Raw genomic sequence first — 140,537 nt, 5'->3', positions numbered from 1 at the left:
TCCTACCACCTACTTTATTTCTGGGATTCTTCATTCTCCGAGGCTTCTCCCAACATGTCTCTTTTCTCATCAGATCACAGGTCACTCAACCCTCCTTGCCAGAGTGATGCATGTAAGTTCAAAATTCCTCTCTCTGACGCTGAGTACAGTGATTTTTCTTTTTTTTTTTTAAAGATTTATTTATGCATACAAGAACTGGGGTACAGGCCAGAGGTAGAAGGTGAGAGGATTCACCATGGACAGAGGTGGGAGCAGAACAGGTGGATCTACTGAAATACACTGCTGAGGGGAGCAGCAGGTGAGTCAGGAGAGGTCTGCTGTGCCATGTGGGTAGCTCCCTGGCCGGGGATCGAACTCGTGCTGCAGTAGCTGCCAATAGCTTCATAGTGCTAATACTTAACCCCTTGCACCACCAGGGAGGTCCCCCATTTTTCTTAATTTCTGGAAAATTCCCTGAAGGTTAAAACAGCATTTCACCTTGAACAGTCAATGATTTCCATTAAGGTAATTGTCCAAAGCAACTTTTAAAGTTTTGCCATGTACTTGGAATGCAAAAATTGCTGCAGTTAATCTCTATTTTAAATGACAAGACTTTGGTCATGTGACATACTTAGGGATGATTAGCCCCAGGTGATAGACAGAACATTCAGTGAGGTAAAAATATTTTCCAATCTAGGGATGGAGTTTAAGTTCAAACTAATGTGGGTTTGACCCTCAAGAGATTTGTCCAGCTGTTGGAGGCAGCCACCCCACGTAGTGAGCAGAAGGGCCTTGACCCGAGTCCCTAAGGCATGTGAAAACACATGCGTCTCGGAGGAAAACCTCTGAGTGACAGGACTTGGTGTTGAGAGCCTGGAAAGTGACCTGCGTGGAGTCAGGCTTCTACATCTCCACAATCTGAGAATAACAAAATGGAGAGACCCTGCACAGTGAGCAGAAGGGCCTTGACCCAAGTCTTTTTTTTTTTTTTTTTTTAGATTTATTTTTATTTATTTATACAAGCACTGGGTACAGTCAGAAGCGTGGGAGGGTGAGAGAATTCACCAGAGCCAGAGCGGGGAGCAGAGCAGGCAGAAGGACCGAAGTACACTGCTGAGGGGAGCAGCGGGCGGCAGGAGAGGTCTGCGTGCCATGTGGGACCCTCCTCCCATGGCCGGGTGGCAGCCGGGGATCGAACTGGCGCTGCAGAGGCTGCGGGCAGCTTCGCAACCCAGTGCTCAACCGCTGCGCCACCGGGGAGGCCCTTGACCCAAGTCTTTAAGGCATGTGAAAACACATGCATCTCAGAGGAAAACCTCTGGGTGACAGGACTTGGTGTTGAGAGCCTGGAAGTGATCTGCGTACATCTCCACAGTTTGAGAATAACAAAAATAATGATCGAACTTCCCAGGCTCTGGCTAGGGGGCAATAAGATTATGTGCGTGAGAACTAACCACCTGGTACCCTACTGGCTGAAGTAAAGAGATAATAGTAAGAAAATAGACTAATCACTCATGCATGTTATCATTATGTGGTATGCTTTGATGTTACACCTGCTGCAATTAAAATAGTATATAAGGAGCACTAAGACAATAAAGATTGACTGCATGCTGGACATGACAGTCCCCCATGTCTGATTTCCCTCCCCGTCGTGTCCCAGGTTCGGACTCACTAGAAGTCCACATCCAGCCACTAAGCCACACACCTCCCCGTGTAACTCTGGATCCTTACTCACTTTCTCTCCTCCTCTTTTTTCTTCTTCTGAATTTAATTCCTAATATTCTCTTGGGTGTTGTTGCTCTCAGCTCAACAGCTCTATTTGCCACCTCAAGTCATAGAACCACCAGAAATCAATAAACACCTGAGTCTGGGTAAGTTATTTGTGAAATGGGATCAACACTGGCCACAAAGCAACTGCTGGAAGAATCGCCTAAACCAACATGTAATAAAGTGCCCTCTAAACAGTAAGATACTGGACTTTATTCCTAGCAATATGACAAATTAGAAAGCTTCCAATTTTAGTATATTTAAGAATTCCAGCTCATGGATAGTACGCATGCAAAAAAATTTTTTTCATGCAGTTATGAGCTGGTATCCGTTAAGGAATTTCCTCAGAGAATAAACAGATAAATTTAGGGATTAAGTGAGAGATGAATCTGCAGCTTACCCTGGAGTGTCTGTCTGTCCCTACAGGCTCAGAAGCTCAGTTTTAATAAGGCCCTACGTGCTGAGGCAGAAAAGATTTGGTGAGCCTGGAAATTCCCACACAAAGCCGAGTTTTCCAGAAGAGGACAGTAAATTCAGTAATGTGTCATGATAAAAATAAGGGCCTCCCCTAGTGGTGCAGGTGGTTGAGCACAGCGCTGTGAAGCTGTCCACAGCCTCTGCAGCTCGGGTTCAATCCCGGCTGGCCAGGGAGCTACCCACATGGTGCAGCAGACCTCTCCTGTCTCGCCCGCTGCTCCCCTCAGCAGTGTATTTTGTCAGTCTGCCTGTTTTGTTCCCCACTCTGTCTCTGGTGAATCCTCTCACCCTCCTGTGCATCTGGCCTGCACCCCAGTTCTTGTATAAATAAATCTTTAAAAATAAATAAATAAGACTTAAAAAAAATAAAAACCCACTTGGCCAGGATGATGATGATACAAGTCTGTGGTGGCCATGGCTCTAGGTGGGAAGAACAAGATGTCTCTCTCTTGAGAATTCCTAACCAAAGCTGTCTCATTCCTGGAGCTGGAATTGTGCTTCAGGCCGTCCAACAACTGCAAGTCGATCATTTTTGTTGGTAGCATCTCCATGGATGGCACACACGCGCATACACACACACACACACACACGAGTGATTGAAGCATACATGAATGACTCTGCCCCCAACCTGGCAGTGAGTGTTGGCAAAGAGAAGCTTGCACCCCCAAAAGCCTGGACTCCTTGCACCATGTGCTGGAATCAAAGGCACTTGAGTCCTGTTTCAATAAGGGAAGGGAATACAGCCAAACAGAAATACAGGGAAACCACAGAAAGGGAAGCTGAAATAAGAAACATAATGCTAGCTAGGTCAAATGCTTGGTGGATTTCAATTAATTTAGAAGGGAAAAAGGGAAAGCCAGCCTCCATCTGCAGGTCTTCTGTTTGTTCCACCTGGCTCCAAAATCGGATGTCCTGAAGAATGGATGTGTGTTAGCCTATCGCCAGGTGAAGGTGACCTTGAAGATAGTCTGATCTTGTCTTCAGGGGTTTTTCAGGAAACCCGTGCTTAGCTCACCGGCAGTGAGTGTAAAGGGGAGGCTGATCCTGGGCCCTGCCCTCCTGGCCGGGCCCTCTGGTGGCCACTGTCCTGCCTGCTTTCATCACAATCTCTGTCCTTTACCTGTCAGTGGCCTCCCTTGGGTCCTGCATACTGGCCCCCAAATGCTAGCTGGGTGTTGACCAACACCTGCCACTGGTTACTGTGACATGACCTGAAAGAGAAACTGCTTTTATCGAGGTCGGCTCAGATCCCGTCTTTCTCCAAGGGCACCCTGAGTACCCACATGCCCAGGGGGTCACTCACTGGGGTCAGGGCTCCGGGGAGGCCAGACTGCAGGAGCAGTGAGCTGGGTCTCGGGGGACGGTGCTTTGGGGTCAGAGGTTCCGCCTCACCTTGCGGCGGGGCGATCACCAAGGTAGGCAGTCAAGGGAGACGCGCGTCCTAGTGGCGTGAAGGGACAGCCATGGCCGGGGCCCTGCGCAGGCTGGCTGGGACACAGAGTTGCTCTCAGTATCTTCTCCTAATAGCTGTTGCCCTGGCCATCTTCGGCTCTTGCTACCTGAAACCAGGAATCCAGAAGCTGCGAAGCACCCTCTCAGGGCCAAGCACTGTTGTCAGAAAAATGCACAGCCTGCAGATTATAAAATTATGGCAGCTGGTGTATCCCCAGCCAGATGTGCTGACGCCCTCTCGGGGAGACGTGCTGGTCGTGACCCCGTGGCTGGCTCCCATCATCTGGGAGGGGACTTTCAACACCAAAATCCTGGACCACCAGTTCCGGCTCCAGAACGCCACCATCGGCCTCACTGTGTTTGCCCTGGGAAGCGACGTGTCCTGCCTGAGGGTGTTCCTGGAGACCGCGGAGATGTTCTTCATGGCGAACCACAGAGTGAACTACTACATCTTCACCGACCGGCCGGACTCGGTCCCCGACGTGAGCCTGCAGCCCGGCAGGCGCACCGTGGTCCTCGAGGTCCCGGGCCTGGCCGGGGGGCAGAACGCGTCCACGCAGCGAATGCAGCTGCTCAGCGCCTTCTCCAGGGAGCGCTTCCAGCGGGAGGTGCGCTACCTCGTGTGCGCCGACGTGAGCTCGAAGTTCAGCAACCACGTGGGCGTGGAGATCCTGTCCTCGCTGTTCGCCGCCCTGCACCCCGGCTACCTGGGGCGCAGTCGGAAATCCTTCCAGTACGAACGCCGGCCCCAGTCCCAGGCCCACATCCCCAAGGGCCAGGGCGACTTCTATTACACAGGCTCCTTCTTCGGGGGGTCGGTGCTGGAGGTGTACAGGCTGACCAGGGCCTGCCACGAGGCCATGGCGCTGGACCGAGCCAACCACGTGGAGGCCGTGCGCCGCGCCGAGAGCCACCTGAACAAGTACCTGCTGGCCCACAAGCCCACCAAGGTGCTCTCCCCCGAATACACGTGGGATGCGCGAATGCTGGAGCGCTGCGGGGAAGCGCAGGCCCAGGTCTTGTCCAAAATCACCAAGCAGATCAAATTCACCACTTGGCGGGAAAAGGACCAGACTCCAGAGTGAGGAGCGAAGCTTCCAGGGGGGATGGAGAACAGGGTGAGGGCCAGGTAGCCTGAGTCTCCCCTGGCACGCAATGCTTAAATAAAACTAGTTTTAAGAGAAAAGCTAGAACTGCTTGCTTTTCCTGACTTGGGGGGAGGGGGGAGGGAGGAACCCAGCACGGCCCCTCCCCCACCCTCCTGCCACCTCCAAGCACCCAGGCATTGAGGCCTGATTTCTGGGTGTAGGCAAATTCCTAAAATGCCACCATCTTTAGCTTCTCATTCCTACAGGATGGAGGAGGCGGGTAGTCTAGGCCTGTGCTGACAACCAAGGGGTCAGAGGAGAGATCTTTCTAGCAGGCGCAAGCAGGGCCTGACACGTCACCTCCTGCCTGCTGTGACCCTCAGTCAGCCACGCTGCCTCAGCCTCGGGCCCGCACATGCTCTAATGTCTCCACCTTGGAGCCTCGTTGCTCCTTCTTTCCAAGAGTTGAGAACCCAGCTGGAACAGCTGAAAGGTCCCTTCAGTGGGCAGGAGAAGTAGTAAAGCCGAATTGACCCCCCTCTTTACAGCACCCAGTTCCTTCTCCCCAAAGCTTCCCCCTCTATCCACCAGGAGCAAAGCAGCTGCCCCGCTCCCCCACCTGCCCTGGCCCCTCCCTCGGGATGGCCTCCTGCCCACTTCACTTTAGTGATGTTTTATTCATTTATAGGGACTTGTGAGGTGCCTACCACCTGAGAGAAAATTCTAGATGATCACAGGTTTTCATCATTGTCATGAAAACATGTTTTTACTCAGAAAATTTCACTGCCCTGTAGTCCAAGCCCGAGATGCTGCCTTTTCCCACCCCTCCCCGCTTTATAAGCCTCTCCCTGGTGCAGACGACAGAGCATCACCCATCCGTTCATCTCTGTTGCTGCTGTGGCTGGTAAGTTTCATAATTTGACCAGCTGTTAGGTCCCAAGAAGTCTACGCTGTGTGTTTTTCTGTGTCACTGTTGAGTAACCCTTTAACAAAAGGACAATTCAGAAATATTTTCTTTCTAAGGCAGCTTACAATTCCCTCTGACTCTGCTAGGTGGGGCAGCAGAATAGTGTTGGGGTCCCAGGTGATCCTGGAGCTCCCAGTCATGCCTCCAGGCGTGGGGTGTCCCAGAGCTGGACCCTCAGCCTATAGCCACTGTCAGTCAGAGGCTATGGGCACATCTCTGCCCCCTGAACTGGGCTTCAAAGAACAGGCTGCCATCCCGTGGTTTCAGTTCTCGTGGGTTTAGAAGTCAGATGGACTTCCAGCATCAGTCTAGGCCCTGCCCCTGACTGACTGCATAATCCTGGGCGAGCTGTCTGCCCTTCTGAGTGTATTTCTTCATCTGCACTAATGTTGTTTGATTACATTAAACAACACGTCACCCAGGTTTCAGCAGCCCAGAAGGTTCACAATAATGTCAAAAGGCATAGACGGGCTGTCTCTGACTCTAGCTTATTTCAGAGTTGCCTCTATTCCCCGCAAAAGGCCTCCACAGGGACTAAGGGGAGCTCTAGAGAGGACCCAGACGAGCTGATGGCCGGCCAGCCAGGAGTACGTGCCAGTTTCTGTCGTTTCCTTGTCATCGTCATAGAAACGCAGCACCATGCTTCTTGGCTTTGTCCTTGGGACCAGGCCCCCCACATTTGTGGTCCAGAATAAAGGGGAAGGGGGTGAAGAGGCAAAGTTCACCCCTAGAGAATGCTGGTGCCACAGAAAGAGTCCAGGCCCTGAATTCTTGCGGGCCGGGTGTGCCACTCTGCAGGCAGGACACCTCACCTCTGACCCTTGACCCCTGAGCCGGAGCCCATTCCAAAAGCTTCACCCTGGATAACTGTACCTGCCAGAAGGACAGTTGTGCACCTAAAAGGGATCAAATCATTCAGGCAATTTGTGAAGCCACACGGCGGGGACGATGTCAGGTGAAGTGGGACCACTGGGGTTCCCCTCCCCCTTCCTAGAAACTGGAGCAGTCAGTGCCCACCCACAAGAGCAAGTGAGCAGGGGCCACAAAAAACAAAAGTAGAAAAGACATTAACAGCTATTTTCCTTGCACAGACAGGGGCACTAAGGTCACATCCAGAGAGATGAACTTGGGGTTCGGAGCCAAGAGGCCCTTCTCTGACCTCCTGGGAAATTGGGCATCTTATTTCACTGGTTTGCCCATTTGAAACCTTAATTTTACATCTACCAAGTGCATAAACGTTCAGGTCTGACGAACACTCCTAAAATTTTATTGAGAAGTATAAAATAAAATTTGAGCAGATGGGCTAAATCAGGCTGAAGGGTGCATGACTTGCTTGGAGAAGCAGGTGGCAAGGCGCTCTCTCCAGATTCCACGTGCACGCCCAGCACCGGACACACAAGACGCACACCTTAGACTGCCCTTCAGAGTCTGCCTCCTTAGCCGCCAGCCGGCCAGGCCCCTCGGCCAGGCCCCGCCCCTGCCCCGCCCCTGGGCCAGGCCCCGCCCCTGCCGAGCCAGGTCCCCACCCCCAAGGGGCCACATTCCCTCTGGCAGGCTCAGCACCCAGCCCCGGTGTCCCGACAGGGCTCTGAGAATGACGGTTGTGAGCGGCCACAACTCAAAGACGTGCAGGCACTCAGGAAAAGTAAAGATCCCTTCTCCAGGAAGGAGAAGGCAGGCAGGCCCTGACCTGAGGCCTGGACTGTCCACTCTCATGCCTGATCTGTGTTTAAGAGACTAACCTGACTGACGCAACAAGGAGCTCACAGAAAAGAGACAGCAGAGGAGGAGGCTCACAGAGTGGTGCCAGGCAGGCCTGTCAGGGGGCCGGGGAGAGAGCAGGAGGGGACGGCCAGCATCTAGGTCCCTTTGGGTCATAGCAGCTTTGGGGTCATTGTGTCCATCCCAAAACTCAGTTCCACATCCTGGGCACCCAGTTTTGGAAGAAGGCTGAGGGGGCCACTCAGGCCCACAGCTCAGGTGCGGAGAAGCGTAGACTGAACATCAATCAGCTCCCTCATCCCACAGCACCTGCTGCCACCGGAAAGACCAGTTATGTGGCACGGAAACCTGTTTTGGGAGACCTTTCCTTCCTGCCTACAGTCAGTGCACCTGAGCCCACAGGGCGCACCAGCTCTCCATGGAGCACCCGCCACCACCCCCATGTTTGTGGCACAGCCCGCCCCACTGCTGGAGGCCCCGCACCATGTCTGTCCTGGAGATACTTCTATTCCTGCCTACAGTCAGCCCGTCCAGGACACTCCAGACCAGAGCCCACCAGCAGTTCTGAAACTTCCAAGGACCCTGTGCGCTGGAAGGCCATTTGGTGCCCACCTACAGTCAGGGAGGGGACAGTACAACAGCTGTCCAGCTGTGCTGGAGAGCAATCGAGTCGTGGTCACTGGGCAGGATGCTTGGACAAGGGCCACCTCAGCAGCAGGGGACACCAGCATCTATTCCTCTCTAAGGTAGAGGCAGCTTTGGGGTGATTGGGTCTAGCCCCCCACCCAGCTCTGAGTTTGGGGCACACAGGCAGTTCTCTTCCTGCATATGGACAGAGCACGTGGGGCAAAGCTGGCCAGGAAGCACTTCTGTTCCAGCCTGTTGGCCTAAGGAGCACACAGCTGTCACTGTCACGGGGCTGGAACCGCACCAGTGACTGGATTCAGAGCACAAGGGACCTCCCAGTCCAGGGCACAGGTGGCACAATGGGAGGAGGAGACACCATACTGTGCAGGGGACACTTGTACCCCCACCATCTATTCGAGCACCTAAGGTTCGTGGCCGAGCACCTCTCTTGCAGCCAGAGTTGGCAACACAGTACATTTTTAGGAAGACATTTCTAGTCTCACCTTCAGGCAGAACACCCAGAGCCCACCAAGCAGGCACCACCCCCACCCCTTACCCCCCACTTCCGGCTTTGTAGGAGCCAACACCACAGAGAAAACACATATGACTCTCAGGCACGTGTGTCCTCGCCAGAGGCAAACGTGCCTCTGCAGTGGGCCTGCCAACACCTGCCTTGTCTCCGAAGCCCTCTCCTCACTCCATCACCAACCCCTTCACTGTCTTCTAATAAAAGAACCAGATGCTCAAGAGCAAAGAAGCAAAGGCCTCCCCTAGAAATGGCATCAGACGGCCTTGTCCACTGCGAGTGACCCTCTCTCCGTTAGGCCGAGGCTCAACCTGTTCTAGCGATATCAAACAAACTTAACCCTCTTCTCCCTCCCAGAGCAAGCAAGCTGGAGACCCAGCACCTCAAGGCGCTTTTGTACATGCCATCTGGTCTGGGTTCACATGAGGCGAGTCAGAGATCAGCGCACAGGTTTGGGAAGTCCTGCTGTGGAGAGAAGAGAGACGTACATGCTTCAGCCGTGCTGCCCTCTGGGGTCAAATGTTAGTCTGCATGACTCCAGCGCTGGGCCAGTTTTCCCAGCTGGTCCACAGAAAGCACAGGCACGCCTCCCCTCGGGTGGTTTGGTGATTGGCTACAAGGGGCCCACGACCATTCAGTGGGGCAAGGTCAGGCAGCAACAGATGGTGCCAGGAAAGCTGGAGATCACATGCAAAATACAATGAAGTGGCTCCTGACACCATATGCAACCCCAGTGGGTCACAGCCTAAACATAAAGGCTGAATGTATAAACTCTCAGAAGAACATGAGGGGTGGGGGAGAGCAAAGCTTCCTTTTCATTTATTATTTAACCTTTTTTTAAATTGATTTAGTAATAATTTATTAGTCAGGACAGTAAAAGCACAGAAAATAAAGCACAGAAAAAAAAATATATAAGCAAGGCTTCACATCAGACTCTTTTTTTTTTTTTTTTTTTTGGTGTAGAAGAAGTGGGGTGTAGACCAGAGGTGCGGGGGGTGAGAGGATTCACCAGAAACAGAGTGGGGAGCAGAACAGGCAGACTGACTGAAATACACTGCTGAGGGGAGCAGCGGGCGAGTCAGGAGAGGTCTGCTGCACCATGTGGGTAGCTCCCTGGCTGGGGATCAAACTCAGGCCGCCATAGCAGTGATTAGCGCTGAGACTTTACCCCTAGGCCACCAGGGAGGCCCCACATCAGACTTTAAAACTTTTGTATTTAAAGGCATATTATCAAGAGAATGAAAAGTCAGCCTTAAAAGAGAAATTTTGATACAAACATTATGCTTAGTGAAATAAACCATACAATTTGTCCACAAAAGGACAAATGCTGTAGGATACCACTTCTATGAAGGGTCTAGAATAGGTAAATTCATATAGACAGAAAGTAGAACAGTGGTTCCAAGATGCTTGGGGGAGTAAGTAGTGGGAAACAGTTGTTTTTTTTTTGTTTTTTTTTTTTTTTTAGGCAGATACCATAATGTTTATTGATCTCTTTCTGTAGCTCTTTGGGATCCAGCTTTTCCATGGAAAATCTCTACAGAGATTCTGGGGATCATTTCCCTGGCTCTTCTTTCATATGTTGGATTCTTTACAGTGTGTAAGTCACTATGCAAAATAGGAATACATTTTTCTACTTGAATAGTGAAATCTGTTAACGATAATACATTTTTGACTTTATAACTTAAACAAATGTAATATTCTCTGTAAAGTCTGAAGGTGCTTCCTCACAGACATATCATTTATTGCTTTTTAAAGTATATCATGACCCTTAATTACTGCTTATTTATTCCCTTGTTTGCTTTACCATAAAGCTTATTCCTGTTGTTATGTGAACAGAATTTCCTTCTGTGATCAATTGTTGTATGAAATTTTCATGTTTTTATACTGGGGAAACAGTTGTTTAATAGTTCATAGTTAATAATAAGACTCTCTGTTTGGGATGATTGACTGTGGTGATTTTTGCATATAACTGTTTATATAATAAAGCCTTTTAGTGAAAATATCGAATTCAGAGGTTCCTTGCAGCCCTATTTACAGCTAAGTTATAGAAACAGCCTTAGTTTTTTAGTTTTTCATTATATTTATTAAGGAAAAGTTGGGTTACATTATTGCATCTTTGGGGGTTCAAGCCTCCATAAATGCATGTCTTCACACCCTGCCTACCACTAGTACCCTATAATCGTCTACCTTGCTGCACTGGGGGCCTTTCTTTCCCACTCCTACTCTGCCACCCTCCCCTTCTGGTTGTCTCAATTTTGCAGTCAGATGTTAAGAATTCATTATTTCTTTGGTTTTGGCTGACTGCAGCTATGTTTCTCTATTTCCACATGTAAGTTAGACCATCTGTATTTGTCTTTCTTCTTCTTTCTTGCTTCACTTAGCATTATCTTCTCCAGTTCCATCCATATTGTCACAAATGGCAAAAGCTCACTCTTTTTATCGCTAAGTAGTATTCCACTGTGTGTGTGTATGTGTGTGTATACATAATGTACTTATACACACCACATTTTTCTGATTCACTCCTCTGTCCTTGAGCACTTAGGCTGTATATGTAATAGGGCTGCAAGGAACCTCTGAATTCGATATTTTAATGAGTGAATTATATGGCCCGTGAATTATACCTCAAAAAAGCTGTTGCCTGAATTTAAAAAAGCAACGTAATTCAACATATTCAGAACATAAATACAGCCATACAATGATCTCAATATAGCTATGGACAAATTAATTGACAAAATTTAATGCTACTTTCAAAAAATTTTTAGCAAAGTAAAAATTGAAGGGACTGTCCTTTATGAGGTCACACATGCATCAAAAATTAAAACTTCAGATAAAGGCACACTGAACACTTTTCCTCTACAGTCAGGAACCGGAAGATAGTGTCCATCTCTGCACATGTAATCAAACATTTTACTGGAGGTGGGAGCAAATGTAGAATGCAAGAAAATTAAGTAGGTGACATACAGATTAATAAGAAATAAAATTGCCTAACACAGAAACATTAATTCCAAAGAGCACCTGCACCCCTATGTTTATAGCAGCACTATTTACAATAGCTAAGCTTTGGAAACAACCCAAATGCCCAAAAATAGATGACTGGATCAAGAAGATGTGGTACATATACACAATGGATTATTACTCAGCAATCAAAAAAGATAAACACATGCAATTTGCAGCAACATGGATGGCGCTGGAAGGGACCATGCTCAGCGCAATAAGCCAGAAAGAAAAAGAAAAATACCAGATGGTCTCAGTCATAACAGGAATCTAGAAAACTTAAATAAGGGACCAGGAACAAGAATAACTATAAGAAAGAAAAAATCAAAATCAACAAGCAACTATGAACCAGAGACACACTTGGGGGGGGGCGGGGAAAGGAGAGATTAGGGTCAAAATCAGGGGGTTGCAATTGTATGGGGAATATAAAAATAAAAAAATAAATTTAAAATAAAATAAAATAAAGAAATAAAGCAAAATTATACTAAAAAAAGGAAAGAAAATTGCCTTAAATGCATAGAAATGGTGATTGTGTGTGTAGAAAAATCCTGTGGAATCTAGACAGGAACTAAAAAGAAGAATGGTAAGAATATATAGCAAGACTTTGGTCAATATGTATAAATTGGTTTTTGCATATACTTCTATATGTGATACCTGTGTGTGTGTGTGTGCACGCACGCACATGCCACACATCGGCTCATAGAGTGGAGAATTAATACTGACAAGCTGTCAGCTTCAGCCAGGACTCTGAAAGCTGGTCTATGAAATTGTTAGAAGAGATAATATGCCCTGGAGCCGGAGGCTTCTCAGGGTAGTCCCGACCCACCTGCTGTACATCTCCTGTCCTCGCACTGAAGAAGGCTTTACTGGAGGCTCAGTTACAAGACACATGCCTGACAGAGCTGTGCAGACAACTGTTGGCCCCTGCAACAGAAAGAGAAAATAAAAGGCATGTAGACTCAAAGAGAAGTGAAAGTGGCCTTATTCATACAAATACCATTCGTGAAAAACATTCTTGCAGATGTAGAAAATCCTAAGGAATCAGCAAAGAAGCAACCAGGAGTCAAAAGTGAATTTACCAAATTTATACAAGTCAAGGTGTATTTTTAAATGTATTTTCTGTATAACACCAATGAATGCTATCAATATATTTTATAATAGCACTTACACACCCCATAAAATACTTAGAAATTAATTTGCCAAAGGTATGTAAGATGTGTACACAGGAAACTACTTAACAGTTGATGCAAACTTTCTCTTAAAGGATAGATAGTAAATCTTATAGGTTTTGCGAATCACTTATGGTCTTTTTCAAATATTCTTTTTTTTTTTAAGATTTATGTATTTATGCATACAAGAACTGGGGTGTAGGTCAGAGCTGCGGGGGTGGGGGGTGGGTTAGAGGATTCACCAGAGACAGAGTGGGGAGCAGAAGAGGTGAATCGACTGAAATACACTGCTGAGGAGAACAGCGTCGAGACAGGAAAGGTCTGCTGCACCATGTGGGTAGCTCCCTGGCCGAGGATCGAACTTGTGCTGCAGTGGCTGGCAATAGCTTGATAGTGCTGAGACTTAACCCCTGCGCCACCAGGGAGGCCCCTTTCAAATATTCTTATTTTTATATTTTAAAAACCTTTCTAAAATGTTAATGCTGTAGTCACTGGCCTTATAAAAACATCTGGGGACCCTGCTACAAAACACTGCTGAAAGAAAAAAATATTTTCAAGAGATTCTACTGTATTTATTTTTAAACCAAGCAGAAGTATACATTTTCTTAACAACATCTATTTTTTTCCCCTGAGGTAACATTAGGTTACAACACTGCTGAGAGAAAATTTTAAAAGACCTAAATGTGAAGATATATATGATGGTACTCCACTGAAAAAGTTAATATTGATAAATTGTAAATTCTGGACAGGACCTGAAAGCTGTTCGTTGGAATTTTTATGAGAGATGGTGGTGCCCTTGGAAGCATACGGCTATTTGTTTGGCTTGGTTGGGGTTATTTATTTATTTGGGGACATAAGCCTTTTTTTTTAAAGATTTATTTATTCATGCATACAAGAATCAGGGTACAGGCCAGATGTGCAGGAGGGTAAGAGGATTCACTAGAGACAGAGCGGGGAACAGAACAGGCAGAATGACAAAATACACTGCTGAGGGGAGCAGCGAGCGAGACAGGAGAGGTCTGCTGTGCCATGTGGGATTCTTGCCAGCCAGCTGGGATGGAACCCGTGCTGCAGAGGCTGCAGCCAGCTTCACAGCACTGCTCAACCCGCTGCGCCACAAGGGGAGGCCCAATATAAGGCTTTTCATCCAAGATGGAACATGTGTCCACATGACATGTGTCACCTCCTCTCCGTAGTCCTGGGAGAAGGTAGGTCAGGGAGCTTCATGGTTTGCTGCAAAGCTTCATTAGAGTAGAAAAGCCCCACGGAGAAGAGCTGACAACAGCAGTACCTGCTCTCCCTACACCTTCTGAGGAGACTGTGTGGCCCAAGGTGATGGCTGAATGACCCAAGAGACAAAGACCTGGTAGGCAGCAGTGTGCTCAATATGGGTGCCCATGATACTGGAAGGACTACAAAAATGGTAGCAATGCCTGATGCAGGCAAAGCGAGGGATCCCAGCTCTCCCTGATGGTTAAATGCCTGCTCTGTAGAACCTGGGTCAAATCCTAACAAGACCACTTCACCTGTGCTGAAGAAATTCCTGGAACTAAAATGCTATTTTACCAAGTCTGTTAAGATAAATAAACAAAAGCTGCTGCCAGGGCCTGCTGATGGGCTGCAGGGTTGGGCAGCTCCAGGGCAGGATCCTCACCTCAGAAGCCTTGACAACCCAGTGGTGGTGAAGCTCACACCTTCCGGAATGTCTCCAAGCAGGCCCTGGTTTCAGAACTTGAAGGGAAGCTTAGAAAGAATCCTGGAGACATGGAAACATTAATTCCAAAGCGCACCTGCACCCCTATGTTTATAGCAGCACTGTTTACAATAGCTAAGCTTTGGAAACAACCCAAATGCCCAAAAATAGATGACTGGATCAAGAAGATGTGGTACATATACACCATGGAATATTACTCAGCAATCAAAAAAGATAAACACATGCAATTTGCAGCAACATGGATGGAGCTGGAAGGGACCATGCTCAGCGACATAAGCCAGAAAGAAAAAGAAAAATACCGGATGGTCTCACTCATAGCAGGAATCTAGAAAACCTAAATAAGGGACCAGGAAAAAGAATAACTATAAGAAAGAAAAAATCAAAATCAACAAACAACTATGAACCCAGAGACACACTTTGGGGGGGGGCGGGGAAAGGAGAGATTGGGGTCAAAATAAAGGGGGTGCAATTGTATGGGGAATATAAAAAAATAATGAACAAAAAACAATCCTGGAAAAAGTGGTGTGGTGGTCTGAGCACCTAGATACCTGTGTGGTGGGGGGGTGGGGACAGCCGGGCAGGGTTGTGAGTGATGCCTTCAGGCGGCAACTGCCTGAGAGAAGAGGGCCCTGGGGGCTCTGGTGTCCCCTTCCCCTGGGAGGCCGCAGGAGCGAATGCTAAGGCAGGGGACACCAGAGTCCCGCAGGCCTCTGACCCGCCCCACCTCAGGCCTCAGACCTCGTCCTCTGAGGGAGCCTGGTCCCCACCTGCCTGGCTCTCTGAGCAGGAACGGAAGGACAAGGTAAAGGAGACCCAGCACTGGTTGCAGAAGCTACTGACGACGGCTCAAGTGCTGAAAGGCCTGTGGCCACCGTCCCCACCGTGAGCGCGAGGCCTGTGTGTGACCGTCCACAAAGCTTCCCCTGGGCGCCGCCAAGGCCCTGAGAGCCTGTGGCCCTGTTGTGAGCCGTTGGGCCTTGCCCTTTGCCCTCTGGCCCTGCTGCTGCTGCGCCCACCTCCACCCCACCCCCTCGGGCGCCTGAGCACCCCTGCGCCATCCCCCGCCCCGCTGGAGTCTCACCTTAGCTGGACGGGTCGGGCTTCCCTGCAAAGGGGCCAGAAGCGACACCCTCAGCCCGCACAGGGCCCTGGAGGCACAACTCTCGCAGGCTCCCCCCCCACCCCGCCCCTCGTCTCCAGGCCAACCCCACCGCCCTTCGCCCAATAGGTCGCCGCCTCATTCCTGGGTCTTCACCATCTTGGTTTAGCAGCAGCCTTGAGGCAGCCGTTGGTCAGGCAGGCGCGGGGCTTCACTCCGCGGGGTTGTGTCTCACCTTGGCCTCTGAAGCCTTTGCTCGCTCCTTGCACACCCAACAGCTTCCTGCACTCAGGCATGTGTCTATTTTGATCGACTGATTTTTCTCCAGGCTGAGTTACATTTTCCTGCTTCCCAGTATATGTACATTTTCACTGGGTGCTAGACATTATGAGTGTTACATTGTTGAGAGCTTAGCAGTTTATTTATTGTCTCAAAGAATTTGCGGGGTGGGGGCTTCCCCGGTTGCGCAGTGGTTGAGCGCTGGGCTGCTAAGCTGCCCGCAGCCTCTGCAGTGCCGGTTCGATCCCCGACTGCCGGTGAGAGTCCCACATAGTGCGCACAGACCTCTCATGCCGCGCCCGCTGCTCCCCTCAGCAGTGTCCTCTGACTGTCTGCCTGCTCTGCTCGCCGCTCTGGCTCTGGTGAATTCTCTCACCCTCCCGTGCCTCTGACTGTACCCAGTGCTTGTATAAATAAATAAATCTTAAAAAAAAAAAAAGAATTTGGGGGGGTTCCCTGGTGGCGCAAGGGGTTCAGCACATCATTATGAAGCTCAACACAGCCACTAAAGCACGAGTTCGATTCCCAGCCAGGGAGCAACCCACATGGCGCAGCAGACCTCTCCTGACTGGCCTGCTGCTCCCCTCAGCAGTGTGTTTCAGTCAATCCTCCTGTTCTGCTCCCCACTCTGTCTCTGATGAATCCTCTCACCTCCTGCACCTCTGGCCTGCACCGCAGATCTTGTATGCATAAATAAATCTTAAAAAAAAAAAAGATGCATCCTTCTATACTTTAAATCTTCAGCAGGGCTGTGAGCACGGGATGGTGGACCTTGGTGAGTGGCCCATAGATGCTTTCACTTTCTTCCCCCACTGTCTTCTGGGTCCCTTGAGACTGCACTGAAAAGATGGGTCTCCAAGGGCACATGCTGATGGGACAGTCCTGCTGTGGGGTGGCCCTGCCACTGTCATTTTCCATCCTCCTCCTTACGCAATGCTTCCCCTCCAGCCCCCCAGAGCTCTAAAGTCAGTCCCCTTGGGACAAAGGTCTGGGACTACCATTGGATGTCGTAGACCTTCCAGAGGTGCCACCTGCTCCAGTGACAAATAGGAGAGATTTAAGTCCTGCAGGAGAATCTGTCTCCTTCCTGCATGCCAGGGCGAGTTGGAGCTGTAAGAAGACAACACAGGCTTCTTCTGAGAGCCCCCAAAAGAGGCCCGGATCACAGACAACCTCTTAGGGGCGAGATAACGAAGAAAGGAGACCGGCTATTGCCACAGAAGAGCCTGCAACAGGGGGAGGTGAGGAGCCAAGACAGTGGGGTGATCAGACCAGATGGAGGCACACTGGTGGGTGAGGCAGAGCGGAACAGGGGCAAAGATTTGCTGAAGTTGCTTCAAAGAGCAGCGTGTGCTGGTGAGTCCTCGGGGCAGAAAGCTCCGGGGGCCGCGGGGGGCGGCGCAGCACCCACGCTCAGCAGCAGAAAGCGCAGCCTCAGGCGCGAGCGCACTGCACGCACGAGCCAGCGGGAGCAAAGAACAGAGCCCAACCGACAACGCCAACCAGCGCCCCCTCCCTCGGGACTCCCCGTACCTGGCTGCAGGCGTTGGGTGCCAGACAGAAGTCCCCCAGCGCTCTGCGGAGCTGGCTTAGCTCCACTCACACCAGCAGTTCTGGGACCTTCGCGGGGTGGGGTCTCAGCCTTCCCTGCGCCTGACTCCGGGCGGAAGCATGGTAACGCGTGCCGGTGGGCCCCCCAGCTCTTTCCCTCGGGGGTCCCTGGAGAGCAGAGCCTGAGCAGAACCAGAATACCCGAGCAGCAGCGCAGCTGCTAATCCTGCAGCGAGGATCAGACCGCCTGAGGGGCTGGATGCGGAGATCAGAGAAGGGAGGGGTGGAGGCCTGTGCCGCATCCCAGGGTGACTGAGTGGCCTGGCCGCCAGCGAGGCCGAGGTAAGGGCTAAGGTGAGAACAGACAATGACAGAGCAGCACTGGAGGCAAGAACCCCAGCCTCTCTCCTCTTGTCACCCCCAAAGAGGACACCAATTTACACTAACACCCCCATACTCTCACCCCTGCTGTCTGCAGCAAGCTCAGGCCTGGGGACACCAAGGCCCTCCATTGCACTTCTCCAAAGCCCAGCACCTGTGTGGCCCCCCCAAAGGCACCACACTGGCCTGTCACCCACCGGGCTGCCCAGGTCTCTGAGGCACCAGGTATTCTGGCCTGCCCCACTGGTGCACCCCACATCATCCCTCCCTGGTAGGCAGGTTCCCTTCACTTATTTTTGTAAATTTGGTAAACCTGCATTTAGGTCCCAAACTTTCTTTAAACACAGAGGCGTTGGCCCTGCCAGAATTTGACCCAAGCTGATTCTGTAGATCGTGTTTTTAACACTTCAGACTACAGTGTCTCCTTACCAAGTGCACTTCGTATATTACCACTTTACAGTCTGTAGGGTACGTACACCACAGCACACCCCAATGGGGTGTGTGCACCACCTACTGGGAAGTCCAATTGGGTTCAACAAGGCCTCAGTCTCCTCAGAAGAAGCAGGGAGGGACCGTATTTCTGCTGTCAGTTTCCCCTCGAATTGAGCCTTGCAGACAAGCAAGCACAGAGCTACCTGGAGCTGTCCTCGCCAGGTAGCTCAGCCCTTCCCCCACCCCAGCAACTAGGGGTGCTCTGGCACCTTGCTAAAGTCACCTCACTTCTTGTAGTTTCTTTGTAGATTCCATTGGTTTTCCTATACATTACACTCATATTTTCTACAACTCTTGTTTCTATACATAAAGCTAGTTTTACTTCTGCTTTAACTCGCGTGCCTTTTATTTTTCTTTCCTAGACCTTTACATTTGCAGAGACCAATACTTGTCTGCCAGGCCTCATCAAGCATTGCTTTTCTGATTAAGACTTCCAGCGGCCCATGCAGCTGTCTGTGAGCGCCCTTCTCCTGGATACCAGAACAGGGACACACATCAGGTAGGTGAAAGATCTACTCTGGCTCAAAAGCCTCACCCAAGGGACCGATATCATTTACAAAAATGCCATAGGCATATTTCTTTCTTTTTTTTTTAAGATTGGTTTATTTATTTATACAAGCACTGGGTACAGTCAGAAGCACAGGAGGGTGAGAGAATTCACCAGAGCCAGAGCGGGGAGCAGAGCAGGCAGACTGACGAAGTACACTGCTGAGGGGAGCAGCGGGCAGCAGGAGAGGTGTGCACACCATGTGGGACCCTCCTCCTGTGGCCGGGGAGCAGCCAGGGATCGAACTGGTGCTGCAGAGGCTGCAGGCAGCTTCGCAACCCAGTGCTCAACCGCTGTGCCACCAGGGAGGCCCGCCATAGGCATATTTCAAGGCCTGGCCAAAACTGACAATTTACCAGTGTTAACTTGTCTAATCCATGAGGATGATGACGTGTGTACGTATGAATAGACACACATGCACAGATTATAGGATGCACATATATACATGTGTATATGGTAGTCCAGAGGAAAAAGAAACAGTTGTTTGTTATATATGGACCTTCACACTGGAAATGCTGCATTCTTTGCTCCTTATAGCTTCCTCGAAGATTCCATTGGGTTTGGCATACACACAATCACATTTTCTCTGCCTAAAGGCTCTTTACCTTCCTTTTTAATCTGTAAGCCTTTTAAGAATCCTTCCTACCTTCTCCGCTGCTATATGACATCCAGTAAAATATTGAAAGTGACCATGGAAATCCTTTTCCGGTTACTGATGATGGTAAATTTTGCTGGACAAAATTCGAAGGATTTGCGTAAAGCCAAATTAAACAAAAAAGGTGCCGAACCATTTTTTTAAAGACTAAAACTGTAGAGTGTGGTCTGCAGGGGTGAGCTGGTGTACAGGGAGGTCAGAAGGCAGGGAAGAAGCACAGCAAGAAGAGGCAAGGGTACATCCCCCCCCAATCCCTCTCCCTTGCACCTCACTTCCTCCTGGGCTACTGTCCCTTACACTCAAAACACAGGCCTGCTCTCTCAAAGTGGGGCTACCTGGCCCTCCCAGTCCCTGGGCCGCAGAAACTTTGCACAGTTAAGTTTAACTCAACACATCGCCACTCTTAGAGTCAGTTCTTCCTCCACCACTGTGTTAACCCTTTGCACTCCGCTGTCCCCTCTCAGGGGACATCGGAATTCTAGCATATCACTCGGATGTCCCCTCTCAGGGGACACTGCAATTTATTAGTGATTACAGGGAATTGAGGTTATTTCAATGCAACTTTTTGAGACATGCATGTTTCCCTGAAGTTTTATCTTGAAATGGCACAAGAAATTAAATCCAAATATCGTAAAATTACTAAGATATATACAAGAAATGTCAGCGGATTTTGTGTCGGACGAGAACGTGAGATGCGTGCTCACGACGGTCCGAGCACTTCGTGACGCCACTTGAAAAGAGCGATAAGGGGAGTTTGTAGAAGAAAGGTCGGTTTTCGAACATAGCGCACTGTATAGTGAGATACATAATTACAAATAAACAAGTCTACATCTGGAGGCAAAGATTTTCAAAGCTGAGCTCATTTTGGTTTGAAGCTTCGAGCAGTGCACATAGATCTAACGAGGAGAAAATCAGAAAAGTGATTCTTTTCTTAGTGAATAAATTGTTCGGTGAAAGCTATTTTGGTAAATATCATCTTGTCAGTTAGTAATAACAATTAGAAATTTTCAACCCACGCATTTATTCATATTTTTTATTAGAACAATGGCAAAGCGTCCAACCACGAATGAGTCTCATGACACAAGTAGTAGTGAAGATGAGCTCCAGATCGACCTCTATACAAACCTGTCAAACATGCACTAATCAGCCTGCAGTGCATATTGGGGAGTGTTACAAAACTTATCATACTGTACAAAATTATAAACAATAAAATATTGGTTTTTTTGCAAATATACATTCCTCGAGGTCACCCAATTCATATAAGTCCAATATCATTATAATACGTTACTTGGTTCCAAAATTATACTAAATAATACGAGGGTCTGCAAATGCACGTTTCCGCCGCAAAGTAGCGTCGAGTACCTGGTAGCCAATGTCCAGAATGGTTTGGAGTGCAAAGGGTTAAAGAGCAAAATACATGAGGAGGGGAATGATGGAAAAGAACAATGAATAAATGTCCCTCTCTGTCCTCGTCCATCTCGATGCTGTGCGTGAATTTATGTGTATATGGACATACATATTTTTACACCTGTTGTCAGACATCCCTGTACTGTCAGATAGTACCACATACATACATATGTGTCATATTTACCTGGGAAAGAAAGGTAAGGGCCCACTGAGGCCAACAGATAAGAGGAAGGGGTCAGCTCTGGGTCTGAGGCTTAGCCTACCAGTTCCAACACCAGAGGGAACTGGCCAGCGCTGGAGTCGTCCAGACTAACAGTTAAAAGAGGGGGCAGCGTGGCTGATGCATATCTTTCTTCTCTCCACAGAGGAACTTCCCAAGCCAGTATGTTCATTGCTGACCAGCCTCCTCTGAAATCAGAACCTTCGATACATACACAAACACCTTGAGACTTGGGGCCTCCAGGCTGCAGTAGGAGAACAAAGGATAGGTTAAGTTGCTTGATATAATGAAAAGGGGCTGGGTCTATTACCAGCCAAACACTGCCCCCCGTTCATTCCTGGGGGACAGTGGCACCCATTTCTAGAGGGAGACTTTGCTTCCTAGTTGCTGAGATCCTACTTCTTGCATGAGAAGCAAGTAAATAGATTGGTGCCCCCCTACTTCTGCCCCCAAAGGATCCCTGGGCAGGAGACAAGCAACCCCCAAAGGCAGGGCTGCTGCTCACTGAACCCACCAAAGAGGCACATTTAATGTGATCAATGGTAGGTGGAAAAGTGCCTGAAGCACAAGTGTTTTCTCAGTGGTGTCACTCTTACAAAGTCAAACTGGGGGGCCCTTGCTGGGTAGGCCTCAGGTGTGCTGACTGGAAGCCAGGCTGGAAGCATCTTCCTATAGGCATGGCATGTTGTCCCATCTGACTGCTACAGATGTGCTCTGGCCACGAGCTCCCCAGCTACTCTCAATGATGGTGGGAATAGAAGTCTCTGGAAACACACACATGATGTCTTCTCCGTCGCACCACCTGCACCCTGGACTCATGGCCTCTGGATGCTCTGACTGTCATGAACAGTAGTTTCTTCAAACACAGATACAGTACTAGCCCCTCAAACAGCAACAGACGTGCTCCGCGATGTCTGCCGGGAGCCTCTCGGGCACGTGTTTCTCAGGGGTGCAGGCTTCTCCAATAGTAACAGGGTTTTTCTGACCAGATAGATACCTGCCCTGGCCAGAGGTAAGAGAAGACTCTCTATCATAGTCACAGTCCCGGCCCGTCCATTGTGACACTTGTGTTTGGACACGCAGGACTCAAGGGTTCTGATCACTGTTGGGGACACGGTGGCCCCCTATAACCCAGGTGGGGAATTGGCTCTTCCCAGGCAGTTGACGTCACATGACTTTCCCCGTGATGCTATCGCTGCCAGTAGTAACAGGTGCGCTTTGTCTGGGCAGGCCCCAGGTGATCCAACCTTAGTGAGAAGAGCGTCTCCCAAGAGAGTTTTGCTCCCCGTAACACCTGCCTCTCCAGGCGTGATGGGGGTGACAGGCTGGCAAGTCCCTGGTGTTCAGGGCTAAGCGTCTCCCAACATGAGACGCTAAGGTGCCAGGGGGTGTCATCCTCCACCTGCCCTAAAGCTGAGTGCTTCAAACATGGAGCAGGGGTTTGGGGTGACACTCCGACGTCATTGAGCTGCAGATCCCATGAAAGAAATGGGTCTAGGGAGGTGTGAGCAAAAGATGAACCGTGTCTAGTGTCGGATATCCTGGTAACAGTTCCAGGCAAGAGGCCATAGCTGAGGTGCCACTGCAGGCTGCCTGGGTTCCTGACAGAGCTGCCAAAGGCAGAACGGGAGAGCTGGTGTGCAAACACTGACTGACCTGTGCTCCCACTGGGTTTCTGGGCTGCTGCAGAGCTGAAGCCTGGGGCTGGTACCAAAGGGGATGTGCAATCAGCCCAAAGGGGACGTGCAATCAGCCACGCCAGGAGGAGCCTGGGGAAGAGGACTTGTAGCCACATCTTTTCATCAGAGTCTGACTTAGGTTTTCGTGTGCAGGTGGCTAAGGTCCTGGCAGCAGGGATGCAGGTAACCAAGAGCAGTGATGGACACTCTAGCTAGATGGGGGGTGCCCTGGGGAGAGTAACTCCCAAGCTGCCTATGAGGGGCTCCAAATGTGACTGGGGGGTGGCTCCTGGTCTCAGAGAAAAGTTCAAAGCTGGAGTATGGCTCCTGGTAGAGACTGAAAAGTGTTCTACATGGGATAGGCCTGGTCAAGGTGGGGGGGGGTGTTAGGGAGAGCAGACACTAGGCCCCAAGGGAGACCTGGAGATGACAATCTGTGAAGGGGACGTGGCGCCCATGTTGGTCACATTCGATTCCAAAGCCAGCTGGGAGGACAAGCCTGCAGATGTGCTGCCTTGCTCCGTGGATGTCATGGGGACTGTGATGACAGAGGTACTGGTGGGAGTGAGGGGGATCGCGGTGGGCTGAAGGGGGGCTGACACCTCATCAGGGTGGACTGGGGAGAGAGAACGGCGGGTGGGGATGCAGGGGTGAGTTTTCTTTAAAAACTGTTCATGAAGAGCAGCGTGTTTTCTCTCTGCCCCTGGTAGGGTAGTATATGATTGGGAGACACTCTTCCTAGGCCAGGCTTTCCTTGTCCAGCCTGGAGTGGGACTCAGTGCCCTTCCTCAGTCTCTGGAATTCCTGCACCTGGTTGCAGGTGAACCTCTGGGTTGCAGTTCAACAAGCATGCACCTCTTCCTGGGGCACCTCCAAGTTGGCTTTGGCCAGGTCTGTGGTTTGAGCTTTTGAGGAGCAGCAGCTCCTGAAAATGATTCCACCTAGAACACAATTGGCAGAAGGGTGTGCTCTGCTCGGTGGTGTGTGAAATGAAATGTTTCTGGTTTTCCTTGCACAGGATAAAGTTCTGCCCTGGAACCGTGCAGGAGCAGAGCCTAGCACTGGGGCAGGGTGAATTAGGAAAAGCACTACTGTCTCTTTTCTAAGAGTGTCTTTGCCACTGTTAAAGCACCTTCCTTCTATGCTTAATAAAATGCACTGGGGAAATTGTTTGGACCTACAAGTGTCTTCCTTATTATCCTTCTAAGGCCTGCCAGGTCTGTACAGCGCCCACACCCCCCACTCCCACCGCTATTGGTAATTTGAATTGTCTTTATTATATCTCCATTAATATTAGTTGACATTTTCCACTTTTTAATTTTTAAGGTTAATAAAGATTTATTTACAAGGGAAATGAGAAGAGGGAGAACAGAGATTAATTGAGTAATATGTCCCACCAGGAAAGCTGTCTGAGTGGGAACCCTGGGTACTTGCTGAAGGCAGGCAGAACCAAGAGTCTTTTGTAAATCAAGTTTTGGGGGCCTCCCTGGTAGCACGAGGGGTTAAGCACAGCACTATGAAGCTATCCGCAGCCTATGCAGCACGAATTTAATCCCCAGCCAGGGAGCTACCCACATGGCGCAGCAGACCTCTCCTGTCTCGCCCGCTGCACCCCTCAGAGTATATTTCGGTAGATCTGCCTGTTCTTCCCCCTGCTCTGTCTCTGGTGAATCCTCTCTCCCCCTGCACCTCTGGCCTGTACCCCAGTTGTTGTCTGCATAAATAAATCTTTAAAAAAATCAAGTTTTGGTTTTGTACATTTCCTCTACTATATATTTTCTATTTCTACTCTTCCAGTTATTTTCACTTTTTAGTAATTGTATTATTTTTTATGGTGGTAATTGTTTACCTCACTGTATATGATTTACATATAGAGGCGCTACCTCTTCAGATGTATGTTACCACACCACATCCACCACCAAAGCACCAGTAGTCCTTAAATTTGGATTTAACTTGCTTTCTATTTATTTTTAGGATGGAAAAATAAATCATTTCTGTTCTTATTTTTTAATACAACCAGTTAATGCTGCAAAATCCCCTGATGGCTGTTTTGACTATTTACACAATTTTTCCCTTTGTAATTCAGTTCAAGCTGTTTTCTAACTTCCCTTGTTATTTCTTCTTTGACCCATTGGTTATGTCAAAGGATGATTTGCTTTATTTCTAAATATTTAAAAGCTTTGTAGACATCTTATTGATTTCTACTTCAATTCCATTGTATTCCGATAAAACACTACGTTTTTAACATTTTGAAATTTGTTGTGACTTATTTTTGACCCAAAATATGTGTAGCTTCATGAACATTCTATGTTCACTTGAAAAAGAATGTGTGTTCAGCTAATGTTTGATATGGTGTTTAACAGATGCCATTAAATCAACAGATGTACATAAATCTTTTTGTACACTTGGGTTGGTTTGGATATTTTTTTTTTTCCTCTACTTGCTCGAACAATTAGAAGTATTGGGCCTCCCAGGTGGCACAAGGGGTTAAGCACAGCACTTTGAAGCTGTCCACAGCCACTGCAGCATAAGTTCCATCCCCTGCTGGCCAGGGAGCTACCCACATGGTGTAGCAGACCTCTCCTGTCTCACCCGCTGCTCCCCTCAGCAGTGTATATCAGTAGATCTGCCTGTTCTGCTCCCCACTCTGTCTCTGGTGAATCCTCTCTCTCTCTCTCTCTCTCACACACACACACACACACACACTCACGCACACATACACCTCTGGCCTGTACCCCAGCTCTTGCATGCATAAATAAATCAATCTTTAAAAAAAAAACAGTAAGAAGCATTAACATCTCTAATAATGATAATTTGTACAGTATCCTTTAGTTTGTTACATTTTCCCTCATATGTTTCCAAGTGCATACAAAACACGACTATTTTCTAAGATAGTCACTGCTGGCGGTGCAGAGACTGTCCACACAACCATAGGCCAAATAATCTCCACAAGGAGATGACATCGCAGCTTTCAAAAGCTTCATCTCAGGGTTCATAGGCCTCCAGGGTACACAAACCCCAACCCTGAAGGTGGCAGCCACCGTCCTATCCCTCCACAGCACTCGGAAGTCAAGATTCCTGAAAGGAGTATATCTCATCAGCACATGGAATAAGAAATCCCATGTGGATGAAAGAGTGGTGCTCGCTGCATTGAACGCAATCACCGCCGGCAACGTTTGCAGGAAGGATTTTATTTTGGTGGGAACTGGGGGCAAAGCGCCACCCTTGTCTGCTTGCTCCAGGGCAGCCAATGTCCCCCTTCTGCCTGCCTTGCCGTGACCTTCTCTTGGAGGCTTTTTTCTCTGTCTCAGCACAGAACATACTAAAATTCACAAAACCGACTGACTGTTGAGGTTACATTCATTTGAAGAGCAACTGTTGGGGCCTCCTTGTGGCGCAAGGGGTTAAGACGCAACCTATGAGGCCGACAGCAGCCACTGCAGCACGAGTTCGATCCCTGGTCAGGGAGCTACCCACACGGCAAGCAGACCTCTCCTGTCTTGCCCGCTGCTCCCCTCAGCAGTGTATTTCAGTCAGTCTGCCTGTTCTGTTCCCCGCTCTGTCTCTGGCGAATCCTCTCACCCCCGCAACTCTGGCCTGAACCCCCATTCTTGCATGCATAAATAAATAAATCTTTAAAAATAATAGTTTCCAAGGAGGAGCGGCCGCCCTTTCGCTCAGTGACACGAGGGAACGCAGCCTTCAGGAGCACGAGAAATCACCTCTGGCCCCTGGGCCCCGTGCTGCGCTCCAGGGGGCCTGAAGTAATATGTATCAACACTCTGCTGTGCAATCCGGGGCAACAATGCCAAACAACCTGGGTGACTCCCCCAGCACGGGGCCAGAGTGGGGGGAGGGTGGGGCACCCTCCTCCTCCTCCGCATGCGCTGCGCGTGAGGCTGCTGCAGCCCTACCCAGAATGCTCCGCGCCGAGTGGCAGCGCCCTGACCCAATGAAGGCGCAGGAGAGACACGGTTTGCATTTGGCGCGAAAGACAGAGGCGGGACCTCCGGTCTCACGTGGCGGCGGTCCTTCGGGCTACTTCGGGGCTGATCCCTTCAGGGAGCAGGGTCGGACCTGAGACACCCCAAGACAGGCAGCCCAGGAGGAAGCGCTGTGCTCACCACACCTGGGTGAGTCTGAGGTTCGGAGGCGCACCGTCTGGGGTGATCCCACCTCAGGACGGGGCCGATCCCACCTCAGGACGGGGCCGATCCCACCTCAGGACCGGGCTGCAGGCGCGTGGCGAGAGCTCCTGTCACTGGCCACCCACAGACTCCGAGTCAGCGGCCACACTGGCCACACCAGTAGGCCTGGGGTGGTGCTTAGTCCTTCGAGCCCTCTCCTGCCTGTCTCCCGTCCGATTTTTGTCTCCTAAAGCCCTAAATTAGGGGAAACTGTTCTGATCACTACAACCGAGGCCTTAGTGTCCAGAGGGGGAAGGAGGGTGCACCTGGGTGATGCCCCATTTCTGAAAGCAATGTGAGGAAGTGTGGCGGGTGCTACGGCAGAAATCAGCAGGTACAAGGCCTTGGGGGGGGGGGCGGCTCTCCCAGGAGCCTGCGGTCCATGCTATTTGCATGGAACAGTGTGTGAAGGGGAGTCGTGCCTGACATGGCAGGTAGGTGCCCCCGGATCTGCCTTCGAATGGTGCTGGGATCCAGGGAGGCTTGTGAACAGAGAAAGGTTTTGGGGGGTTTTTAAGATGCTCAGTGAAAGAACAAAATGAAGGGACTCCCTGGTGGTGCAAGGGGTTAAGCACAGCACTATGAAGCAATCCACAGCCTCTGCAGCACGAGTTTGATCCCCGGCCAGCCAGGGAGCTACCCACATGGCGCAGCAGACCTTTCCTGACTCACCTGCTGCTCCCCTCAGCAGTGTATTTCAGTCGGTCTGCCTGTTCTGTTTCCCACTCTGTCTCTGGTGGATCCTCTCACCCCCCGCATCTCTGGCCTGTACCCCAGCTCTTGTATGCATAAATAAATCTTTTTTAAAGAAAAAAGAACAAAATGAAAAGGGTGATATACAAAGTGAGGCACAGGGAGGGTGAGTCCTTGTCCAAAGACTCACAGCTGATAAGAGGCAGTACTGAGGACTGGAGTAGTGAGGTTGTACAGTCAGCCCAAGGTCACCCGGTTCCAGACCAGGAAAGATGCAAGGGAGTCCTGCGATCACGGTGCCCTTCCCTGGTTCTCATGGCCCCCCTCTTCCCACAGGTTCCATGGCTTCAGGAGCACTTAAGGATCCTACACAGGTGAGTAGGACCTGACTAGCCACAACTCCCCCGATCCCATACACACAAATGGCCTCTGGGATTGTGATGCTCTGGGACTCAGCCTCTCTCTCCTAACCCTTTGGCCTGGGATTAAGAAACTCCCATCCAGGGCCTCCCTGGTGGCGCAAGGAGTTAAGTCTCAGTACTATCAAGTTATCACCAGCCACTGCAGCACGAGTTCGATCCCCGGCCAGGGAGGTGACCCACATGACGCAGCAGACCTCTTCTGTCTTGCCCGCTGCTCACCTAAGCAGTGTATTTCAGCACATCAACCTGAACTGCTCCCCACTCTGTCTCTGGTGAATCCTCTCGGTCCACACACCTCTAGCCTGCACCCTAGTTCTTGTATGCATTAATAAATAAAATAAATCTTAAAAAAAAAAAACAAAAAAGAAACTCTATCCAAGGACCTTATTCTGGGTTAGGGTTTACATGAAAGGGTTCCTGTGTCTAACAACCAATGAAAAGAGGTGAGGGAGGTTATTCCAGGCACAAGTATCAAGATGCACAAATACTTGAGGTTGAACCTGAACTGAGAGCATTCAGAGAACCACAGGAGGGGAGACCAGGGTTGGCTTTTTTTAAAAAATAAAACTAAATACCCATGACCATTTATAATACCTCCCACCCTTATTACCACCCCCTATGCTCTTGACCTCTGGTAGCCTCAATTCAGTTATCAGTGTCTACTAGTTATTTCTGTTGTGTTTTGTCTGTTCATCTGCTTTCTTTCCCTATATTGCACAAATTGGTGAAATAACCAGTATTTATTTGTCTTTATCTCTCTGACTAGTTTAGCTTCACATAATCCCACTGAGGTCCGTCCATCTTCCCTTATATTACAGTCAAGTAGAACTCCATCATGCATAAATGCCACATCTTTACCCAATCCACCGTCAATGGGCATCTCGGCTGCTTCCCTGTCTTAGCTGTTGTAAATAATGCTGCAGGGAGGGCTTCCCTGGTGGCGCAAGGGGTTAAGACGAAATCTGTGAAGCTGTCCACAGCCACTACAGCACGAGTTGGATCCCCGGCCAGGGAGCTACCCACATGGCACAGCAGACCTCTCCTGTCTCGCCCACTGCTCCCCTCAGCAGTGTATTTCAGTTGATCTGCCTGTTCTGCTCCCTGCTCTGTCTCTGGTGAATCCCCTCACCCTCTCACCTTTGGCCTATTCCCCAGTTCTTGTATGCATAAATAAATAAATCTTTAAAAAAAAAAACAATACAGCAGGGAGTTGGGCTTGGGACGATGATTAGGCGGGTAGAGGAAGGGTGTGACTAAAGAGGGAACAGCAAGTGAAACAGAAGAGGACCGGCGGGAGCGAAAGTTCATAGGTAGTTCTGAAAGGCTGAAGTTGACAGAAGCAACAGAGCAGACAGTGAGGCTTTCGTAGCAAGGGTCAGGCTGCCCCCGCAACAGGCAGTGGGCCGTTGGCAGTGAGGATCCTGTTTGCATTTGCCAAGCCCAGTCATGAGCCATGTGGTGAGCAGCAGCAGGGAAACCAGGGAGTGGCGTGGGGCAGGGAGGCGCTGTGGGGCCCCTGGTGTAGGGATATGAGAGAGGTGCTGTCTAAAGAGCAATGTACAGGGCCTCCCCTGGTGGCGCAGTGGTTGAGTGCTGGGCTGCGAAGCTGCCCACAGCCTCTGCAGCGCCAGTTCGATCCCCGGCCAACGGCGAGGGTCCCACATGGCGCGACAGACCTCTCCCGCCGCGCCTGCTGCTCCCCTCAGCAGTGTATTTCATCAGTCTGCCTGTTCTGTTCCCTACTCTGGCTCTGGTGAATCCTCTCACCCTCCCATGCTTCTGACTGTACCCAGTGCTTGTATAAATAAATAAATCTTAAAAATAAAATAAAGAGCAATGTACACACAGAGGGAATGTGAACGGATGTCGCCAGTACCCACGTACTAGGGACTTTCAGGCGAAGGATGGGCCCAAATGTGTTTCGGGGAAACACCATCTGGAGAACTTCCTGGGAAATGCCTGGCAGAAGAGGTGAAGCCTTGCCTGGGGGCCAGAGCTTATATGGCACCCATGTGCCCACCTGCCTGCTGTCAGACACAGAAATTAATTGAGCCATAAGGAGGGACCAGGCGCACATGGCACCAGGATCTGACACCTTATCTAGTTTATGGGCGTTGGGAGAAGAGTGAGCATGAGTTGCATCTACAGGGAAGTGATCTGGGGGTCCCTGGAGCCTGCTCATTGTTTCATGTCCCCTCTCGGTGGTAGGGCCAAGTGACCTTCCAGGACGTGGCCGTGTACTTCTCCTGGGAGGAGTGGGCTCTTCTTGACGAGGCGCAGAAACTGCTGTACTTTGATGTGATGCTGGAGAACTTCGCCCTGGTGTCCTCCCTAGGTAAGCCTCTCACACCTGCCCAGGCCTGACTCGGGGCCTGCCTTTCCCTTCCCAGGACAGACCCTTCTCTTAAGTGCTGCTCCCTCCCCTGGCTCCCTGTGTGGGTGTTCTTGTTGCTCAGGCTGAGCTGTTCCACTCTTGCCCTCTTCCCACACAGCCCCAGCTCCTGCCAGGAAGGGGGCCAAGTCTTCACTCCAAGGACCCCACCCTGTTTCCCTCTCTCTGACCAGGCAACCTCCACCCAGATTCTGCTCCCTTCCCCAGCTCGCAAACCTGTGTCTCTGCCCCAGCTGGGAACTCAGTCGCTGACGGGTCGCTGTGTATGTGGCCATGGCTTATTCTTGCAAGGTCCTCCCGTGAGGTTTTGTGGAATACTTTGTTTTCTTTCCCCAGCCCGCTGCTCCAAATTGCTCTGGGCAGCAGTCCCCACTTCCTTAGCACCTGCACCCCCAGGTGCTGTGTTCAGCTGAGGGGAGGGAGAGCGCTGTGGGAACTGCAGGGGTCGGGGGACAGGACTCCAGTCTGAGGGGTCCTGGCCCTGCTGAGCAGCAGGTGGGAGGGGAACACAACATCAGGGTGAGTTCGAGTCAGACCGTGAGTCTGTCCTGTCGCCACTCTTGTTTTGGGGCCAGTGCCAGTGGCCACACCTCATTTCTACCTTCTCTTCCCCATTTTTCACACTTCACCAACTTGTCGTTTCTATTCTGTCAAACTCTGTCAGGGCAAATCCTCAGCTGTCAGAATTCCACACGTCACCCTTTCTTCCCCACTGCTCTCTCTCACGTGTTGCCCACTCATGTCGGATCACGCGCCCCCATACGTCGCTGTGAGATGTGCGCGTATCTTTAAGTGGTCTTTGACCATGAACTGCTCCGACGCACCTGGGCTCTCTTGGACCTTAACACACTCTCTGTGCAGGGCTCACGTGTCATCAGCAAGCAGCTGCTAGAAGCCGTTTGGCGTGAGTCGTAGGCCCTGGCTCTCTTCCCTGCGCCGCGTGCCATTCTCCTGGCCTTGGCCTTGGCCTTGGCCTACCCTGTGTCCTTCATTCCCCCACACTGTGACTTTCAGAGGAACATTACCACATAGCAACTGCTTCCTCAGCCTGACCCAACTCCCGCCTCCTGATAGCAATCTTGTGGACGCATTTATTGGTACAGCAGATGTACATCTGTGATGGGGTTGCCCTTTCCACCAAAGTCAGCATGCCCTTCACTTGCATTTCTTTACTTTTAGGTTATTTGCATGGAGTGGAAGAAGAGAAGGCACCTTTTGAGCAGAATGTTCCTATAGAAGACATATCACAGGTCAGGACTCCCCACGCAGGTCCCTTTCCCCAGAAAGCCTGCTGTGTGAGACGTATCTCAGTTTTGAAAGTCAAGGACAGGGGAACACATACCAGGCAGAAACCAAACATGGGGCATGTGGGAGACAACTCTTTCATAGGAACATTTATAACGCAGCACAGTGGAGAGAACCCTTCAGAAGAGATGTGGCCGAGGCCTTGTGTGTTCAGGGCTGCAAACTGCATGGCCCACTGGTGTGGGGCAGCCATTCACCGTAGGAAACAGCCATCAGAAGTGTGACGAATGCAGGGAAGCCTTCCAACACAAACACCCACCCAGCAGCAGAGTGCATACTACAGAAAGGACCATGAGTTCTGCCTAAAACACACACCCATCCTTGCCAGTGAATTCGCACCGGAGAAAGGCTTTATCAGTGCAGTGAATATGGGAGAGACTATCCTCAAAGCTTCAGCCTGCTGAACACCAGGGAATTCACACTGAAGAATCTCATGAATGCAAAAAATGTGGGAAATTCTTTAACTGTAATTCTAGCCTCATTCAACACCAGAGAGTTCCTAATAGGTCAAGGTCTTGAAAGTTCAGCGAATGTGGGAAATTCTGTAATCAAAATTCCAGACTTATTGTACAAAAGAGAATTCATACTGGAGAAAGGCCTTCTGAATGCAAGGGGTGTGGGAAAGCCTTTAGAGAAAGCTCCAGCCTCGTTAAATATGAGAGTTCCTGTTGGAGTAAAGTTTAGGAGATTAGGAATGTGGGGGATTCTTTAGCAAAAGCACCTACCTTATTCAGCCCCAAAGATCTCACACAAGAGAAAGGACTCATGAAGTGCAGCAAATGTGGAAAAGCTTTCAGTTTAAGGTCGGCTCTGATTTACCACTAAAAACTTGTCTGAAGTTAGTGGGAGAAACCTTTAGCCAAAGGCCTATCCTGTGCAGCAGGATAGGAAAAAATCCACACTGGAGAAAGGTGTTACAAATGTTGTGACTGTGGGAACACCTTCAGTTAGAAGTTTTCTCTGATTTAGCACCAAATGTTCACTCAGAGATGGTATAAGTGCACTAAATTAAGAAAATCTTAACCCACAAATCTAGCCTCATTCTGAACCACAATGTCCTCAATGCAAAGAGACCTTATGAGCGTAGTAATATGGGAGGGCCTTCAGTTGATAGTTTACCTCATTTCAGCACCAGCAAATAAGCATAGAAGACTTAACTTATACATAGAGAATGTCCACAATGACTGAAAATAAAGAGCAGAAAACACAGAGGAGAATATCCAAGACCTGTGGGGCAATTACAAAAGAGGTAACAGACATAAAGTAGGAATACCAGAAGGAAAAAAGAGGAACAGAAGAAATATTTTAAGTGGCTAAGAATTTTCCAAAATTAATGACATGCATAAACCAAAGATCCAAGAACCTCAGAATACCAAGCACAATGGGCCTCCCCTGGTGGCGCAGCGGTTGAGCGCTGGGCTGCGAAGCTACCCGCAGCCTCTGCAGCACCGGTTCGATCCCCGGCCGCTGGCAAGGGTCCCACATGGCATGCAGACCTCTCCTGCCGCCCGCTGCTCCCCTCAGCAGTGTATTTCGTCACTCTGCCTGCTCTGCTCCCCGCTCTGGCTCTGGTGAATTCTCTCACCCTCCGGCGCTTCTGACTGTACCCAGTGCTTGTATAAATAAATAAATAAAAAGAATACCAAGCACAAGAAGTTATCAAAAAATCTATACCTAGGCATATCCTACTCAATCTGCAAAAATCTAAGAAAAGAAGACATTGAAAGAAATCAGAAGAGGTCCTCCCTGGTGGCCTAGGGGTTAAGTTCTCAGCACTATCACTGCTACTGCCTGAATTTGATCCCTGGCCAGGGAGGTGACCCACATATGGCACAGCAGACCTCTCCTATCTTACCCGCTGCTCCCCTCAGCAGTATATTTCAATAGATCTGCCTGTTCTGCTCCCCACTCTGTCTCTAGTGAATCTTCTCACCCCCCACACCTCTGGCCTGTACCCCAGTTCTTGTATGCATAAATAAATCTATTTCAAATTGAAGGGGGAATAAAGGCTTAGATAAATAAAATCTGAAGGAACCTGCTTTGCAAAAAATATTTTTAAAAAAGGGTAATGATATAGATGAGAAATTCAGACTTCGTGGCCTGCTGTGTGAAGATAACAGAGCACATTTCACTGACTACCTTCTACCCACCTGGTAAACACGTCCAGGTTGAATATGCATTGGCTGCTATATCTTAAGAGCACCTTCAGTGGTAATTAAAGCTCAAATGGTGTGGTTTTAGGAGCTGAGAAGAAACATCTATTCTATATGATAAACAAAGTATATACAAAGTGGAACCAATGACCAAGAATATTGCTTTGGTGAATAGTAGCTTGGGCCCACACTGCAGAGTGCTGTTTATAGAGCCTGAGAACCAGCTCAGCAGCACTACCTTGTTCACCAAGGACACATTCCCACCCCTCATCTGGTACAGAGAGTAGCTTCTGTGATACAAGAATACACCCAGTTAGGTGGTGTTCATCCATTTGGTGTTTCTTGTTTGTGGTCAGGATGACAGGACACCCTTTTATTTCAGTCAGATCCATCTGGATCTTACTTTGCCTAGAAGGCCACAGCCATGGGAAAGAACTGTGTGAAAGGGAAAACTTTCCTTGAGAAAAGATAAAATGAAGATCTGGAACTTGAAGATGCCATTCACACAGCCAGTTTAACCCTAAAGGAAGGTTTTGAAGTGCAAATGACAGAAGAAAACATAGTAGTTGGAATCTGCAATGAAGCTGGAGACTTATTACAGCTGAAGTTAAGGGCTACTTGGCTGCCACAGCCTAAGAATAAAGTGACTGAAAATTTTTAAATTTCAGATAGTCTCTCTACTTAAACATGCTTAAAGTGTGTTTTGTTTTGCAGACTTTTTTTTTGCATACTTAGTTCTCCATGTTTTAATGGACTGATGTTCTTAAAAAGAGCTATAAATCGGGCCTCCCGGTAGCACAGTGGGTGGAACGCTGCGCTGCGAAGCTGTCCGCAGCCTCTGCAGCACAGGTTCAATTCCCAGCCAGGCAGGGAGCTCCCCCCATGGCACAGCAGACCTCTTCTGCCTCACCCGCTGCTCCCCTCAGCAGTGTCTTTGCTCAGTCTGCCTGTTCTGCTCCCTGCTCTGGCTCTGGTGAATTCTCTCACCCTCCTGCGCCTCTGACTGTACCCCAGTTCTTGTATAAATAAATAAATCTTTTAAAAAATTATTCAAAAAAGGAGTTATAAATCACAATAAATTATTAAATTAAAAACAAACAAACCAGACTTCCATAAAGAAGGGAAGAGTGATGGAGTAAATGAAGGTAAGATAAAATGTTTTATTTTTTTCTATTTTTAGCCTAACAAAAAACCCTTTTTCAAAGTATAATAGCAATGTGTTGGGCATTTAGAGCATATGGATAAGTGTAATGAATGTTAGCAGTCACTGTAAAGGACAACGTGAAGAAATGAAAATACTCTGTTATAAAGTACCCATATGACCCATGAAGAGCACAGTGTAATTTGAAAGGTGACTTAGATTAGTAGTTATATATTATACATTCTGGAATAACCACTAAAGAAAGTGTTTTAAAGAAATACAATGGCATGCTAAGAGAGGAGACAAAATAGACGCATAGAATTCTCTCCTAAAAGCAGAGAAGGAGGAAAGTATAAAAAGAAACAAAGAATGAGTACAACAAATAGAAAACAGCTAAAAGCAGGTAATTATAACTCTATCCAACGATATCAATCATTAGTTTAAAGGTGAATGGCAGAGAAACACCAAATGGAGACAGAAACTATCAGAATGCATTTTAAAAAAGACCCAAATATATATTACCTGTGACACTGCTAGGTTAAATATTAAGGGACAGAGAAGCTGTACTACACTAGCGCTGATCAAAAGAAAGCAGAAGCAACTATATTAATATCAGACTTCAGAGCAAGAGAATTTGTCAGGGACAAAGAGAAGCGTTGTGTAATGATAAAGGAGTGACTTCTCTGAGAAGATAAAACAATTCTTAATGTGAATGGGCCTAACAACAGAGCATCAAAATACATGAGGCAAAGAGCACTTAAACTCAAGAGGAAGAAAACAAATAGCCCACTTGAAAAATGGGCTAAAAGTCTGAACAAAAACTTTACCAAAAAGATACACATCAGACAAATAAGCATAAGAAAAGACATACATATTTCTTTAAGAAATTACACAGTAAGACATTAATGAGATACCCCTAAACACACACCTCTTCAATGAAAAACTTTTAAAACCTGGTAATAAATTCTGGCGAGTATGTAGAGCAACAGGAACTCTCATTCATTGCTGCTGGAACTGCGAAGTGGTATTCAAACTGTTAGGGGTCCCCCCAAATCCGTGTACTAAAGTCCTAACCCCCAATGTGACTGTATTTGGAGATAAGGTCTTTAAGGAGCTAATTAGATTAAGTGAGGACAAAAAGGTGGGACTCTGATCCAATAGAGTTGGTGTCCATATAAGAAATGGAAGAGATACCAGAGCTCTCCCTTCGCTCCCCCCACACAAACACACCCCACATGCAGACACACATAGCAGGAGGCCACATGCGCACACAGAAGGTGGCCAACTGCAAACCAGGAAGAGCTCTCTCAGCAGAAACCAATTTTCTGACCTTTTGTCTTAGATTTCTAGCCTCTAGAACTGTTGAGAAAATTAAGTTTTCTTTAAGCCACCCAATTATTGGCAGCCTGGTAGACTAATGTAGTCACTTTGCAAGACAATCTGGAAATTTCTTAAAAAGTTGAATATAGTCTGACCATATGATCTAGCAATCACCCTTCTGTATTTTACCCTATTGAGTTGAAAACTTATGTCCAAAGTCTTGCACATGAATGTTTTTGCAACTTTATTGATAATTGCCCCAAAATGAAAGCAAACTGCCCCAAACTGAAAGCAAATTGCCCCAAACTGAAAGTCATTCTGTATAAAGGAGTTGTGGCACATAGCTGTGGTACATATAGTGGGATTCAGTGAGCAAAAGAAATGTGCTGTCCGGGCACAAAGGGTGTGGAGGAGTCACACATGCAAACTGCTAAGTGAAAGAAGCCAATTTCAAAAGGCGACTGTATGACTCCTGCTGTGAGACATTCAATAAAGGACAAAACTACAGAAATGGAAAATTCACTGGCTGTCAGGGTCTTGGGGGAAATTTGGAGGAATGAATGTATAAAGTACAGGGGATTTTTATGACTGAGGCTATTCTCTATGATACTGTTAAGCATTTGTCAAAACCCACATGCAAATTAAAGTGACAGTTTAGGTGATGGATCCCAGCAAATACTGCAGACTCAACAAGCGTGTCCGACTACATTAGAAATGTCTGAAACAATCTCTCCTAGGAGTGACGGAAAGATGCTGACCTAAGTAACTTAGGAAATAATGCAGTCTATGAAAGTAAAGGTGCACTTTAAAGTGGAAAGATGCACTTTATTCTAGTTGATAAACAATTCTGATAATAGCTTGACAGTGTACCGGACTGAACTATTAAGCAATGGCTGGAGGATGGCAGGAGCTGGGTTTCTCACTGTGGGAGCAGGAATTTACAGATCGGCAAGGAGAGGGGCAAGAATGATCCATGTGGCCGTAGATTAGAGCTGGAGATCTCAATAGGAACTCGTGTAATTTAACAAATACAGAGGGTATATATGAGTCAGTGTATACACTTGTATTTCTTTGTTTTGCCAGTTGAGGAAGACGAGAAGCAACAACAATCAGTAGCAGTGAGCACAGTTAGTGCCCAAGTCTTGATTGTGATACTGTTGTAGAGCAACCCCGATACAAAACGGGGTGCCAATTTCCCCATGGGGCTGACTAACCACGGATGGCTCTGTCCTAAATCACGTTGGACGCCAAATCTGTTATAGGGCAGGGAGAGGGGCAGCCCAAACCCCACAAACCTGCCTATTCTAAATGGGTTCTGCCATCAGCCGCATCAACACAAAACATAGGAGACTTTAATGGGAAGGAACTTTAATAAAACTAGGAAACAATACAGGTAAGGCAAAGAGTCTAGTTTCTAAATGAAGCACCCAAACTTACCCGTCCCCTCGTGGGTAAAAGTCCATCCATATGGGATCGGCCCAGAACAAGGCCCCAAAGCCTGCCACAAGTCTAAAGCATCTTCCAGTGGGGACCCACAGAAAAGGGCCAGAAACAACCAGACAAGCCCGGAAGGAAAAGAGCAAAATCAACATCAAAATAAAAGCTGCCATGGTCACCTCCCCATGGGTCTCACCCACGTCTGTGTCACCCAGTCCACAACCCAAAGACAAGCGCAGTTTCTTCACGTGTCTCTAGGCTCCATGCTCCTCCTCCAGGTCTCCTGGCTCCATCCTGCTTCCTTCCTTCCTCAGTCTCTTCTGCAGCTTCTCCTCTTCCTGCTCAGCTCCACCCTTCCTTGGGTGGGGCAGGGAACCTGGAACCTCCCCCTTTCCTGGGGACCACCCTGTAACAATACTGTTGTCTAATAAAAAGAACTAAGGATTCCTGGAGAAATGGCTGAGTCTAGGGCAAGAAATAGGCAACATGAGCTTGGGGTATTTTGTCATGCCAGAAAATTCAGCAAGTACTCAAAAAACCACACAATGGAGCATGTCAAAGGAATGCAGGAGCCAACTGAGTGAGCTCCCAGTGGGCAAAGAAGAGTACAGTATGGATGGTGGGAGAAGAACTTTACAGTGGAGAACCCAGATAAACAGCACTTAGTGAAGTAATCAAAGCCAACATCAAGTCACGCGTAAATCGCGTAGACAGCACATACTCTTCATCTGTGATGAGAATGGTGTTCTGCTTCTGTGGTCTTCCCCACGCCCAGAACCTAGGAGGAAGCCCCATAATCATGGAAAAAACAGCAAATTCCACTAGATGGACATTCTATTGTATACCTGACCAGTGCTCCTCAGATTTTTCAATAGCATCAAAACAAGCAAGGTCTGAGAAACTCGCAGCTGAGAGCAGCATCCTGACCCAGGAAAGGGACAGCAGATAATTGCTAACATGAGCTGAATAATAAACTAGTTAATAGTAATGTGTCAATGTCAGTTTATTCATTGTAACAACACACAAGTACCACGCTAAGATATTAATATCTTAGGGACTTTCACCAAGCAACAAATCAACTATCTGGTTGACTCGAAACAGATTTGTTGAATGTCTCATTAAATCATCTGCAGGAGAAAATAACACTGCAGTGAGTCCTGCTGTGCTTGAGACTTGAGTGAAGATGGCCTCCACACAAAACCACAAAAATGTCAACATCAATTCACTTGATTCCTTTTGACATTATTTACATTGATTGGATATGAATTGGCAGCCATTCCAGAACCTGTAACTGTGCCACAATCCATATAGCTGTCATAGAGATGTAAAAGTTATTCTATAGCCTTCTAGTTTTTTAAAAAAAAATTTTAAAACCCTAGTGAAGGGCCTCCCTGATGGAGCAAAGGGTTAAGCACAGCACTGTGAAGCTATCCGCAGCCTTTGCAGCACAAGTTCGATCCCCAGCTGGCCAGGGAGCTAACCTCATGGCACAGCAGACCTCTCCAGACTCGCCCACTGCTCCCCTCAGCAGTGTATTTCAGTCAGTCTGCCTGTTCTGCTCCCCTGTTTCTGGTGAATCTTCTCACCCCCCACACCTCTGGCCTGTACCCAAGTTCTTGTATACATAAATAAATAAATCTTAAAAAACAAAACCCTAGTAAATATGGGGGGAGATGAGGGGAAATTGTGGGAGGTGGTAATATGAAAACTGTTTGATTTTTTTTTTCTGTAAATCTGGAACTGGTCTTAAAGTCTAAATTAAAAAAAAATTCCAAACACACACAGACACACACACACACACCACGGAGTCCTTTATATAATCCATCCACTCCAGAGCTTGCTTTTGAAACATTTTCTCTTTAATTTCCACAATAAACTAGTGAAGTGGAAACCATTATTGAATCTGTGAGAAAGTTGAAGCTCCAATAAGTGAAGTTATTTCCCTAAGACATGCACCTCACAAGACCTGTTTTTTAAAGACTGGATTGAAACCTGGGAATCTGGGCCCAGAGCTGACACTTTGGACCCTTTAACACAGACAGAGAAGGCCTGAGATGGTGCTACGACCATCCTAGCCCTGTGAACTTGTCCTGACCTCGTGTCATTTTCCAGTGGTTTCCCCTATGACAGATTTTTCTCTCCTACACAATTGCATTGTGTCCAAAATGCAGCCTCTGCCTCCACACTGAGTACTACTCAGAGTTCGGCTCCCTAGATGAGCCTGGTGATTAGGCCTCGGGTCTCTGCGCCTTTAGCAGTGACCAAGCAGATTCTTGATTCCTGCAAGAGCCCCAAGGCCATAATGACTGTCTCCATTTAACATTCCAGATCTTAATGACCTTCAAGTACTTGGCCTTGACCCTCACTTGGGAGGAGTGGGAGCAACTGGACCTGACCCAGAGGACCATGTATCGGGAAGTAATGCTGGAGACCTACAGGCTTCTGGTCTCACTGGGTAAGTCTCCGCTCCCTCCCACATGGGGAATCATGTTCTCCTTCATTTCACTCTCTCACTCCAGGCATGAAGGTAGACAAAGCCTCTGCAGCCCACCTTCCCTCTACCCATGCCTCGCCGCCTCTTCTTCGTCTCCCTATATCCAGCCAGGCACCATGAGGGGCCAAAAAATAGGAAGTGACATCACAAATGAATGAAACCAAGCCCATATTCTCAATCCAGTACCTAGCACAGGCTGGCCTTGACCTACAGCCATATTTCAGATTCTCACCAGATGGAAAATGAATGGCCAGGCTTGTTTGCATTAGGTGACCCCAAAACCTAGTTAACAGGAGCTGGGCCATTCACCAAGCCCATGGGTCAGGCAGACGGCCCAGCAGCAGTGAAGCTAAACATCTCAGAAGGCTTCATTGTTTTTTTAAAGGCTTCTTTTTAACCTGAAGCAGCGCTAACAGTGTGTCTGGATGGCTGGCATAATGGGGTGAACCCCAGGGAATGACTTCTCCATCTCAGTCCTTAAAAGACAGCCCACTGCATCCATGGGGTGGTGGGGCCTAATCTGTCCTCAGGTTTCGATATCTTGATCAGCTCCCACTAGTGTGCTCAAGGGCTGAGTGAGGCTGAGGCTGGCATTTCTGAGCCACAGCGAAGGCAGGATTCTTCCTTGTTCCCATGAGATCTACTTGGGCAGTTTATTTTTCCATGACTTTGTCTCTGATCCAGAGGGGTCAGAATATTTAGAGTTAGAACATTAATCAGTTTGTCCCATCTCAATTTATGTCACTGAGGCTTTTCACGGTAATTCCGTCCTAACTTCACCACAGAATATTACTCATGTTTTATACAGATGATCTTTTTTTTTTTTTAATCCACAGATGCACCGATCTCTTGGATCCTCATTTCTTCTATCATTGGAGATCTGTCACCTGGGATCACTTTACAACATCCCGAAATAAAAAGTCCTTAAATAAGAATTTCGTTATCTGCAGGTTAAATTTACATAAAAATTCTCATTTTTGACCTGAAGTAGTTTCTTTTTCTGTCTTTCTTCAAAGACACCATTTCATGCATACAGTTAGGTTAGCAATTATTTCTTCAGCAGTTCGAGCAGGCCCTTTCCTCAGCGACCCTGAGCCGCAGCTGTACGTTGGGGAGAAGCAATGACAGATAACTCATTGTTTTGTTCTTGGCTTCCAGTCTGAGGTGAGGTTAGGAACGGAAATCCAGGCATTGCAGTGGAATTGGTGGTTGGGTGGGTTGTGAGCTGTCACAGGAAAGACGGGTCGGAGTTGAACGTGGTGACTCCGTCTTGACGAGGGCAGGAGCTGAGTCGCTGGACGTCAGGTCGTGCGACCTCAGGGGCACACCCTGGGCGCGGAGGGCCGGGGGGAGACGGGAGGCGGGGAAGGAAGGCGCGTCCACGCCGCTTCACATGGGCCTCGGGGCAGTTGGCCGCATCTCATGCGTGCCGGGTCCCGCGCCCTGCAAGGGTCACTGCTAGGCCCCAGGCCTCCCTTCCAGGTAAGAACTCCTCCAGCATGACCCAGTTCTAAAAATAAACTTTTGATGTGGCGCCAAATAGTACAAGTTACACCGTAACTATGCGTCCAGCTCTGCTTCTGTGCCACCCTCGCCCGGGTCTCTGCAACTTCAGACTCAACATGGCCGAGAGCGAACGCGCAGGCCCAAACTACGTTACCCGAGAGGCACCGCGCGGGGCGCCGACGCGACTGGCGGCCGGGGGCGGGGCCGGGGCCGGGCCGGGGGCGGGGCGGGGGCGGGCGGGCGGGCGGGCGGGGGCGGGGCTCCCGGCGTCCTCTCCGGGCGTCAGTTACCAGGTGGCGGCGGGCCGGGACCAACCACCCGCCGGCCGGCGCTCGGGGCGAGGGCGGCGGCCCAGACCGGGCCTCGAGAGCGAGCGGAGCTTGACAGCGAGGAGGGCGGACCCGCGGGGCCGGGCGCCCCGCCGAGCGCCCGCCGCAGCAGAAAGCAGCGCCCTGATCCTCGCGCGCGCTTCACAGCGGATCGCCCCGCAGGGCCGGCGCGAGGGGCCGGCTGGTCCCGGCTTTTGCGGCCGCCGCCCGGGCCCTGCCCCCGCCGCGGGGCCATGGCTGCTCGCGAGCCGGTGAGTGGCGGGTCACGGGAGCCCGCGCGCCGTGACGCTGGGACCCCGAGACTCCTCGCCTGTCCCTAGTGCTTTTGGCTCTGGGAGCACTGGGGAAATGGGGGGGGCGGCAAAAATCACCCCAATCCAGGTCAGGGATTATAGGGAGAGGCCCCCATTTGGGCTCTAACCTTGAGCTTGTCCCTTCACCCCCTTGGTCTCCATTCCCTCGGGCCTCCGCTGGGAATACTTCTCGGGCTCACTCCTGGGGGAGTCCGCACCCCACCCCCGCCCGGGGGCTCTGCTCAGCTGAGCGCCCGGAGAAGGGGTGGGAGCCTGCAGAGTAGAGGCGAGGTGGAAGCAGCGTTTTTGGATTTGCTGCTCCTCTAATGACAGTGGAAGTTCCCTGACAGGCTGGGGGAGGGTGGGGGCACTGGATTTATCGTTGCAGATGACATCCCTAGCTTGCAAGTGACCTTGCCACTTAACAGCAGCAAATCCACTTTCCTGTTTAACATATTTCCTCATATTTGCAGAGGACCGTGTTCGTTCCTGCCAGTGCCCTCCCCAGCACGCCACCCTGTCTGCTCTCACTGTGGCTCTGCTCACCTTCAGGATTTGTCTCATTCATTCATTTTTCCTCGCCTGGTTTGCTCCCTAACTTCATTTCCAGCCTCCTTCCAGTGTCCCCTTGGAGGGGTCTCCCCCGATTTTCCCAACTAAAGTCCCCCTAATCTTTGCAGTCCTCTCACTATCTTTTGTCGTTTTTTGAGCCCTCAGTGCCACAGGACTTTATCTGCCCGTTTAATTTCTTGTGAGGCTCTTTCCACGACCCCACAGGGTGAGCGCCTGTTTCTCTGCTGGAGCTATCCTGGCTGCTCGTGAGTGATGAGTGAAAGAGTCCCCCTCCAGGCTTCCCACCACACCTAGATTAACCCTAAACCCCCAACATGGCGGGACCAGAAGGACCTGGCTTCAAATCTTGCGCCTTGTCATTAGTGCAACTCTGAGCAACGTGCCTTTGAGCCACGTTGCTGATTGTGAGTGGAGATGATGGCGACTGCTCAGGAATGCTGCAAGATCAGTGACCTCAAACACACATGGAACCCTGGCATATGCTGGGCACTGCTGCGTTTGTTTTATGAACTTTTTCTCTTTAATTCCCACAGCAGCCTGGTGACTTGTGAACTAGGTATTGATATGGAAAATGAGACTCAAAGAATTAGCATGTGTTGGAGCCTCCCTGGTGGAGCAAAGGGTTGAGACGCAGCACTATGAAGCTATCCGCAGCCACTGCAGCAGGAGTTGGATACCCGGCTGGCCGGGGAGATACCCACATGGCACAGCAGACCTCTCCTGTCTCGCCCGCTGCGCCCCTCAGCAGTGTATTTCAGTCAATTTACCTGTTCTGGTGAATCTTCTCACACATACACACACACACACACACACACACACACACACACACCTCTCTGGCCTGTACCCCAGTTCTTGTATGCATAAATAAATAAATCTTTTTGAAAATTAGCATGTGTTGGCTCAAAAGGCTAGATTTGAGCCCCTCAGTCTAGCCCCAGACCTGGACACTTTCAGTCGCTTTAACACATCGGAAACCCTCTCTGTGAGCACAGGCCAGTGAGACTGTGCTGCGACCATCATTACTGGTTACTGTTTCTTCCCCAGTCTTTTAACGTCCCAGGGAACTGACTGCCCCTCACAGTGTTCACGTACTTTGCACATGGAGGCTCTCCTCTCCCCTCCTTTGTATTGCCAAAGGCATCACTGGCCTCCCTCATCAGCCCAGCACAGAGCTGGGTTCTTGGGACGTGCTCAGTGATTCAGGCCTTGGGTCTCTGGACTGTCGACGGTTACCCAGCAATAGGCACGAATCTCACTGACAGCCATAAACCCACCCCGCCACCTCTGTTTGACTTTCCAGGCGCTGGTGTCATTCGAAGACGTGGCCGTGACCTTCACTGGGGAGGAATGGAGACATCTGAACCCGGCCCAGAGGACCTTATGCCAAGAGGTGATGCTGGAGACTTGTGGGCTCCTGGTCTCACTGGGTAAGGCCACACCCCTCTCCCTGTGGCTCCCACAGCCTCTCACTCCACCCTCTCTCTCTGGGTGTGGCTGGCCAAGAAGGCCTCTGGAGCACACCTCCACTTCTCTCCGCAGCCGCGGGGTGTTCTCTTCTGCCCTCTTGATTGGCTTCCCTGTGTCTGCACCAGGGATTGTTGTCTAAGAAACGTAGTTCTTCTCAGCATGTGGGCTTATGTCTGATGTCCTGATTCCAGATCCCCAAAGAGAGGCTACTGATTCAGCTTGACTGAGTCAAATGCCTCACAGGCCATTTCCCAGGAGGGCCTCTGAAAAGGGGGTGAATGGGCCAAGAAGATATTGTCATCAATGCTAGTGCTGTCTTTCTAAGCGACACCATCTCAGCAAAAGGCTTTTTGGGCCCTGGTGCCTACACAGTTGGGCGTCGCTTCTGGAGACCCGAGCACGCTCCTCTGCTGCGGTGGGAGGTCATTTTAGAGGTGCACAGATTCATCATCAGATGGCGCTGATGGGCATCTGAGAAAGCTGTTTCTTTCCCCTTCTCTTCCCTGCTTCCCGATTACTGTTGAGAGTCTGTGTTGTCTTTAATGTTCCCGTGGCGGGTGGTTTGTTCCCCCTTTAGCAGAAAGAACAGGGGCAGGGCTCAGCCTTGAGCTGGCCACAGGAGCTCACTGGGACTTGATGAGACCATCTTGCCCCCAGCACAGTTTACTTTCACCTTTTAGTTAGCCCAAGTGAACTTAGAATAGGGCTGGGAACAGAACAAGGGCTACCTGGCAGGGGTGAGCACACAGCAGTGTGTCTGTTACCCATAATCACCCAAGGACGCCAAGGTCTCCCTTTTCCCGGTGGTCGAGACGGCTACCTCCTCGCCTTGTGTCCTGTCTCTCCCAGGAGGGGAGCCATCAAGCCAGGAAACAGTGTTTACTTTATGACAGCTGTGATTCGTTGCTGAGAGGCGCTTATAGGGGAGTCATTCCAGGTGGAAGGCCCAACACGAGCCACGTCCCTGAGAAGTTAGGGAGTCCGGTTATTCGCAGAGATGGCGGAAGGCCTGACTTACCTTCCCACTGCCCCGTTGCTAAGTTCCGTGCCAAGCAGGTAGCAGACCTCAGAGGTCATTTGCTAAGTGACAACTGCATGCAATCTGGCTGCCAGTAGCCGATTTTCCAGTGGAAGTTTCTGTGGCCCAGCGCCTCACTCACGGACTTCTCTCCAGGTCCCCGTCTTTAAACCTTCACATTTGGCACAATGTTTGGCTTTAAACCTTCACATTTGGGGGCCTCCCTGGTGGCGCAGGCAGTTGAGTGCCACACTGTGAAGCTGTCTGCAGCCTCTGCAGTGCAGGTTTGATCCCAGCCGGCCGGCGAGAATCCCACATGGCGCAGCAGACCTCTCCTGTTGCACCCGCTGCTCCCCTCAGCAGTGTATTTCGTCAGTCTGCCTGGTCTGCTCCCCACTCTCTCTGGTGAATTCTCTCACCCTCCCGCACATCTGGCCTGTACTCCGGATCTTGTATAGATAAATAAATCTTTTTAAAAAAAAAAAAAAAACCTTCACATTTGGCACAATGTTTGGCTGCATGGACCAGAAAACCTCATACTGGTTTCACCCTGAAAAAATGTAGTACTTCACCTAACGAGAAGCTCCAAGGTGATGCTGGCTCCTCAGTGGGCAGATGCCAACCCAGTTGCCTGCTGTCTCTCCTTAGCCCAGTCCTCAGGCCATTGTCCTCAGGGTGGCCACAGGATGAGGCAACAGCCCCTACAGCCAGCAGCCCCTCCCAGTCTGGGCTAGAGCTGGCTCTCCAGAATGGGCAGCAGCTTTAGGTCATCGTTACCTCTCACCGGTGACTGAGCAGACATTGCTCCCCAGGTGGCTTAGTCCAGCGATTTTAGCCATCTTTGGGCACCTGGGAAGCTTTAAAAAAAAAAAAATGCCATGTACAGTCCAGAGGCCCTAGGATTTGGATTTAACGTTTTCTGTGTTCAGAACCAGACATTTCCAGGTAGTTCTGAGGACAGGGAGGTTGAATCCCACTGGTGCAGATTAAGGAAGACTTCTGGGAGGAGGAGTCCCCTGTCCGGAGTTCCATGGTCGTGTGTAATGGGCACAGACTCCTGCTCACTGGAGTCCTCCTTTTATTCTTGCCTATATATTCATGCCCCATTTATTTCTCCATGTCCAGGGCATCCTGTTCCCAAACGAGAGCTCATCTACCTACTGGAACATGGGCAAGAACTATGGACAGTGACGAGAAGTCTCTCCCCACACGCCTATAGAGGTAAGTGGCTGACACTCTGGCAAGTGGAAAATCACGGTAGTCGGCTCCCAGGGAGTCACTGGTTGGCATTTCTTTTCATGGCCTTCCTGGGGACACGGTGATTACAGAGCATTTTGAACGGTCTGTCTGCTGTCTTCTTACCACCATCAATCACATCCTTTCCCAGAGTTGAAATGCAGTAATTAGGAAAATGTCCACTCGCCGGCCTCATGACCCTGGGGAAGGTGTATGACTTCCCTATGCCTTTGGTGTACAGTTAGGCTGAGTTAATGCCACCAGCTGTAAAAGATAAACTCCAAAATTTTGGTGGGTCAACAAATTCTTTTTCCTCATTCGTACCACAAATTAACATGGGTCAGCAGGAGAACTTGGTGCTGTGTATTTATGCACAGATCGAGGCATGCTGTTGTCAGTGTGTGGCTTCAAGGCTGCCCTGGTATCACCCAGCTGACCGAGAGGAACAGGAGTGAAGGGGCATCACCACATCCACCCGCGCACACACACAGCTCCCCCTCGCAGTCCACTAACAAAAACTGGCCACTGGGCTCTGTGTTGTCTCACGCTGGGGAACATGGTTTGGTTTTGTGTCCTAGGAAAACAGGCCACGAGGGTAATGAATATATTCTAAGTCTGCTAAACTCAGCCTGCATTTGGAAAAGATAGTGATAGTTTCTGCATCGCTGGATTGTTCGAGAAGGTAATAACACGCGAGTGCTTATTAGCATACTGCCTAACCCAAAGTAAGTACCCAGCAAAAGTTACCTGTGAGGGACGTTTATGTATTATTTAGTCATAACGAGTAGTGGTATCTTAAACTTCCTTCTAAATTCAGAAAGGACCGTCCTTTCTGCTATGCTTTGCAGCCCACCCTTGTCCACCTTCTGCATCAATCCCTGGTGTATCTGTCCATGCATGCGCCCCTCCTTCCATTTGTGATTCAGCTATCCCAGAAGCGGTGCCTGGCCTGTTATCCTACTGTCCTGCTGTCTTGTGAAACCTCTAGAGAACAGCTGCCTTTGTTGGTGCCACTTGTGGGCTGTGAATGGCAGCTGGAGCCACGAAGTATGTGGACGGGCACATAGTGAAGTTCCATAGAAACGTTTCTGAGCTTCCAATTCTGTTTTCTTCCTTTGACCACTGACAGTTTTATCTTTTATCTATGCCTACACCACACTTTCTTGAACCTCAATGTCCACATCAATATAATAGATCATATATAATTTCACCATAATCCGCATTTCTTTTTTTCCAGCAAAATTTGTGTTGATTTGCCATTCATTTACAAAAATATGTAAGTTTGAGAGTACAACTTCACACCCCAACACTTCACTCACTTCACTCACTTTTCACCAGAGCTCTGGTGTGAATACACTGTCACCTTACCTGCTCTATACTTCCCCTCTGCCACACACACACACAAACACACACACCATGGTAACCACCTAGTTTTCAAAGAGTTCAGAAATATTTTTGTTGTAATCCCAATTTCTCAAAGGGCCAATCCCCCCCTACCCCGCTGCTTTGTCACTCTTTAGAGATATCCTAGTCTCTCTTCTTCTATGTAAATTCTACAATCATCTTGTAATTATTCAAGAAGAATCCAACGGGGGTGTCTATTTGAAGTTATATTGAATTTATAGAAGAATCTGCGGAGAATCAATAACTTTACATTATTCTCTTTTTATACAGAGCTTCATTAAGTTTTATAATTTCCTCCTTCTAGATGTTATCTATGTAGTGTTCGATCGTCTAGTCTCTACTTAGACACAGCAGACACACTGCTATGTCCCCCCGGGTGCTACTCACCCCGCCTCGCTTTCACACAAGCAGGAATCCTGAGAATTTCTCTTTGGTCCCTCCTGCCTCTCCACCCTCATCTCCACCATCCTCTCATCCCCCTCACTGTACCGGGCATTCAGCATTCTCTTAAGACTCTGGAGCTTCAGCTTTCTGTCTTTGCACCCTCTCTCCTAGAATCTATGAATTCCCACTCTCACACAGCTTATTTCTGCTTCCTCTAGGGGCCTCCACTAACCACTTCCTGTCTCCCCTCTGGGCACACCTTCCTTCCGCAGTCACAGCGCTGTGACATGTCTTCTTGGCCTCACACAGTGCTCGCATTAACCTGCCTTCCCCCTGTTTTGAGAGTGAGGAGTCCCTACTCCTGATTCTGTGGCCCCTGCCCCAGCTCTTCCTCCTGGGTTTCCTTTTAAAGATAACAAGAGTCCAAGGCTTACTAGAAGAAGAAACTGCAATCCTCGGTTTAAGAGATATAAAAACGTGCCTGAGGAGCATTATTTTCATGTTCATTCTTCATTAAAGTGATGACTTTATTCATTCTATGTTGACATTGCAAACAGACATCTTTTTTGTAACTGGTTTCCTTCAGGTGACAAAGTGAAACCCACAACCACAGAGCCTGCTGCTGCCCGGCTGGCCTCCACCGAGGAGGCCTCCTTTGAAGAACAAGTGACACAGACAGCCTTGAGGGATTCCAACTCGGGGCAAGCGGGAGATCAAGAGAAACGATCAGAACTGCAGGAGGGGAGCTTGAGGCCAGGAACAAACCCCCAGAAGGAGACATACTCCAGGATGCTGGACCATAAACACGGTGACTTAGGGACAGGTGACAGTCTGTGCTTAAGGGTTTTACAGGAGCAAGTGACCACACCAGATGCCCTGCATGAACGTGACTCCCAAGGACCAGCAAAAGACCCTGTCCCTGATACAAGGAATAACCGCTATAAATGCAAGGAATGTGGAAAAGGGTTTAGCAAGAACTGGGCCTTGGTTCGGCACCAGCAGATTCACGCCGGAGTGAAGCCCTACGAATGCAAGGAATGCGGGAAAGCCTGTCGCTACCTGGCAGACTTCATTCGACATATGAGGTTTCATACTGGGGAAAAACCATACAAGTGTGTGGAGTGCGAGAAGGCTTTCAAACGCAGATCCCACCTCACAGAGCACCAGCGTATTCATACCGGAGATAGGCCCTACAAGTGCAAAGAGTGTGGTAAAGCTTTCACCCACCGTTCGTCTTTTATCCAGCATAACATGACCCACACTAGAGAAAAGCCCTTTCTGTGCAAAGAATGTGGGAAAGCGTTTTACTATAGCTCTTCCTTCGCTCAGCACGTGCAGATCCACACTGGAAAGAAACGCTATGAGTGCAGTGAATGTGGCAAGGCCTTCACTCACCGCTCCACATTTATCCAGCATAACATGTCCCACACAGGAGAAAAGCCTTTTCTGTGCAAAGAATGTGGGAAAGCTTTTTGCGTTAATTCATCCTTCACTCAGCACATGAGGATTCACACTGGAGAGAAACCCTACGGGTGCAGCGAATGTGGAAAGGCCTTTACTCACCGCTCCACTTTCATCCGGCATAAGAGGACTCATACTGGAGAGAAGCCCTTTGGGTGCAAAGAATGTGGGAAGGCCTTTTGTGACAGCTCTTCCTTAATTCAGCACGTGAGAATACACACAGGCGAGAAGCCCTATCAGTGCAGGCAATGTGGAAAGGCCTTTACACACCACTCTGTTTTTATCCGGCATAATAGGACCCACAGTGGAGAAAAACCCTTGGAGTGTAAAGAATGTGCAAAAGCTTTTTACTACAGCTCGTCCTTTATTCGTCACATGAGGATTCACACAGGAGAGAAGCCCTATGTCTGTGGAGAATGTGGAAAGGCCTTTACCCAACCTGCAAATTTTGTTCGGCATAGTAGGATCCACACTGGAGAAAAACCCTATGAGTGCAAGCACTGTCAGAAGGCCTTTTGTGACAATTTTGCCTTAACTCAACACACGAGAACTCATACTGGGGAGAAACCCTTTGAATGCGTAGAATGTGGAAAGGCCTTCAGCCACAGCTCATCTTTCACTCATCATCGAAAGATCCATACCAGAGTTTAAAAGACGTAGGAAGACCTTTGCAAATATGTTCATCTCACTCAATTTTAGTGAGCTCGTACTGGTGAAAGACCTTTCCTCTTGAATCTAACCATTCGTGGAAATATTTTGACCAGAGAATTAACTTAGTACCTGATAATTGATACTGAAGAGGAACACTCAAATTTATCATCTCTTTGAAAGCTTTTTGTGACAGGTAATCACTTGTCATCTAAAGAGTCGTTTTAGAAACTGACCCAGCTTAGGCCATTAGGCTCTATCTGAAAATCATCCACAGGAGAGACTCGATGGCTCTCGTGCATTTAGGGAAAATGTCAGCAACAACCATTATCATTAACATTACAAATCCATCTTAACAGTATTTTAAAAGAGGGCCTCCCTAGTGGTGCAAGGGGTTGAGACACAACTTATGAAGCAATCTGCAGCCACTGCAGCATGAATTCGATCCCCGGCCAGGGAGATACCCACATGGTGCAGCAGAACTCTCCTGACTTGCCCGCTGCTCCCCTCAGCAGTGTATTTCAGTCAATCTGCCTGTTCTGTTCCCCATTCTGTCTCTGGTGAGTCCTCTCACCCCCCACACCTCTGGCCTGTACCCCAGTTCTTGTATGCATAAATAAATATTTTTTTAAAAAGAGTATTTTAAAAGAACAAGGAGAAGCAGAGGAGATGTAGAAGAGAAAGGGAAAAGAAATGCATGTATGAGTTCTTTCCAACTGCCCCGTCAAGCCTGTGAAAATACGTCATTTGGGGGAGAGGTTGGGGTAGGAGAGATAAAAAGGCTTTGTCCCCTTTATATAACTTTCGTACAGCCAGAGTTAGAGCAGTTAGACCACTAAGGGCAGCTCTGCCAACACTGATTAAAAGTATAATTTATTCCAAAAATTCTTAATGTCTACCCTTGAATAACAGGTTTTTGAGAAATATAAAGGCCTGAGCCTTTTACACAGATAAATGCAGACATGTGTAGTTAATTCTTAATAGTCATAGTATATTCTGTAAATTAGTGAGTTTTGAACCATTGCTACTAGGGGAAATATAAGCCTAGGGTCCTTTGAACTTTCATCATATTTCCAATCAAACAATATATAACCTTTTATAGAATTTTTTTTTCTGTTTAAATATACCTTATATTTTTTATAATGTTTCTTATAAATTATGGGGTAGCATTTCACTAGAATAAAAATGTTTCAATTGCATCATTTTTGTGTAAGGTCCTCTATTATTGTATTAACTCTCACTCAGCTGAACACATACCAATAGCACACATATTCAGTGGTCAGAATAAATAGTAAAAAACCGTACAGTACTGTAAACACATGCTGTGCTGCACAGTAGATTCATGCAAAGAACATCCTAAGAAAAATTAAAGATTAAAATAAATTAGATGTTAAAGTTAACTAACATCTGGGGCCGCCCTGGTGGTGCAAGAGATTAAGACGCAATCTATGAAGCTGTCCTCAGCCTCTGTAGCATGAGTTCTATCCCCAGCCAGCCAGGGAGCGAGCAACCCACATGGCGCGGCAGACCTCTCCTGACTTGCCCGCTGCTCCCCTCAGCAGTGTATTTCACTCAGTCTGCCTGTTCTGTTCCCCACTCTGTCTCTGGTGAATCCTTCTACCCCTCCACACCTCTGGCCTGTACCCCAGTTCTTGTATGCATAAATAAATTAATCAATCTTTAAAAAAATTAACTAACATCCTTTTAATGAGTTGCTGAGTTTGTGCTAGGCCACTGCACTGTTGCCAACCCCTGAGTTTGGCATGTCCCGAGAAACCTGAGAGGTTGGTGGAACTTACTCTGCAAAAGAGGAAGATGCTGACAGGGATGGCGTATCAACATTTAGCACTTCTGGGACCTCCCTGGTGGCACAAAGGGTTGAGGTGCAGCACTATGAAGCTGTCCGCAGCCACTGCAGCATGAGTTCAATCCCTGGCCAGGGAGCTACCCACATGGTGCAGCAGACCTCTCCTGTCTCGACGCTGCTCCCCTCAGCAGTGTATTTCAGTCAGTCTGCCTGTTCTGTTCCCCACTCTGACTCTGGTGAATCCTCTCACCCCCCACATCTCTGGCCTGCACCCCAGCTCTTGTATACATAGATACCTTAAAAAAAAACAACAAAACAAAACATTTAGCACTTCTGCCTGGGGAGCCGTGTCACTTGTTGAATCCACAGTTTTCCCTCCTGAACTGGCTTTAAAAACCACCAGTTTTCTATTCTTGGCTTTTGCCTCAGATCTCTAACTGTCTTGGCATAAGGAGGACATGAAGTGCAGCTTAGGTGCCCAAGTTTTAGGCCAAGTTCAAGCATAGGGTTATATTCTTCCATGTCATTGAAATCTTTTCTAATGCTGAATTTCACTCTGCATTTTGGAATCTTAGATTGATTTTCATCACCATCCTCATCATCACTGACTTTGATTTCTTGTTTTGCCAACTCTCCCAGCATTTTTTTTTGGGGTGAGTGGGTCTGCCTTCTCTGTCAAAATTTCTTCCAGATCTTCCATGTCATGGTAGCCTTTCACATTTATTTGCCATGAGATATACATTATGTATTTGACACTGTTCTTGATATTTTCTGTAACACTTTCAAAGCCTTTGACATTTTTCATAAAGTCTGGCCAAACATTCCCCAGGAGCTGCTGACAGTCTGCTTGATTCCCCAGGCCGTGGGATCACCACAATAGTGGTGTGTACGATGACTGACTTCCAGTATCCAACAGGCAGTTTTCTTGTTGATAGTGAGGGCTCTGCTATAAAGCTCCTTCATGTCATGTACTGGGAAAGTTTTTACTATGCCCTTGTTTTTTTATGCATATTTGTATTTGTATTTATTTATGCATACAAGAACTAGTGTACAGGCCAGAGATGTGGAAGGTGAGAGGATTCACCAGAGACAGAGTGGGGAGCAGAACAGGCAGATTGACTGAAATACACTGCTGAGGGGAGCAGCGGGCAAGATAGGAGAGGTCTGCTGTGCCATGTGGGTAGCTCCCTGGCCGGGAATCGAACTCATGCTGCAGAGGCTGCGGGTAGCTTCATAGGTTGTGTCTTAACCCCTTGCACCACAAGGGAGGCCCTACTATCCCCCTGTTGAGAGATTAGACAGAAGTAGTGTTTGGGGGCATGAAAAGGAAACAGACACAACAGAATACTACTCAGCAATAAAAAGAGATGAAGTCTTCTTATGACAACATGGAAGGTACTGAAGGGGATTATGCAACGTGAAATATGTCTGAAGGAAAAAGATAAATCCTGGAACTTAAGGGAAAATACTAAGCCAAAGTAAAGCTTTGACATATGGCTGCAGAGCTGAGGCTACCAGAGGGGGAGGAACAAAGAGGGTGGAAGATTATGGGTGTTTTGGTGATGGGTGTGGTGTGGTCACATACATCTGAGGAGATGTGAACATATTTCACTAAATCCTACAGTGTTGTAAGCCAAGTTACCTCCATTTAAAAAAAAATGTTACAAAAGAAAATAAAGTTAAAGGCAATATTAACAAATAAAACCTCATTTTATGAAGAGTAAACATAAGAACATCTAGGTTGGGATGTACATTGTTAAGTTCTTCATGGGAATGGAGTGGGCTATTATTCAAAATAAAATCTTGGGGACTAGTCTGTTGACCTAGAGATACTTATCTTCTTGGAGGGGCTCTTGTACAATCAATCCCAGAAAGCTTCTGACATTCCCCAGAACTTGTTCCCCTACAGTGACTGTCCTTTGCTTCAGATACAGCCCTTGAAGTTTCTGTAGATCCGGGACTTCTGTACACAGTAGTTTGCCTTAAAGGTCTTGATCTGGACCAATACATTTCTTTGGCTTTCAGTCTTATCACAATGCTGTCTTCCACACTTTTTTTTAAAAAGTCAGGCTTCAGCTCATGAATCAACAACTTTAGTGACTTTTCCAGTTTCATCACACACCTTCAACACTTTCTGGAGTATCCTCATGTACTATTAAATTTTCTCTTCCTTTTTTTTTTTTTTTTAAGAGGCATGTATTTTTATTTATTTATTTTCTTCTTACTTTTGGATCTATCATCTATTGATTCATCAGCATTGAACCCTCAGCCAATAGCATATAACTCACACCTGAATGAAGATCATGTAGCAGATGTGTTTACTCTAAGACACATCACAGCCTTCTTGCACTTGCAAACACTACACAGAACTTCAGTGCTACGCTTGGGGCCATATTAAACAGAAAACTCAACAACAAAACAGCAAAATAGATTAGAAATGCTTATCTGGGGCCTCCCCGGTGGCGCAGCGGTTGAGCGCTGGGTTGCGAAGCTGCCCGCGGCCTCTGTGGCTCCGGTTCGATCCCCGGCAGCTCCCTGGCCACCGGAGGAGGGTCCCACATGGCGCGCAGACCTCCCCTGCCGCCCGCTGCTCCCCTCAGCAGTGTACTTCAGTCCTTCTGCCTGCTCTGCTCCCCGCTCTGGCTCTGGTGAATTCTCTCACCCTCCCGCGCTTCTGACTGTACCCAGTGCATGTATAAACAAAACAAACAGACAAACAAACAAATAAATAAAACATGCTTCTATTAAAAAAAAAAAAAAGAAATGCTCATCTGTTAATGCTCATCCGTAAATGAGTTTACCTTTCATCTTTTCCTAATTTACAATGAATTTTAATCTAATATAATAAAGCACTCCTAAAATGTGCTAACGGAAATAAAAGCCTCAATGGTAATTAGGCAGAGTTTATTAATCAAAGAGAGGATTAAAACCTGGGAAGCAGTCCAATAGATTTTACTCTTCAAGAATTGTTTCACACATGCAATTTGCAGCAACATGGATGGTGCTGGAAGGGATCATGCTCAGCGAAATAAGCCAGAAATAAAAAGAAAAATACCGGATGTTCTCACTCATAGCAGGAATCTAGAAAACTTAAATAAGGGACCAGGGAAATGAATAACTATAAGAAAGTGAAAATCAAAATCAACAAAAAACTATGAACCAGAGACACTCTATGGGGGGTAGGAGGCAGGGAGGGGAGGGATTGGGGTCAAAATAAGGGGGGTGCAATTGTAATGGGAATATAAAAATAAAATTTATTTACAAAAAAAAAAGAATTGTTTCAAAATCACAAATTTCAATTTAATTTATATTACATTAAAATTTACTGTAGAGGCCTCCCTGATAGCACACGGGTTAACTATCAAGTTATTGCCAGCCACTGAAGCCTGAGTTCAATCCCGAGCCAGGGAACTGACCCACATGGCGCAGCAGACCTCTCCTGTCTCGCCCACTGCTCCCCTCAGCAGTGTATTTCAATAAATGTGCCTGTTCTGCTTCCCACTCTCTCTGGTGAATGCTCTCACCCCCCAACCCCACCCCTGCACCTCTGGCTACACCCCAGTTCTTATATGAATAAATAAAAACAAATCTTTAAAATAAAATTCACTGTAAATTAAGAAGCCATAAAATATTATTTCTTATGATTTTTCTAGTCATTTAAAGTGTAAAAACTATTCTAAGACCATGAGGCATTTAAAAACAGATGGCAGACAAGGTCTGGCCTCTGAATTGTTCGCTCTATGTCTTTATACCAGTACCATGTTGCATTGTACAAGGTTTTGAGGTTGGGTAATATGAATCCTCCAACTTTATTCTTCTGTTTAAAGATTGTTTGGGCTAAATGGAGTCTCATGCAATTCCATATGAACTTGGAAATTGATTTTTTCCATTTCTGCAACAATTAAGAAAAAAAGGCCGTCAGAATTTTTATAGATTGCATTGAATCTCTGTATTTCCTTGGTAGTATTGTCATCTTAACAACATTAAGGCATTCTATTTCTTTGGAAGATGAGTATCTTTCCATTTATTTAGGACTTCTTTAATATTGTTCAGCAGTGTTTTTGTTTTCAGTGTACAAGTCTTTCAGTTTCTTGATTAGATTTATTGCTAAATTTGGGCCTCCCTGGTGGCGCAAGAGGTTAGGATCCAACCTATGAAGCTATGGGCAGGAACTGCAGCATGAGTTCGATCCCCGGCCAGGGAGCTACCTACATGGTGCAGGAGACCTCTCCTGCCTCACCTACTGCTCCCCTCAGCAGTGTCAATCTGCCTTTTCTGTTCCCCACTCTCTCTGGTGGATCCTCGGTAGGGAGGATAAAGTCAGTAATAATATCTCCATTTTCATTTCTTATTTTTTTGTGTCTTCTCTTTTTCTCTTGGTCTAAGTGAAGGTTTTTTATTTTCACAGAGCCAACTTTTGGTTTTATTGATTTTCTGTTATTTTCTATTTAGTTTATCTCCATTCTATTTTTATTTCCTCCTTTCTGTAGCTTTTGGTTTAATTTGTCTTTTTTGAAGTTCTTAAAGGTATAAAGTTAGGTTACTGGTTTCAGATCTTTATGTATAAATTTCCCTCCAGGCACTGCTTTTGTAGCATACTATATACTTTGTAATGTTATGTTTTCATTTCCATTTGTCTTTAAGAAATTTCTGGTTTACTTTGTGATTTCATCTTCAACCACTAGCTGTTGTCTTAGTTCATTTAGGCTGCTATAACAAAATACCGTAAATTGGGTCACTTACAAATACAGAAAATCAGGATTCTAATATTGCTGGCCTCTCTTCCATGTTGCAAATGTCTCACTGCATCCTCACACAGTAGAAGGACCTTTTTTATAAGAGCACTAATCCCACTTATGAGGGCTCCACCCTCATGACCTAAGTATCTGCCAAAAGCCCCACCTCCACCTCCTACTACCATCACATTGGGCATTAGGAATTCAGCATAAATTTTGAGAGGGCATATTCAGACCATAGCAATATTCAAGCATGTATTTTCTGCATATTCATGAATTTTCCAGTGTTCCTTTACTTAGCAATTTCTAACTACATCCTATTGTGGTCAAATGCATTGTTTTCTCTATCTTTTAACATCTATTTAGATTTATTTTGTGGCCTACTGTATGGTGTATCCTAGAAAATGTACATGTACTTGGCAACAATGTATATTCTGCACTATTTGGATGGAGTGTTGTTAGGTACAGTTGTTCATGTAGCTGTTTGTCTCATCTATTTTTTTATCTTCTGTGTGGCTCACAATCCATTGCGGTATTGAGGTTTCTCATTATCAAGTAGGTTGTCTACTTCTCTTTTTAATTCTACCAATCCCCATCTCTCTTTGGGCTACAATTTTCCCTCAGCTTTTTCTATCACCGTCAACCTATTTGTGTCTTTAGATCTAATGCCTCTTGGAGACAACATGTAGCTGGATCATAAGTTTAAAAATCTGGCTTGAACTTGTCATTTGGACACATATTTAAAATAACTATTGGAAAGGAAGTTACTTCTGCCATTTTGCTGTTTTCTATATATCCTTTAACCTTTTGTAATCCCTCATTTTCTCCAATATTGCCTGAGGATGCCTGATACCTAAAGTAAATAAACTTTGCAAGGTAGGCAATATTCCCTCTGGCAGGTGAGTTTGTTAATAAGGGAGAGATGGGGGAAGTTGAAGGAAATGCATGGTCAAAGAGAGTACTTTTTGTCTGTGGAGGCATAAGAGGACCTGTGTGGCTACCAAGAGAAATCATCATCAGAGGACCTCCCCAGTGGTGCAGCGGTTGAGTGCTGGGCTGCGAACCTGCCTGCAGCCTCTGCAGTGCCAGTTCGATCCCCGGCCGCTGGCAAGGGTCCCACATGGTGCGCAGACCTCTCCTGCCATGCCGGCTGCCCCCCTCAGCAGTGTACTTCGTCAGTTTGCCTGTTCTCCCCGCTCTGGCTCTGGTGAATTCTCTCACGCTCCAGCACTTCTGACTGTACCGAGTGCTTGTATAAATAAATAAATCTTTTTAAAAAAAAAAATCGTCAGAGACACAATATTGCCAGCAGTTATGTGGCCTTTTACTGGATGTTCAAGTCTAGCCTGTGTTCCTGATATATATAACTTTGAGATACTTCCTAGATCTGCCTAAATCTCAGATCACTGACTGCAGCGTGGAGATAATTATGATATATACCTCACAATCTGTGGGAGGATTAACAAAGAAAAACAGAGTAAAATACATGTGCCAGGAACTCCTATTTTTTGTGTATGGCTATTTTCTCTTTAACTCTCACAAGCATCCAGTAAGGAGGGAGCTTGTTCTGTTTTGTTTATGCAGAAATTAAGACTTGAGAACTTAAGTGACTTCCTTTTTTATTTTTTTAAGATTTATTTATTTATACAAGCACTGGGTACAGTCAGAAACGCGTGAGGGTGAGAGAATCCACCAGAGCCAGAGCAGGGAGCAGAACAGGCAGACTGACAAAATACACTGCTGAGGGGAGCAGCGGACACGGCAGGAGAGGTCTGCACACCACGTGGGACCCTCACCTGGCGGCTGGGGATCGAACCAGCGCTGCAGAGGCTGCGGGCAGCTTCGCAACCCAGCGCTCAACCGCTGCACCACGGGGGAGGCCCTGAAGTGACTACTTTTAAGGGCATAGACAAGTGTTGGTTCTCGATACACTGATTCAAACCTGGGAATTTGGATCCAGAATTGGTAATATTTAATTGCTTGAATACTGTCTGTACACCCCTGAGGACACAGTGTCGGTGTACACTATACAGTACAGGCACACCATGCAGGCATACAGCCATGAAGCTCAGCAGCTGCTGCTAACAATGGTACATTTTCTCCTATTCATCTTCCATGGCAGCCCCATCTCTCTCAAGCCACACAAGCCTCGTCACTGGCTTTCCTCAATGACTTCTTCATAGGTGGCGTTTTTCCTTCTAACACAATTGCCTCCAGCTGAAAAGCAGCATCTGGTTTTCCCTTGGCACCAGCACAGAGTATCGCCCAAGAAGTGCTCAGTGATAGGGTCCTCGTTCTTTCAGGATCCTCATCGACAACTGCACCATGAGCTCTAATCACGTAAGATCGAGGCTAACCAGCTGCCTTGGCTTTCCAGGCACTGGTGACCTTCACTGGCATGGCTGTAACTGCTGCTGCGGAACAATGAGGGCAAGTGACTCAGCCCTGAACTGAGAGGTGATGAAGTCTTTCAGGCTTCTGGTCTCACTAGACAAAGCCTTACCTCTCCTCCACACAGGAACCTGAAGCCAACTTCAGTCTTCACTTTTTCCAAAACTCCTCTGTAGGGCACCCTCCTTCCTTCCTGCAACTCTGCTGTATTCTTGTATCACCTCCTTTCTGGTGATCTTTGTGTCTCCTTAGAGTATTTTGGAAAAAAATACATTGCCCCTCAAAATATTAAAGGGTTTTTTTTGTTGTTGTTGTTGAAGTCTTATAATAATGGGAGTCTTGTAAGAATGCCCCATAAGTGAACCAGCAGGTAGGTGTGAGTTCAATTCCCAGCCAGGTTGCTGACCCACACATGGTGCAGCAGACTTCTCCTGTCTCGCCTGCTGCTCCCCACTCTGTCTCTGGTGAACACTGTCACCCCCCATACCACTGGTTTACACCCAGTTCTAGGCAAAATTTCAAAAAAAAAAAAAAAAAGTAACAGTGAAATAAGCCAGATGTAGAACAACAAATACCATATGATTTCACTGATCTGGGTATATAGGGAAAAAATGAATAAAATGATTTTAGTCTATAAAACCAATTAATGGTTACTAGAGAGAAGGGGGCAGGGTGGGTAAACTGGGATAAAAGAGACATTTGTATGGTAGACAGAATTTGGACAGTTAATGGTGTACTTCATGTAGTATCTATAGGGGTTGATTTTCAATAATGTACATGAAACTTAGAAAAAAGTGACAGGTGATTAGGATGACCTACTAAAATATGTGGTATTTGAGACCAGAACAATGAAGCAGCCATGTGGAAATAATGACTATAATACTCATTTAATATTTTTGAGGTGCCAGGTATTGTAAGCATATCAATTATTTAATTTCATAAAATCCTGTAAGACAGACATTATCACCATTTCTACAGATATGGAAACAGATGTGCTATATAATATGGTAACTTGTCCAAGGTCATACAAAGCCAGGACACATCCAACTTGCAGTTATGCCCAGGCAACATGACCCCAGAGCTTATGTTCTGCACACACATACACATATGCACACATGGGGTTATGACTTATTTATCTGCCCAGAGTAGATGTGCAAGAGATGGTTACAAGTGTGACTGAGCATGATTCATATTATTATCTTAGCTCAATCTTTAACTGTAATAAAGTAATATATTCTTATTGCTGTCTTAAGACCTTCACTATCATTTAAAGTGAAGGCACTTTAACTCAAGAATTATAAACATTGCTATTTGTGTGCTCATGGGGAATTCTCTTTGTAGTACCAGTGCTTGGTAGAGCAAGGGAAAGAAAGAATGATAGAAAACTATTGCCATTAACCTACAACTCTGTGTGTGTGTGTGTGTGTGTGTGTGTGTGATATAACTGCTCTATCCATAATAACATAGCATGTTAATTTGTTTGATACCATGCCATGCTCCCTTAACTGCAAATCTCTCAGGCTCTTGTATTTTGGGGTTGTTTTTTTTTTGCAGTTTTTGCAACATTCATGAATTTCAAGATACGTCTCATTACTAAACATAAAAGGAAAGATACATTTCTAATTTAAAAAATTCACCATCCTGATCCAAACCCTCTAGCTCGACTGAGAATTGCTATGCTCCTGGCTTTCAGTTAAGGTAGTGCATGTTCTAGAGTGGAGTGCTTTGTCTAAAGTCAGAAACTCTATCACTCACACTACACAATTACTGTATTGAGTGATACAATATTCCTTTTTAATTCTCTTGCAAGTTATCAAGTCAAAAAGAACCTAATCTGAAATATAAACTTGTAACTTTCCTTTTCTTGCAAATGTCCACAGAATCCAAATCACTGATTAGTATGGCTAAACTTGATAGGAAACCATGGGAATCAATAAGACTATTCCCCTATTCCATTTCTGACCTAAATCTTACAAACTTGGAAGCCATCCTACTTACAAACCATAATCAAATGTCAAGATTCAGTGTAAGAAATTATATATATATATATATATATATATATATATATATATATTCAAGACAACATATACTTCAGAAAATAAATGCTTTCAAAATTGGTGAGCAGGCTGGAGAAGTAATGGGAACAACTCTGGACTACAGACTTCAAGGCAAACCCAAACAACTATGATCCAGGGATGGAGAAACGACTGCTGCTGTCACGAGTGATGCCGCCAGCAGCCTCAAAGGTACTGGAACTAGCAGCCCCTGGATCCAGGGGTCCAGCTGCAGCAAACATCACAGAACATGCATGCACCTGCACACAGCTGCGTAATTAGTACTCATTCTTTAGGATTCAGATCTAAAAGCACATTTATAGAAAAGCCTCTTCACTCACAGTCTGTTATTTCTTGGTTATATTCTCACAGCACTGGTAAAAATTAAAATGCATGAATTAAGCCAACTGAAGGGAAGTGATAATTATTCTCACACACACACAAAAGGTATTATTAGCACAGAGGTGAGGGCATTTTCCTCTAGTTTGTATCTCTCATCAAAGGTATCCAATAAGGCTGGTCCTACTTCTTCAAGAGGGAAGCAGTAAAAAAAAATTGTAAGAAATACCAGTATCACAGTGAAAGTTCATTATATACAAAATGACTTTATTAGACCAAAAATTTTATTCACACCATTTTTGTATTTCTTTTGCAGCTTTAATTTACCATTTTGAAACATTTACTGGATCCACAGATGACTGTCTATCTTCACAGCCCATTAGCTAAAGATAATTTCTGAGTAGGACTCCTGAATAAAGTTGTAAGCAACAGCTATTAAGAAAAGCATTTTGATTTATAATATGCTTATTTGCTCTTCTATAGAACTGATTATAAATGGCATCACTGCAAAGAAAGATTTACACGTAATTCCTACAGAGTTGTTCTAGAATTAACCGTCTCCTGTCTGGCAAGATAAGAAACTCATAGGGAACATTTTGCTACATTTCTTACGTTTCCCTCTAGCGTGAGTTCTTTAGAATGAGGGCTGCACTTGAACTGAAGGACTTCTCACAATTTTTATATTCATATTGCTTTTCTACTGTGTATTTGCACATTGTGTAAGAGATTCATGTTGCTTAATGTCTTTCTCATGCTTGTTACAGATACGGTTTTTTTCCCATGTGGATTTACTAAATGTCAGCTAAAGGATTAATACTGGGTTCCCCACATTTATTGCCTTTACATGATCTCTCTACAGCATGAACTCTGATGGACAATAAGACTTATACCATCACTAAAAACTTTTCAATATTCATTACATTCCAAAGACTTTCCTACAGTGTACATTTTCTGATGTTGAAGCAGGGAAGATTTATGGCTAAAGTATATTTTCACAAATTCTACATTTATGAAACAGGTTTTCTCTGGTATGCTTTTTCACATAGATAGTGATTCACGTGGCCTAAACACTTCCACACTTATTGCACTACTGGGTTTCTCTGCATTATGTATTTTCTGATGGGCTGTAAGATTTGAGCCTTTGCTAAACGCTTTCCCACATTCATTACATTTATATGGCTTTTCTCCAGTATGAATTCTTTGATGTACAGTAAGGTTTGAACTACAGCTGAAGGTCTTCCCACATTTAATGCATTCATAGGGTTTCTCTCCAGTATGAATTCTGTGATGCTGAAGCAGGGATGACCTATGACTGAAGGCTTTCCCACATATACTACATTCATAAGGTTTCAATCTAGTGTGATTTCTCAAATGCATATTCAGTGAATCAAGCTGGTTGAAGGATTTCCTGCATTTCTGACATTCAAAGGGTTTTTCTTCAGTATGAATACTCTGATGCTGAATAAGGAATGGGAGGCTACTAAAGACCTTCAGACATTTGTTGCATTCGAATTGTTTCTCTATCGTGTGAATTCTTTGATGTCGAGTAAGGTGTGAGCTACAGCAAAAGGCTTTTCCACATTCACTACACTCATAAGGCTTCTCTCCAGTGTGAATCTTCTGATGGTGAATGAGAGAAGACCTATGAATAAACGCCTTCCCACATATTCGACACTCATAGAGTTTTTCCTGAGTATGAATTCTCAGGTGTTCGATGAGATGTGAAACACGACTAAATGATTTTCCACAGTTCATACATTCATATGGTTTCTCTCCAGTGTGAGTGCTTTGATGATTAGTGAGGGATGAGACATGGCTGAAAGCCTTCCCACATTCAAGGCATTTGTAAGGCTTCTCCCCACTATGGCTTATCTGGTGTCGCGTAAGGGATGAGCCATGGCTGAAAGTCTTCCCACACTCAAGACATTCATAGGGTTTCTCTCCTGTATGAATTCTCCAGTGGCGATTCAGGATTGATTGTTTGCCAAAGGCTTTCCCACACTCACCACACGTATAGATTTTCTCTCTATTGTAAGTCTGGTGAAGGGGAAGAGACGCGCTCTGGCTGAAGCCGGCCACACTTTCATTTGGATTCAAAAGTTTCCTACTACCAGTGATATTCTCATTTCTTATGACTAACTTTTTGGGTACAGTCTTCTTAAATGTCTCATGTTTATGTGATCTGCCTTCAGCAGACATTCTCTGAGGTTCAGAAAGAATAGACTTTAAATGAAAGATGCTCCTAAATGTGTTGTATTTGTAAACACTCTCCCCAGTGGGACTTTCTCTAAAAGTGAGGGTCACCGGGCTGAAATGTTCTACCTGATTTTTGTGCTTCCCTACCAACTTCTCCATATATTCCCAGTCACTGTTTACACTTGAAAATTCATGACTTTCTTTTACAGTTTTTTCTATTAATACTTTTTGGGATGAGTCTTCATCATAAATATCCTCCTTAGTTGATAATTCCTTGTTTTCCCACCTTGATTTCCAATCTGAAATATATCAAGCAAAGTGCTGCTTTTTTCTGTACTCCTTGAAAAGAAACTTTCATCGCAGATATAGGAAAACCGGATAAAAATAAATAAATAAAACTCCCAGCCCAAAACACAAGGTTCTGACAACTTTCACATAGGAAGTGATTTCCAAATACAGTTCAAGTGGAACACAGGTAATACACACAATTCATGGAGGCAGGGCAAAGTGTAATAAGGAAAGTGGGTTAAATACAGGAAATCAGTACGTGGGGGGAAAAAAATGAAACTAACAGAAATTAAACATAGAAGAAACTCTGGATTTCTAGCCAACGTTTTATGCTTGCATTGATATGCAAGACCAATTTTGCTCACTGCCTTGATTCTCCAACCTTCAATTAATCTTAATTTGCTGTCAGTTAATATGCTTAAAATGAGGGCCTCCCTGGTGGCGCAGGCGGTTGAGCGCAGCGCTGTGAAGCTGTCTGCAGCCTCTGCAGTGCCGGTTTGATCCCTGCCAGCCTCAGAGCAACCCACATGGCAAGCAGACCTCTCCTGTCTCACCCGCTGCTACCCTCAGCAGTATATTTCATCAGTCTGCCTGTTTTGTTCCCCCTCTCTGTCTCTGGTGAATCTTCTCACCCTCCTGCACATCTGGCCTGTACCCCGGCTCTTGTATAAATAAAAAATAAATCTTGAAAAAAAAAATAAAAAAAAATTTTTCAAAATATGCTTATAATGAGAATTTATAAGGCTCCATAAAATAGTTAAAATGACAACCAAATAATCTAAATATTCTTTATGGCTCACAAAGGTTCATGCTATATGAATTTGTGTAGGGTCTGTGTGAAATCTTATCATTCATTAAACATCAGAAAGTACTATTCTTAGAAAACCTTTTATGCATTCCTTACTTCCTCAGACACTTAGATTCTCATCTGATCTTTGAAGCTCAGTGTCAGCAGAAAACTGATTTTCGAACAAAATATCATTTCTCGTTAGTATAAAACCCTCAGTATATTCTTCCTTAAGAAGACTTTTTAAAAAACTTACCTTCTTTCATTTCAATAAAATGACAACTTGAATTATTATGATGGCAAAATCACTTTTGATTAGACAACGTGAGGAATATAGAAAGGTAACATGTGACAGAAGAGTCATTTTCAAACCAAAGCTGAGGAACCCTTGATTTTATTACATTTGGAACCTCCGAAGATAGTCTCCCTAAATATTCCAAAGTGTCTCCACATTTCTATAAGCATCTTGAACAAAGATTTCTTTCAACTGATTCACCGTAAGTTACCTAGAGACATACCTTCTGCCAGTTTTTTCTCTAGCTTGCAAGGCTCTTGCCCATCTTCCAATAAAGTAATCACAGAAGGCTTAGGTATGGGAAGACCTGCTTAGAAGAAAAATACAGAACTTGCTTAAGCTGTGGGCCTCAGGGGGGAGGGTCCAATATCAGAAAGGGAACCAAAGAGGGGACAAGGGGAAGACAAGCTTCAGGTAGGGCACACTGGAGCTATACATTTCCTCAGGAAAGTGAAACAAAAATCCAACCATTTACATGGGGAAATCTCCAGCAATTCAGAGTGGCAGAAGAAAGATCTCCCCTGTTTGGGGTCAAGGGGTATATATGCTTACCTACAGAGAGTAGGTTTTCATAATTCTGGACCATGACATCCTTGTATAAATCCCTCTGAGTAGAATCTAGCCATCCCCACTCTTCGTGAGAGAAGTTGATGGCCACATCACTGAACGTCACCTGAAACAGCAACATATTTTGGCTCAATCCTAGCCCGGGTCTGTATTTTTTTTTTTAAAGATTTATTTATTTATTTATACAAGCACTGGGTACAGTCAGAAGCGCAGGAGGGTGAGAGAATTCACCAGAGCCAGAGCGGGGAGCAGAGCAGGCAGAAGGACCGAAGTACACTGCTGAGGGGAGCAGCGGGCGGCAGGAGAGGTCTGCACGCCTTGTGGGTCCCTCGCCCGGCAGTCAGGGATCAAACCAGCGCTGCAGAGGCTGCGGGCAGCTTCACATCCCAGCGTGCAACCACTGCGCCACCGGGGAGGCCCACCTTGTTTTTAAAGATTTATTTATTTATGCATACAAGAACTGGGTTACAGGCCAGAGGTGCTGGGTAAAAGAGGATTCACCAGGGACAGAGTGGGGAGTAGAACAGGCGGATCTACTGAAATACGCTGCTGAGGGGAGCAGCGGGTGAGACAGGAGAGGTCTGCTGTGCCATGTGGGTCAGCTCCCTGGCTGGGGATTGAACTCATGCCACTGTGCCTGGTGATAGCTTGATAGCGCTGAGACTTTAATCCCAGTGCCACCAAGAAGGCCCAGCCCGAGTCTCTTTTGTCACTGGTCAAGGGATAAAACCACCCTAATTAGGGAAGGAATGAGCAGGAATTTGATCAAAGGTAAAAATAACTGGATGACTACGTGCTTGGCTTTGTTACACAATAAGGGCAAGAGACAAATATAAGAGCTTTGCTTCAGGAGAGCTAATATTGTCAGAAAATAGAATTCTCAAAATTTTTAAAAATCAGCACTCCACATGAGCCAGTGAACAGTCAAGTGCTTTAGAAACGTTCTGCAGTTCCTTTAAAGAGTGTGCTAGATCTCCCTACCTATGCTCAAGGTCCTCTCCCAGTTCAACATAACCTCACTGCCACCTCTGCCCACACTGGTGCGGGGGCCGCCAAAACCAGTCCCAGTCTTGCGTCCCCAAAGATGCTTCAACTCCTTCTTCCTCTCAATTGTCTGGACAGCCTGGGATGTTTGTACCTCTGTGGAATTTAGGATATTTGTCCAAGCACTTTAATTTCTATTTTTTTTTTTTAAGATTTATTCATGCATACAAGAACCGGGGTACAGGCCAGACATGCGGGAGAGTGAGAGGATTCACCAGAGACAGAGTGGGGAACAGAACAGGCAGTGACTGAAATACATTGCTGAGGGGAGCAGCGGGCGAGACAGGAGAGGTCTGCTGTGCCATGTGGGTAGCTCCCCAGCCGGCCGGGATCAAACCCACACTGCAGAGGCTGCAAACAGCATCACAGCGCCACACTCAACTGCCTGCGGTAAGAGGGAGGCCCCTCTTACCTTTCTATCAGCCTGTACTGCTCAACAGAGTGGCCATTAGCCATATTTGGCTACACAGATTTATATTAAAATTAACAATTAAATAAAATTACCAATTCCATGCCTCAGTCATGCTAGCCATAGCTCAAGTACCCAAGAGTCACACAGGTCTGAAGAGCACACGGACAACCTTTCCAGCATTGCAGAATTCTCACATTACTGCACTACATCATGAAGCCCTGCATGTTAGCACACACTTGACCTTAAATAAGGGTCTTCCTAACAGGCACTTCCTGAGTGTTTAGAAAATGAATCCGTTTGGTTTTGGCAGTTCACTTTAGCTTTTACTTAAAGAAGCAGTTTTTTTTTTAATACTAATTCTAGAATTTTCCTAGAAACCAGATTCTGCCTAACATGCACACCCTCCACTCATGTTTTCTAAACAGGTTTCACTTTCCACCCCATGATTCCACCCTCCCGTTTTTTCATCACTCATTTATTCACTCGGCAACTATCTATTAAGCACCTGTTTGGTGCAAGGCAACACTCTAGAAACTGAAATAAAACGGTCAACAAAAAAGGCACATCCAGCCTGTCCGCTGGTGGATGATAAGCCCTTCGAAAAACAACAGAGCCGTGCTGGAAGTATAGACGTGAGTAGCGAAAGGAGGTGACCACAACTTTAAACAGGAGTCCAGGGAAGCTTTACTGAGAGAGTAAATGGTTCCATAGAGGCACTCAGCAGATACATTAAGGAGGTGCAATGCAAGCTTGTGCATATCTGGAAGCAAGAACATTCCAAACACATGGTACAGCAACTTCCAAGGAGGCCAGTGTGGCTGCAGCACACAGACAACAAGGAGACAGAGCAGGGAGGAGAGATCAAGAGGTAACAGAAAACTTAACTGCTCTTTTTCCATCGCTATAGAACTTTGAATTCTATTTTCCTGTTTCAGGCCACTGAAGAGCTTTAAGATGAGGAATGGTAAGATTTTATCTAACAAGAAAGTCACTGTGACATCTGTGAGAAAAGACTAAAGAGGGGTAAGGGCAGAAGAGAGGAACTCAGCTAGGAAGGTACTGTTAAGAACCTGGCTCAGGGCCTCCCTAGTGGCGCAAGGGGCTAGGCACCGCCCTATGCGGCTGTCTGCAGCCTCTGCAGCACGAGTTCGGTCCCCGGCCTACCAGGGAGCAGCCCACGTGGGCAGCGGACCTCTCCTGTCTTGCCCGCTGCTCCCCTCAGCAGTGTATTTCGGTCAATCCACCTGTTCTGTTCCCCACTTTGTCTCTGGTGAATCCTCTCACCCCCTACATCTCTGACCTGTTCCCCAGCTCTTGTATGCATAAATAAATAAATCTTTTTTAAAAAAAGAAAAAAGAAAGAACCTGGCTCAGCCCAGGGTGAAAGTGATGGGATACAGGTTCTGGATCTCTTCTGTAGCTATTTTGATCCAACTAGAGTGTCTGAATGAACTGGAAGAGGAAGGGAGGCATCAAGGGACGCTAACCAAGTCTTTTTTTTTTTCAATTTTTTTAAAAAGATTTTATTTATTTATTTATTTATTTATTTATGCAAGCATTGGGTACAGTCAGAAGCGCAGGAGGGTGAAAGAATTCACTAGAGCCAGGGCAGGGAACAGAACAGACAGACTGACGAAGTACACTGCTGAGGGGAGCAGCGGGCGCGGCAGAAGAGGTCTGCGCGCCATGTGGGACCCTCGCCAGCGGCCGAGGATCAAACTGGCGCTGCAGAGGCTGCGGGCAGCTTCGCAGCCCAGCGCTCAACCGCCGTGCCACCAGGGAGGCCCAATGCTAACCAAGTCTTAACTTGGACTGAAAAGACTGATAGATCGATCATCGATACACATGATACAATTCTGACAACCACAAAGCAAATTACCTAAATTCCAAATTCAACTGTACATATAATTAAAAAAAAAAGTTTTGCTCAAGACTTCATGAATGCTTCTAAGCAAAATCTGGGAGAAAAAAAGGAGTACTAAAAGAGGACAGTAAGTACTATGGAGTTCTTCTGTGATCTCTTCTTTCCTATAATCAAAAGAATGATAGATCAGTCCCTAAATGATCTTCATTAGATGGGAACTGCTAAGAGAAGGAAATTAAACACTCCAGAGTCCTGATAAGAAAGTGTTTCATGGGTCTCCCTGGTGGCGCAAGGGGTTAAGGGGCAACCTATGAAGTTATTCGCAGCCACTACAGCACAAGTTCAATCCCCGGACAGGGAGCTACCCACATGGTGCAGCAGACATCTCCAAGCTTGCCTGCTGCTCCCCTCAGCAGTGTATTTCAGTCAGTCTGCCTGTTCTGTTCCCCGCTCTGTCTCTGGTGAATCCTGTCACCACCACCACCACCACCACCACCTCCCCCACCCGCACCTCTGGCCTGTACCCCAGGTCTTGTATTTTTTAAAGATTTATTTATTTATGCATACAAGACCTGGGGTACAGGCCAGAGATGCGGGAGGGTAAGAGGATTCACCAGAGACAGCATGGGGAATAGAACAGGCAGAGTGACTGAAATACACTGCTGAGGGGAGCAGTGGGCCAGTCAGGAGAGATCTGCTGCACTATGTGCGTCTCCTCCCTGGCCGGGGATTGAACTCTTGCTGCAGTGGCTGCCGACAGCTTCATAGGTTGTGTCTTAACCCCTTGCACCACCAGGGAGGCCCCCAAATAAATAAATCTTTTAAAAAATAAAAAGGTGTTTCAGGAAGCTTTGGGGGGATACCAACTTACCTGAAACATGACTTTGCAATTTCCAACAGTCAACACAATCCTCTTCCAGGCCCTTGTCTTGTAGAAAGGCGGTGTGCTGAGAAGGCAGAGCAAGAACAGGAGTAAAGCAGCCACCAAAAAGCAGACTTATCTTGCAGCTCCGTTACACACCTGCATGAAAAAGCACACTGAAAGTCACTTTCTAGGGCTCCCATCTTTCCCTCAAACAGGTCACCGTTCTCCAGGCGTCACCTGGGTAAATCTAACCTCTACCCAAGAGACAGTCTAAGGAGAGGGTGGGGGAGGAAGAACAACAACAACAACAAAGAAAAGCAATAACGTTATAGCCGTGCTCGTTCAATCTTCACCACGAGGCACGGGTGGGCGATCACATTCCAGATTTCTTCTTTAAACGATGAGAAAACTGAAACTGCACGATACAAACTCAATTTGGTCCAGGAACTTGTCGGCTTCGTGACTGGGTAACACACGCACACACTTCGTCTCCGGACAGCTCAGCGGGGTCGGCGCACCCCACCCCACCCCGCCCCTCCCGGGGCAGCACACACAGGCCAGAAACGCCCAGGCCCGGCCCGGGCTTCCCTCGCGGGGCTGCCCCTGGGGCCAGCAAGGCGGTGGCAGCCGTGCCCAGCGCCCGGGGCCGCAGCCTGAGACCCGCCGGCGCCCTGGGGTCCCACCCTTGGGCGAACGCGCAACAGGCCCCCGCAGGCACCGAAGCTCGGGCCGGTGTGGCTCCCCCGAGCCGCGGGGCGTCCCGAACCCGCACCTCCGCGGGCTCGACGCGCGGGGTCGCCGCGAGTGGACAATGGCCGCTGCCCTCACCGGAACGGCCCTGGCCGGAGGCCTCCCGGACGCCAGCGCGGAGAAGCCCGCCCCAGGCTCAGGCTACCGCGAGCGGGACGGAGGGCGCAGCCCACCCCGCAGAGGCATCTCTCAGCGCCCGAGCCTCTGGGCCGAAGTTCCGGGCACCGCGCGCCGCTGCCTCCCGGGAAACTACACTTCCCAGAAGCCTCTGCGCGCGCCATCTCGGCGCATCTGGAGAAGATGCGTGACGTCAGCGCCCGGGGCCGCGGGCGCCGAGCGCCTCCGCCTGGATGCAGGCACCTGCATCTGCCATAAGGGCGGTCGTGTCTTGTGAACCATGTGTCCCAGGCTAGCCTCGGTGGCGCAGGGGTTAAAGACAACGCTGTTGAGCTCTCGGCAGCCACTATACCATGAGTTCGATCCCCGGCCAGGGAGCTACCCACATGGCGCAGCAGACCCCTTATGTCTCCCCGCTGCACCCCTCAGCAGTGTTTCAGTGGATCCACTGTTCTGCTCCCCACTCTGTCTCTTGTGAATCCTCTCACCGCCCCCCACCTCTGGCCTGCACCCTAGTTCTTGTATGCATAAATAAATAAATCTTTAAAAAAAAAAAATCAGTGGGGCCGAGCCACAAAACAGCCCAGCCAAAAGGCCTTCCGGCTCTCTGGTGCCCGCGCACAAACTTTCTCCTGCCGAAGACTGGGCTGGCCTTGGCCGAGAGGTCTCCCCTCACCCCAGGCCCTGCTGCCCCTGTCATAAGTCGTTTGGGCTGTGATCGTCTGGCGCACACTTGCCCACGGCTTTATTTTCCAAAAGTACCCTCCGTCAGGACTGTCACAGTATCGTCCCTGGAAGAACGCCACCCCCTGGAAACTCAAGGGATCGCGTCATATCACCTCCAGGATGCGACTGCCCCGCTGCTGTGGGTTGCATGTCCTCGAAGGACACGATGCTGGACCCGAGTGAGGACTTGAAGGACAGAGCCTCTCGATTCTGGGAAGAAACTCCTATAACCCATAGAACCTAACACGATTCTAAGCAGTCTACTTTTGAGGTACACTGGGGATGTTTTTTAATCTTACTTTTTTAAATTACAGTGTGACTATGGTATATGTCAAGTACTTGCATGCATAAAATTCATTAGACAGGTCCTCTACTTTGGCTTGTGACTGCTTTTTAATTCCTGTTGCAAGTTTAAAATGTGCCATCAACTGGATTCCATTCCAGCCTTTGAGTATGTAACAAAGAAGGATTTGCTGGTGCAAAGAAAGTCTCCCACTTACCTCTTTATTGGACAGGGACAAACTGTTTTCCCAACCTTTACCAACTTGCCCCTCTGGCAGACTTAAATTTGCTTGCCAATTCTTAGTGCCAGCACTTGATTGTGTGAAACTTAAATTTTGCCAATCAGCTAAGTTTGCAATGGTAACTCATGACTTAAATTTGCATTTCTTTTATTGTTAATAAGATTGGGAATCTTCATGTGTCTATTGATCAATGTTCTTTTACAACACTGGCCTTTTTTAATATTAAAATACAAGTTACATTTTTAAAAATGCAAAATTTTCAGAGTGCAGAAAATAGGATATTAGAAGTTTTTATCCTTACACTCCTGGACTTTGAAGTGGATTCAGTAACCATAAATATTTGGAAAAAGAAAGAAAATCCAGGGATCCAGCTCTATGCCAGGAACAAGGGACAAAGAAAATGAGTAATTATTGGAAATGCTAATCCTACCACTATGTGTCCTTGCAAACCAAAACTTACTCAATGGGTAACACAGAAGAGAGAAAAGAAATAAAAATGTTATAGTTCTGAATTTGAATTAGAATTATCAGTATAAATTCATGGTGTAGTTTATCTTTAAAAATAATGAATGCTGGGGCTCCCTGGTGGTGCAAGGGGTTAATACACAACCTATGAAGTTATCCGCAGCCACTGCAGCATGCATAAATAAATAAATCTTTAAAAATAAATAAATAAATAAATTGGAAAGCTATTTCACAATATCTAGAAAATGAAACCATTACACATACATTATGATCAGTCAATGCCATTGATTAGTGTTTATACCAGAGAAGTTCTCGAATATGTGAACCAAGAGAAAGCGAGAGAAGGTACAGTACAGTGTTGGTTAAACATGTGCTGTGTTGCTCGATGGAATATTACCCAGCCATCAAAATGAATGACTACACCAACACATAAACATGAATGAATCATTAATAAGGTCCTCGATGCAGCAAAATATGACCTGTCCCTACTGACCCCCAGAAGACAGACCCTGGACTGGAGCCCACTATGGACTGGAGCCCACTATGCACCAAAGAGGCTAGTTACTCAAAAGAGTACTACTCAGGCAGAGGTTGCAATACCAGGGTAAATATCCTAGGGCAGGTGGGTTTGCCACCTGAAATTGGAAGGTAATAGCAACTGACCTGGCTGGGCCTGGCTCTTACTCTGCTTCCTCAGGCTCAGCAACCATTAGATCAGTGTAACTCCTGCAGAGGGCCTGCATGGTGTCCTTTTGGAAAATAAGCTTAAGTGGAAGCCCAAATTCCAGTTCAGTGAAGTGTAAATTGGCAGCCTGGATTACTTGTATAACTGAGATCTGAAGAATTTGGGCAGGAATTAAAGCTCTGGGTAGAGGAATAGCACGAGCAAAGGCCCTGTGATGAGAAGTGGTGGTCACCAGTTCTGACAAAGGCATCTGGGGCCTCCAGGGCCTGGAAGACCAGAGAGGAAAAGCAAAATGTGGCCTGAGATGAAGCCACAGCCCCCTCCCACGCAGGGTTCCCGTGGCTTTGGCTTCTGGGGAGCTCCAGGCTGCGATCCTTCAGTCCTCGCTGACTAAGGGGAGCATGGTGACCAGGAAGGAGCAGGTATGGAAGACAATGGTGACCCCCACAGCTGGAAGGTCAGATGCCACCTCCGCAGCAGACTCAGAGGAAGAGGTATGCCAAAGGCCAAGCTTGCAACAAGGAGAAACCAGGGCAAAGCATCTTTGACGCAGAAAACAAAAGGGCAATTGGAAACTTTGCACGAATTGGCTAGAAAGCAAAGAAGCCCAGCTTGAGAGGAAGAGAAAGTTAGAAACAGCCTCCCATTGCTGTAATTTACCCTCCTGCCCCGTTGGGATCGCTCCTTCCAAGAAGCCACTCTGACCCTACTGAAGTCCCCTTCTGCAGACAAGTGCACTTGCCCCATCTCAGCACTTAAAACTGTTGGAAAACTTGATCCCCAAACTTTCCGTGTAATTGCGGCATCTGCGCACCAGGGGGCCTCCCAGATGCAGGCTTCAATCCACTGGGGCCACCCCCCATGCACGGCTCATGCAGCCCCTGGGCTGTAGGGAACTTCTGGCTCAAGCCTGGCTCCCCCAATGAATGAGGCTTCAGGGAAAGAGACCTAATCCTACTAAGAGGGAAGGGGTGGGGGGTCTGCAAGAGCAGTAGCCACGAGGTGGTGATTCAAGGTGTCACAGGAATAAATGGACTTGAGTCCAAATATCCCATGAAGACCACTTGGGATGGCTTATGGCGATCAGGGCCTCTGGCCGCAGGCCCCACCCCTCCTGCAGATCCAACCCAAGCCGTGCGCGAGAAGTCGGAGCTCCCCGGGGCTGACAAGCCTCAGAAGGAAAAGAGCTGCATTTCCCCAGTTTCATGTCATTAGGCCCCCATTCTTAAGACACAGACACAGACAAAAACCACACCGTTTTAAAGTCTGAAAGGCAGACACATTGTTGAGATTTTTAGAGAAACTTATACAAAAATAATTAAACCACGGATGTTTTTACCGCCTTGAGAACTAGATACATGATATACAAATCGGCCATTTGTGAGTTGCTTGTCATCTTCCTCAGAAATAACAACTGTGGACCACGTTTTTAGAAGCAACTATATTCTTTCAAAGAAAATGAAAATATTCTCAAAGGAAAAACTTAATTTAAGTCAAATCCCATCCTTGGGCGGCGGGGCCCGACACACGGCGCTTCCCGGCAGCAGGTGTCCCGGCCGCGCGCAGGGCGCCCCCTGGCGGCCGCTCTCGGCGGAGCCGGCGCGAACGGCCCGAAGGTTCCTCTCCCGCGCTGCGGGGTGCGGTGGGGCGTCACAGCCCCAAACCAGAAGTCAGAGACGGGGAGTCGCGGGAACTGCGGCCGGAAACACCCATCAGAATTCGGGTGGCCAAAGGCGGGGCTTCTTCGCAGACCGGGTTCCCAGGGGTGTCACTCCTCGCCCCTCCTGTGGCCCTACCCGTCCACCACCAGCGGCCGGGCGCGCCCTCTGCCCAGCCCCCGCCGACCCCGCCCTACCCGGGCGCTCTCCTGGAGGGGGTCCCAGACCCCTTAGGATCTCGAGGGCTCCCGGCCCCCGCCCGTGGGGCAGAGGGGAGGCGCCCCCCGCCCCCCCCCGCCCCCCGCGCGCCCCCTGGCCCTGCGACCCCTCGCCGGCCTGGGACAGAGGTGGTGATGGGAGGGGGCGCGGCAGGCGGAGTCCGGGGAGAAGGCAGCGCTTGAGGAGGCACAGACGTGAATAAATAGACGTAGCTTCTCCGCGGGGCCGGCCCGCGGGGCGAGGCGAGGCGGGGCGGGGCGGGGCAGGGCGGGCGCCCACCGACCCCGGGACCAGGGCGCCCCGCTCAGAGCTCGGTGACTTGCACGGCCGGCGGGGGGAGCGGGCCCGGCCGCAGGCGCCGCAGGTGGCAGCGGCGGCACAGCAGGTGGCCCTCCAGGGGGTAGCAGCGCCGACCGTCGTCCCCGCTCAGCTGCAGCCCGCAGTCCTAGGGCAGAACACAGCGGCAACCCCGGGGGGGGGGGGGTCTGTCAGGGCGCATCTGAGTGAGGGAGCGGCCGGCAGAGCCCTCAGGTTCTGCACAGCTCCCAGGGGGTTTAGCCTCTTCCCCTTGGGGTGGGGTGGGGGAGGGGCTGCGGCTGGGAGCCCAGGGGGCGACCTGTGCTGAGACGGGGAGGCAGCCTGAAAGGGGCTGGAATCTGGGGAGAGGGTGGGCGGTAAAAGGGGCATCAGCATAAACACAAAAGCAAATCCACAGACCATCGCCCACGGCTCCAGGTAACTGGAAAGGAGGGCAGAGAGCTGCATGGAGGGTTGATGGGAAAATGAAAGTGAGAAAAACAAAAAATGGATGGCTCTGAGTGAAGTGGGGGGCACATGGGAGAGTCGGTGTATGGAAAGCCGCCAAGAGGTGAGGACAGGGACTACTGGATTCCAGGGGTCACTGGCTGGAAGAGCTAATGCAAGGGAAGAACCGGAGACGTGGAGTAAACAAGAAGTTCTGCTCAGGCCCCTCACCTTCCCGTTCACCACTGTGGGGTATTTTATAGGCTGATTCTCTCTCCGTTTAAGAAGTTGTGACTATTTGCCCTTTGTACATCACTGGCAGAAAGGTGAGGGGCAGGGCCTCCCTCATGGCGCAAGGGGTTAAGACACAGCACTATGAAGCTATCCACAGCCTCTGCAGCATGAGTTCGATCCCTGGCCAGGGAGCTACCCACATGGCACAGCAGACCTCTCCTGACTCGCCCACTGCTCCCCTCAGCAGTGTATTTCAGTCAGTCTGCCTGTTCTGCTCCCCACTCTGTCTCTGGGAATCCTCTCATTGCCCCCCATACCTCCAGCCTACACCTCAGTTCTACTCAAAAATAAATTATATCTTAAAAAAAATAGACAAAACACAAACAGGCAGGGCAGCTCAGTGAGCTGCACAAGGAGCACGGAGGCGGTGAGCCCTATAGGGCCCCACATGACTGCACAGAGCACTTTTCCAGGCTGCCCAGAGCCCACTGGGTGTCCTTGAATTGAAAATCTGGAGAGGCCGAGGTCACTAGAACTCGCAGGGCAGGGCTGTGTGTGCTAAGCCCTCTACCTGCTTCACGTCTCTGAGCTCCAGCGCATCCAGCTGCCACCCAGACATCTGCATTCAGGGCCTCCAGGATCTCCAGCTACCAAAACCCAGAGTGTTCACCACCTCTTCCTCTCACCCTGCCCCTGCCTGCGGACCCACGGACACCTCTCAACACCCAAACTCCTACATCTTGATCACTCACCAAATCAGTCCCTTCTCCTGCCTACCCACCACTCAGCTCACTTTACTCCCCTCGGCCCAGCTCCATGACCTGTGTCCCCTGAGCCTCCTGTGCCCCTATCCCTTTCCCTCAAATCCATTCTCTGCATGGCAGTGCATGCCCTTCCTAACATCCAAGTGACGTGGTGTCATTCCTCTTCGGTCATTCTCCACAGGGTCAATCCAGCTCCTTAGCTCCAGTGGCGTATTGTCCCCAGCTCCTGACTTCTCCAGTGACACAAAACAGCCCATTCACCACCTTCACACCTTCCATTGCCTCCCTCGTTCTTAATCAACTTTCCAATTTGAACTTGGGTGTCACCTCCTCCAGGCAGCCTTCCCTGATTTTCCAAAGTTCCCTATATGCTCTGACAACTCCCCTTGCTAGAGCGGTCATGCTATGTAGACAGATACGGCCTGAGCACCAGCCTCTCCCCTGAGGGTAGAGCACGTATGAACCCTAAGTGCAAGGGCACAAAGAAGAGGGACTGTCCTTGGCCTCTGCACATTCCCAGCACCAGACACAATGTAAATACCCCATAAATACTTGTCTGGATAAGACCTGGGCTGCGGGGTAACAGATATCGGGGAGAAGGGAGAGGGCACTGGGGAGGGTCAGGCCCATGAAAGTCAAGCGCCTTCAGAGCAGCGAGAAGAGCAGTGCAGGAGGGGTTGCCCGCACCCAGCCACCCCGGGCCCGGCTCACCTCACAGTGGTAACACTCCACGTGGTAGTCTCTGTCCATGGACACCACACGGATGGTGGTCTCACAGCCCTGGCGGGGGACATGGGGGTCACACACAGTGAGCAAACTGGGGGGGGGCGGTGTGGGCCTACAACGGGCATTCCCACCCTGGTGAGCATGGACGTGGGGCTCCCACGGGGCACACAATGGCTGTGAGGGGCCCTGGGCCTCCTCCCATAGCTGCAGCCCAGCAGGCACACGTGAGGAGCACCCCATGGGGGCTGTGTGGGGTGACATGTTCGTTTCACCGCTTTGGCATCTGGTCCTGCTTTCCCAGGCACCCCAGCTCGGGACAGAACCGGCACAAGGCGGCAGAGTCAGGGCCTGAGAGAGCTGACTGGGGCCTGCCGCTCTGCCCACCCCTCCTGCCCTTTCTGCCCCACCCCGGCCTGCTGCCCCAGGCCCGGGAGCACTCCTCACTGTACAGGCTATGGGGCTGAGGGACTCAGGGGGCAGCCTAGCACCAGGGGACACCACCACCCTCTTAAGTCATGCCAGCGACACCTGCACCCCACGTGTGGGCTCAAGACACATTCCTCGGCCCCAAGGGATATGGGGCAGGGCGCCGGCTCAGCCCTCCCACAGAGGCCCAAGACCTGGGTCGGACCCGGCAGTGTTGGGCAAAGCCAGGCCAGGCTGGGCAGCCCCCCACCTCCAGGGAGCGGTTCCTACCTGCGCAGGGAGGATCGGACGGGCACAGGAGGCGCATTTTGGTGCAAAAACCCTGGAGGAGTAAAGAAAACCAGCCGAGTGACTGGAAGCCAAGGGCACAGGGCTGGTGCACCCACAGGAGTCCCAGGACACGGCCTGAGCCTCAGGCCCCCTTCTCTTCTGTGGGGGCGGGAGCAGCCTCAGCCAGGCCTTCCTGGCATTGGTTACTTATCTGGCTCCTCAATTCACCTCCATCCCCTCCCCTCTACCAGGAAGGCTTCAGATTCTGCCTTGCCCTCTGCCTCACACTTTCTGCGAGCTCCCCGCCCTAAGGTCCAGGTGTGGCCACCCCTCTCCGAGACCTCTGAAAAGCCTGGTGACACACTAAGTGCCAGGACTGTGCCCAGCACCAGGTCCCTGTGAGGCAGCAGCAGTGACCAGGGCTCAGGGGCTGAGCCCGGACCCCCGCGAGGGAGAGCGGATCAGCTACACACATGGGTACCAGAAAGGCGGAGCCCCAGCTCCCATCGCAGGCCGAAGAGGCCTGGCTGGGGCTTGGACACAGAGGAACAGAAGCCAGGCGGGCAGGGGGAGGGCCCCATCACCCAGAGGAGGGGAGCACGCAGGCCCAGGTGGGCAGCAAAGAGGAACTCCTGAGAGCCGCCGAGTGGGCCCATCACTGCGTTCCCAGGGGAGGCAGGGGTGGGGTGGTCAGGGACGGAGAGCACAGCCAGAGCAGAAGCAAGCCCCGGGGAGCAGGAGAAAGAGCCGAGCCCGCCTGGCCCACACGCTACGCACGTGTGATAGTCCCTCACGCAGTAGATGTTGTTCTCCACGTCCACGGTGAAGGGCACCCCGTCCAGGCATTCGTTGCACACGGAGCACCGGAAGCAGCCCGGGTGGTAGGACTTGCCGAGGGCCTGCAGGATCTGGGGGTGGGAGGCACTGGAGGGTCAGGGCAGGTGGAAGGCTCGGCACAGCCCCGGAGAGGCTCTGGCTCGGAGCCCCGGGCAGGTCTGTAACAGGCGAAAGGGGGGGCCTCAGACTCTGCCCGTGCCAGCGGGGGCCCAGGAGCCTGGGGGGGGGCTCACCATCTCCATGATGAGGTGTCCGCACACGCTACACTTGTCGGCCGTCTGCTGGAACCCAGAGTACTGGAAGGGACACGGGACCCTGGCGTCAGTGACAGAGGGGCACCGCAGCACACCAGCGCTTGCTGCCCGGCCTCATGTCCATGCAAACCAGGAGGGCCCCTGCCCCACTCCCACCCACGGCGCCAGCTGGGGGCACGGCCCCCCTCACCAGGAAGTCCTCCTGGCAGTACACTTTCTCGCCCACGTTGTAGAATGCCTTCCCACGAAGCCGTCTCCCTGCAAGGATAAAGGTCACACAGGGTCCGGAACCACCGGAAACCAGGGGATAGGCCCCTGCTTCCAGGCCTCAGCCCCCGCTTCCAACAGATGAGATGCAGACCATGGAATGACTGTTTAAATTCCCTTTAATGTTATCTTATTGATATTGTTATACCAATTAATGTGTTTGCAAAAATTAAACCGAGCATATTTATAACAGCTAAGTAAACAACCTAAATGCCCCAAAACAGATGACTGGATCAAGAAGATGTGGTCCACATATGCAATGGAATACTACTCAGCAATCAAAAAAGATAAACTCATGCCCTTTGCAGCAACATGGATGGGGCTGGAAGGGGTTATACGCAGTGAAATAAGTCAGAAGGAAAAAGAAAAATATTGGATGGTTTCACTTATAGGGGGAATAGAACAAAAGGTCGGGAAAAAGACAAAACTTGCAAGCGGACCATAGATCTGAGGCATCCAGCAGGGGAGGGGAAGGGGAGGGGTTAAAATGCAGGAAGAGCACAGGGACTGCGGTGATGTGACGGTTCACGGGTGATGTGGTGGTGGGAGGCTTATGGAGACCACACCCGAGAGGAGAAATCAAACACTGTCCAAAATGAACACCAATGTAAGAAAATAAAAAAAGTTTAAAAATTAGGGCCTCCCTGGTGGCACAAGGGGTGAGCACAGCACGGAGAGGCTGTCCGCAAGCCTCTGCAGCACGAGTTCCATCCCCGGCTAAGGAGCTACCCACATGGCGCAGCAGACCTCTCCTGTCTTGCCCGCTGCTCCCCTCCGCAGTGTATTTTAGTCAGTCTGCCTGTTCTGTTCCCCACTCTGTCTCTGGTGAATCCTCTCACCCGCTACACCTCTGCCTGCACCCCAGCTCTTGTATGCATAAATAAATAAATCTTAAAAAGTCATAAATGGCCAAGCAATAGGTAAAAAGATGTTCCTCGGTCATTAAGGACATGCAAATTAAAACAACGAGATACCACTTTATAGCCATTAGAGTGGGTAAAATTACAAGGACTAAGATACCAATTGCTGACAAATACATGGACTGACCCAACTTTCTTACATTTCTAGTGGGAATACCACTTGGCAGTGTCTTATGAAGTTAAACATACACTTTAGCCTGTGACCCAGAAATTCCACTGCCTTGGAACTTACCCAAGAGAAATGAACACACGTTTGTCCACAAGTGACCTGTACAAGAATGTGTGTGGCACAATCTAGTGTTGATCAACAGCTAAATGGGTAAACAAACTGTGGTATATTCACACAAGGGAACCCGACTCTGACACAGGCAGCCATGGTAATTAAAAAGACATGTTTAGGGCCTCCCTGGTGGTGCAAGGGGTTAAGCACCGCATTATGAAGCAATCCACAGCCTCTGCAGCACGAGTTTGATCCCCGGCCATCCAGGGAGCAACCCACATGGCGCAGCAGACCTCTCCTGACTCGCCCGCTGCTCCCCTCAGCAGTGTATTTTGGTCAGTCTGCCTGTTCTGTTCCCCACTCTGTCTCTGGTAAATCCCCTCACCTCCCACATCTCTGGCGTGTACCCCAGCTCTTGCATGCATAAATAAATAAATCTTTAAAAAAAAAAAAAAAAAGACATGTTTAGCAGAAAAAAAATCTGCCAAAAATTAGTACACATGATTTGACTGCATTTGTATGAAGTTCTAGAAAAGACAAAACTAATCTGTCAGGGGGGTAGAAGTCAGAACATTGGTTGGGCAGATGCACTGGAGAAACATAGAAGGACCAAGCAAAAAAGGACCAGACAAAAGATTCTAGGGTATCTGAAATTTTCTCTACCTTTGTTAGGCATGTGCGTTGTAGACATTCACCCCACACTTTTGAACCAGATATATTTTTTTAAAAAAGACGTATTTTATTTATGCATACAAGAACTGGGGTGTAGGCCAGAGGTACAGGGGTGAGAGGATTTACCAGAGACAGAGTGGGGAGCAGAACAGGCAGATCCACTGAAATCCACTGTTGAGGGGAGCAGCGGGTGAGACAGGAGAGTCTGTTGTGCCATGTGGGTAGCTCTCTGGCCAAGGATCAAACTGAGAGCGTTGAGACTTAACCCCCAGCCCACCAGGGAGGCCCTTGAACCAGATATTTTAAGATCTGTTTGCTGTATTCTATGTAAATTGCATTCACTTAAAAAATAAATTTAACAAATAAAGCTAAAAAAACGAAAGGCATCAGACTTGGGGACTATTCAATAAGGAATATGGACTACGTAGGCTTAATATGCTTACAAAATAGGGGCCTCCCTGGTGGCACAAAGGGTTAAGACTCAGCACTATGAAGCTATCTGCAGCCACTGCAGCAAGAGTTCGATCCCCAACCAAGGAGCTACTCACATGGCGCAGCAGACCTCGCCTGTCTCGCCCGCTGCTCCCCTCAGTAGATCTGCCTGTTCTGCTCCCCACTCTGTCTCTGGTGAATCCTCTAACACACCCCACCACTGGCCTGAACCCCAGTTCTTATACGCATAAAGAAATAAATCTTTAAATAAAAAGTCATAGTTCATACTACGTGTAAAAGTGGGAACAAATAAAATGCAGGGGAGAGAAGTATTAGCCCCATGTCCATGCAAGCAGAAGGCCCCTTGCTGGCACCAGGTGCCCCTGCCCCAAGCAGCTGAGCTACATGGTACCCTGAAGGTCAGAGTCCAGGGCCTGGGCCAGAGGCCATCTCCCTTACAGGCAGCCAAACTCTCCTCCCAGGTCCGGCGCTTCCTCCCCAGGGCCTGGGGGTCTCAAAGAAGCCAGGCTCAGAGGAAAAAGGGCCACAACCCATCTGCCTGGGAAGACTGAGCAGCTTCCTCCACATGCCCGTCCGGGGGTCCGCCCGCCTGGCACATAGGTGCAAGAGGGTCAGGAAGAGTTCACCTACCACAGGAGTCACAGGTGAAGCAGTCGGTGTGATACAGGCTCCCCATGGCCTGGCACGCCTGTCGTGCTCCGTAAATGCCAAGTCCACATTTGATGCAAATGCCTGTGGGAGGAGAGGGCAGCGGTCAGCTCCACGGAGCGTGGACCTGGATGGACATGCATCCAACCCCCGGGTCTAATGCTGCCCCCCAGGCCCCCGCATCCCTCCGCGGCGCCGTTACTGAGGGCTTCCTGCTGCTGTTGTCTGAGAAGCTGGAGGTCAGCAGAGCACGGGGGAGCGTGGCAGCTGACCAACACGCCGGTTCTGACACACTGAGACCAGGAAGTCTAAGACCGGCTCCTGAACTACAGGGAAAACCCCTTCTGCCATCTGTGCACCAAAAGGACCGCAAACCACAGGCGCCCCCAGCGCCATTAGCGACCCTCCCCAGCCACAATCCCCTGCTGCCCCCCAGGGTTTGTTGACTCTCTTGCTCAGAGAGCACACAAGCAGGGCTGGGGATCCTGCAGTCAAGTCCCCACCCTTGAGGGGCCTGGATCCCAGGAGAGGGGACAGACGCCAACAGGCAGATAACATCTGAGGTGGGCAGAGAGCTTTGGAAGGAAAAGGCCGGCTAAGAATATGTCAGTGTGTGCGATCTGTAAACAGGGGGTCAGGGAACGCCCCGGTGACACCGTGCTATTTGAACAATGTCTAAAGGAAATAAGGGAGGGGAGCTGCTCTGCAGGCATCTGGGATTACTGGGTGGAATGCAGACCCCCTGGCAGCGCAGGTGGGGGCCGGGGGAAGGGGACCAGCAAGGCCAGCCAGGGTGAAGCATGGGGCTAGTCCTAAGGGATTCCCTGGCCGGCCCAGACCGCAGAAGGGCCCTTTGCAGTTACCCAGGGCCTCCCAGATGCCAGAGGACGTGAAGATGGGTTCCACCTGTCCTCTGGACCCCAAATCTTCTGGCTGCTCCAGAACATGCTCTCTCTCTCTTGTTTGCCACCAGGTCTCTCTCCTTAACATTTAACCATGATCGAGCTTCTCCCATCTTGAAAGAATCCCTTCCTCCCCTATCAGCTAGGCCAGCGGCCCCACCCCGGGTCTAGAAATCTCGCTTAGCCCACACTCCGCCATCTCCTATTGTAAAGGCCTCGGCTCTCAGCTGAGACCCTGCCAGAGGGGCAACTCCCTCCCCTTTGGTGGCCAGGTTACAACCTGGACCTGATTTTCTGGGTCCTCTCCTCCCTTCCCAGCCCTGCTGGGGATTCCTCTGCGCCTTGCCTTCGTGGGCTTCTTCGCAAGCCTCCATCCCCTCCCTGCTGCCCGAGGGGGAGGGAGAGGCTGTTCAGAGGCCCTCAACGCCAGGCAGGAATGTGAAGGTAGTGGGAGGGGAGCCTGGTGGGTGCAGAGTCCCCTTCTCCAGTCTGCCCCCTACCCCCCGCCCCCGCAGCCGAGGGTGACAGGCCTGAAAGCAGGCCCAGCGTAGCTCAAGATTCCAATTTGTCAAGCAAAGCCAGACATCGATGTGAAACCCTTCCGTGCTGAAATTACTTGGTAACTTAAATACTTTGAAAATATGCTCTCGCCAGCCTGGTTCAGAACGTCATCAATGCCACAGCTGTTCCAACAGCCTCCTCGCAGCATTCCCAGCCTAGCCCCCGTAATCCACCCCAAAATTGCAGCCAGGCTTATGTCTCTAAAGGGGACTGATCTGCCCGCCACCCTCATCTGTGTCCATTAGGAAACCTGACCTGGTCACTCTCCCGCCAACCTAGCCAAATGCACGGTGGTGAGAACAAGAGCGCCAAGCCAGCGGCCCGCGGGAACCGGGGCAGGAGGGTGGGCAGACGCGGAGGCCCGGCCTGGTGTTATTCATTTTTTGGTTCTGTTTGATTTTTCTCTAAACATGTGTTTGCATCACTTTAATAAACATACACTGAAGAAGAAGAACCAGGAGCAGGAGGCCCCTCAGAAATGCAGGCAGTAGAGCACTCCCAGGACAGTCATGGCCACTGTGGGAGACAGCAGAGATGGGGACCAAGAAGGCCTCACAAACACCCACCGAGGCGAGGGCTGGTGTCGCCTGGGTCTTGTGCAAGAGCTGGCTCAGCCCCTGAGCGGAGATGGCAAAGGAGCAACGACCTGCCAACCAGACGCAGGGGTGAGGAGAGGCCAGCAGCCCTCTGGCCATGTAGGTCAGGGGTTTCTGTGCTCAGTGGACGACCCTTGTACATCTTTACGGCCAAAGGGGAAAGGGCGAGTGGAAGGGAGAAAGCCCAAGATGGAGGCGGTGGGGACGCATCTGGATGTGGAGCTGACCACCTGCGGATGAGGCCCAGGAGCCAACGGGGATCACAACTGCTGACCTTGAGTTTTCTGGGCACGGTAGTAAGGGCAGGGCAGGGGCACAAGGAAGGCGGTGAAGAGGATGAAAGAGGGAACTGCCCGAGGACCAGCCCGCGGCCTCCCGCCCGGCACAGCAGCAGCGAGCAGTCAGGGCGGCCAGCAGAGGAACAGCACGGGGAGGCACAGCGGCCGTGGAAGTGAAGCAGAAACGTGTGGCCGGGCAGTGGCGAAAGAGAAGGCAGAGAGGTCCCCCAAATTAAAGAGGTTCCAGAACCTGAGACTGTTGGCTGGCTAGTGGCGGTGGGGCTCCGAGATGAGTGACAGAAAGACCTCCATGAACAGCAGAGAGGGCCGGGGCCAGCTGGCGCAGGGCCAGGGGAGGAAGGGACAGCACCCGGCGGAAGAGCCACGCTGAGGATGAGGACAGGCAGAGACCCCGATTCCGAGCCACCTGCCACCTGCCCACTTTCTTGAGGCCAAGTCCACGTTCTTCAGGGTCAATTGCGGGAGCTTCACAGCTCCCGGAGGTCAACAACCAGCAGTAAAGTATGAGCATTTCAGCCATGTCCTTAGTAATCAGGGAATGAGGGCCTCCCTGGTGGTGCAAGGGGTTAAGCACCGCACTATGAAGCAATCTGCAGCCTCTGCAACACGAGTTCGATCCCTGGTCGGCCAGAGTGAAACCCACATGGCACAGCAGACCTCTCCTGGCTCGCCCGCTGCTCCCCTCAGCAGTGTACTTCGGTTGATCTGCCTGTTCTGTTCCCTGCTCTGTCTCTGGTGAATCCTCTCACTCCCCACACCCCACATCTCTGGCCTGTACCCCAGCTCTTGTATGCATAAATAAATCTTTTAAAAAAAAAATCAGGGACTGTTACCTGAATCTGACCGCTCTTGGAAAACGATCTATCTTGGCTCATCTGCCCCTCCTGGGGGGCTGTCACCCACTGGGCAGAGTGACCCCTATGGTCTTTTATTCCCCCTTCATTCTCCCATTACCTGTCTGGGACTGAAGCCCCCTCAGCTGCACACAGACCCATGAGTAGCCACTGAGGGACACAGAACATCACAACTGCCCCCCCACTCTAACCCCCGACTAGGGGCTGCAGAGTTTGGGGTCAAGTGGGGGGCAGGCAGGAGAGACAGCTTCCTAACAGCTTCCTAACTCCTCTCCCCACTGCTCCCGGGCCATCGGGAAGGCCGCACAAGACCAGCCAAACCATAAAACCACCCCAACACTAGCAGGTGACCCTGGAACCCTTTGGTGCCCCTGCAAAGCAGGCTGACCTTTGGCCCCCACACTCCCCTGACCACCCCTGGGAGCGCAGAGGACCTGACACATCTTTACTCGCCTCCTTTTGCCCACATTCCTCCCTCTGCCTGGAATGCCCCGCAGCTGGCCAGGACATGCAGCCTCCTCCTCACCCAAGACCCAGCTCGGGGCACCCCCAGGAGAGCTGGAGTGAGTGGACCCAGGGGAGTCCGCTCCAAGCACGCACCCCTGCCCTCAAAGCCAGGGGCCTGGCCGTCCTGCTCACCAGCAAGAGGGAGGGACGCCCCCTCCCCACGCCTCCACTCAAGAACCTGGAGCCCAAGAATCTTAAACCGACCAAAGCGCCAGGCTTGAGCGGCCCAGGTCGGGCTGGAGACGGGGCTGCGGCTGTCAGAGCCTGGGGGGCTGTGAAGCACGATTCCCAGTAAAACACCCCCAGACCCAGCACAGTCTCGCGGCTGCTGGCGGGGCTCCCCCGCCCTCGGCCTCCGGCCACTTCCACGGCCAGAGCCGCAGGTCAGGCGCGCGGGCTCGGGCGGCACCTGGGCCACTCCGCCTCCCCCTCGCGCGCACACCCCGGGCAGCTGGGGGGGGGGTCCCCTAGCCAGTGTCCGCGCCGGCATCGGGTAGGGAGGGGAAGAAATGGCCAGAAAGTGCCCCGTTCTCCCGCGACCGTGCCTCGCTCCCGTCGCGCAGAGCGTCCGCCCGCTTGGCCCGCGCCCCTCGGTCGTCGGGGAGACCCGGAGCCGAAGGCGCGTCCCAAACAGCCCCGAGACCCGGGCTCCGCGCCCCGCGCCCGCCGCGCGGAGACGCCCGCGGCCCCCCGGCCCCGCGCGGCCCCGCCCGGCCGCCCCGCGCGCCCCTCCCGGCGGCCGCCGAGCCCCGGGCCCGGGCCGGCGGGGGCGGCCCCGCGCGCGCTCACCGAAGTAGTCCCGCGCCGAGCGCGCCTCCAGCGCCCGCTCCAGCTCGCGCGTCAGCGCCTCCAGCCGCCGCTCCGCCGCGCTCGGGCCGCCCTCCCGGCCCGCCGCGGGCGGCTGGAGCGGGGGCAGCGGGAAGGGGGCCGGCCCAGCCGGCTCGGGGGAGCGCGCGCGCGCGGGGCCGGGGCCGGCGCCGGGCAGCAGCAGGTCGGCGTAGGCGCCGGCCGAGCCGCGGGAGCCGAGACTGGACACGCTGGAGCGGGCGCTGCCCCCCGACGGCGGCCCGGGGCCGGGGCGCGGGTCGGCGCGGCCGGGGCGCGGGCTGCCGTGGCGCTGGTCGTAGCCCAGGCTGATGCCGCTGGAGCGCGCGCTGCCGCCGCCGCCGTCGGAGCCCGCCAGGCTGGCCCGGGGGCTGCCCGCCGGCGGCGCGCCGAGCTCGGCGGGCCCCGCGCGCCGCGGGCCTCGCTCCGCGCGGCTCGCGCCGTCCGCCCCGGCCTCGGGGCCGCCGCCGCCGCCCTTGCCCCGGCGGGCCCGCGCCTGCGCCGCCTCGTCGCCCGGCCCGGGCCGCGGCCCCCGCCGCCCCCGGCCCGGCGAGTCGCCGCCCGGCCCCGGCTCCCGCAGGGCCAGCCCGGCCAGGAGCGCCGCCGCCTCGTCCGCGGCCGCCCGCGAGCGCTGCATGGCCCGGCCCGCGGCCCCGCGCGTCACCTCCGCCTCCGCTTCCCGCCGCCGCCGCTCCGGCCGCGCCGCCGCATCGTCCGCCCGCGGCCCGGAGCCCGCCCCGGGACCCCTGGGCGCGGGGCGGGGCGGGGCCGGCGCCGGGCCGGGGTCGCTGCGCCGGCCACGCGCGGTCCGGCGGCCGCGGCGCTCGGCGGGTGGCGCGCGCGGCGGAGGAATGTGCCCTCCCGGCGCCGGCCGCGCCCCCTCCTCCCGCCGCGCGCGGGGGGCGGAGGGATTCTTTTGTGGGGGCAGGAATGCGAGGAAGGAGACGGCGCTGCGGCCTGAGGAATGTGGGGGAGTGGCGGCGGCGGGGCCGCGGTGTCCGCGCGTCGCCGGGCCCGGAGGGGCGCGGGGGGCCGCCGGGACCCGCCCCGGGGAGCAGCGCGGGGCCGCGGCGCGCCGAGGGCGCCCAGGCCGGGGGGGCGGCCGGGGCCGTCGGGCCTCCGGGCAGACCCGGGCGCCCGCGGGCCGAGCTGGCGGCGGCTCCCCGCCCCCGGTCGGAGAAATCTGAGCGGTTCACAAACGTCCCCCACAGCCCCCCCAGCTCCCCTCCCGGCGTAGCCAGTGGAGGCGCCGGGCCGGGCGAGTGGCGCTCTGGGCCGACGGCGCTGCGCCCGCGCGCGGACCCCGAGAACGCGGAGCATCTTGTGCCGACGGCCGCGCGATGTGGGGCGCCCTGGTCTCAGCTGCCGAGCGGGTCAGGCGCGCGGGGCCGGGAGTGAACTGGGGTCACACTGGGGCTGGGTGGAGAAGGGGCCTCGCGCCGGCCCCTGCGGGAGGCCCCAAGGTCAGGCCAGGCCGCTAGCAGGCCTCGGGCTAAACCAGAGGTGAGCTTCCAGTGGCGGGTGAACCTCACCTGGGGCACCCCCACCCCTCACCGAGGAGTGTGAGGACACCTCTCTCCAGCATCTGCCCTCGGGGTCTTGGGTAAGGCACCAAGGATGCTCCAGAAAGCACTTGTGCTGCCACAGGTCCTGGGACCTGATGGAGCTTTGGGGGTTGCATGGGTTGGGGGGAGGGCACTAGAGGTGACTAGGGTTTCCTCCCCCAAAACACAAGCTACAAACACCTTGTCATACATTTCAAATAGCTGTAGGTAGGACAACCTAACCATTATTTGGCAGGAGCTGTTGGACCCGGGAATATAATCTTGAGTGGGAGTTTCCTCTTTTCCAGGCACCCCTTGTTCAGTGAATTGCAGGGGCCCAGAGTGTCTCAGGGAGTGTGGACTCTAGACGGGGGATCATCCTGGCCCAGACTGACAGGGGTGTCTGGCCTCCGGGAGAAGGCTTGGGTCTCCTTCCTGCCAGGTATGATCCAGTACCCCTCCCCGCCCTCCTTAGAGCTGGCAGAAATCCTGCCACTCCCCTCACCCAGGCTCAGGGTGATGGGGGCAGGCACAGGTGGGGCCAAGTGTTTTGGGGAGCAAATATCCAGGGGAACCATCTCATGAAAAATGATCTTCCACACTGAGGAAAGAAAACCAAATGAGATATCACATCCCATTTTTCCTATTGTTTTATAATGGAAATACAGGCAAGGCTGTGGTGGAGCAGTGCTCGTCTTACTGATAAGAGCGTAAGGTGGATACCCTGCCAGGAAGAGCAATTTGGGTGTCAACATCCTCACAAACAGAAACACCCATAAAGAGTAACGCAGCTTCTAAGAAGCAGTCTTGGGGAAGGAAACCAGAATGCAGACAACAGTGCAAGCACAGAAGTGTTGACCGCATGATGTATGTGGACTATGCTGTCCTGACCTCCAGCCTTCCAAGCAGCAGCTCAGAGGGAGCTCTTAATCAATGCGTCCATCTCGGTCCACTTGAGAGTTTTCAAGAGCTTTTAAGATTTAAAGGATAAGATTTAAACAATGTATCGGGGCCTCCCTGGTGGCGCAAGGGGTTAAGACGCAACCTATAAGGCTGTGTACAGCCACTGCAGCGTGAGTTCCATCCCTGGCCAGGGAGCTACCCACATGGCTCAGCAGACCTCTCCTGTCTCGCCCGCTGCTCCCCTCAGCAGTGTAGTTTGGTCAGTCTGCCTGTTCTGTTCCCCACTCTGTGTCTGGTGAATCCTCTCACCCTCTGCACCTCTGGCCTATACCTCAGTTCTTGTATGCATAAATAAATAAAATAAATCCTTAAGAAAAAAAAAATAAATCATGCAAAATTTTTCTTCCATTAAATTGACCGGAATTTGTTTTAATAAATTATATGTTCAGGGCCTCCCCGGTGGCGCAGCGGTTGAGCGCTGGGTTGCGAAGCTGCCCGCGGCCTCTCTGGCGCCAGTTCGATCCCCGGCTGCTCCCCGGCCACCCGAGGAGGGTCCCACATGGCGCGCAGACCTCTCCTGCCGCTCGCTGCTCCCCTCAGCAGTGTACTTCGGTCCTTCTGCCTGCTCTGCTCCCCGCTCTGGCTCTGGTGAATTCTCTCACCCTCCCGCGCTTCTGACTGTACCCAGTGCATGTATAAACAAAAACAAACAAACAAATAAATGAATAAATAAATAAAACATGCCTCTATTTAAAAAAAAAAAAAAATTATATGTTCACCATTAGAATAAAGTACTTCCATGAAGCAGGAAATATATTGAACAGTGATTTATAAATATTTCAAAATACTCAGTGGTAGGCCTCCCTGGTGGTGCAAGGGGTTAAGTCTCAGCTCAATGAAGCTATCAGCAGCCACTGTAGCACGACTTCGATCCCTGCCCAGGGAACTACCCACATGGGGCAGCAGACCTCTCCTGACTCGCCCACTGCTCCCCTCAGCAGCGTGTTTCAGTCTATCCTCCTGTTCTATTCCTCACTCTGATTCTGGTGAATCCTCTCAACCCCCTACCCCAGCACCTCTGGCCTACACCCCAGCTCTTGTATGCATAAATAAATCTTTAAAAAAATATATTCAGTGGTATGGGAGATCCTCCCACTGTGATGTCAAGTGGATACGAAGTAGTGGTCATAATTTGAGTGGTCTCGTCCACACTTGTCTGAATGTATCCCCACTTCTTTTGTATCCCCACTAAAGGCGTGGTGAATGTTTGATTTCAGTTTGCTGGCTCTTTCTCCTGAGAAGCAAGGGAGATGGGGGCGAAGGAGGGACCAGAGCTGACTTGGGGTTTGCAGCAGCATCTGGACTCACTGCTGAACCTCCACTGACTTTCTCTGTCCTCCCCCGAGGTAAGGACGTTCTCTGTTTACCTCCTTCTGACTCTTTTTCTTCCTGGGTCCAGTGTTATGGGGTTAAGCACAACACTATGAAGTTATCCGAAAGCCTCCCCAGCCGGCCGTGGAGCATCCACATGGCGCAGCAGACCTCTCCTGACCCGCCCGCTGCTCCCCTCGGCAGTGTATTTCAGTCTGCCTGTTCTGCTCCCCACTCTCTCTTGGGTGAATCCTCTCACCTTCCTGCATCTCTGGCCTCTACCCCAGCTCTTGTATGCATAAATCTTTAAAAAAAATTCAAAAAATGTAAATCTGTCATGCATCATTTAGCAAAATTCCTGAAAATGCTATCCCGGGAGACAATTGTCTTAAAAATATAACCAAACTGCACAGCAACGTCAGAACCCAATTGCTCAACTCAGCTGATTTTTTAGTGGGAGCAGTTCAAAATTTCTTAAATAAGCTTTGGCTGGAATTTACTTTGAATTAGATGCAGGGGGACGAAAGTTCTCTGTGTGTGCAGAATGCAAGCAATGTAGTCCCAGTATGAAAGTATCTATAAAAATACTTATATAAACATATCCTTCCATAAAACGGCCGAGTGGATTCTGGGCCTCAGGAACGCTACTTTAAGATGCAAAGAAGTCACAGTGACTAGAAACATCTGTCTAAATTTTTCTTCTCTGGTTTCTTTGGGTTTTCTTTACTTTCTAACTTTTGCTTTCTGTTAAAAAAAAGGCCCATCCATGTCCATTCGTGTTCCTTGGGTACAGGGCGAGTGTACTTCAGACACGCGTGCCAGCCATCAGCACTTTTCAGGAACCGGAGCTACTTTCACAAACCAAATGCTTTCTGGGCAGCTGCCGAGTGAACCGTTAATTCCAACCCTACAGGCTGGCTCTCTCCTTAGTTACTGGAGGCTCAATTCAAAGAGATTTCTAAGTCACTACCAACAAGGATGGACTGAGCTGACCATCCATGTTGCACCTAGGAATGACCATAACACTTTCTCATTGCAACTTGTATTTTTTTGTAAGATTTTTATTTATTTATGCATACAAGAGCTGCTAAATTTAGACTCTACAAAAAAGGAGTAAGAGTCCACAGCTGGATGGCTGAGTGAGAATTACATAAAGTGGAACAATCCAATGAACTATCAAATTGAAATGAGACTGACTGGCAAACACACCAAAGGCAAGGTATAGAATGGGGACGAGCTCAGTGAGTTACCTGAAAAGTCGAGGTCCATCTGGATGTGAGGAGAGCAGCCTCAGAGCCAAGGTCACCTGGTCAGGGTCAGAGAAGACGGGAGTGCTGCTCCATTCAGTATGGCCAGTCCACATCTGTAAGCTGAAGTGAGTCTGATAAAGCAGGGGGCAAGCCAGAGAAAGCAGAATGGAGGAAATCTAAGGCTTCCAGTTACTATGCCTGGGAAAAGATCACCTAAATGCTCTAAGCAAAAGGTCAATCCTTCACTAGCCAAATTTAAAAGCAACATCGGAGAAAACACTCACCCACAAGCAAACACTGGGGATCTTCTAATCATCCCGTCTATTAATTTCTTAAAAGGACAGAAGCACAGTGTGGACAGGATAAAGTATGCAGATGTCATTTATTTGGTCCGTAAGTACAGTATAGCTGTATTTGTGTTTTACAAAACATCAAATATAAATAACCTGAAACTGTAACAATACACAAAAATTGGCTTCTTACACAAACATACCAGGCAGTACAAGCTGAAAACTTGAGTAAATAAACATTGTTTTACATTAATATACATAGTGCCAGTCAACATTTAAAAACAAGTTTCAATGCATAGCACTTGATACTTCTTTGAATCTGTTTCAGTCAGTTAAGAGTATGAAAATGGTTAGATCTAGGCTAAAAATAATTCTTCTTCTAACCAAAAATAAAGGCATAATATTTATAACCAGGTATCAACTTTACTAAACCACAATATTTTAAAACTATGAAATGATACCTAAGGGTATGTACATTAAAAGGCAACATGCACTGTGTTGTTCCATCTCATGAGGTTACGCACTTTGTTCAGAGGGTTGTAAAACTATATATTCCTACTTTCAAACAGACTGCATTGTTCTAACAGTTCTAGCCAAATGAACACTTTCAAAGGGAGCAGAATTATCTTCAGTCACTCACTGGTGTCAATTTTTCCCTTTGGAACAAAGGACATAACAAGTAACCTGGGGCGCCCGAAGGCCAATGCAGTGGGGCTGGCCAAGGCGTTCTCTTCAATCCAGAGCGATGACGTCATCCAGCTCTCCTGTTTGCTCCATGCGTGACCTCTTTGCACTAACATTTTCTTTCTCATCCAGCTTCCGCTTACGGCCTCTCTCTTCTTCACTGACGTCAGCATTATTTGAAGGACCTTCTTCATCCGAATCAACTATGAGCACATCGTCTTGCTCTTGTGCTTGTGTCACAAAAAAGGAAAATAATGGTTAAAAGTGTGGAAGTTAGAAGCAGCTCACTAATAGTTTATGCAAGTGCAAAGTTAACTTTTTGGATATCCCCCACAGTTAAGATAGGTTACCCTTAGGAAGCCTTCACCTTATACATTAAATATTTTATTTAATGTTTCAAATGAAAGTACCAGTTTCTTTCTAATGCAAACAAAACATTGTGACAAGGATTAAATAGTTCCTTGTGTCTATTTCTCCACCAGTTCCTTGTGTCTATTTCTCAACCAGAAGGGCAGGGTGCACACCCTGACACTAGCAGTGGTGGCGATAATAATAGCATTGATAACAACAACAACAACACATATATATGTAGCACTTACAATGTGCCAGGAACTGTTCTGAGCACTTTGCACATAACAACTCATTTAATCATGACAACAACCCTATAAAGAAGATAACATCATTATCCATTTTCTAGAAAGGAAAGAGGTAAAGAGACTGACCTGCCCGAAGTCACAGAGCAGCAGAGCATGAAGCCAGGATTCAAACCCACACAGGGTCTCAACACTGCATGTTCTGAACCTTACACTAAAGGTGGTTTCACGTGCCCCATCTTCGTCAAATCAAAGGCAGCCTGCCTATCCTAGCTCATTGATACAGACTCTAAAACCCAGCCACAGTGAAGAAATCAGTAAATGCACATTTCAAATTATGATTTTTGAAAAGCTATCATAGTCCCGTCCTCACAGAAGGATGACGGAGCTTTGTTTTCAGCGGGGAAAAAAAGTATGAACCCATAGCCCCCAGGGAGGCCACACTCCACAGCCTCGAAGTCCCTCTGAAGCTCTTGGAGAGTATCAGAATCAGGAACCACCACGTTCCAAGAAATACCAAAAATACAGGGTCAAAGAAATGGAAACAGAGGAGTAAAAAAATCAAGTACTTTGAGTTTATTCTTTACTTTACGGTAGTCTTTTAGACTAAAGAATGAAGGGCAGGTTGATAGTAAACCATCAGAGCAGAGCATGGTAAATTGAAGCACTAAGCACAGAAAACTCAAGGGAGCAGTCTCTGATGCACCTGTACCAAAGTCCTGCTGGTTCTAAGATCCCTGTGAAATGCTAGAACTCTATCACTTACCCAGCATCCGTTCACTCAAAATAGATGTGCTGAATTAAATTAAACAGGCATACAAAATCCAAAACAACTGCAGAACCAAAAATGAACAGTCTTCATGAACTAGTAAACTCACTGACATTTCCAACTTTAAAAACATTAAAAAACAAAGCATTTCAGGCCTCCCTGGTGGCACAGGCGGTTGAGCGCTGCACTGTGAAGCTGTCCGCAGCCTCTGCAGCGCTGGTTCGATCCCAGCCGGCTGGGGAGAAACCCACATGGTGCAGCAGACCTCTCCTGTCCGCTGCTCCCCTCAGCAGCGTATTTCGTCAGTCTGCCTATTCTGTTCCCTGCTCTGTCTCTGGCGAATTCTCTCACCCTCCCGCGCATCTGGTCTGTACCCTGACTCTTGTATAAATAAATCAATCTTTTAAAAAAAAAAAGCATTTCAAGAATCTCACTAGTCTTAAATGTCTTCATGATTCATACATTTTCATACATTTACAGTTACACTAAAACAACCAATGCCGAAGCCACAAATACCTCTAGCAGTCCTCACTATGCAGAGACCTTTATTGTGCCCAATGGTCACAGCATCATCAGCAGCTTGTTTCCGTCTAGCCCCGCCTGGCAGGTAACGGGACAGTGTGCTGGCTGGGACCATGACTCACCTGTGGACGTGGAAGGCTGTGCTCCGTCGTCACTGCCATTGGTTATACTTTTGGCAGCACCTTCAGCTTGCTTGGGCCCCACTTTTTCTGGGGCATCACCAACAACTTCAAATTCAACATCCTTTCCTAGGTCTTCACTGTAAAAGAGCCACACATGGTAAAACTGGATGACCACTACAATTTACAAAAGGTGCACTTGAGACAAACTACTCCTCAAAACTCAAAGTGTACACGCCAAATATTTGGATTCTGAGTCTCAAAGAAGCTAAAATAAAAACCAAGAACATACACAAAAGATTTTGGTAATAATTCAATTCATGGAAAAGTTAAATCAATTGGGGGGGTGGTGGTAAGGAGTTCAATTTTATTGCTAAAGCATAAAATCCGAGTCCAAAACTCTCTGGTCCAATGAAACTTTCAGGTTGCTTCTCTAGAGATTCCACACACTACTCTGATCTGGACCAGAGTGATTTTGTGTATTAGGGGTAGGATTACGTGGATTCTGGGTTTCCCATCTTTAAAGGAAGGACCCTGTTTATGTAACGAGTTCCCCAAAACATGTAAGAGCATTTAATGGGCATTAACAAACAAGACTTCCATGTCATGAAACTTCCATGTTATTAAAAAAAGGGTCTATTTCCAGAGAGCTAAAAAATGATTTTAAAAACCCTAACTACGGGCCTCCCTGGTGGCGCAAGGGGTTAAGACACAACTCATGAGGCTGTCCGCAGCCACTGCAGCACAAGTTCGATCCCCGGCCAGGGAGAAACCCACATGGCGCAGCAGACCTCTCCTGTCTCCCCACTGTGCCCCTCAGTAGTGGATTTCAGTCAGTCTGCCTGTTCTGCTTCCCACTCTGTCTCTGGTGAGTCCTCTGACCCTCCACACCTCTGGTCTGTACCCCAGTTCTTGTATGCATAAATAAATAAATCTTTAAAAAAAAAAAACCCTAACTACGTCTCCTCTTTTAAACACTGCCTATTTCCATTTTATTATGCATGTCTGTCCATTCTCGCCTTTCATAAATGAACACAAGCACATCATTAACATCCGACTGGTCAATGGGAGAGATTTATTTTCGAGTCAACTGTACTTTGTGTACCTGACACAACCCACATGTGGTCTTTTCTAGTATTTCCTTTTTTCATAAACCAAGTATTAAATGTATTATTCTCAAAACAACTACATAAACTATATATGTTAAGACACATAAAAATACAGGCAATAGAACTGGACAAAGGTGGTTCAAAGTTCTAAGTTAGGGTACAATTTGGGGGTACCAAATACCAAGTGGAGGACCACCATATTTTAATTGTGCCACATACCCCCCAACCCAAAACTGTGCAATGCAAGCACAGAGTGCTTCTTATGAAGTGGGCAGGATGTAAAGTCAAAAATATTAAATTAAAAACTAAATTAAAAAATATGACTCAGGAATCTATACAGGACAATTTTTAATGTTCTCTTGGTATTGTTACAGATCACCAAAGAAATATTTCTTCCTTTCTTCTAATGAATCTTTAAAAATAACCAATATTTTTATTTTAGTAAGTTCAATTATCAAAATGAACTCATCTTTGATTTAAAACTATTCAAAAACGCCTAGATTTCTTAACATCATTAGGCCTGTCGAAATTTCTGTTAAGTCATTAATGATGAGTGACTCTTAATCATTTTTTGCCCATTTTATCCATCTCAATTTTAAATTCCCAAATGATCCCCTAGGTCAAACCCCAGGGAACTCAGTGGCCAACTTGAGCGACATACTGTGCAGTTAGTTATCAAATGAACAAGCTGAGTAAGAAAACATTTTCTCTCCACTTTCATCTTACTTCTCTAGTATACTCAAATTTAAATCTTCAATTATGTGGGGCCTCCCTGGTGGTGCAAAGGGTTAAGACACAGCACTGTGAAGCTATCCGCAGCCACTGCAGCATGAGTTTGATCCCCGGCCAGGGAGGTGACCCAGATGGCACAGCAGACCTCTCCTGTCTCACCCGCTGCTCCCCTCAGTGTATTTCAGTAGATCCACCTGTTCTGCCCTCCACTCTGTCTCTGGTGAATCCTCTCACCCCCCACACCTCTGGCCTGGACCCCAGTTCTTGTATGCATAAATAAATAAATCTTTAAAAAATATGTATCTTAAATTATTTGAGATTAAATAGTAATCCCCTACACTTAAAATATTAGTATGTCCTACCTGTGAAGGATGTTAATCAGTAAAGTGTAGTCCTGAAGAAAGTCATCTGCTTGAAGCCGGCTCCCGTTTCTAATTCCAAATTCTGACAACTTCTTATGATTATTAGCTAGGAAATTTGAAAAGAATTTCCGTACATTAGTTCTATCTCCATAGGAAAGTCACATTTGTTTGTAAAAAAGTTAACTCCATGCTAGAAGTTGAACTGTGTCCCACCACTGCCAGCCCCACAGAATGAAAGCTTCCAGGGAAGCAAAACCAGCCATTCCCCAAACCACGTAGGTTGTTGCACAAATTCATGTCTTTGTAAGGCTGCTCATGCTGCCCAGATGCAGACACTCCTTTGTCCACTTGTTGACAATTTCTCCTCTCCTTTAAGGCTGCAAAGTACTTGAAGCCGGAGACTACTGTCTATTCACCTTGAGTAGTGAGTACCTGTGATGATGCCTGTAGTATGTATGTAAGGACTCCCCATGTACTGGATGAATGCTGTCACCTTCAGTAGCACATGGGTTTTGTGGAGAAGGGCCACATTTAAGTCACTGAGATACTTGGGCAATTCTCATTTTTAAGGTCCCAGCATTTGAAAGAGAAGGCCTGCAACTGTGTGTGAAGACAGTTGGCGAGAATGAGGCTTCAATACTGAAGCAGACTCTTAAAATAGACTACTGCCCAGCCCAAACATGGCTTCCAATTACTCATGACCCAATATCCCAAACAATTTCTTGCCAAGGAACTGCAGGCAAGAACCCTGACACTAAGTTTTAATTTTAAAGAGGCTTGATGTTTGAATCCCCATCAGGATCTAGCAACATGTGCTGAATAAATGGGTGAAAAGAGAGGGCAAATAGTGGCCCCAGATTTGGGGAGCAATAGGAACACTGGCAAAATCTGGGATACAGAGAATCAACTACAACAGTAACCTACAGTAAAAGATGAGCTGCCAAAATGCCAAAAAAGTCAGGGAACTTCCAACCCAACTGGACTGACTAGAGGAGTGTGAAAGAAGCAAAACTACAAGCCATTTCTCCAAAAAGCTCAGGAGAATCAAACACAATGTGCGTTACAAGAAGGGACGGCCTTCTGAGAAGGGAAGTCTATAAGAAAGCCAAAACTAGGCACTGATTTTCAGCAATATTTTCTGTCCCGCAGTTGGAGCAAGCTATCCGGGCTTCTCCACCCTTGGACGACACACCTAAGAGCCTTACAGTTCTCGTCCCCCTGTGACCTGACAGCCGGAGCATTTTCTCATTTACTAATTCAGCTGCCAGGATCCACAGCACAGCAAGGCCAGCCTTCAAAAGTGAACAAGAACACTGTGATCACTGTCAGCAGTAACTGTACTTGTGGTCACTGAGAAATAGTCACTGAGACACAATGACATGAAATTCCCAAGTCTGGAACTGTGGTGCCCCCACCAAGGTAACAGCAGCACGGGGAGCACCTCCATGACCAAACACCGCTCCTTTCAGCTGTGACCCTGAGCTAACACATACAGAGGTGGGGATACGCCAATGTGTAGGCTTGCATCTCGGCAGCTTCTGCCCTAGTGAGAGTGAACGAACACAACGGTACAACCTTCAGTCTCTCCCTCCTCTGACGATATCAGGATTGTTCCTTTCCCATCTTCAATCTGGACATCTGGTGCTACCATAGCAAATTTTTCTTTTACTATCTACAAAAAAAAAAAAAAAAAAAATCAAAATATTTATGCCCAGAAATAATACATGCAATGTAGACATTTATTCATAAAGGCTTTTACTTCCCCCCCTCATTGGTGGAATGCAACCAATCATCTCATGCCCACCTGCCACCCCCATCTTTGACCACGGATGAAGATCAGAGAAAACTTCCTCCAGTGGGATTTCCTGCACTGGCTCTCAGTGTTTGTTCTTCCGCACAGATTAGCTATTCATGAAGATTAGGTACAGAAAGACCCTGGGACATATTTTACTCATGCTAACCCTGCCCCAGCAGTGATTTTACAGATGCAACATTTCTCATTAACCTGATTCTCAGAACATCTCCCCAATCTCCAGGTCTATGTAAATTCCAATATGGACCAAGATTCTGGGGCCTCCCTGGTGGCGCAGGGGTTAAGTCTCAGTTCTACGAAGCTATCCGTAGCCACTACAGCAGAAGTCCGATCCCCAGCCAGAGAGGTGACCCACATGGTGCAGCAGACCTCTCCTATCTCGCCTGTTGCTCTCCTCAGCAGAGTATTTCAGTAGATCTGCCTGTTCGGCTCCCCACTCTGCCTCTGGTGAATCCTCTCGCTCTCCTCTCCGCACCTCTGGCCTACCCCCCCCGAGCTCCTATATGCATAAATAACTCTTAAAAAAAAAAAAAAGATTAAATCCTACTTCCTCCCCGAACCAAAAAAAACAAAAAACAAAAACAAAAACAAAAACTGGACCACTCCAAAGGTCCCAATTATTCTACAAATAATGAAATTAATAGGTAACAACTATATGGGACCTCCCCAATGGCTCCAAGGGGTTAAGCCTCAGCACTATGATGCTACTGCTAGCCACGGCTGCCTGAGTTTGAGCCCCAGCCAGGGAGCTGACCTACATGGCACAGCAGACCTCTCCTGTCTCGCCTGCTGCTCCCCTCAGCAGTGTATTTCAGTCAGTCTGCCTATTCTGCTCCCCACTCTGTCTCTGGTGAATCCTCTCACCCTCCGCCCCCGGCATCTCTGGCCTATACCCCAGCTCTTGAATGTATAATAAATAAAATGAATCTTTAAAAAAATAGATAACAACTATAATTATTTTCTAAGAAGGGGGATGCAACCACTCTGAAGCTGCTTTTCAAACAAAACAAAAGCTAAAGCCAGCTCTCTGTGGACAGCTCTGGGAGAAAGGCCATTCCCTCAAACACCCTTGAGGACCCTAAAGCCTGGGAGCATATGCATGTACATATGACAGGTGATATGTAAATGCATGACATCGTGATGGATATAACCAGAAACAATCTGAAATGATCCCCAAAGTGGGAAGCGGCATCTATGTGGGTCATTTTTCAAACTACCTTGCCAACTTAGAGGGTCAAGTCACAGGACCAGACCATACCCCCAGCCCATCTCCCTCACTACAGAGCTGTGGGTGAATCCAGGCAGGCACATGCCTCATCTCCTGAGGGACTAACAACACCCCAGCATCAGGGCCATCACAGACCATTTACAGACACTTCCTGTCATAAATGCCGAGTAACCTCTGCACCACTGGCGGTGTTTACTCCAGCCAAACACACCTACTTCTTTCTGGAATGTAATGCACATACTCTGGAACCACAGACTTCAGAAAAGCCAGCAGGAACCCACAGGAAAACAATCAAGGATATCAATGCAACACACTCCATAGTCAGTTTTTCAGGGTGAATATCTGGTTTTTAGTTTATTACTATAAAAGGGAACTTGCCTTTTTGGGTCTTTTATAGAAAACAACCACCATGTGAAAGAGAACCAGTCCTCACACTTACCTTATCTTGTAAAGTGAGAACGGTCACTTTATGGACATTCATCCGCACAGTCACTTCTGGCTTGCTGGCACACACGTAACAGTTAGGATTAGGAGGGTCCAGTGCACAAGGCACAAGAAGTTTCTTTCTGGGGTTTGGTTGTTTATTCAAAAAAATCTTTGGGGGAAGGAAAACAACACAAACAGAAAACAGAAATATGAGTTATAATTGTATACAGGCAACCTGAAGTTAACCATCTTCTACAGTCAGTAAAGCTGACTTTCACATTCCTTTCTAGATGGTAAAAATGAGGAGGAAAAATCATGACCCGTGGAAAAGGCGAGAGCACAGGAACCAAATAACTATATATAAATTAAAAAAAAAAAAAAGAAAAATCATGACCTTCTTATGAGCCTGATTTTCCAAATTTCTTTTGCAATGAGCTATCAAGTGAAGGCTGAACTTACTGAAATCTAGACCAGTCTGCAAACCTATTTAACTAGACTGGGTCTAGCTACACTTGTCTCTGCTATTATCATTAAACCAGCATCGGGGTACCTTCTTAGTGGTTATTCCTATGAAATTTAAGCCAAATTCTCAACAAAACCAACACACTAATTCCCCAATTAATGATAATGTTTTTGAGCATATGGAAGCTTTCTTTCCAAATTTCCTGATGACTACGATGTTAGCATTTATATATAATTTGGGGGAGGGGAATCACATACTTTTAGCATAATATGCACTGTATGCAAACAAACTAAAAAAGAACCAAAACAAGTTTTTTTAATTACACGGAATTTAAAAAGGTCCCAACTGCATTCTACTACAAAGGACAGAGAACACTAGCAAGATTCAATTCAAACAAACGCCAGGGGCCACTGGGATTGACATGCAAACCCTCACTACTCATGCAGTGTAGTATCTGCTAGGATGAATTCATTCTCCAGAGGAGCCCAAAGGTTTCCCCTAAGCTTAAAAAAGTGAACCCCTCTGAGGCAAGAAGAGCCAGAGGAGCCCTCCCGAGGCCTCAACCCTACTGGCAGGGAAGGAAGCAGCACACAAGGAGGGAACAGATCTGTTTGATCTGAGGCCTCACAGGGTAGTAAGTGACACAGTGAAAAATCTGCTACCACCCAGGCTAATACTAATTTATAAATGTAACAAATGAAGTTCAGACCTATAAATGTCATTAGTCCAGCAGAGAGACAGGGCTGAGCAGGGAAAAAAAATTGAGAAGAATGTAACAGGAAACAGAAAACCTTTTAATAAATTTAACAGTGACCATTGCTCATGAGCTAAAATAGCTGCTGCACTCACAGGGCTAGTTCAGGCTGCTCTAAATGGGGATGAATTTTTTAAAAATGAAGTTCTTAAAATTTTTAAAAAAAATGACACCTAAAATAAAAATTTAAATAGAAAGCTGAATCAAGATGGTAGACCGGCAATATGATTCCACATTCCTTCACCCTAAATTTCCATGAAAGCGACAAAAGGTACTTACTCTTTTTTTTTTTTAAGATTTATTTACTTTTATACAAGAGCTGGGGTACAGGCCAGAGGCGCGGGAGGGTGAGAGGACTCACAGAGACAGAGCAGGGAGCAGAACAGGCAGACGACTGAAATACACTGCTGAGGGGAGCAGCAGGCATGTCAGGAGAGGTCTACTGTGCCACATAGGGTACTTAGACTCTAAGAGTGCATCAATCACACTGAAAAACAAGAGCACGATCTCATACTTGATTTAAGATTGAAGGTAAACTGGCTCTTTTGTTTTAACATCATTAAAAAGGAGAACCTAGGGCCTCCCTGGTGGCACAAGGTTTAAAGTTAAGCACTGTGAAGCTGTCCGCAGCCTCTGCAGCACGATTTCGATCCCCCGGTGGCCAGGGAGCTACCCACATGACGCAGCAGACCTCTCCTGACTCGCCCGCTGCTCCCCTCAGCAGTGTATTTCAGTCAGTCTGCCTGTTCTGTTCCCCATTCTGTCTCTGGTGAATCTTCTCAACCTCCCACACCTCAGGCCTGTACTCCAGTTTTTGTATGTACAAATAAATAAATCCTTAAAAAAAAAAAAAAAAAGAACCTAAATAACAGTAAATAATTGGCTACAATGTTTTTAAGGAATTTTAAAATTGCTATGTTAGTTAAGAAAGCAAAACATCTTCAGACTCACAAATGCAATACAGAAAGAAAGAAAGAATTCAAACAACATCTAAGTGGCTATAGCCTTAAGAGACACACCTAGACCATTCCTCATTAAGGTATGAACTCTTATAGAAGACAGTACATAAGCAAGAACCTGGAAGAGAAGGAGAATAAAGAAGAGAAAAATATTTCCCCCATAGAAATAGCAAGAAAAATTATCTTGACTTGGGTGCTTCATGGGGGGCTGGGGGGGAGTATTATCCTGCATAATCCATTATATCAAGATAGGGCTCATGCAGATTTGCTGTCTGAATATATATGTGGCTTAAAAATACAAATCATATGTCACATAAACAAAATACTATGAGATCTAGCAGAAATGACAGCAGACTTACCATAAAGATTTCAGACATTAACATTATCCAAGAATATAATAGATTTAAAATAAAAAGTAAGATTAAAAAAAAACAGGAGACTATAAAATGACCAAATTTTCAAAACCACAAAGAACTCTTAAACTTAATGTAAGGACCCACACAATTGTTGGAATTCAGTAAAACTGGAAAGCAAACAACTTTTTACTTCACCTTAGAGGAAAAAAAGAGGCAAGTATGTCTTCCTCTTTGTTGTAATTTTCAGGAAACTTAAACATGCATTCAACAAGGTAACTGGAACAACTATGTTTCCACTGCATTAGACCAAAGTTGTTTAATGTGCTTTCAAAAATTACTTTAAAAAAAGAGACCGGATGAAAAATGCAAATAGAAATACTCACTGTTCTACACTGGTCTATTTTTCCTGATAAAATCTTCAATCCTTCCAATACTATCAACCCAGCAATCACTGCATTAGTAGTAGCAATAGCAGGAATAATGTTTCCTGCCATTGCTGGGGGAAGAAAAAGATGAATGTTTAGCTGTTAAAAAATAAAAATTAACTTAGAATTTTAGATGATATCACTTCAGTACAAGTAAAACTTACATTTTATATCAAATCTGCTCTTCATATTCATACTGAAAATATGCATCCTGAGATTTGCAGCAGAGGTGACAAAATCCATTGCAGATGGGTCATCCTGCCAGAGGAGACAAAACAAACCCTTTAACAAGCCTCCCATAAACATACTAACTTGACTAGTACCAGACAGTCAACTCGGGCAAGAGCTGGCTATGAGGGAGAGATGAGGATGGGCCCCAACATAACAAGGAAATCAGATGAATGCAGGGCAGGATCTCTTCAGCAGCATCTCTGACCCAGGAACATCATCTGACAGGAATGCCAAGAACAAATGGAGCCTAAATGTAAAGACTAAAACACTCCATTCACCCACGACTGCGATCCTCTCCTGAGCCCATCATTCAGTATTGAGAAGGTCGACCAACACACCAGAACCCAGGCAAAGGGATGAGAAGTCTGTTTTGAGAAAGTCGTTTCATGAAAGCCTCAGAAACACAACACATGGATCTTAGGCTTTCCTTTTCCACCTCCCTCCACATACACCGCCTCTTTGCAGATGCAGCAATAAAATCAAGTACAGAAGTTCTCCCTTCACAATTCACATTCTCCCGACAACTATATTCTCGTCCCTTTACTGGATTTTGGTAAGATTGAAGACACTATCCTAACTTATAATTCAGAAGCATCAAAGTACAGAAGGAAAGGGCACTGGTAGGATGTGGCTTCTTTATATTCTTATTGGCTGGCTGTATACATCTCAGGCAAATCAACCTACTTGACCTAAAATTCCTTTAACTATTGAAGAGGGAAAACTGTATAAACACGTCATAAGACTGCGGTGTGGACTATATGAATACTGACTAGCACTCAACACAGTGTCAATCAGACAGGACCCTAGGCAACTGGCTTATCAAGCCATTATGTCCAGGTTTTACTCACAGGGATAACGATCCCGAGAGTTCCAAAGTTTCGTTATATAGTTTGAGCTTGGGCAAAAACCTCCCAAGAGAATATTATAACATCAACAAAGAAATATTTTTCTAAAAAAAGTTACTTCTTATACCACATAAACCCAAGAGACTAATGTTGACAAGAATCCCAGAAATAAATTCACTAGCTTTATTTTAGATGTCTGATTCAATTACAGTTCTTAGTTTTCTGAAACTGATCAAATTTTCCCCTTAAATTCATGGCAAATCTTTGCAATCCTAGGAATATACTAACTGTATCAAATAAATCACTTACAGCCACAGACAACAGACTGAGATTAAAAATAAAAGTAACTCAGCAAGCCTTCAAATGACATGCAATGAAAAAAAATCTACTAAATATTTCAATTTATAAGAATAATTATGACTCACTTCTGTATTGGGGTGTCTCATATCTTTAACAGCTATAACTACATTGGAATCAAAAGGCAGTTTTAACTGTCTTTCAAGGTCAAACTAGGTTCATGAGTTACCTCCATAAGGATTTTAGGACTTCTATTGACAAGTCTGTATTACACAAGAGCTTTAAGTCAGTGAAACATTTTATGACAATAAATTCATGTTATTTTTGTAGTCAACACAATTGTAAACCATAAACACATTACTAAACCTAAAATAAAGTTTTAAGATATTGTTTGAATTCATTCACAGAAAATTCGTAATTCCATGTAGTAATAAGAAATGAAAGCAGGGCCTCCCTGGTGGTGTAAAGGGTTAAGATGCAACCTATGAAGCTATGGGCAGCCACTGCAGCACGAGTTCAATCCCCGGCCAGGGAGCGGCCCATATGGCCCAACAGACCTCTCCTGCTCCCCTTAGCAGTTAATCTGCCTGTTCTGTTCCCCACTCTGTCTCTGATGAATCCTCTCACCCCCCCCCATCTCTGGCCTATACCCCAGTTCTTATATGCATAAATAAAAAAATAAAAAATAGGGCCTCCTTGGTGGCGCAAGTGGTTAAGCACAGCACTATGAAGCAATCCACAGCCTCTGCAATATGAGTTCGATCCCTGGCCTGCCAGGGAGCAACCTATATGGCGCAGCAGACCTCTCCTGTCTCACCTGCTGCTCCCCTCAGCAGTATATTTCAGTCAATCTGCCTGTTCTGTTCCCCACTCTGTCTCTGGTGAGTCCTCTCACCCCCTGTGCATCTCTGGCCTGTACCCTAGCTCTTGTATGCATAAATAAATAAATGTGAAAAAAGAAAAAAAAAAAGAAAAAAGAAACGAAAGCATACCCAACAAATGAAAACATACAAAAATCTACACTATGTCCTCAAAATCTGACAGTATAAATTTTATAGAATATCCAAAAATTGCTAGCTTCTGTTACAGTCCCAGAACTAAAATATACTATGTAACTGCCACACAATTTTTCAAACAGACCTTGTCCCATATGAGCTCAGCTCCATCCCCTTTTTCTGCTAAGTGAACTCTTAAAGTCTCAATGCTCTTTGAAAACAGCCGCGCATAGCTCCTCACATCCAGAACCTGCTGGTCTTTCAGACCTAACTGAGGTTCATTTTGTTGATCTGATGCATTGGTGTCTTCTCCTAAGGGAAAAAATATGAGAAATTCAACTTTTAAACATCATTCCTCTCATCTGTTTTACTAATAATTCAATGCTTGGCCAATAAGAATATGAAATAAATTCCATCAAAATAACAACTATTGTGACAAGTATTTGCACGAGAAAACTGCCAATACTGAGATAGAATACTGTCTCAGGACATTATGAGGTTACTGGGGTACTCAAGGGTCTAGCACTGTAGACAAGAATTCTATCCAGCAATCAGCAAGTGGACATGTCACAGCAATACCTGAGCAGGTCAAGTATCCATAATGCAGTGATGTGCTTGCTCCCCTCCCCATCAGCATTCCTAGTCTCCGACCCTTTACATGCCAATGTGTTGGCCACCAGTGTGCATGTGTTTCAATACAATTCAAACACACCAGAGACACAATGTGTTGAGGGAGACCGGGACAAAGAAAGAGTCACTACAAGTCTTTCCCACACTTAAAATTATAAATATGATCCTAAATTAAATCTTAAAGAGATACTCACCACAGCATCTTTATTTCAAGGAAAACATCAAACTACTAAATGCTAAATGGAAGAGACTGGTGAATACCGACTGAAAAGAATGAGTTTATAAATATTGATCACGATAATGTACATGAATTGTACAATCAACCTGTGCCTCTGAGCACCGAGTCAACTACCGAAATAGTATCTGAAACAAAGCTATTTCATTAAACAGATTTTCAGTGGCCTTCCTTTTCATACTTTTCTGAACTCTTTGAATTTTCTTTTTTTTTTTTTTAAATATCCAAAAGGACAGATTTATTACAAAAAGGGGGAGAAGAATAAAGGATACTTGCACACATACGAGCAGGCAGAAGGAGCTGCCCCTAAAAGGGACCTAAGAGAGAGGCCTATATGTAATCACAAATGGGCAGCCTGGGGAGTAGAGCTGCCTCTGCTGCTTTGCAAAAGAAGAGGTCAGTGAAGAAAAGCACTGGCAGGGTCACAGGTGGGCAGGAGGACTGCTGCTGCTTTGCAAAGGGAGTAGGTTGGTGAAGAGGAGTATTTGCATAGGCACAGGTGCGCAGAAGTGCTGCTGCTGCTAGAATTTCGTACCGTTAATAGACCCTTGTCAAGAACTAACAGGTCTATAATAAAGACTCAGGTGAAAGAATGTCCAATATAGTTATTCCAAAGACTAAAACGGATCTTTTGCTGGTGGTAGGCATCACATGAAAATATACATTTGGAGAGGTTTTAATCTATAACCCCACCCCTCCCAAGCAGAAATGTTGTAAACCAACTTTATCTCAATAAACATAATTTAAAAAGAAAACATGGGCCTCCCCGGTGGAGTAGCGGGTTGAGCGCCACGCTGTGAAGCTGTCTGCAGCCTCTGCAGCGCAGGTTCGATTCCCGGCCAGCCCGGGAGCTCCCCACATGGCGCAGCAGACCTCTCCTGCCTCACCCGCTGCTCCCCTCAGCAGTGTCTTCACTCAGTCTGCCTGTTCTGCTCCCCGCTCTGTCTCTGGTGAATTCTCTCACTCTCCCGCAACTTTGACCTGTACCCCAGTTCTTGTATAAATAAATCTTTAAAAATAAAAATGTATCCTGTACCTTGACTTTGCACTTCAGCCCAGTCCAATGGAACTGGAGGTTTCCTTTTTCGCCATAGTTTGTCCATTGTCAACAGATATCTGATATCATCTTTAAAAAGCTTAAAAAAAAAAAAAAAAGATAAATTCCATTAACCCCACTATGCTGATAAAATGACAAAATTTCACTGATAATTATAAATACTACACCATAAAATCTTCTGACTTAAAGATACATCAAATATACCAGACTAACAATTTCCAAAAAATATGTAAAGCTTAAACATTTTGTAAAAGTACGGTTTACAGAGAACCACTTTCAAAACAGTTTAAAAGCAAAGGCGCTCTGACAAGAGAGTAAAGGGAACTCAGAGTGTGCTGAATGCCCCATCCTTGTAAGTCACCCCCACAAAAGCACCTCTAAAGTGCCAAGCCAGTCTGAAGCACTATCACGTGGTTGTGGCAGTATACACCGACCCACAATCACTGAGCCTACAGACCTATTAACAACTTCCAAGTTGTGGGTGCATACCAATAAAGCACACACATTTTAAGTGTTCTTAACTCCATAAAATGTTTGAAATGTACAAAACAAGCAAGATTTCAAAAAACAAAAAATAAGTAGAATGAGACAATATTGTATCCTGTACAGAAGTTTTTAATTTTTATATTTTATTTATTTATGCATATAAGAGCTGAGGTACAGGCCAGAGGTGTGGGGGAGTGAGAGGATCACCAGAAACAGAGTGGGGAGCAACGGGAGAGACAGGAGAAGTCTGTCGGGCCATGTGAGTCACTTCCCTGGCCAGGGATCAAACACAGGCTGCAGTGGCTGCCAACGGCTTCACAGTGATGAGACTTAACCCCTTGTGCCACAAGGGAGGCTCTGTACAGTAGAATTTAAGATGATTTTATACTTTTGTTCTTTTCTTAGCTACAGTGTAATATTAAGTACACCTTTAGATTTGGCCAAATTAAAAAAAAACTATCTTAATTAAATATTTCAATTTAATCAACAGAGAAGATAAAAGTTCGCAATGAAGCAAGACATTCTCTTAATGGTAAATTATGTCACTTGGCATCAAACCTGTTAATAATATATCCTTAAGGTCATCTGCTCAGTGAGGGTGGCAAGACTGTGTTATGTGTTAGGCAATTCAACAAGAGCTGAGAAAGTAAAAACATGTATCACAGCAAATTTAGTGAGTTAAGGTAGGAGAAATAAAACGACTTTAAATCATAGTCCTGAGGGTCTACTTGGGCTCTGATTAGATAGATCCAACTAAATAATCTTGCTGATTTCTCTAAAAACATTCAGCAGGCAAATAATACCGCTACTGCCTGAGTTCAATCTCTGGCCATGGAGCTAATCCACATGGTACAGCAGACCTCTCCTGTCTCACCGCGCTCCCCTCAGCAGTGTATTTCAGTAGATCCACCTGTTCTGTTCCCCACTCTCTCTCTGAAAAGGTGGTGAATCCTCTCACCTTCTATATCTCTGGCCTACACCCTAGCTCTTCTATGCAAAAAAAAAGGGCTTATGGATTCAAGAGCAATTTAAATCTGGCAATCAAACGGCCAACAGGATATTTAAGCAAGAAAAGGATGTAAAAGACAAAAAACAGCAGAAAGGAAAACCAAGTTCAATACAAGTGACGGAAGGAAAGACAACCAAGAGTATATATAAGCAAGCCTATTATTTTACCTCTTATGAAGCTGCCTTGCTGATTTACACAAAGGTGGTTAAGATTTCAAAACCCGCATATCCTGACTATATCAATCAACTTACTAAAACATTAGGCATAAAAAGCTTAATTCATTTTACAAAATCTTTTAATACTAATAAATAAATCTATCTATAATACACAATTATAAATAAAGGAAACCATACCTTAGTAAACAGTTTAACTGGGTCATATCCAGTTGATTTAGCCCATTCCTTAGTGGAGATACGTTTAATGTCACCATCTTCATTAGATGCTCTGGCTCTGGCTTCAGCTTCCATTGGTTCCCCTACAAAACAAATACCATCTTATTTTCAACTCCAATAAATACAGAACCAAGTTCTTACCCACTTTTGGGGAGGAAAAAGAGTCACTAATGGAAGTCACCTGCACAGGTCCCATTCTAAGTTAAAGGAGAAATAAAAATATTGTGTTCATCTTTTTCTACCTCAGTTTCTGAAGGCCTTATGTAGAGCAGGTCAAAGTAGAGACGAGAATCAAATCTGGGAATAGCTCGTAGAGCTACTAGATTTGTGACATTTTTCTGCAACTTGACCTCCTCATCAGAAAATAGAGTTACCCATTTTTTTAAAGATTTATTTATTTATATAAAAATTGGGGTACAGGCCAGATGCGCAGGAGGGTGAGAGGTAGGTTTACTCATTTTTAAAACACATTATTGTATTAAAGATAAAACAATTTATTGGAAGCGCTTAACATATTACTAGCACACAACAGCAATCTTTTTCTCTTAAGCTATCAATATTAAATTAGCAAAATAAAGCCAATGCTTACTAATAAGAAAACATGTCTGTAACAGCTTACTCACAGGAAGCTTCAGGGTCAGCTCTGTCAGGAGATACTTCTTGATCAGCATCTTCTTCCCCAAACAACTGGCTGTAATTTAAGAGCAGTGAGTATTTATGTTTAAAAATAATCTGAAAAAATGTGTGCTTTTCCAATGTTCCTCACAAACAACTAATTTAGAATATCCCAGTCTTTAGTAAGGATGAAGAATTAAAAAGTGAAAAAAAAAAAAAAAAAAAGACAAGTTACACTCCATAAACACAAAAATATCAAGGTCATCTGTTCAGACTGCTTGCATAATTTCAACCACAATACAAACAAAATTACATTTCAGTAGACCTATACTCATTCTTGTCAGACTAACCCTGCAAATTCCTGTTAAAAATATCTGATCAAGGCACAGGTAAGGGCCTTCCCAGTGACCTAGGGGTTAAGTCTTATCACTATCATCACTTGCACCCAAGTTCGATCCCCAGCCAGGGAGCTAACCCACATATGATGCAGCAGACTGAGATCCCCAATCTCGCCCGCTGCTCCCCTCAGCAGTGTATTTCAGTCAGTCTGCCTGTTCTGCTCCCCACTCTGTCTCAGGTGAATCCTCTCACTCCTCGCACCTCTGACTTACATCCTGGTTCCCTACGTAAAAATAAATAAAATTTACAAGGAAAAAAAGAGACAGAGGCCTCCCCTGGTGGCGCAGCGGTTGAGCACTGGGTTGCGAAGCTGCCCGCAGCCCCTGCGGCGCCGGTTCAATCCCCGGCTGCTCCCCGGCCACCAGAGGAGGGTCCCACATGGCGCGCAGACCTCTCCTGCCGCCCGCTGCTCCCCTCAGCAGTGTACTTCGGTCCTTCTGCCTGCTCTGCTCCCCGCTCTGGCTCTGGTGAATTCTCTCATCCTCCCACGCTTCTGACTGTACCCAGTGCTTGTATAAATAAATAAATAAATCTTTAAAAAAAAAAAAAAAAAAAAGAGACAGATAAGCAGCTTTTACTCTCCAACTTGGATATAGTTCCAGTGCCAGAATGTTTGGGAAGCACACCTGCAGCGAGCTGTTCCAATGAATCCCACATCTGCTATATGCTGGCCACTGCTGTAGGCACAGGAAACTCAGAGGTGAATTAAGACATGTTTTTTTTCTTGATAATAAGTACCTTTACTACTGAAGAGTAGTTGAATCCTTAGTGCAGTTTAAAAAAAAAAAACACAAACCCAAAAGTTCTAACTGCAAAGCTCCAAATAGTGGTTGTACAAATCTACAAAAAACACTGCCATGGGCCTCCCTGGTGGCACAGCGGTTGAGCGCTGGGTTGCGAAGCTGCCCACGGCCTCTGCGGCGCCGGTTCGATCCCCGGACGCTCCCCAGCTGCCGGAGGAGGGTCCCACATGGCGCGCAGACCTCTCCTGCCGCCCGCTGCACCCCTCAGCAGTGTACTTCGGTCCTTCTGCCTGCTCTGCTCCCCACTCTGGTGAATTCTCTCACCCTCCCGCGCTTCTGACTGTACCCAGTGCATGTATAAATAAACAAACAAACAAACAAACAAATAAAAATATATGCCTCTTAAAAAAACAAAAACAAAAACAAAAACCAAAAAAACCACTGCCATGGGGGCCTCACAAGTAGCGCAAGGAATAAGATGCAGCACTATGAAGCTATCCGCACCCACCACTGCACGAGTTCCATCCCTAGCCAGGGAGGTAACCCACATGGCGCAGCAGACCTCTCCCGTCTAGCCCACTGCTCCCCTCAGCAGTGTATTTCAGTCAGTCTGCCTGTTCTGTTCCCCACTGTCTCTGGTGAATCCTCCCACTCCCGCACCTCTGGCCTGTACCCCAGTTCTTGTATGCATAAATAATTCTTTAAAAAAGTGTAAAGCATAGTATCGGTGACGATACTTAACAGTGGGGAAAACTGACAAACACCACCTTGGTGAAACGGTTAAGGCCAAAATGAAGTCATAAATATCAGTAGCATGTCCCCTTCATAGACGTTATGAACATGATAATTTAACTCTGCAGTCTTCCTGGCCAAAACCCATAGCCACTGTATAACCATGAGAACAACACCAGGGCCTCCTTGGTGGCGCAGGTGGTTGAGCGCTGCGCTGGGAAGCTCTCCACAGCCTTAGTAGTGTGGGTTTGATCCTGGCCAGCAGGCGAGAATCCCACATGGCGTGGCAGACCTCTCCTGCCTCGGCCACTGCTCCCCTCAGCAGTGTATTCCGTCAGTCTGCCTGTTCTGTTCCCTGCTCTTGCTCTGTCTCTGGTAAATCCTCTCACCCTCCCGCGCATCTGGCCTGTACCCCAGTTTTTGTATAAATTAATCTTTAAAAAAAACAAAAACAAAAAAAAACCCATACCAGACAAATACCAATTGTTGGGAATCCCACCAACTACCTGCGTAAGCGCTCCTCAAAACTATCAAGGGTATCAAAAACAAGGAAAGCCTGACACTGTCACATCCAAAGGTGGTGGGGACTAGAGACATGACAACTATGATGTAGTATCCTGGAACAGATACCGAACATTAGCTAAAAATTAAGGAAATCTGGGGAAGGGCAGTTGAGGGACACAAAGTGGGTAAGCGACCCAATGGTCTCCCGTAAAGGACTTTGGGTGCTTCAATAGTACGGTGGTATGGTAACATACTTCTGAGGAGGTGTGAACATAAATTCATAACTCATACTCAATGTATAAACCAATGTCACTACAATAAAGAAAAAAGAAATTAACAATCTCAGAATTTAAGAGGGTTGTTAAAAAGGGCTGAGGAGGGCCTCCCCGGTGGCGCAGCGGTTGAGCGCTGGGTTGCGAAGCTGCCCGCAGCCTCTGCGGTGCCGGTTCAATCCCCGGCTGCTCCCGGGCCACCGGAGGAGGATCCCACATGGCGCGCAGACCTCTCCTGCCGCCCGCTGCTTCCCTCAGCAGTGTACTTCGGTCCTTCTGCCTGCTCTGCTCCCTGCTCTGGCTCTGGTGAATTCTCTCACCCTCCCGTGCTTCTGACTGTACCCAGTGCATGTATAAACAAAACAAACAAACGAATAAATAAATAAATAAAACATGCCTCTATTAAAAAAAAAAGGGCTGAGGAGGATCACCTAAAAGCAAATGCAAATTCAAGAAGCACAGTCTCATCGCAAAGAGTTCCTTTTTGAAGACCAATGAGTGAACATTTTAAGTGTCTAATTATTTCTTAAAGTTAGTATATGTGGCCAAAAGTTTTAAATGAAAAATGAAGAGATATCTATGACTGTTTTTTAATGTCTTTTACCTCTGAGTAACAATATTGAAATAAACTGTCTACTATTGGAATATGGGGGGGAAAAGTTAAGAAATGTAAAAAATTATGGATCTCACTCACTAATATATTAAAACCGGTTCACTGTTAAGTGTCATATTTAATAACAGGATACTGGGTGTGGGAACTCTGGACTATCTTATCAGGTTTTCTGTAATTTAACCCAAAAATACCACTAGAAGTTACTAGCGTCATTTCAATATTCATCATAAGCATAGTAGCTCCAAGACAGTCAAATAAAAGTGACTGCATTTTCCATCATCAGTACTGAAAATATGACAAGTGTGTGTCTATATATATGTACACACACATGTGCACACTTAACTTACTTGAACAAATACTTTGCCCAAACAATGCAATGTATAGGTTCTGAAGGTGTGTTGCGAATTGTACAGCCAGGAAAAGTTCTCTGGGTTGGTTTGGGATGGCATTCGTAGCATTCCGTCACACCCTGCAAAGTCAAAACGTGAGAAAAATATGTATCCCATGACTGGTTTCTCATTATTATAAGGAAATAACAATCATAAATACATCAACATTCCTACTGGGTCTTAATTGTCAAGAAAATTTTTAACTCATTTTAAACTCATTTTACAGATAAGGAATTGTAACATAATGTATCAAGCACAGTCACAGCTAAAGCTAAGCTCAAACTCTTAACACCTATGCTAGTAAACATTACTTAATTACACCAAGCCAAATGAAAATTTACTGCACCTGATTATCAGCCATAAGTTTCCTTGGTCACACCAAACAGAAAAAAATACAAGACAATGTCCAACTAATTAATTATCTTTCAAGTTGTGTAACTTGAAAACACCCAAAAATTAAGTGAATTAAAATTATTAATTTCGGGGAACTCCATGGTGGCACAGATGTTGAAGACATAGTACTATCAAGCTATCACCAGCCACTACAACATGAGTTCGAGCCCAGGCCAGGGAGCTGACCCACATGGCACGGCAGACCTCTCCTGTCTTGCCTCCTGCTCCCCTCAGCAGGTATTGCAGTAGTTCCACCTGTTGTGCTCCCTACTCTGTCTCTGGTGAATCCTCTCATTCCCCCACACCTCTGGCCTACACCCCAGTTCTTGTACGCATAAATAAATATTTAAAATAAACAAACAAATGAAAATAAATCTTTTTCAAAAAAGTTACACATAAGGAAATCTGGTAAGAAGGCTACGGCATCTGAGTTCCTGTTTGAAAAACAACCATCATATGAGTATTTTCTGCCTCAGCAATTCTCAATCTCAGTCTTAATACATATTCCGGACACCTCTAGTGATTTTTAAAAAACCTGGCTCACCACCTATCAACTATTAAAAGGCACAGGACACCAACCAGTCTAAGGATTTTAATATACAAGCTTAATGAAGCAAAGCAGCACACCGCTAAAAGATCTCTGCTATTTGGGGGTATCTTTATTTTAGATGACATAAATCCAAAATTTACCTCTCCCCTTAAGAAACCAAATAAATATGTGGGAAATAACTTTGTAACTTTACCTTTTTGATAGTAGTTACTTGCCCAAGATAACCAGCAGTTCCACTTTCAATAAGAGGGACATCAGCTGCCAGACACATCCTATTAACATGGTTGCGGGCAGCTGGAAGAAAAATATGTAAGTGTAAATTAATTGAAAGGAAAAAAAAGGCAACCACAAAAAAATCCCAGAAATTGGTTACATTTAATTAGGATGTCATCTACCCACATTAGTTCTTACTGTTTTTTATAAGCAATTTTCATAGCTATGACTGGAATGGTACAACTGTTTAACATATTTAAGAGTCACTAGTAAGATTTCAAACACAAAGTCACAAATGCACTCTAGGAAAAGCATCCCTCTGTATAAAATGTTGAAATTCCAAAGTGTCATTTCCTCTCCTATTGCTGTGCCTACCCTGTTAATCTTGACTAACATTGTTCCAACTATCCTCAGTTTTTAACTTGCTGTTATCCTAATATAATTATCAGGTATACATGAAAGTGAATGGAGAATGGGGAATATCAATTTGGAACTACCAAGGTAATTAAAGGCTAAGGGGTAATAAAAGGTAAGTTGAAAAATCAATCTGATGCTTCCTCGTATTTTTTGCTTTTGGTATTTCTGGTCCAAATTGTTACAAACTCACTTGACAGGTGTACTTTTACATGTGGGAATAATTATAGGTAAGAGATATAAAGTTATTTTCACCCCCCCCACATTGCACACATAACACAGTTTTGTTAAAATGACCATTTTACAATACCTACACACATGAAACATCACACCATACTGTGAAAAGCTAAAATGTAACCTGTGTTCATCTAACAGAACAATCTGCTACCTTCTGGCCCAAATCTACCTAAAATTACTCAGGGGTCATGGTTTGTATACCAACTTTGGCATCCTGTTGTCTCATTCTCAAAATTAGCCTTAATTACAGGGTAGAATCATCTAGTGAGCTTTGAAAACATGTCAGGCCCCACTCAGTCTGATTTAATTGTTCTTGGGTGTGATCTGAGTACTGATAGTTCTTCAAACTCCACATAAAAGGGGTCACACGCTACATGCTGAGATAATCTGAAACACGCACACAAGCACACACCTTGTGAAGTCCCCATCTTTGGTGACTTTTAACTTCCCCTACATTCACATCCTTTGTTAGAACAGCAGCATATGTGACAGCTAAACTCCTGCTTAGTGAAAATCACCATCAACCAGCATTTTAAAACATGATTTTACTTCACTTTAGTTCTTTAAGTTCTGACTAATAAGGAAATACTAAATACTAAACTACTAAAATACCGAACAGCTTTGTTATGGGGAAAAGGGAAATACTTAGAAATTAGAAGTATTAAAATAATCTCACCTCTGTTATCTAGAGCATTCATAACCAGTATAAATTGTCGAAAAAATTCCACATTATAGTCTGGGCTACAAAATAAAACAAAGGTCACCAAAGCAACATACATGTAATTTTCACAGTGTAATACATGATCCTAAAAAGCATATGAAAGTACTAATAGTGTAAAAAGAGGTGCTATCAGGGCCTTTACCATATAGACAGACTCAGACTTGACTTTTTTAAACCATGAGCAGATTGAAGGAAATTATTTCCCCTGAATTCCTATGCCTATGTATCTGTTTTAGCCAGTTACTTTGGGCACAAGCGCAGGATCTCAAACTGGCAACCCAGCAGACAGATGGCATGGGTTCAACAGTCCCACCAGGCCTTCTCTAGGCAGTAAGTGCCTGGGAACATACAAAGAACACGTTCCCAGAGTCTGCCTGGCCTCTGGCTTCACCTCACATGGTCAGGATCAGGCAGAGTTCAGGCCCCTAGGGCCCCTACTTTTAGAAGCACTGGGAAAGCAACACAGACTAAGGGATTATGGGGCTATAGGAAGACTTATAGAGCAAACACCCAGAAAAGAAAAACACTGGAGATATAAACTCCCTGAGAAAGTGAAAGACTTTCTCTAATTGCAAAATTCAAATAAGCACTCATTTTTAATATCACTTATTCGTAAGCTAGACAATTACAGACAAGATAATTTATGTTGAGTTCCTTTGTCCCAACACCTCCATAATCTTCTATTTACTCAGATCACTGCATATCTGTGTACTATCAAATGGACTGCTCCATCACAGTTCCCTGTGTTATAATATATAAGTCACATCTTTGATAAATGAATTATTTTCGGAGAAGTCTTATTAACAGAAAAACACCACAGTTGAAATCCATCAAAATGAGACATATATTTAGAAAACTCTGAATCATAACATATAAGAAATTTTCAGGGTTTAAATATCTTTTTCAAAAATATCTTTTTTACTTAAAACAATAAGGTCCCTTATCAGTATCCAAATAACTTATTTATTGAAAGTACTAAAATATCTTACCTCCTACCTAAATTAGTCAAGTCCTATATATAAATTTTAAACAGCAGAATGACTCAGAGCTTATATATTTGGCTAATAAAATTATCTCACTCTGTAAAGGTTTAAAAATTCACAGTAAACAAGTTTTCAACATAATTAGAACATACTTCATGATGCTGTCATGGTAGGCTATGATATTTGCTTTCGGGTAAAACTGCAGCACACTTTCTTTGGCAACCTGGAAAAACAATTAACACTAAATTACTAAATCACTACATTTCTATCTGCATTTAAAATTTATTTTTTGGCAGACAATACTACACTTTCACTTACTAATACATTTAAAACCTAAAAAAGTAAAAATGTGACAGAAAATTTCATTCCAATGAAGCTAGACACATAAACAATGAGAGCCCTCCCATATGTACATCCACATAAATGGCAAGCGCCAGCAAAACATAAAATGAAGTGACCAAATCTCAGTCAGTCATTCAACAAACATTCACTTAGCATCTTCTACAGAAGACTCATACAAAGAAACTGGTGAGCAAAAGTGACATAATCAAATAACCATCAAGATATATTTAAACTACAAAATATGATAAATGACAAAAGCAGAGCTCATTATGAGAGAAAGATAGGATTTAGCTTAGGAAGTTTAAGCATGCGCTCCTAGCAAAGGTGGCCAAAATTTAAAAAATGACAGAGAATGGAAATTTGCCAGGAGTAGGATGAAAAGCAAAGGAGAAAAAATGTTTTAAGACCCTTAATCAAGACGGGGAACATTCAAGGAACTAAAGGAAGGACAGGGTGGCTAGACTGTCTGGGGGCATCTTCTAAAAACGGCCAACATATAGGCTGCAGCTTTCCTTGCCCCATATATAAGATCAGTGGAATGTAGGACTGTTAACGGTCATCCTAAGTAAACAACCATAAATTTAATTACTGAAGAGAGGCCATGTGAAGGATTGGCTCGACACTTCTATTTCTCTGTATCTATGTACACATGTGTGTACACACACACAGTCTGTTACCAGACCTAGTTTTTATTCTTCATAATCCCTCAACTAAATAAAAGAGGATGGCCCTCCCATATTCTCCCTCCTACAATGAATCAAATACCTTAAGTAGTAAGCTCCATCAAAAGGAAGAAATACAGGGGCTTCCCTGGTGGCCCTGGAGTCAAAAGTGTCAGCGCTACTTAGCTACCACCAGCTACTGCACATCCCAGCCAGGGAGCTACCCACATGGCTCAGCAGACCTCTCCAGTCTCTCCCACTGCTCCCCTCAGCAGTGTATTTCAATATATCCTCCTATTCTGCTTCCCACTCTGTCTCTGGCGAATCCTCTCACCCCTCACACCTCTGACCTACACCCTAGTTCTTGCATGCACAAATAAATAAAAAAGAATCTTTGGGGAAAAAAAAAAAGAATCTTTGGAAGAAGGGTGAAATACAGAATAGAAATGGTATGAAGAATATAAAGTTACCTGGGCCTTTGATCTTCCAACATGTTTCTTTTGAAACAAAAACTGCCTGTTGAGGTTGCTGACATCAATAGTATCCAGATCAATCTACAAATGCACAAATCTCAGGTAAATCACAAATTTTCTGGTATGTTTAAACAATATCACTAGCCTCAGCACCCAAATCTCAGAACTTGTAGTTGAGAAAATGCTTTTCAGACCAATCATATCAAAACTGTTGAACAGATAAAAAAGAACTTAAGACATTTTTAAAAAACAAAACTTCATAGATAACTTTCTCAAAAATATTTATGAAATAATTTATAAAAATATTGTTTGTAACCCTCTCTGGAGACACAGCACTATGAAGCTGCCACTTAAGTTGGATCCCTGGCCAGGGAGCTGACCCACATGGCTCAGCAGACCTCTCCAGTCTCTCCCACTGCTCCCCTCAGCAGTGTATTTGAGTAGATCCACCTGTTCTGCTCCCTGCTCTTTCCCTGGTGAATCTTCTCACCTCCTCACACCTCTGGCTTACACCCCAGTTCTTGTATGCATAAATAAATCTTTTAAAAAAGTGTCACATTTTAAATTTCATCTAGCGGCATTTATATTTTTGTTATTCCAATTACTGGTTAAAAATAAAAATAAGGTCAGAAAACAAGTCATTTTCAATCCTTTTCAATAAAATTATATAAAGAGTAATCAAATGTTTTAATTGTGAAACATCTTTAATGGCTTTGGGTATAACTTGTTAAAATTATAAAGACACATAACCACTTAAATACTTATACGTACTTTCTAAATTTACTACAAAAATTAAGTTTATTTTTATTTTTTTAAGATTTATTTACGCATACAAGAGCTGGAGTACAGGCCAGAGGTGTGGAGGGTGAGAGGATTCACCAGAGACAGGTGGGGAACAGAGAAGGCAGACCGACTGAAATATACTGCTGAGGGGAGCAGCAGGAGAGACAGGAGAGGTCTGCTGCACCATGTGGGTAGCTCCCCGGCCGGGGATCGAACTCGTGCTGAAGAGGCTGCGGACAGCTTCACTGGTTGTGTCTTAACCCCTTGCGCCACCAGGAAGGCCCCAAAACATTAAATTTAAAAGGCAGGCATCCCCCCATGTGCCCAAATTCACGGTCTGCACATGACAAAACGATTCTTTTAAAACAAGTTTTCAAACTTATCCACTAAGGCACACCATATTTGTGCTGCAGAATGGATGGGAAGGTTAACGAAGTATAGATTGTCCCGCTCCGCAGTCACTCACGTTAGTTCAGCCCAACACTTTTGTTGTTGTTCATTAAGATTTTTTTCATTGCATGTTTCGACTACACTTTTAACTCACACCCAAGTTCCACGTTACCACCCCAGTCTCTAAAAAGTTTGCAAATAACTTGATTTAAAAATCACAGCAGCTCCCACTGTCCACCAAGGCTAGCCTGCGTCTTGAATGAAACAAGCGAGTGTACAAGCTATGGAGAGCCCCCAAGACTGCTGCTACTAGCTCCGTGGCCCAACGTTAAGTTACTGAACCCAACGCAACTCCCTTCCCTCCGTTAAAAGCAAAAGTGGGGGAAAAGCGCGTTTGCAAGCTCAGGGCGGTAGTCACGAACCCCAGTTCTTAAACCCTCGGGCCAGCGCCTGGCTCGGGACAGGGTCGGCAGCTCTGGGTGCTGTTCCCGCCCCCTCTACTCGATCATTATTGAGTTAAGGGGGTTCCCCCGAAGTGAACACCCACAGGGACTCCATGAAGCAGCTCCTGCCTCCCAAGAAAGCCGGGGGGCCCAAGGTGAAGCGAGAAGACACGAGGTCTCGTCCACATCCCAAAGGCGCCACAGACCGGCGCTGCCCGGGAGGCGGGGGGCGGCCCCGCCGCGGGGCGCCCGGAAGACCCGGGCTCGCGGCCTCCCTGGCGCCCGGAGCGGGCCCGGCGAGCGGCGAGGCCCTCCCGGCCCGGCCGCCCAGCTCCCTCCGTGCGGGCGAACCCCCCACCCCGGGGCTCTGGGGCCGCCCCCAACTCCGCTCCCCAACTCGGGGCCCCGGCGCCCCGGCCCCGCCGCCCGCCATTCAGCCCGCGCGCACGCCCGGCCCTCACCAGGTCGATGTGGGAGAAGCCGGTGAGCACAAGGTTCTTGAGGAGCTCGCAGCCGATGCCGCCCGCGCCCACCACCAGCACCCGGCCTCCAGCCACCGCCTCGGCCAACTCCCGAGGCAGCCCCCGCGACAGAGCCATGGCGGGACGAGCACGAGCCGCGGCGGAGGCGGGAGATCGCTGGCGCGGCCGGAAGCGGGTGGGGGAAGGGCGGCCCGACTTCCGCTCCTGCGCACTGCGGCCGGCTGCGCGCGCGGGGGGGCGGCGCCTCGGGCCCGCGGGTCGGCCTGCCCGGGTTGGGGTCGACGGGGAAGCTGCCGCGGGAGCGCGGCGTCCGCCTGCCTCCTGGTGGTGTTCTCCCCGCGGCGCCGGCACCCGCCCTCCGGCCGCAGAAACCCGAGGGCGCGCCTCCTAGCCTGCAGCTCAACTCTGAGGGAGGACTTCCTCACAGTTTGGAAGACAAATGTCCTATGTAAAGCGCTTTTACAAATTAACAAGAAAACAGAAGTCACCCCTGCTGAAGTTATAAGCGAATAAATGGAGAATATAATCCTTAAGCGTATTACAATTTAGCCAAAGACATGCACAAATAGCATTAAAGTTATTTGCACTTGTTAAATTGACAAAGGAGAACAGATTACACTGTTGTAAGGGATAAGAAACAAGCACTCCCGGGGCCTTCCTGGTGGCACAAGGGGTTAAAACGCAACCTCTGAAGCTGTCCCCAGCCTCTGCAGCACGAGTTCCCAGAGTTCCCATCCCCAGCCCTTGAGGGAGCTACCCACATGGTGCAGCAGACCTCTCCTGACTCGACCACGCTCCCCTCAGCAGTGTATTTCAGTCAGTCTGCCTGTTCTGTTCCCCACTCTGTCTCTGATGAATCTTCTCACCTCCCACACCTCTGGCCTACACCCCAGCTCTTGTATGCATAAATAAATCTTTAGAAAAAAAAAAGAAAGCAAAAAAGGACTCCCTTACACTGATTCTAAAACAAAGCTTTTCTGGAGGGTAACTTAGCAATGATTCAAATCCTAAAATGCTGCATAGTTTTTGACTCATTCTCATTCTAGGGCTTTGTGCTACAGCAGTTATCAGTGATTAAAAATTTTTTTTAGTCATAGGGATGTTCATCACGAAAACAAAAATTGGAAAAAAAATCAAAAAAGATGTATTAAAATTGTGATTCATTTAAATAAAACCTTAGTACCTAGTGGAGTGGATGGTAACAAGATGGCGACAGACTGTGGCGCTCAGTAAGGTGAAGCTTGACTGAGGACGTCTTGCCTGGGGTGTGGGGACAAAAGGAAGACAATTTCTAGACAGGCTCCAGGCATAGGGAAATGAAATCAAGGAAGAACATAGTCCTATATAGGAAGAATATAGTCCTATATAGGACTGCTTGTCAAAAATGAAGAATCCCAGGGCCTCCCTGGTGGTGCAGGGGTTAAGAACTGCGCTGCGAAGCTGCCTGCAGCCTCTGCATCGCCGGTTCGATGCCAGGCCACTGGATGAGGGTCCCACATGGCGCACAGACCTCTGCTGCCGCTCACTGCTCTCCTCAGCAGTGTATTTCGTCAGTCTGCCTGTTCTGCTCCCCGCTCTGGCTCTGGTGAATTCTCTCACCCTCCCATGCTTCTGACTGTACCCAGTGCTTGTATAAATAAATAAATAAATCTTTTAAAAAAGAAAAGAAGAATTCCTGGAAAAAACTGTTGTGTCAGTGTTACAGCATCAGAGAAGAAAGTGGTGAAAATTACCATCTGAAATACCAAACTGAGAGAATGCAAAAAACTGAACAATTCAATGTACTTTGAAGCTCAGCAAGTAACAGAGCTCTGCAGGCAGCCTATGGTTAATCTGGATAAGCTAAAAGAAGGAGCTCAAAGATTTGGTTTGAATATCTCTTGAATCTCCAGAAAGTCTGAAGATGATGATAAGCTGAATAAGAGGAAGGAGGACTTTGGGTTGTCACAAGTTCAGATGGAACAGGAACCAAAGAGGAAAAGGGAGAGTGTGTTTGGATTTGGGCCCTCTGAAAAACTTTCCAAGCGGTTTGCCAGTGGTTTCTAGCTCTCTAATTCCTCTTGGTCACATATATACTTAAAATGCAGTTACATGCCTCTGTCCTGCCTGGCAATGAGAGAGCATGTACCCCAGGTACATCCATAAAGCCCAGCAGTAACTTGACTAGGGAAGCTGCCAGAAAGATCCTGCCAATCTTTTTTTTTTCAAGATTTATTTATTTCTGCATACAAGAACTGGGGTGTAAGCCAGAGGTAAGGGGAGGGCGGGAGTCGAGTGGTGGTGAGAGGATTCACCAGAGACAGCTGGGGAACAGAACAAGCAGAATGACTGAAATACACTGTTGAGAGGAGCAACAGGTGAGGCAAGAGAGGTCTGCTGAGCCATGTGGGTCAGCTCCCTGGCCAGGGATCGAACTTGTGCTGCAGAGGCTGTGGACAGCTTCATAGGTTGCATCTTAACCCCTTGCACGCCACTGGGGAGGACCCGCAGTTGTATATTTAAATAGGTCAACACTGGATTTATTTTATCATGCCTTGCTTTCTTAACTATGTGTCCTTGGGAAAGCCCCTGCTAATCCTGTTCTATGTAGATAAGACCAGGTGTATATGACTAAATTAAAATATGTATTTAGGGCACTTCCCTGGTGGTGCAAGGGGTTAAGACACAACCTACGAAGCTAACCGCAGCCACTGCAGCACAAGTTCGATCCCTGGCCAGGGAGCTGACCCACATGGTGCAGCAGACCTCTCCTGACTCGCCTGCTGCTCCCCTCAGCAGTGTATTTCAGTCAATCCGCCTGTTCTGCTCCCCACTCTGTCTCTGGTAAATCCTCTCACACACATACCTCCCCCCGCCCCGCCCCTCTGGCCTACATACCAGCTCTGGTATGCACAAATAAATAAAATAAATCTTTAAAAATAAATACATCCATAGTAATATACCGTAACTCTGAGCAGTTTGTTTTGCTCCAGTTGGCGTGGTCTGACAGTCTGAGGCATTCTCTGATACTCGTGGCTACTTCGCCAGCATCAACAGAGAAATCAAATATAGCCAGTGGGGATAGCCAGTGGGGAGTTGATGAGATAGCACCCTACTAGCTCCCCAAATGGCAAAGTGCTGGGATTTTATAAGGGCGAAGGAATGTGCAGGAAGTCAGGGCTTATCTCCAGGTCCCAGAGGGTGCAGGTCAGTCTCCATGATGGGAGTCAACGTGTTTGACATTCCCAGCAGGGTGTTGTCTCAGAAATTAGAAGGTATTTGTTTCTGATGTCAGGATCAATTCAGAAAGACAGAATTTTATTAGGGATGGAACACAATCACTTTTCCAAGTTCCCAGGAATGCAGGGAAAACCAGTTAATGATTTATCAGGAGGCGCGAACTGGGGGTGTAATTCAGTGGGTAAAGTCAGTCCTAGAGAGGAACACAATTTAGTGAGTCAACAGTCCTGCAGAAGGAATGCCATTCAGTAGTTAGCATTTAATTCCGCTTATTTCTAATTTTCAGCTGAGGAATCCAGCCACAAGTCCAACCCCGCACCCCCAGTGTGCCTGTAGCCCCAATGAGCAGCACCTTCAGCTTGGGCACAGCCAGCCCCTTCACCACAGGTGCCCCAGGAGGGTCAGGTGGGGTGTCTTCAGCCATACGCTGCCTAGAACAGCATCTCATGATAATATGGGGCTGATGTGTTATTTCTCAGAGATGCAAATCAAATTGTGATATTAATACATAGTTTCCTCATCTACACAGGCAAGCAGGTCTGCACACAGCTCGTAGGGTGTCTTCATACTGCTGACTCAGGGAGCAGAAGAGCAGGGGCTGATAACAGCAGTGGAGTGCAGAGGCAGCAGGGTGAGGCTGCCTCCCCGCTCCCACTCTTGGGGCTTCAGCTGCCCCCCCATTTCCTTCTAAAATGCAGACCGGCTGCCTGGGCGGGGGACACCTGCCCTCTGGTTTAGAGAAGAGCCACATTCCCAAGTCCCAAGATGGAGGCAGGGCACTGGTGCTGGAAGGGCAGACTAGGCCACAATCAAGAGGCTCTAGATCCTGGTCCCATCTGCAGCACTGGGGCCAAAAGCACAAAGGGCAAGTCTTGAAAATAAGAGTTAATAACTTGTCAAAATGAGAGAAAAAGACATTACAATTTATTATAATTTATATAAATAGAAAGGGAAAATACTACTTAAATAATGATTCATCTGGGTCTTCTTGTATAATGCAAAATTCTTCTAAGGGAGTCTGGTGGTTTTGAGGCCAGCAACTCTTCTCACACGTATAAATCAGAATTGTTCCAAATTCCACAAAAACATCTGAAAAATACAACATATTCAGAATTCCAGAAAAGGGAGGTAAAAGGTATTATGTGAACAGCTAGTATTTGAAAGTTTGCTCAGTGGAGTCCAGACCCCGGAGTAAGACCATTGGGCTCCAATCTCAGCCCTTGCACCTTCACCGACTTCACCGGTGTGACACTGACAGCATTTATCGTGATTATGAACTATGGCGAGGGGGAAAATAAGCTAACACATATGAGATACTTGGAACAGAGGGAGGCATGTCTTAAGTGTTCCACATGAAGTAAACAGGTAAAGCAACGAGAAGATAAAGGGAATGAGGAAGACGGTTCACTCAGGATAACTGGTGTTGCTATGCAGTGACTTTCACTTACAAGCAGAAAAAATAATTAGGTAAAGCAAAGACAGCACTCACTTTCCATCACAATATAATCACAGTCTTTCCTATAATAACTGACTACTGATGATGAAAAACAGATTTTTTTCAATTTAATTTTATTTATATTTGTGTAGAAGAACTAGGGTATAGGCCAGAGGCTCAGGGGGTGAGAGGATTCACCAGAGACAGAGTGGGGAGCAGAACAGTCGGATCTACTGGAATACACTACTGAGGGGCGCCTAAGAGAACATGCTAGCTCCAAAACAGGGTGCAGGGAAAACACTGACAATAAATCCTAAGTGTTCATATAAAAATTTATAATGACTGGGGGCCTCCCTAGTGGCGCAAGGGGTTAAGCACAGCACACTGAAGTTATCTGCAGCCTCTGCAGCACAAGTTCGATCCCCGGGCAAGGAGCTACCCACATGGCGCAGCAGACCTCTCCTGTCTTGCCCGCTGCTCCCCTCAGCAGTGTATCTCAGTCAGTCTGCCTATTCTGCTCCCCACTCTGTCTCTGGTAACTCCTCTCACCCCCACACCTCTGGCCTATACCCCAGTTCTTATATGCATAAATAAAATAAATCTAAAAAAACTATATAAAGTAATGTCAGCAAGGCTAACGGAAAGGAAAACATTAAAGAAAAAAGAAGACCAAAATGGAGCTATTTGGTAAATCTGAGAGAATTTCCAACCAGAATGTGCAACAGGCAGTCTGCAGAGAGGATGAGAAGGCTGGAGCCTCAGAACTCAGAGCCACCAGGGAAGGAGGAAGCATGAGAAGATGACAACTAAACACCAAATCGCTGAAGACGGTACGTGCAGCCTGAGTCGGAGACTTGCCACAGCAAGGAGTGAGGAGGGGTGAGAAAAGAGGAAGCGAACAGCCCCACTCACATCTGATGAAAAACACCAGAAAACACAGGGACAGAAAAGACAGGTGGAGACCGAATCAGGGAGAGAAAGAAAAGACTTGAGAGAATCTCAGAGAACACAAAGGGAAAAGGGAAAAATGTTAACATGGATGTGAGAGGAGAAAGGGACCAAACAACTGTTGCTTCAGTAGAAAAGCTACAAAGGCAGCAGATGCGATTTTCAGACATATAAGGAAGAAAATATGCAGTACGAAGGCCCGCCCTGCCCCACACAAGGATCACAGGATCACAGAACGTGGGTCAGCAGGCACAGGCCAGTGAATGATGGGACCGCCTGGATAAAAAAAAAACCCTGCAGGCACGCCAGTGGGCATGTCAGCATTCAGTGGGGCTCCAAGAGGGGCGAGAGGGTTGGGAAAACCTCAGACTTCTACAAAGCAACTTTCTCTTTTTTTTAAAGATTTATTTATGCACACAAGAACAGGGTACAGGCCAGAGATGCGGGGGGTGAAAGGATTCACCAGAGACAGAGTGGGGAGCAGAAAAGGCAGACTGACTGAAATACACTGCTGAGGAGAGCAGTGGGCAAGTCAGGAGAGGTCGGCTGTGCCATGTGGGTAGCTCCCTGGCCAGGGATCAAACTCGTGCTGCAGACAGCTTCGTAGTGCTGAGACTTAACCCCTTGCGCCATCAGGGAGGCCCTACAAAGCAACTTTCAAAGCCAACATATATCTATACAAAAATGAGAGATCTCAGGGATTTTCAGGAAAATGTACTTCCTGGCGAGACCCTTTCATGGGAGACAACAGACGTCACCAGGGGAAAAGCGCCGGCAGTGCCCCCTGCCCTAAGATGACAGCACGGGGCATCAGGGCTCTGCAGAAGTGGAGCTTTAGAGTTTATACCCAGCTGTCCTGCAAATAAAAAGGCAGACCACAGCACCCAACTGCTGAAGAAAGAACACCACCTGTGAGCCCCACTCCACCCACCCCCTTCAGGCTCCGACTTGATAAAATCCAGCAACCGGAGAAGAATCAAAATAAAGGATTCAGGAATGGAAAAGCTCATGGTAGAAGAGTGGCGTGAGAACTGAGACTATTTAAACACAGAACTGAAGCTTGGTAAGGTAAAAATGATACAAAATATTTGGAGGTGCAAATATATAAAGTTATACATTCTCTCATCTATTATTATGGTTACGGGAGCCAAGCACATACTACCTATTGTTGAAACATGGAATGAGTGTAATTCTCTTTATAGCAAAATGATCTTTCAGAAACTAGACCCCTGAGTGAAGGGCCCAGTGCCTAAAGTCCAGCAAGTTTTATACTAATTTACCTTCTGATAAATTTGCATATATTTTTTAGGATACTTTCAATTAGTAAGTTTTTTGAAACATCTTTTTTTCCCCCAAAAACAATACCTAAGCGGGTAAGTAATTTTTGGCAAAGGAGACAAGAGCATACAGCTGAGAGCGGAGGAACAAAAGTCTCTTAAGCAAGTGGTGTTAGGAAGAGTGGACAGTCACGTGCAAAAGGCCAAAAATAGAGCACTGTCTTATACCATATACTAAAATTAATTCAAAATGGATTAAAGACTGACATTGGCCTTAGTCATGTTGTGTATGTGTCTCCAACAGCAACAAAAGAAAATATATACAAATGGGACTATACCAAACTAAAGAGTTTCTGCACAGTGAAAGAAACTGTTGTCACAATGCAAAGGCAACCTACTGAGTGGGAGAAGATATTTGCATGACATAATCATACAAGAAGTTAATATCCAAAACATATAAACAACTCAACAACAGCAAAAAACATACAACCTGATTTAAAAATGGGCAGAGGATCTAAACATGTATTTCTCCAAAGATGACATGAAAATGTCATCTAACAGACACATGAAAATATGTTCTATACTGCTTATGATTTAGGGGATTGAAAATCAAAACCACAATGAGATTTCACTTCTCACCAGTTAGGATGGCTGTCATCAAAAAGCCAAGAAATGGGGCCTCCCTGGTGGCCCAAGGGGTTAAGACACAAGCTATGAAGCTAACTGCAGCCATGGCAGCACAAGCTTGGTCCCCGGCCAGGGAGGTGACCCACATGGCGCAGCAGACCTCTCCTGTCTCACCAGCTGCTCCTCACAGCAGTGTATTTCAGTCAGTCTGCCTGTTCTGTTCCCCACTCTGTCTCTGGTGAATCCTCTCACCCCTCCCCATGCCTCTGGCCTGTACCCAGGCTCTTGTGTGCATGAATAAATAAATCTTCAAAAAGAAAAAAAAAAAAAAGTAAACAACCCAAGTCCCCCAAAACAGCTGAATAAAGATGTGGGGTGTGTGTTGCTGTGGTGGAATACTATTCCACCATGAAAAGGGTGAAATCTTGCCAGTTACAACACCGATTATACAAAGTGAAAGCCAGAAGGACAAGGATCAATACTCTATGATTTTACTATTTGCAGAATATAAAAAATAAAGAAAACCAAAACAAACCTTTAGGCTCTGAGAACAAAGTGGTGGTTCCCAGAGGGGAAGGGACTAGATTGGTAATAGGTGGTAACTGGACATTTGCTGGTGGGCGTGGGATGAAATACACAGTTGCTGAGGTGAGAACTGTACACCTGAAATCCACACAGTACTGTGAACTTATGTTACCTCAATAGAAAGAAAGTAAAATGTAATTTCCCAAATCCTTTTATGATATGCTTAGATTTAGAAATACCAATTTACAATCCCACCAACAATATATGAGGGTTCCCTTTTCCTTTCATCCTCTCCAACACACTACTTCTTCACTTTTAGGTAATGGCCATCCTAAGTGGTGAGAGGTGAAATCTCATTGTAGTTTTTTAAAAAGATTTATTTATTTATTTACTTATGCATGCATGCAAGAACTAGGGTGTAGGCCAGAGGTGCAAGGGGTGAGAGGATTCATCAGAGACAGAGTGGGGAGCAGAACAGGCAGAGTGAGTGAAATACACTACTGAGGGGAGCAGCCGGCGAGACAGGAGAGGTCCGTTGCACCATGTGGGTAACTCCCTGGCTGGTGGGGGATCGAACTCATGCTCCAGAGGCTGAGGATAGCTTCATAGTTTTGAGACTTAATGCCCTGCGTCACCAGGGAGGGCCTCACTGTGGTTTTGATTTGCACTTCCTTAAATGAAAATTTCCCAAATTTTTAATAATATGCTTAGCTTTTTATAAATAAAAAATGAAAAGACAGTCTTTCACTTTAAAGTAATCCCAAACTCAAACTAGTAAAGGGCCTCTTACCTAAATCAGCACTTCTGAGCATGCTGACCAGGGCTGGCATAAGCTGAAATTCAAATATCCTCTGGCCTCCACAGTGGCTGCAGCCTGGAAGGTCTGTGACATCTGATGGTGGGCACTTCAGAAAAAGGGGTTCTCCATTCCAGGAGTACCTAGGGCAAAGAAACAGAGTCCCTGACAGTTACAAACATGTCACATTCTGACAGCTAAGAACATGCTTTGCAAACTTTCTTTCTTGCAGAGTACCGAGAACAAAACCAGAGAATCCAAGGGCCAAAGAACTGGCAGCCAAGGCTATCAAGCACTGGAGTTCTGCCAGTGCTGATTCAAAGTTGGAGGCCGGAAACCAACACTGAACTGAAACTAACTAAAGCTGCATTGGCTGCGGACCTCCAAGACTGGGTCCACAAAGGTGTCTTTTCTTGTTCTCCTTTTCCTAATAAAGGTGTCCTTTTAAAATGTTAAATAAATAAACCAACTGCATCAAAGACCAGATTCAGCTCAACTACAGATTAAATGGACTCAGACCTCCACACACTGACCTTACAGAGAATGGGGCCTGTCTTTCCAGGGACTATATATATTTCTTTATCTGCTGTTCTCCAACATACAATTTCTAACAACTTTTTTAAATTATAAAATCTGTAAAAAGAGGGCCTCCCTGGAGGTGCAAGGGGTTAAAGTTTCGGTACTATCTGAGCAGACTGTTAGCTGACTATCAAACTATCATCAGCCACTTCGGCCTGAGTTCAATCCCCAGCCAGGGAGTTGACTCACATATGGCACAGCAGACCTCTCCTGACTCACCTGGCTGTTCCCCTCAGCAGTGTATTTCATTAGATCTGCCTGTTCTGCTCCCCACTCTGTCTCTGGTGAATCCTCTCACCCCCCATACCTCTGGATGACACCCCAGTTCTCGTATGAATAAATAATCTTTAAAACAAAAAAAGAGTAATCAGTGGATAAATATAAGACCTTCTGAAAATTATTTTTTTATTTCATTATATATGTCTGTGTGTGTGTGTGTGTATATATATATTTCCTTTTTAAAAATGTATTTTTTTTAAAGATTCATTTTTCATTTGTACAAGAACTGGGGTACAGGCCAGAGGCACTGGAGGGCGAGAGGATTTACCAGAGACAGAGCAGAGAGCAGAACAGGGAGACGGACCAAAGACACTGCATAGGGGAGCAGCAGGCGAGGCAGGAGAGGTCTGCCGTGCCATGTGGGTTGCTCCCCAGCAGGCCAGGAATCGAACTCATGCTGCAGAGGCTGCGGACAGCCCCACAGTGCTACACTCAACCCGCTGCGCCATCAGGGAAGCCCTTCCTTTTTTTTTTTTAAAGATTTATTTATTTATGCGTACAAGAACTGGGGAACAGGCCAGAGGCGTGGGGGTGAGAGGATCCACCAGAGAGAGCGTGGGGACAAGGACAGGCAGACTGACTGAAATACACTGCTGAGGGAAGCCGCGGGCGAGGCAGGAGGGGTCTGCTGTGCCATGTGGGTAGCTCCCTGGCTGGGGATCCAACTCATGCTGTAGTGGCTGCAGACAACCTCATAGGTTTTGTTACCCTTGCGCCACCAGGGAGGCTCTATACATTTCTTTAAAACTATTATTGGAAGCGTGGCCTCCCTAGTGGCACAGGGGTTAAAGACAGCGCTATCAAGCTATCCGCAGCCACTGCAGCATGAATTCAATCCCCTGTCGACCAGGGAGCTACCCACATGGTGCAGCAGACCTCTCCTGTCTCCCCGCTGCTCCCCTCAACAGTGTATTTCAGTAGATTTGCCTGTTCTGCTCCCTACTGTCTCTGGTGAACCCTCTCACCCCCTGCACCTCTGGCTTACACCTCAGTTCTCATATGCATAAATAAATAAATCTTTTAAAAAAAAAACTAGTATTTTAAGCCAAAATAATGCACTGTGGGATATACAGAAATGAAATACACAAAAACAAGATCACAAAGGTCGGGGGAAGGTCAATCTGGTGTATCTATTTTGCTATCATAAAATAGTAAATAATATGACAGTAGACTGCAGTTAGTCAAACGTGCATTATAATCACTAAAGCAAACACAAATGCAACGGTACTATAACTGAAGGTGAAGAAAGGAAATTAAAACCTTAAACCAGGTAGCAGGCCTCCTGCCTGCCTGTGAGATGTAGTTGTTTCTCTTCACAGACTTTCTCCTTTTGCAAAGCAGCAGAGGCAGCTCCCCGCCCCAGGCTGTCCACTTGTGATTATATATAGGCCTCTCTCTTAGCAAACCTGTCCCTTTTGGGAAACCTCTTTCTCTTGGCTTGTGTCTGTGCAAGCATTCTAATTTTTCTTTAGATTTAATTTTATTTATGCATAGAAGAACTGGAGTGCAGGCCAGAGGTGTTGGGGGGGGCGGTGAGAGGATTCACCAGAGACAGAGTGGGGAGCAGACTGACTGACATACACTGCTGAGGGGAGCAGCGGGCGAGACAGGAGAGGTCTGCTGTGCCATGTGGGTCAGCTCCCTGGCCGGGGATCAAACTCAGGCCACAGTGGCTGGCCACAGTTTGATAGCGCTAGGACTTAACCCTTGAGCCACTGTGGAGGCCCTGTGCAAGCATTCATATTTCCTTTCCCTCTTTTATAATAAAGCTGTCCTTTTGCATATAAAAATCATAAACCAAAAATACTCAATTCATTGAAGAATTTTAAACAAAAAGGAAAAGAGAAACTAAAACAATAAAAAGAGAACAAATCAATACCAGAATGATAGATAAAATTAATCCAACACCACCAATATTACATGAAAAGGATGAGGGACGCCACATAAAACCCAAATGCATAAAAAACAAGTAAACATAATATAGCGAAATATAAGCAGTTGTTATAGCCTGGTTTGGGGCATACTGTGGATGTGGGTTCTCTTGCTATACACTCTGTATTTTCCAAACTAACATAGAGCACTTTCATAATTAAGAAAAATAAAAGTAACTCCTACCTTAAAATCTGCTCCTGACAAGCAGCAATTCTCTTCATGAATTTGTAAAACATCTTATCTCCATTTTTAATTATGGTCTTCTCATATTTTTCACTACCATCACTAGAAAAACTAAAACGAGAAGCAGAAAACACCTTTGACTACCTATATCCGGAGAGTTACACTATCTAGAAGAGTAAACAAGATCATTTTGTTTTAAAATAAATTTTACTAAATATATGCACTCAATATATAAATATTAAAAAATGTAACACATTATTATGTGCAACAGTAATCCCCTCCCCCTAGCCATTTTCTTTTCTTTCTTTTTTTTTTTAAAGACTGATTTATTTATGCATACAAGAGCTGGGGTGCAGGCCAGAGGTGTGGGGGGTGAGAGGACTCACCAGATACAGAGTGGGGAGCAGAACAGGCAGATCTACTGAAATACACTGCTGAGGGGAGCAGAGGGCAAGACAGGAGAGGTCTGCTGTACCGTGTGGGTAGCTCCCTGGCTAGGGATCAAACTCATTCTGCAGTGGCTGCTGATATCTTCACAGTGCTGACACTTAACCCCTTACCCCACCAGGAAGGCTCTTCCCTAGCCATTTTCAACTCTGGGACAATATGTGCAATGTAAAAAGTCATTATAAGGTCTGAAACTCTTCATTTCTTTCTCTTCTATGGATTATTTTCAAATACTAATGTGTCTTCATGCACTCCAACATTAAATATGAGAAAGTTCTAGTGAAAAAACCATGCCATCTCTTCACTTACCCCATGTATTCCTACATGGTAGCAAAAATGACCCTGCTTTACCTCTTCAGAGGGTTTGGATTATAAGGCCTTTCAAGACCTAGTCTCTCACTCACCCAAACCATCTGATGACAGAGACAACAGAGGGATCAGTATTGTTCCTGTTTTATGATCACTGAAGCTCTAGAGGAATCTGAGGTTCTCAGCCAGTTCCTGAGCCACAGCCAAGAACTAATAAATGCCATTTTTCTGATTTACTTGTTTCAGCCATAAAGACAATTTGAAAATAGAAGAGAGTTCAAGAGCTAGTGAACACATGTTCTTCTGTAAATACTCAGCATCCCTAAGTTCTGTTCCTTCTTTTTCTTGAGGTTACTTATACATAGAGCAAAGTGTTTTCAGGCCAACTCAAAGGTGGCTGTTAAGATCCCTTTGTCTGTCTTCCATTCTCATCCAAAGAGACAGACTCAGGGCCTCCCAGGTGGCACAAGGGGTTAAGACGCAACCTATGAAACTATCGGCAGCCACTGCAGCACGAGTTTGATCTCTGGCCAAGGAGCTACCCACAAGGAGTAGCAGACCCCTCCTGTCTTGCCCGCTGCTCCCCTCAGTAGTGTATTTCAGTCAATCCGCCTGTTCTGTTCCCTGGTGAATCCTCTCACCCCCACACCTCTGGCCTGTACCCCAGTTCTTGTATCCATTAATAAATATTTAAAAACCAAACCAAAGAGACAGACACAGAGGTCCTACACACACAAGTTCTGCCTCAAAAAGTTTCCTCAGGTATGAGAGTAAACATGAAGGGCTCCAACTGTGGCAGCTTCCTGACCAAGTCCGCGGCTCAGGAGCTCACCTTTGGGAAAGCAGCTGTTCCATGTCCATTCCCTCCCGCTGCTGGTATTCCCGCAGAAGGCTGTGAGCATGATCGAGACTGCCGAAGTCCCCATAATCATCCTCGTCTACCACACAAATGTAGTAGGGCAGGAACCACGGTACCACAGAGGACAAGGCCATCTTTCCCCCAGAAGACACAGGAGGAGCAGCAACCGGGACACTATCCTGCAGGCGAAGGTCTTGGAGCTGGACAGTCCAGTCTGCATCTCTGGCACTACTGGAATCATTTCCTGAATCCAAGGAAAGCTGTGGTGGGGGCGCCTCCTCACTGTCACTTCCCCAGTCATCTGCTCCTTCACACCAATCCTTGGCTGTGAGGCCATTTTCCTGTTTCTGGAAGAATAGCCAGTGAATGAGGTCCAAGCACCTGAGGTGATATCATTGATGTCTTGGCCTTAGCTATGCACTTACCCCTTCACCTTCCTGAGGGAGGCTTCACACTAGCCTCTTAGCCTCTGGCACATTCTGATTCAACCTTCTGGACCCATTTTACTTAAAAGCATGTTGAAGGGGACCTCCCTGGTGGCGCAGCGGTTGAGCGCTGGGTTGCGAAGCTGCCTGCAGCCTCTGCAGGGCTGGTTCTATGCCCGGCCGCTGGGTGAGGGTCCCACATGGCGCGCAGACCTCTCCTGCCACCCGCTGCTCCCCTCAGCAGTGTATTTCGCCAGTCTGCCTGTTCTGCTCTCCGCTCTGGTGAATTCTCCCACCCTCCCGCACTTCTGACTGTACCCAGTGCTTATATAAATTAAAAAAAAAAAAGCATGTTGAAGGTGACAAATATCTTTTTCAGGGGCAGTTGTTTCTTCAACATCTGTTTCAGACTCTTTCAATTGTGATTCACATATTACAGGCGCTTACTAGCCTGCTCTTTTATGGAGGTCAATCCTGAAGTCATTTCTATCCAGTACACCACTGAAAACCTAATTCTAAAAGTGCTCAGTTCAAAAAAATCAAAGTGCTCTTCTATCACCTGCCTTTGAAACTTGACAAGGGTTGGCAGGCACCACCATCTTCATCTTTACATTGCTATGCTAGTACTTTGCTCAGCACATATTAAGTCTCAGCGAATGTATAAAGCCAGAATTACAAAGAAAAGCTGAATTTTGTTCTGCAGCAATCAATGTGTCTGACATTCTAATTCAAGAAAATTACATTTTTGCCGTATTAAACCTGTTTGTTATATTTTAAAGATTTATTTTGTTTTACTTTATGCATACAAGTACTGGCCAGCAGTCGGGGGTGGAGGATGGGATGAGAGGATTCACCAGGGACAGAGTAGAGAGCAGAACAGGCAGAGCCACTGAAATACCCTTATGAGAGAAGTACCGGGTGAGACAGGAGAGGTTTGCTGTACCACATGGGTAGCTCCCTGGCCGGGGATCCAACTCATGCTGCAGTAGTCAGCAATAGCTTGATAGTGCTGAGACTTTAACCCCTGAGCCACCAGGGGGGCCCTGTTTGTTATATTTTGTATGTGCACATAGAAGTTCACATATACCATAGTAAGGACATTTACTACATACACATAGATATTACACAATATATATTATACACTTTCTCCCCCAAACCAGTAACCTGTGTTCCTCAGGGCCTCCAGTGCAGCTATCACTGCTGGGGCGTAAGTTCGATTTCCAGCCAAGGAGCTAACCTGGCACAGCCGACCTCTCCTGTCTCGCCTGCTGCTCCTCTCAGCAGTGTATTTCAGTAGATCCGCCTGTTTTGCTCCCCACTCTGTCTCTGGTGAATCCCTTCAACAACTGCCCCCCTCACCTCTGGCCTACACGCCAGTTCCTGTATGCATAAATAAAAATAAAATCTTAAAAAAAAAAAAAAAAGAGAGAGACCTTCAGTGTATACTAAAAGAAACTCACAAAACTTTAAGGAAATGGCATTTTGTGGTTTCGGAAAAGAGGAAAACCATTCCAACACATTTCAAAGAACACGGCTTAAAGTTTGTCTTCAACGTATTTCTGACAACACCCTCAAATTACAAACATGAAGCGCTAGTCACAGCCACTTTACCTGCGTGTCCTGTGCCTCTTTCTCTCGCGTCTGCAGACACTGGGAGCGGAACACTTTCCAGCTTCAAGGGTAAAGATAAACTGTCATGAGGACTGCACCCCCGAGTCCCAGTCGGCTGGGGCGGCCCCCAGCTTCCACCCACTCGACAGAAAATGTAGGGGTAACTCCGGGACTTCCCGGCCTACCTGCGCGTCCCGCAGCTGCCGCACCCCGGCTGGGGGCAAGCGAACACGTGCAAGAGCCGATGAAACGGGGAGCCGTCCAGCGGGCAGTAGACCTGCACCACCAGGGCGAGCGGCTGGCCGCAACGTTCACACACCGGCCTGGGCGCGGGCACGGCGGGCAGGGCGTCCTGCGGGCCAGGGGAGGCGCTCGGACCCCGACTCTCCCCGGGCCGTCCCCCACGCCGTCATCCCGTGGCCTCCCCAGCACCCGCCGGCGCCCCACTCACCGGAACGCCGCCCAGCTTGCTAGCCGTCCAGGCGCTCGGGCCCGTGGGGCGGCCGCGCACCGCGGCGTCTCGAAGCCCAAGGAGCACCGGCTTCCGGGCCGCCGCCATGACGACGGGGCGCCCACGTGAAAGGGCGAACTACGGCAGCCGGGATGGAGCGTATCTCTGCGCACGCGCACCGCCTGCTCGCACGCGCGGCCCCGCCCCTGGAGGGGCGACGTAGACACGCCCGCGTCCCTGGGGACTGGTTCCTTTAGACGCTCGGTGCATGACGTAGTCCTGTCAAAAGGTTTCATCTGAAATAAGTGGGTTAATAGTAGTATCGCTAACAACAACAAAAAACCCCTAATTTTTTTTAAAGATTTATTTATGCATACAAGAACTGGGGTACAGGCTAGCGGTGGGGTGGTGGTGAGAGGACTCACCAGAGACAGAGCGGGGAGCAGAACAGGCAGACTGACGAAATACACTGCTGAGGGGAACCGCGGGCGAGTCACGAGAGGTCTGCCGCGCCATGTGGGTAGCTCCCTGGCCTGGGATGGGATTCATGTGGTGGTAGTTGAGGATAACTTGCAAGTGCACGGCGCTGTGAAGCTGTCCCCAGCCTCTGCAGCGCCGGCCTCGGCCAGCGGTGAGGGTCCCACACGGCACAGCAGACCTCTCCTGTCTTGCCCGCTGCTCCCCTCAGCAGTGTATTTCAGTAGATTCGCCTGTTCTGCTCCCCACTCTGTCTCTGGTGAATCCTCTCACCCTCCTGCACATCTGGCCTGTACCCTGGTTCTTGTGTAAATAAATACATAGGGCCTCCCCGGTGGTTCAGCCTTTGAGCGCTGGGTTGCGAAGCTGCCCGCCGCGCCGGTTCGATCCCTGGCTGCTCCCAGAGTCCGGAGGAGGGTCCCACATGGCGCGCAGACCTCTCCTGCCGCCCGCTGCTCGCCTCAGCAGTGTACTTTGGTCCTTTTGCCTGCTCTGCTCCCCGCTCTGGCTCTGGTGAATTCTCTCACCCTCCCGCGCTTCTGACTGTACCCAGTGCTTGTATAAACAAACAAATAAATGAAACATGCCTCTATTAAAATAGATAAATAAATAAATCTTAAAAAAAAAAGAAAAAAGTAAAAGTGCTGAGACTTTAACCCCTGCGCCACCAGGAAGGTCCCTTTTTTACATTTTAAAAAGACAGATTTATTTGGAAAAGAGGCACCTGCAGTAACAGGCAGGCAGGAGAGCTGCCCAAGGTGTGTCTCTTGATCAAAATGCAATTGCAGCAAGAAGTCTCATTATTTAAGATGTTAATCGTTGTCACATTCTGGAATCGTACAATTTCACATCAACTGTGATATTATGGTGAAATCCCTGGAACAATGTGAACAAAACAAGTGCTTGTATATGTGGATTTTAAGTATCTGCTTCATTCACGATTCTGTTAAGGTTTGGAGCTTTTGTCAAACTCAGGAGTGGTGATTCAATTTGTACTTGAGGAAATAAAGAACGATGTTCAAAGCTGCTTCAGTCTCACACTGCAGTTACATGTTTGTGATGGTTAACATTATGCACCACTGAATTATGGGATATCCAACTAGCTGATAAAACATTTGAGTGTTTCTGTGTTTTTAGAAAATAACAGCATTTATTAATATTTTAAATTTTTGCATAGAAGAACTGGGGTGTAGGCCAGAGGTGCGGGGGTGAGGACTCACCAGAGAAATATTGGGGAGCAGAACAGGCGGATCTACTGAAATACACTGCTGAGGGGAGCAGTGGGCAAGACTGCTGCGCGATATGTGTGTTAGCTCCCTGGCCGGGGATTGAACTCAGGTCACAGCGTAGCTATGATGGCGCTGAGACTTAACCATTAGGTCACCAGGGAGGTCAGGGAACAGCATTTGAATCAGTAGACTGAAGGTTGCTTTCATTAGAGCTGATGGGCATGACCAAATCCATTGAGGGTCCAAGTAGAACAAAAAAACAGGAAGAGAAAATTCACTCTAAGTTGCACTAGGAGACCCATCCTCTCTTGCACTCAGAATATTGGAGCTCCTGGTTTTCGAGCCTTGACTGGGAGTAACACCATCTGCTGCCTTGTTTTCAGCACTCAGACTCAATGATACACCAGCTTTCCTGCTTGTCCAGATTGCAGACGGCACAGCACAGGACTTCTCATCTTCCTTGTTCACATGAGCCAGTCCCAAAACAAGTCTTTTATGTCTCTAGATATCTATTGGTTCTATTTCATTGGAGAACCCTTAACACCCTCCTCGAGATTTGCAATAAACAGCAGCTACAGGACAAGTAGAAGCTGCAAATGATAACAGTGGCAGTGAGGAAGGGCAGGTGAACAAGAAAGGGTCAATTGGTAGGTGTCAGTTCCTCCTGCAAAGGGAAGGCATGAGAACAGGCAGCTGGTGGAGCAGCTCAGCGGTCCCACTGCTGAGAGGTCCTTCCTGTGAAGCCAGGTTATCCTGAGAGTGTCAGCCTCTGTGAATCTTCACTTTTTTCTTCTGGTATTTGCTCTTCTATATGGCCAATTTCTATCACTAGGATATTCTCTGTTTTGAGTTTTTGTGGCTATAGTTTGCTTTTCCCTTACAAGAGCAAAAACACAAATCCTGGCTTTCCCCATCTGGGGAATGAATTTTGACCAAGTCAGAGTACAATGCATTAGTAGATGACCCAGAAGAAGAGGGGGTAAAGGCAGCCCGCCCACGGGGGCTGGGAGAGGGGCAGTACTTCCCCCTTCCAGATCCTTCTGTATCATGGCCCTTAGGCTGCCATTAACTCTGCCCATTGACTCTTTAAACAAAACTCCTTTTCTGCTTAACTGTCTAGACATTAATAACTATGTTGAATTGAAATATCTGCAATTGAAAACAAGTAACCTGTTTAAAAACTTGTCTAACTCATGAAAAACTTACCTGTGTATCTAGCCAGGAGATACTCATCCTTGATGTTAGCCAGAATTCACCCAAAACAGACACAATCTCAATGGGATTTTAAAAACTGTCCAGGGGCC

The 140,537-nt window shown here is 47.4% G+C and overlaps 7 protein-coding genes, 3 long non-coding RNA genes and 1 pseudogene across 12 annotated transcripts; 6 read left to right on the top strand and 5 right to left on the bottom strand.

The window, feature by feature from the left end:
• The first annotated feature begins 3,360 nt into the window (after positions 1–3,360).
• Positions 3,361–4,854, top strand: LOC119250209 (histo-blood group ABO system transferase-like). Its single transcript, XM_037517965.2, has one exon. It carries the CDS (start codon positions 3,687–3,689, stop codon positions 4,758–4,760), a length of 1,074 nt encoding a protein of 357 aa, XP_037373862.1. The 5' UTR covers positions 3,361–3,686; the 3' UTR covers positions 4,761–4,854.
• A 3,788-nt stretch (positions 4,855–8,642) lies between these two features.
• Positions 8,643–15,443, bottom strand: LOC119250267 (uncharacterized). Its single transcript, XR_005126258.2, has 4 exons — positions 15,250–15,443; positions 14,423–14,524; positions 12,426–12,523; positions 8,643–9,070 (listed from the first exon to the last, which is right to left on the bottom strand). It is a non-coding gene; the product is annotated as an uncharacterized LOC119250267 (long non-coding RNA).
• A 1,909-nt stretch (positions 15,444–17,352) lies between these two features.
• On the top strand, positions 17,353–24,504 carry LOC119250261 (uncharacterized). The gene is made up of 3 exons (XR_005126252.2): positions 17,353–17,753; positions 18,647–18,783; positions 21,259–24,504. It is a non-coding gene; the product is annotated as an uncharacterized LOC119250261 (long non-coding RNA).
• Positions 24,505–26,804: 2,300 nt separating this feature from the next.
• On the top strand, positions 26,805–41,330 carry LOC119250241 (zinc finger protein 560-like). Its single transcript, XM_037518013.2, has 6 exons — positions 26,805–26,925; positions 28,009–28,046; positions 30,303–30,429; positions 31,666–31,736; positions 40,171–40,297; positions 41,173–41,330. The coding sequence occupies exons 2-6, from the start codon at positions 28,014–28,016 to the stop codon at positions 41,262–41,264; spliced, it is 450 nt and encodes a 149-aa protein (XP_037373910.1). The 5' UTR covers positions 26,805–26,925; positions 28,009–28,013; the 3' UTR covers positions 41,265–41,330.
• On the top strand, positions 33,720–34,580 carry LOC119250276 (proteasome subunit alpha type-2-like; annotated as a pseudogene).
• Positions 41,331–42,390: 1,060 nt separating the features above from the next.
• On the top strand, positions 42,391–53,486 carry ZNF599 (zinc finger protein 599). Its single transcript, XM_037517916.2, has 4 exons — positions 42,391–42,422; positions 44,338–44,464; positions 46,648–46,743; positions 49,133–53,486. Exons 1-4 carry the CDS (start codon positions 42,405–42,407, stop codon positions 50,656–50,658), a joined length of 1,767 nt encoding a protein of 588 aa, XP_037373813.1. The 5' UTR covers positions 42,391–42,404; the 3' UTR covers positions 50,659–53,486.
• An 8,428-nt stretch (positions 53,487–61,914) lies between these two features.
• LOC119250180 (zinc finger protein 181-like) lies at positions 61,915–71,245 on the bottom strand. Of its 3 annotated transcripts, none has more exons than XM_037517918.2 (5): positions 71,129–71,245; positions 70,307–70,456; positions 66,101–66,221; positions 65,772–65,858; positions 61,915–64,477 (listed from the first exon to the last, which is right to left on the bottom strand). In XM_037517918.2, the coding sequence occupies exons 2-5, from the start codon at positions 70,313–70,315 to the stop codon at positions 63,021–63,023; spliced, it is 1,674 nt and encodes a 557-aa protein (XP_037373815.1). In that variant the 5' UTR covers positions 70,316–70,456; positions 71,129–71,245; the 3' UTR covers positions 61,915–63,020. The 3 variants fall into 3 exon arrangements, with proteins under 3 accessions (XP_037373815.1, XP_037373817.1, XP_037373816.1); XM_037517920.2 differs by having other exon boundaries at positions 65,772–65,855; XM_037517919.2 differs by lacking the exon at positions 71,129–71,245 and adding an exon at positions 71,073–71,095.
• A 4,493-nt stretch (positions 71,246–75,738) lies between these two features.
• On the bottom strand, positions 75,739–88,060 carry WTIP (WT1 interacting protein). The gene is made up of 8 exons (XM_037516507.1): positions 87,388–88,060; positions 82,862–82,963; positions 79,890–79,957; positions 79,679–79,741; positions 79,386–79,516; positions 78,609–78,660; positions 77,898–77,966; positions 75,739–75,889 (listed from the first exon to the last, which is right to left on the bottom strand). Exons 1-8 carry the CDS (start codon positions 88,058–88,060, stop codon positions 75,749–75,751), a joined length of 1,299 nt encoding a protein of 432 aa, XP_037372404.1. The 3' UTR covers positions 75,739–75,748.
• A 675-nt stretch (positions 88,061–88,735) lies between these two features.
• LOC119249280 (uncharacterized) lies at positions 88,736–90,283 on the top strand. Its single transcript, XR_005126123.2, has 3 exons — positions 88,736–88,796; positions 89,276–89,409; positions 89,636–90,283. It is a non-coding gene; the product is annotated as an uncharacterized LOC119249280 (long non-coding RNA).
• Positions 90,284–92,856: 2,573 nt separating this feature from the next.
• On the bottom strand, positions 92,857–121,800 carry UBA2 (ubiquitin like modifier activating enzyme 2). The gene is made up of 17 exons (XM_037516506.2): positions 121,605–121,800; positions 119,525–119,608; positions 118,203–118,273; positions 117,023–117,087; positions 115,676–115,776; positions 114,498–114,619; positions 110,896–110,963; positions 110,234–110,355; positions 108,365–108,464; positions 106,609–106,775; positions 104,260–104,353; positions 104,054–104,166; positions 101,152–101,307; positions 99,247–99,343; positions 97,672–97,777; positions 95,472–95,608; positions 92,857–93,695 (listed from the first exon to the last, which is right to left on the bottom strand). The coding sequence occupies exons 1-17, from the start codon at positions 121,740–121,742 to the stop codon at positions 93,514–93,516; spliced, it is 1,923 nt and encodes a 640-aa protein (XP_037372403.1). The 5' UTR covers positions 121,743–121,800; the 3' UTR covers positions 92,857–93,513.
• A 2,757-nt stretch (positions 121,801–124,557) lies between these two features.
• PDCD2L (programmed cell death 2 like) lies at positions 124,558–137,635 on the bottom strand. The gene is made up of 7 exons (XM_037516505.2): positions 137,528–137,635; positions 137,262–137,428; positions 137,077–137,137; positions 135,014–135,387; positions 133,426–133,536; positions 130,447–130,595; positions 124,558–125,933 (listed from the first exon to the last, which is right to left on the bottom strand). Exons 1-7 carry the CDS (start codon positions 137,633–137,635, stop codon positions 125,803–125,805), a joined length of 1,101 nt encoding a protein of 366 aa, XP_037372402.1. The 3' UTR covers positions 124,558–125,802.
• Positions 137,636–140,537: the final 2,902 nt, after the last annotated feature.

The sequence above is a fragment of the Talpa occidentalis genome, unplaced genomic scaffold (assembly GCF_014898055.3).
Source record: "Talpa occidentalis isolate TD23 unplaced genomic scaffold, MPIMG_talOcc4v2.1 talOcc4.17, whole genome shotgun sequence".
NCBI lineage: Eukaryota > Metazoa > Chordata > Mammalia > Eulipotyphla > Talpidae > Talpa > Talpa occidentalis.
Note: the sequence above shows the minus strand (reverse complement) of the source record. Positions and strands in the feature narration are given on the sequence as shown.

Excerpts from the sequence above, each read along its gene's own strand:
- WTIP (XM_037516507.1), bottom strand. The coding sequence starts at position 88,060 with ATGCAGCGCTCGCGGGCGGCCGCGGACGAGGCGGCGGCGCTCCTGGCC. Across the intron at positions 79,517-79,678 it reads GACACCTCATCATGGAGATG|ATCCTGCAGGCCCTCGGCAA; the intron begins GTGAGCCCCCCC and ends TCCCACCCCCAG. Across the intron at positions 78,661-79,385 it reads TGCGTGAGGGACTATCACAC|GGTTTTTGCACCAAAATGCG; the intron begins GTGCGTAGCGTG and ends TTACTCCTCCAG.
- LOC119250180 (XM_037517918.2), bottom strand. Across the intron at positions 65,859-66,100 it reads TGAAAACCTACTCTCTGTAG|CAGGTCTTCCCATACCTAAG; the intron begins GTAAGCATATAT and ends TTTTCTTCTAAG. Across the intron at positions 64,478-65,771 it reads AGAGAAAAAACTGGCAGAAG|ATTGGAAATCAAGGTGGGAA; the intron begins GTATGTCTCTAG and ends GATATATTTCAG.
- LOC119250241 (XM_037518013.2), top strand. The coding sequence starts at position 28,014 with ATGGCTTCAGGAGCACTTAAGGATCCTACACAG. Across the intron at positions 28,047-30,302 it reads CACTTAAGGATCCTACACAG|GGCCAAGTGACCTTCCAGGA; the intron begins GTGAGTAGGACC and ends TCTCGGTGGTAG. Across the intron at positions 30,430-31,665 it reads CGCCCTGGTGTCCTCCCTAG|GTTATTTGCATGGAGTGGAA; the intron begins GTAAGCCTCTCA and ends CTTTACTTTTAG.
- UBA2 (XM_037516506.2), bottom strand. The coding sequence starts at position 121,742 with ATGGCTCTGTCGCGGGGGCTGCCTCGGGAGTTGGCCGAGGCGGTGGCT. Across the intron at positions 110,964-114,497 it reads TGGGCAAAGTATTTGTTCAA|CCAGTTGTTTGGGGAAGAAG; the intron begins GTAAGTTAAGTG and ends CTTAAATTACAG. Across the intron at positions 104,354-106,608 it reads CTGAGCTCATATGGGACAAG|GATGACCCATCTGCAATGGA; the intron begins GTCTGTTTGAAA and ends CTCCTCTGGCAG.
- PDCD2L (XM_037516505.2), bottom strand. The coding sequence starts at position 137,635 with ATGGCGGCGGCCCGGAAGCCGGTGCTCCTTGGGCTTCGAGACGCCGCG. Across the intron at positions 133,537-135,013 it reads GAACAGCTGCTTTCCCAAAG|TTTTTCTAGTGATGGTAGTG; the intron begins GTGAGCTCCTGA and ends TTCTCGTTTTAG. Across the intron at positions 130,596-133,425 it reads TGTCAGGAGCAGATTTTAAG|GTACTCCTGGAATGGAGAAC; the intron begins GTAGGAGTTACT and ends TCTTTGCCCTAG.
- ZNF599 (XM_037517916.2), top strand. Across the intron at positions 44,465-46,647 it reads TGGGCTCCTGGTCTCACTGG|GGCATCCTGTTCCCAAACGA; the intron begins GTAAGGCCACAC and ends CTCCATGTCCAG. Across the intron at positions 46,744-49,132 it reads CTCCCCACACGCCTATAGAG|GTGACAAAGTGAAACCCACA; the intron begins GTAAGTGGCTGA and ends GGTTTCCTTCAG.
- LOC119250209 (XM_037517965.2), top strand. The coding sequence starts at position 3,687 with ATGGCCGGGGCCCTGCGCAGGCTGGCTGGGACACAGAGTTGCTCTCAG.